Raw genomic sequence first — 114,540 nt, 5'->3', positions numbered from 1 at the left:
ATGGACATGCTGTGAGTTCTCCTCCCCAAAACATTCCCCTTGTGGAGAACCACCCAAGAAGAAGAAAGTAAACTCAAAAAGGTAACATCCATAGTGACAAACATGCTCCACGACACTAGATAATAACAACAATGTTCCTTTTGGTTTTGAGGATACCCAAGGAAAACACATTTCTTGGCTTTATGATCTAATTTCTTACGATGAGGACCAAGAATATGAACAAAGGAAACACACCCAAAGACTCTCAAAGGTATATGAAATATTTTCCCATCTAAAAAAAAAACAAGCTGAAAGGTACTTAAACCCCAAAGTGCGTGAAGGAACACAATTAATCAGATATACGACTGTGAGCATCTCCCAAAAAATGAATAGGAACTGAGGCACACACCATAAGGCTCCTTGCCACCTCCATAATATGTCTATTCTTCTTCTCTGCTATCCCATTCTATTGCAGTGTATATGCATAATTACTCTGATGAATCACACCATGCTAAAAAAAGTATGGGGAGAAGTCCTCAAAGTATTCTCTAGTATTATCTAATAATGAAGACTTTAGTCCTCACTCCAAATTGTGTGAGAACCATCTAGTTGAATTGTTGCACCAAAATGGATACTTCATCACATGATCTCATTAGATGTATCTAAGAATACCGTGTATAATCATTCACAAACAAGAGAAAATAGCGGTAACCAGCCATGGAAAAAATGTGGTAAAGACCCTATACATCAGTATGAATAATATCAAAAGCAAAAGAACTTATTTTATTACTTGGTTTAAAAGAATGTTTACAATGTTTTCCCAAATGACAGATTTCACATTCCAAAGTAGACAACTAAACAAACTCAAACAACTTTGGAAACAAAAACCTTAATGAAATGAAAGAAAGATGACCCATTGCCTGCCAACTTGGTCAAATAGGTCAATGGAGGGTCATATGGTGGCTATCCAAGTCAATTGTTCTTTTTGTTTTTTGTGCAACAAAGTGGTCTGGGTTGAAATATACTAAGAAAATTTTCTAGTTGCCAAGTTAATCAATCTGATTATTCAGTTCAACTGCAAGATGAAATCATTGATATAAATTACAAATAAGAAGATTTCAAGCCAAGGCCTTTATCTTGGAAGGTAACAAATCCACTAGTATGACATACTTGATTAGATGTCTTTGTTACATGGGTTTTGATAATTAAAAAATGCTGGATTTTTTTATTATTATTATTATTTGAAATTATCACGTGCAATGCACATTTACTTAGTAAAAAAATCTTGAAAAATAGGAGAATAAGTATCCTCCCAAAACTTCACTTAGATATTGAAACATCATGCTTTATGTGTTGTATGAAGGAGGAATTGCTTTCCATGGACTCGGATTCTTTTGGAAACCTCCATGGTCATCTACCCAACAGAGCAGCATTCTTTTCTTGTATTCTACCTATTCCTATCCCTTCTACCTCCTTTTTACAAACTTTTAGATGGTCTTTTTTCTCACTCAAGTCCCACAAGCCCTCATTATCTTCTAATTCTTCTTACTACTCAACTCCCAGAAGAAGCCCTCGTCATCATGAATTGTCTCCAAACACATGATAAAAGCCATAGAGAAGCTGGCCTTGGATCCTTGTTTCCACTCATTCCCATAATTGCCCTCTTTATATATTAAGCCAATATATATATATATAATTTAGTTGATTATCTCTTTTGAAGTCTGCTGATAATCCTGATTTTGCAGGCATTTGATAAGAATGCATTTTTGCACTAAAATCATGGGTTTCATGCGAACTGCATTGTGAAATAAACTACATCTACAGGGGCTAATTTGAAAGAAACAAGGGTCTTATACTCGAATACAATTAATTTATAGGGTGAGATTTGAAAAAGATGCACGCTCTTTTCTCTTGACATGGGAGATAATGGTTCATTCACGATTTTTTTTCAGACTGAAAGTAAATTACCATTCGATAACAGAACTTTCGATAGCACACATGAGCTACATTATTATATATATATAATCACATTATAGGATAGCAGACAACATGTCAACAGAACTTCAATGGATTCCACAACCAAGCGAAGTTGTATACATATGTGCTCAAAACTCTCAGAAACCACACTGTTATTCCTTTCTGTATCAAAATTCTTATCCTGACTGTGAATAAGGACATTGGGTTGGATCCAATCTGATAGAATTGGATTTGGATGTTCATTTAAGCATATCAAATCGGATTGGACCAATATTAAGAGGACCATCATGTTATATTATCGGGTTGGATATTATCAAATTGGATCCATTAAAAATCCTGTGTACTTTTAGATGTTAATCTGAACTACGTTATAGGTGTATTGGATCCAGTCCAATCCATTTGCAATAAAATAAATTGAAATAGATTCTTTTTTTTTATCAGATTCGGGTTTGATTGAATCCAGCTTACTTGTCACGAATTGACACGAGATTGGGTCGAATCGGACCAAAATTTGGTCCATTTGGTGCCTCGCCATGAAAGAAAAATATAGGTTTACAAAACAGGCAGGAAGATGGGAAAAGAATGAGGCTGTGACATACTAAAACTCTATCTCAAAAAATAAAAAGGGAAATTATCAAAAACTCATCATGACTTTTCAGCATTTCTCAACTCACCATAAACAGGCATTAGTAAATTAGCATTTTACCCTTTATTATATGCAACCCATTTTTTAATATTCCAGAAATACCCTTGATATTATTCGATCCAAAACCCATTTTCAGCTTTCTTAGAATACCTTCAAGTGGCAAAATAAGAGCAAAATGTCTCTCAACAAGTAGAAATCTGATATACAGGGCATTTGGGTGCTTAAGGGCATTTTAATCATAAAAATATGTTTAATAAGACTGATTTGCCATTCAGGGATAGCTTAATCATGAAAATTGCATTTATGCTGATATGAACAACTTCTGTTAATATACACTTACAGTGCTCTAAAACTCTATCTCCTTGTTATGAATGCCTTACTAGAAGAGACTTGTTTATATACAACAAAGGCAGTCATGGATGGCAAAAATGGGGCTAATTTATAAGGGTTGTAGTTAATAAATTGTAAAAAAATGAAAAAAATTTAAAGATACAATAATATTCAATTTGAACAGGGGGCTAATGTAAGAGAGTGGAGGTACAAAACATATGCAAGGACAAAGAGAAAAGATTATGGTTTTTGAACCGCTATTGACCCGGACGGTTAGACTGTTCAGACCAGAAATTGTTCAGGCAACTGGTTCCGTTTTACCCTAAACCCAGTCCCCGACAAAACCATTGATTTGGTCAATGACATGTTGACCCAGGTGGTCAAATTTTTAGCCGTTTTTAATTATTTTTAAAATTTTTTTATCGGAATGGACCATCAATTCAAACCAAATGGTCAAACCATTAATCCAAAAACTAGTGGCCAGAACAATTCCATTTTCAGATATTTTTTAAAACATTGCAAAAGATAAGACTGCATTCACGTATGAGTGAAAGATTGCAAACAAATGACAAGCACGTGCATAGAAATAAGATAATAATTAAGATATTAATACATAATAAATTGTCATTATCAAGTGTATTAACCTGACAATTTGGTTCGGTAGCTTAATCTAAGTTGCCGTAACTGACATCAGAGGAATGCGATAAAATAGAATATTCTTTCTCGTGTGGGACTAGGGAGGAGGACCAGAACCTTGTCTCACACCCACAAGGTTTCAGTTAAAAAGAGTATTAGCTTTAATGTTTTCTTCAGTTGAGGCAGAGTTTAATGAAACAAATCTACAATAAGCCATACATTGTGTGGACACTTTGATAACATGACATCCAACTGCATATCATGAATAGTGCAAACATTGGTTCCATGCATATATATGCACTTTGGTTCAATTTTGCAGGTTCCACAATCTAAGAACAAAGTTTGCATCCAAATTCCAAGATATATTTACATTTAAAATGAGAACAAAGTTTGCATCCAATATTGGTTAATGTAAAAAAGGTGGATCCCTTTATTTGAAGCAGCCACCCCTTGACTAAGTAGGTCCTTAATAAAAATTATGGTATAAAAAAATTTATGACAGCCACACGGGAAGGTATAAAAAAAGAAAGGTCTATTATTTCCCCCAATGAATTGAAGAAAAGAACTATTAACCATTGATCCATCAACAATTTATGCTTTAAAATGTGTTTTTTTTTGGTAATTTAAAAAATAATAAAAATAAAGTACTTTCAATAATTAAAACTTATAAATTGCATATGACATGCGCCTTGCAAATTCTATTGATCTGATGTACTTTTAGATAATGATTATATATTCCTGGAAATTATAAATTAATTACTTAATTTACAACAAATAAGAACATATGTATTATTTAAAGAAAATAAAAACATTACTTACATTAATAATTTTTAAGTTGTATAGGCAGTGATTAGCAATATTAAGAATTATTAGATTGAATTAACTTGACTTTTTTTTGATAATTTACAAAAGTAAAAAATCATTAAACATAAAAAGTGAAGAATAAATAAATAGTATAGAATGCAAATATAAGCACCTTCTTGCAATGAGAGCTTCTTCTTCTGTAAGAAAAAGAAAGAAATATTCCTCCCAGGCCCAGAGTAAACGTTATTCGAATGATGAGTCTACTAGAAAATAAGTCTCATTTAAGATAAAAGTAAACATGTAAACAACTAATCAGGGGGTTCTCAAACTCGAAAGCAATATATAATTATGAAGGAAAGCAATGTAATTAAGAAAATGATATCACACCTTTCTGTTAAAGAACGAAGAAGCCATCTGATTTGTTTGATTTATATTCCAATCCAAATGTATCTTTATAACAAAAGCCAAAAAAAAAAAAAAAAAAAAAAAACAATGAGACACACTAAATTCCAACTTCCTCCAACGATATTACTACAACTGAAAAGGCATGCTAGCATGTGATATGAGCACGTAACATACAAAGAACGTCGCATACCTCATCCATCAGCAACTTATCTCATGATTCCGTTTCTGACTTGAACTACTACTTCATCACAGAATAGACGGTTTTTGTTTCAATTTTTTAGCAGGCCACATCATCTGATGGTAGAAGAAATGTGGCTTGTTTGTCTATCTTCGATTTGCTTTCTTCCCTAATATGGAGCTATATAACCATATTTTGCCTTGCTCTGGATTTGATTCTATATACTGTATTAATCTATCAGGCAATGCCTGCCTCTGGGTTAATTCTATATAAATGGGAAGAAAAAATTAAATTGGATGCAAAGGACTGTGCAGAAGAGACTGTACTAATCAAGGGCAGCTTTATTCCATAGGCCAGTTATAGGCTTGGGCAAGCCATCGAAGAGCGGTCTAGTGAGAGCTGAAGTTGAAAGGGCTTGCAAGTCTGTTTTCAAACTCCACTTTGAAGTTGGCCAGATCGATGAGTTATTGCTTTCCTGGTCTTGCAAGTTGGAGGTGCTGGATGATTTCCGTACCATGCTGCATCCATTGGTCATGAGAGAGTCTCCCAGACCCACTGGAATAGGAGTCAACCACGCTGATTCTGCGTCAGATGCAAGATTGGTTCGACTAGCAGATTTCGGCCTTTGGGCAAGACCCTTTCCTGTTATTGCAGAGAACCCACTGCTGCCTCCACTATTTTCCTCTTTCAGTAGCTTTTCTGGTGTGCGAGAAACAAAATCTTCGGCTTTCTGCCGCCTACGTACAGATTTCTCGTTTGACCTCTCAGCCTCACTATCACCTGCTTCTGTAACCAGCAAATTCTCATAAAGTTCACCATTCTCAAGTGCAAAACTATTAAGCAAGCTTCTTGTCGGCCAATGCTGGATTGGAAGGGAATCGGAACTGGGAGAAGGTTTGGGCGGTAGTCCATCTTCCAAGTAATTAGATCTGCCTGATTTGTAAACTGCCATTTCAGTGCCTTCTAATGTACCATTACTAGTTGAAGGTTTAAGCCCGTAATAGCCCTGTAGGGTGCTCATGGCTGGAGAAACCCTTCGTTGGGGGGATTTCAACCTGAGGGACTGGAAGGATTCCAACAAGTCTGAGTGGGATTGTCTACTTGGGGTCTGTTCAATGCTGATCTTTCTGCAAGAAATCCCAAGTATAGTAGTAAGCCATCATGAACAGCTTATGTTATGTTTTATACCTAGAGCATGGTGGCTCAAATAATCTAGTAAAAATAATATCTAGTAAAAGAAATATTTTCACTTTTCTTGGTAACATTTTCTAAGTGTTCATCTAATTTTGTTGGAAAGAAAATGCTGATCTTGAGATTGTATTAGCATTTTCTGACATCAATGGAATCTAGAATGAATGACATTTTATCCAAGTAGAAGAATTTTGACACTTGTCTGAAAAAAAGAAAAGAAAAGAAAAAGAATTGATACAAGATCAAGCTAGACATCTTGAAGCGAAAGACTTAAAGCTAATCCAAGTTAGAACAAATTAACCATATATAGATCAAGAAATGTCAAGGTTTTTTTTTTTTTTTTGATGAATAGAAATGTCAAGTTTTTAGACACTTCATTTTCTAAGAATCCAACCAGTGAGATGTATCTTATTCTGATTTTAAATATAACATGACATTCAGGGTGAGAAGAATCTTTTATGAGTATTATGACAGCTACAGTTTCTAACATTCATGTATTTTTTGGGAAAGAGGAAAAGTTTCATTAAAAAACACAGATAGAATACAGCAAGTCCCCCAAGAGAACACCTTAGATTGGACGAGCACAACCAACAATAGAACTACAAACTATAGCCCCCACAGACTCCTACACCTCAACAGCATCCCCAGGTTATGCTGCTGAACTGAAACCCCTTTGCAGCTGAAACCCAGGAAACCAGCATCCCAAAAGAAAAAGAAACTAATTCTTCCACTTCCTTAGAGGTCTCTGTAAAAGCCTGCTATTTCTTTCAGTCCAGATAGTGCTAATCACTGCAGCTGGAACAGAGACCCAAACATTGCTTGCCAACTTTGAAAGACCTTGAACTTCCCATCTTCAAAGGAGGTCCAACACTGTGCTAGGCATTACCCAAGACATCTCCAGCACTGAAATATAATGTCACCAGAGATGGGAGGTATAAGTGCAATGGAGGAACAGGTGAATTGTTTCCTCCAAGCCTGCCCACACAGCAAACAAATCTGGTTAGGGACCTGCACCCCCTCTTTTAGACAGATTTGCTTTAGTTAAACATCTATCCAGAGTGGCAGCCCATGCCAGGGCATTAGCTTTTGAGGGGGGAATAGGATTCCAAATTCTGGAAGCAGGCACTGCAACAAGATTTCTCTCTGAAATCTTGAGAGCAAAATATTTAACTGAAAAAAGTCCATCTGCATTCCATTTCCAGCTCCAACTGTCTTCACTGCTAGTGTCCACTATCTGAACTGAAGCAAGCTCCAGCATCTCAGCAGATTTAATAATCTCCCAGTCCTGAAAATTCCTCCAAAAAGAACACCAGATTACTGTCCTCCCATTAAACTCATAGCAATCTGCCACAACTGCATCTTGATTATCAGCAATCTGAAACAACTGTGGGAATAACTCTGAAAGAGGGCAGTTGCTACACCAAGGATCTTTCCAGAAAGCCAACCTACCACCATTGCCCAACTTAGAAATAAGACCTCTGCTAAAACTTGGGGAATAACTCTGAAAGAAGGCAGTCTCTAACATACATGTTCTGTGTACATCTGCAAGAAAATTGTTTTGAAAATGTTACATAGACAAAAGTTTGATGGATATGTGAGCATACCAAACTTATAAGGTCAGATATTTAATATTTGTTAGAGATGCAAGGTCAAGGACAGGCTTCTCCTTTTATAATCCTTTACTAATGAATGGTTATTATGTAATTATACATGTATTACTCGTGAGTATAAAACCTATATGGTTGGCAGCTAGAACTTTTTGGTCTTTCATTCTTTTCTCCTCTTCCTTTCTTTCTTTCTTCTTCCTTCCTAAAAATCATTTTCTTCTACCTAGACATTACCATTTGGCATTCAAGAATTATATAGACATAGGATAGAACATTGTTATCTTATCAGGCTGCTGGCTGTACAGTTGGCAGAAATCCCAAGTGATGAAATTCTGCAAGTACTATTTAGACACATTCTGGTGAAAATTTCATGATCATTGGAGACTTCTATGGTATCTTTTAACATTTTATCTACTGAAAACAGCATTGTCAAGTTGTTTTTTATTGTTTGTGTCAGATATTGTGCCAAATCTAGCTGCCTAACATGTGATGGGAAGGACTCTGTACAGGAAGACTTGAAGAGTTGAGGAATTGCCCTCACAGAGCCGGGAACGAATGAAGTGAGAAACTTGTGCATTGTCATACAGATTCTATCAGCTAATAAAGGGAGTGGTAATACAGTCCTCTTCATTGAACACAAAGACTGATTATCTTTTAAAAATGAGGCTGCATGGCATCATTTTGTGAACAAATCAGTGTTTAATACCCTTGAATCTTGTTATTGATAGCCTATCTTCAAAGCTCTTTAACCATGGTAAGATTAAATTGAAATCATTCAAATTCATTATTGTATTATCTTAGCTGCATTTCCTCCATATATCATATAAAAAACAGAATGGAAAATCTTGTTCTTTTCTTTTTTGATAGCAAAATAATAATTTCATTAAAAGGAAAAAATACAAGAGGAAAAGGTTATAAGACATCACCTAAGAGGAAAAAGAACACAAGAAAACAATGACAGCTCACTCCTCACACATAGAAACCAGAAAAAAAAAAGGAAAAAGAAAAACCAACACACTTGAACATCATCACCCAAAACCAAACAGACCAACTAGAACCCCACAGACACCCCCCCGTCAGAACCAATAAAACTCCCACAACCAACCTGTCACCAGCTTTACTAATCGATCCCCCAAATCCTCCAATTCATCCCCAACTCCAGGAAAGCTCTTCTTGCAAAACCCCCCACCGCCCCCAAAAAAACCCATTATTTTACAAATTTGAACTTCCTTATCGACAACTTTTTCCAGATCCAATTTTTTCTCTACCATCCTCACTTTGTCAAGATTCTCAACACCTGCTTTCCTCCTTGAATCTTCTGCAATCTTTTCACAAACCGATTGAATCTTACCTTAATTTTACTTGTTTTCTCTTATACAACCTTTTAAATTTGTTACTAGGACAAACCCCAATAAGTCCTTTATGCACAAGTAATTCTTGGTTACATGGAAAATATGAGAATTAATTGTGCCTGTTAATTTCTTCAACAGCATCAGCAAACTAAACCTCAGTCCTACTATTACCAAAAAAAAGAACTCAGTCCTACAGCCAAGGCCTTTCTAATCTTCCAAGTACCCAAAATTTTCTTGGAAGCTTCAATGGTGCATACTCGGCTACAAAAAGTAGCAACCAACTCTAAGCCATTGCCCCACTACACCATTAGAATTCAAAGAAGAAATACAATTGGAAATCTCAGGATCAACTTTCTCAATGTTTCCATCAGCTGATTTTTGATGATCCTCCCCAATTGATGAAAGAGAGCTCACCTCCTGCACCTCATCAACATATACAAATGTAACACCCTCTTAAATAATCTTCACTGGCTCCTAAACAACCACAAACTTTTGAAATGTATTGGTCGCACGGCCCACACCATCTTCCGAGTCTTCCCAATCCAAATCCTTGCTCTCAAATTGAAATGCACCCTTCTAATTACCATTCATGCCGAAGTTCTGATCAACAACTTCAACTCTTGATTCAACTTGTATATTAATCAAGTAACTTCCTTGATCCTTCTTCAACCTCTTGATCTGAGACAGATCCCTGGAGTCGGCACCACCGCCCACTTCTACAAACAGGAAATCTTTCCACTGCTTTGCACTTTCAATATGGTGACAAACCAGATCCATTCTTCCTTTTCTTTTTCTCTGCCTCGAAACCCTACCATTTTTCTCCCAACGATTTTGCTTCTAGTCCATTTCTTTTCTTAAAAATAGAAATTCATTTGCCAAAAAAACCCCCACCTTTTTGCAAATAAATAAAACGTGGAATAAAATAGAGATGAAAATAGGTAAAATACTTCCATGTTGATGTGGGAAAAGGTAGGGGTCATACAAATTTCATATCTAGTGGTAGGCTTTGCAAAGTTCAGGGGCTTTGGGTGATTAAACATGAAGAATAAGGATGAAGAAGCAACTAGACAGCTTGCTGTCCACAAAAGAGAGAGAGCTCTTGGTGTTAGGGTAAATGGAAAAATGATAGATCACTTAGAAGAAGAAATAGGTGAGAGAAAAGGGGGAAAGAGAAGAAATTCCTGGTAACAACCAGAATTCAATAAACCAACTTTATTTCAGCAAATGAACTCTCTAATTTGGACTACAAAACTGACCCAAAACAATGTCTAGTCACTTCAAAACAAAAACAAACCCATAGGGACATTCAAACAAGGACTCTTGACTCCTAAAAACAACTCTAATGGCACCTTACTAATCACATTAAAACTAACTTAATGTGAAGACACCAGAAATTACTAAAAATAGTAAATCATAATATCACTATCTGATAGGTTTAAAAGTTGGTGTAAAAAGTAATTTCAATTCATTAACAATATTCAATTTCTAGAAGACTTCAAACCCTGATCTTGAGATGCCTACAACTTCAATGAAAGAATTGCATCTTGTTTGGACCCCACTTTTGTCTTTTTCCAATTTTTCTCCCTTGACATTTCTACAAGATGAAAATGAAGCCAAAAGACTTTTTCAAGCCATTACTTCCTTTTTAATATGTGTTAGCTTCTTTCTAGGCTTCCAAAGAGGCCCAAACTGATCTAACCAAGCACATGCTACTACAACACATTTTTTCATTTATAAATCTGATAACATTAAATCACCCCCCACACACTAAAGGCCCTCCCAAAGAACTCTAATAGCTGCTAACTCCTCCCAAAATTCTTCTCTCTCCCTATCAGAGTTTGGTCCATAAACATTGGTTAAGGCCCATTCCGATCCATCCACACTCAATTTAATGGTAACTATAAAGTTACCAATAAGTTCTACTGTACACTTCATCACCTCCTTCCAAATTGTAACAATTCCTCCTGAAGCCTCTCAAGATTGTGCATAAGCCCAACTTAAACCCCAACACCTTGCTGACCATGCATTTCTTACCCACCTCCTTCCTATCCAATTCTACTAATTTGGGTTCCTGGATTAAATTTCTCTTTCCTGACAACTTCCCTGATCAACCTTTTTTTCCTTGAACTCGCCCATCCTCTCACATTCCAAATGATTAACTTCATAAGGAACACCTAAACACAATACCCAAATATTGCTCTTTATTAACATAGTTTCCTCTCTTCCTCCTTATACACCCTTTCTCATAATCCATTTCACATTTGAGCCTCTCCACCTCACCCATTTTTTTCTTTCTCCACTTTGGTGTCTCTCCTTCCTTCTTATTAGGAATTTTCTTATGATCCGAAACTATCTCTTTTTTTTGGCCCTCTCTTCTATTCCTTTTTTATTTATTTGCCCCCTCGTCAGCCTATTTTTCCTCCTTTCCAAGGACTGAGGAAAGGAGTATCACCCTCCTCAACCTTTCGGATCCTTGTCCCTAGCTCCTCCACCAGTTGATCAAACAATTACATTATCAATTCCTAAATTCTCTCTCCTTCTTCCTTAGAATTTTCTATAGTCTCAACATCCCCTAACACTTCAGTTTCTAGCACAGAATCACTAGACATAGTAGCTTCTAGACAAAGAGGTGGACTCACCTGCAGGCTGGACAACAAGAGCAATTGGGGAAGTGGGGTTGTTAGCCAAAATAAAATCAAAAATTGAAAAATCTTGACACAGCGTACCAAGAACAGGGAGAATCAAGAGACCAGTAGACCCAACGTCCCAACCAACAAGAGGGCTTTAAGTTGGGAGCTACCTCCTCCAAATCAACATTTGTCAAGCTTTTAAGGGAAAGGGGAGTGTTTGCAGCCTTGTTGACCAGAACAGGATAAGTAGAAGCCAATCTACAAGCACCCTGGCTTTGTCTCATATTAAGAGAAGGATCTTCTCTACCTAAAGTAGAGATGTTTGCCTCACCGAGAGAAACTTTCAGATCAGAGATCTTTTGCAGTCTCAAAAATTTTTGAGCCAAGGTTGGTGAAGAACCACCAAAGAGTAGACTTGTGCAAAAACCCCTTTCCACCATGAAGTGCTTGCCAGGTCTGCTCTCAACACTAACAATACTGGAATCTTTGTAGATTCATCACCACTCTTCTCCTCCTAACAATTAACCCACTTTGAATCAAATTCATCTTTGTCGTCTTTTTTCCTTTCATACCTTGGATTTTGATGGTCTAGGCTAGTGGAATAAGAGATCGACCTTGGTCTCCAAGCAAACCTTGTCTCTGCATTCTCATCAAGCTACCTATCTTCAAATTGGGGTGTATCTGGGATGATGATACACCTCCCTTACTGTCTCTTGTCCCTCTGGCCCTTTCTTTATTGGTCACATGTTGATCTAAGTTCTCACGTGACCCCTTTCCTCTTTGTAACCTCAGCCCATCTGATTTCTCAGCTTCTAAGTTGTTAGTTCCTAATCAGAGGTCTAAAATTCTTAGCCCAGTACAAAGACTATTTAACACCTGTTTTTAATCTCACCCCCACAATGATTGTCTGGTTCAGCCCTCAACTTTTGGATTGGCTCAGTACTTGGTATGGGTAAGTTAATGTGCTCCAAACTGCTTCAAGAATGTTAAACTCCTGGTTATTTATCCAAAAAAAAAAAATATTGAACTCCTGGTTGTGCATTTACTCCATCTGTTAGAACCCCGATAGGTCCTACAACCCTCTATTGTTTTGCCTTTACTTGCACGCTTCTGAAATCTTTCAATGTTACCAACCAATTTTGAATAAGCAAATCCCTATTATCCATGTAAGTAATCTTCTTCAAGCTCTTCATCTTCCACCCCCTAGAATCCCTCCACAGAGTAGCTTCAATGGAGGTCAAGAGCCAAAATGAGTAGAAGCTATTACCACAAAAGATGTCAACCTTCCATGGATTTTCTTTAGGCTTTACTCCACACACGTTCATGGCCGCTAATCAAAGGTCTAAAGTGAAAATTCCTTCAATACGTGCCTTGCATAAAGAAGAAATTGATTCAAAGACCTCCATCTTCCACAAATGGAAAAGGTAGAACAACCCGAAATGGTAACTCCATCTTCCACAAAGACATCCTTCGAATTTGAACCAGGGACCATCTCATAACTGTAGCCACTCCAGTACTCAGCTGAAAATTCAACGCTCTGATATCCAGAATGTTCCCTACTAAGCCTAACAATGCTTTACAGTCTTCAAAAGGAGTGAATATCACTGGACCTTTTATCTTTAATTCCTTGACCAGCTCAACTACTATTTCTCTCCAGTTTTCTGGTTTCTTACGTATTTCAACCACCAGCTTCTATTCCTAATCCTCCTCTGTGTTGTATACCATTTTACTAACTCCCAGTCCATTCACCACAATCTGTTCTCCCAATTATACTACCTTCCCAAGACGATGTTCTATTACATTCTCTGAGCTAGGTCCTGCTATTTCTCCATTTTTCTGTTTTATCTCACTCCCTTCCTTCATCAGAGTCAGAAAGTCCTGTAGTAGATTTTTAATCTCCCTCCAGCTTGATCCATTCCTTCCTTCAGGAAAGCATACCAGCTAATTCTTGCCTTCCCCAAAAAACTCATATAGAGCCAAGAATCTGCTGTTCTTGTTCCATCTTTTTTCTGCAAAATACCTTCTTCCATCCTCTTCTTTTGAACTCTTCCAAGGCAAATCCTTACCCACTTGTAGTATACCATCCATGAACAGTCAGAACCACTCGATCACCTCCAATCCTACCAATAGTACCATGGCTCTTCTTATTTCCCTGATCGTCAATGTGGTCTCCTCATTCACTCTGTGCCTTTTGAAGAGCAGGCCCTTTGCTTCAGCCTTTAGAGATCTTCTTCAAGTTGCTGTCTGAACGAACTCCATAACCTCAACTTTACATACTACTACATCACATGTACAGCTAAATGTTTTGAGACATCAAGGTGGGAACTGTATTCAGTATTCCTTACATATTTATCTATTAATTAATAAATTCATTTTTATAGTTTTATTAATAAATTCAATTATCTTCTTAGTGATACATAAAAAGAAAATTTATAGTTGGAAATGGGTGTGGTGGTTTGGGGATTACCCTTGAAATCAATGCTGTCAAAACATCTAGGTGATCGCCCAGTTTAAAAGGCCATTACCAAATGCTGGCTCCATCTAGAAGTGGACTAGATACAGAAACCAAGCAATGGCCCCCCTAGGTGAATGCCCACTTTTGCACAAAATGGACTAGATACTTGCTCTCATACTCAAATCCACACTCATACTTGTCAGCCTGAAATTATACCATTACACCAAGCACTGGTCCTATGTAAATGTCTATTTTATGTATATCATAAAGTGCATACATGCTATTAAATAGATTATCAGTGTTGTAATATGACCTAACCAAGACAATAAGTTGCCTGTCTGGGGGATCACCTAGGTGGCTACATTTTACAAAACTGCTTGAAGCAGATAATTATAAAATATAGAATAAAAAAGCAAGAAGAAAGACGTTATCCTGTAGCTGTCTCTCTAAGTAGGGACCAGGCTTGGGGAATAATGTTGTAAATATGTAGTCCGACAATAATAGTTAAATTTCAGTCTGTGGCAGTATTTACCGGTTTGGTGTTCCCTTCATTGTAAAAACTTTGGAATGTTGGGGTTTATGACTTTCACTTGTAACATAAATGCCTAATTACTGTTGCTGATAAAAAGAAGTGGCCGGAACAACATGCAGAATGGGCAAGAAGATATCCATCAATCATGATGTTTGCTCTTAGATATGTCATCATAACTTGTGCTTTTAACAAAGCGTTCAAGAAGTTTCCTTATGAACACAAATTTTTAACTGATCTCTAAAAGTTGATTGTTTGAGGAAAGAAATGAGCAAAAAAGAAAGATCTTATGTCCCTTGAATTAAGTCATAAAAAATCATTGCATAGGATACCATCTACAGCAAAGGAAGCAAGGAAGTAATACAAAAAATCACACACAAACAGAAATCAATAATTGGATGCCAGCATGCCATTGAGACATACAAGGTATCTTGTAACTTCCAAGACATAAGAAATGGTTATAACATGATAAGTTAAATGATGAAAAAGAGTAGAAAATGAAAGTAATAGCTCTTTATCAAAATTCATAAATAATACCCTTGGGTAACTAAGCCATTCGATATACTTGAAGATGGTGGATGCCTTCCTGGTAATGGTATCCGCAGCGACTTGAGAGCAAACATTTGACGATCTGTGACCAAGCCATTCATTCTTTTAATGTCTGCCACCTGAAACACCACGACAATTGCACCCCAATAAAGATAGAATCAACCATCTCAATATATTGACAGAAAACAATAAGGAATGACTCTCCTGACACATACAACAGCCAGTCTTTTCAGTACCAGTATGCAGGAGCAGGAGTGGAAAACAGGATACAGGAATTAAACCCAGATGTCACTAAACACTGTAATAAGAAAACATACAGCATGGAATAACAACCATGGACTACTTTCCCTCACAAAAACTGCATAATTGTCACATCAGTTAGGCTATTCCATTAATGGGTCATAACCCATCTTTCCGTACTTCAGATAGTAAATTTTCCACTTCGTGTTCCCGATATATGAGAAATCTAAAATCAATCTTTAGCTGCATTCCACATTTCTCCTATAATAAGATGGGAATATGTAAAAATTATGCCACAAGGGCAGCTTGTGGGCTACAACTCACCAAGGAAATACATTGAAATGTTATTGTAGAGATGTTTACGTACCCTGTACCAGCTATATGCATCCTGTTTCTTCAGGACAAGAAAGCATTTCCTTCCTTTGTATTTTTGTTTTACATTTATTCTGGATAGCAAAATCATGTTATTTCTGTTCAAATTTGTTTCGGTCCCAAATAATTAGCTCCATACAATACTTCATAACAAAGAGAAACTTTCAGGACAATATATCTTTCCTTTCCCTACTCCAGTTTCCAATTCAGCCTCCTTTGCAAAACAGTGTTTGGATTTCACATAAATAGAGATCACAGAGAAAAGTGAAAAATCAAACTACCTATTTGTACGGGATCGGAAAAGCCATTTTTTTTTCTAAACCATACATTCAATAATACAGAACAACATAAGGAAATTCTCTTCATTGAACATTATCTTTCTTTTCTATGGATCTTGTACCTCAACTCCGTATTTGATGGCGACGCCGGCAAGAGTATCGAACTTGGACACATAGTGTTCAATGTAATTAACGGCACCATTAGACGAAGATGGCGACGGGGATGACGAAGGAGTTAAGAAAAGGCTCGATGGCATTGTCGGATGGTTGCCTCCTACTCCGGCCACCCGATCTACAACATGATTCCCATTAACCCAACCACTATCAGTCAGCATATCTAATACAACCCTCCCCAACCAGTCAAACCCTAAAAGCCTTTCCTCAAAACATCAAAAATTCCCCTTCGTATCCTCATTTCTAACCCTTTAAAGGGAACCCAACATTTAGAAAACCTGAAATTCCCCCGCCCTTTCCGCAGATCCGGCAATGACGTAGCAAAATCCGATCAGAATTCACAAAACTCACTGTATCTCAACGCAGAAAAGACGAAGTTTCGCCCCAAAAGTTAACGTTTCCACCCAAAATGATCACCAAAACGAAGAGGCGAAGCGCTAGATCGACTGAAATTAGGGTTTTTATTATCTCCTGATCGGATTCAACTGTACTTTTGGTGGAATTACGCTTGAAAATGCGTGCTTTCTTCAGATATCAATAGCATCCGCTTCAATGAAGAAAGTCAGAAAGGGCGGAGGGAGAGATTCCGGGGCCGGAGGGGGGTTCGTAACGTGAGAATTTATACGCGCGTTTTATGCTACAAAGTACACGTGTCAGTACTGTAGTGGTTTGAAAGTTGTGCTTATGGTATTTCAATCCTTTCAAAGATAAAAGATGGATCGGGTTAAACGGTAGTAAATCCGTCATATCTCCCGAACCTATCGAATCGGTTCGGGGGCATCTGCAGTTCTGCTTCTGCACGGTCTGGTTCGTATTTAGCGAGCCGAAGACAAAAAAGATAAATTACATACTGCCACCTTATAATATGGGAGTACTAACATTTAGCCCACCAAAACTCTCATTTGTTACAAAGACCAACCCTGAATTTTCAGATTTCAACACTTTTCTCCTGCCTTGTTGACAAATATAACAGAAAAGGTAAATTTACTGAAATGGCCATTCAGAGTGAGCGAGAATTAATATTAACATTAAGGTTCAAAGTATCGACATGTATTGGCTCATATTGGCTGATACATATCGTTCCGAGACCCCACCAATATGCCCTTATAGTGGGTGTATCGGGGGTCTGACTGGTTCAGGAGATGGAGGAGACCTAAACCGACCCCTCTAAACTGGTTTCAGAAAAAAAAATAGTAATGATTCGCCACGGCGTATCGGTTATATTGATATTTTGAACCTTCCACACCATTCATAAAAATACATGAGGCCTACAACTCTCTCAGTGTGGGCTCCAGTCATTGGCATGGGACATTTTCATTGGTTTCATAGCTTATTACATAATTAAGGCATTCAGCTAATCCGAGAATCATTATATTTCTTGTATTTTTCAACGTTTTTGTATTTTCATAATTTTTCTTTTTTATATTTTGTTATATTTTCCTCTTTTTCTTCAATTTTTTGTTGTATATCTTGTATTATCTATAACTTTCCACTTTTCCCTTTATATTTTCATTTTATGTTATACTTAATTTATTTTATTTATTTATTTGCAAAGTTTACTAGAATCAACCAAAAGTTTATTTGTCACAAATGAAAGTTTGGGGGGTAAGTGTCAATACCCCCAAAATACAAGGTGGTAGTAAGTAATTTTCCCAAAAAATGCAGTATCTCTGATAAATAAATAAATAAGAATGAAACATTTGTTAAAGTCAATATTTCCGAATGAATTCCTTATATAATTCAAAATAAGTTGATTAATTGAAGGGAAAATTCCCGATTAGTACCATGTATTTTTGGGCCTAATGCCATTTTAGTCCCTGAACTTTAAAATGGTGACAAATCAGTATCTGAACTTTTAAAATATGCCAATTCAGTACATGTCATTAACCAGTCATTAAGTGACATTTTAAAATATATAAATGCTCAACTTTCTTGAACAGAAGAGGCAAGGATTTATGACTATTCACTTTTTTATCAACATTTGGATGGTTGATAAAAAAAATTAGATGATACTCAAAGGTCATTTGTATCTTTTCAAATGCCACTTAACGGTTGGTTAACGAGCTGGTTAACAACAGGTAATGGATTGGCACGTTTTAAAAATTTGAGTACTGAATTATTGTATTTTAAAATTCGGGGACCAAAGTGACAATAGGCCCAAAGTATAGGGTACTAATTGAAAATTTTCCTTAATTGAACCATAAGCATGAGAATGTGGGGTTTAAATCTAAAAACAACCACTTTGTTAGTTTAAATCCATCAGTCTAAAGGGTTACTTGATGATAGCTGAAGTAGATGAAATGAATGACTTATTGCTTAATTAATTTTTAGTGAATAAATAATTAAATATTCAAGAATATAATAATCAACCTAACTTCAGCTTCAAGTCTTCAACTATTAAAAATTTAAAATGCCCAAAAAGCAACAAGGCAATCAATTCATGCATTTCAGCTCTTAATATTTTATCCAATTCTTATGAAGTTGACAACACCAACCCTGCCCCATGTTTTGTCTTGGACCAAACCTACCGGTTCGACCACCACATTAGGTTGGGCCAGCCACCTCGCAAGTGCAATTAGTCTAATTGTAATGACCAGGGAGCTCCAATTCATAAACCTCAACCAACTAGATCATCAACCGGGCAATAACAATCAGAGCCATACAATTAGTAGATCTGCGTTTTCTGTGGGGCACATTGAATTCTAATCACTTGCATGTATGCCACGTGTCCACATCCACATAAATGGTAAAACTCACCAAAAACATAACAGATATTAATGAACCAAAGTTTTGGCGTCGTTATGGAATGACACATGAAGTTGCTACATCATTGCTGAAAAAGATTGAAATTGATGTGGAAAAAAAATATTTGCACTCATATTATATTTCCTTCTGTGGTGGACAATTGAACATTCCATTTCTTTTATAAACCAGATATAATTGTAGTAAAAAGACATAAAAACCCATTGCTTATAAATCAATAAATGTTACTAAAATGGGTGTTTTTGTAATTACAAACACAGTAAATGCATTGCTTTGAATACTCTCCGTAATTGTAATTGTAATTGCCGACAGAACTCTTCTCACCTTCTAATCTCAGAAGGAAAAAGCTCTGCTTTTGACAAAGACTACTACTTAATCCTGAATTGATTGATTAATTAATGGGAAATAAGGGGGTGAGGGGAAATGCTGTCTGCAACTTTTTTTTAATGAAAAGACAAGCCCTACCCTTGCCAAAATACTGTAGAGACCATGTGCTCGTGCTGGGTTTGGTGAAGAATCTTGTATTATTGGAGGGTAAAACAATAATTTTTGCTCAATGGATTTGGGCTTTACGGTGCTGGTTTTCTTTGATCACATGTATGTTCAATTATTCCGAGGGTGTGGACCATCCATCTGGCCAATCCCATTTGGAACCTTCTATGTCGGACCTGATTTGAGTCTGTTTGTTGTCTAAGACTGACCCTACGATTGGATTCAGTGTCACAGTAATTTGATCAAGTTGTTCCACTGGGGCTGTTTGATAACGGCTGAAGTGGTCTATATTTGGGTCTAATTTCTTTTACAAGAGTCGGTGCCAAACAAGACAATTCTTAGTATTCATACATCAGTCCGGATCTCTGCCCACAATAACTCTACCCCTAGTACACCACAGGTACACAGCCGCAGTCCGCAGAGGTAGGTGTGTGTAGAAGATCGGAATGTGTAATATAAAATAAGAATAATTCACAACCCACTAAGGGTGGGTATCAATTGGAGTGGATTTGGTCCAATCCGATCCAGTTGAATGTGAGTCAATTACAAATGGACCAAGTCCAATTAAATCTAATAAATACTTTGAATTATTTTGGACCGGTTTAATTCAATGTTTAGACCATCCAATTTGTTCAAATTTATTTTAATTTAGATTAATTTTAATCCAAACCTGGTTCATTGATACTTATATTCTTATCTTCTATCAATGGACCAGATATTGGCTCAATCCAACCCAGTCCAGTATAAATACATTATGGAGGGACTAGGTCCAATCCAATCCAATAAATACTTTGGACCATTAAGTCTGGACCAAGGTTCAAAGTATTGATACGTATCATGTCGATGACTTACCGATACACCCCTCCAGGGGTTCTATTGGGTCAGCCATCAGTTCAGAGGGTAGTCGGGCTTTAAATGACCCCTCTGAACCGGTTTCGAAAAAAATAAAACTTAAAAAATGTACCGACACAGGCTGTTCCGATATTTAGAACCTTGGTCTAGACTGGTCCAATTCAATATGTCTTGTTGGACCGTCCAATCCATCCAAATTGATTTTGATTTGGATGGGGTCCAATCCAAAACCGGTCCATTGACACCCCCTAAGTGCAACTTGGGCGGGCCAAACCTAAATCTGAACTGATCTGATCCAAAATTTTATATGGATTAGAGTTAATTCATTGATCAGCTGAAGCCCAACCTAGGTGTATCAAATTATAATACAGGCTGAGCTCGAGTTAGAAAGGCCGGGCTTGACCTTGGGCCTGGTCCTAATTTAGGCCTTAGGCCTGAATCTCAAGATTGGTCAGTTGGGGGGTGGTGCCTCAATTAGTTTGATTACTACTTGTAGCATAGACTTGGGATAAATCCTATTGCCACTTGGGTTGGGAGGCTGCATGCATGGGCTGAAGGACATTGGACTTGCTGATTTTCTCACAAACAAAGTGGCAATCTATGATCTAGCTCAATATGGAAAATTGGATTGTTTGAAATGTATGGTGCTACTTGATTATCAGAATAGAGATTAATAGGCTAAAAAAGAATGATGAGATCAGTGAGAAGCTAGTGACTCACAAGCTATTTTGGCCATGGATCGATACTCAACTTTCAGTGCTATGTTGGCATCAATGTCGTTGCTCCAAAAAATGATGACACATCAGCACCACCTTGGAAAAATCGATATTTCAGAAAATGGTAATATGTTTGGAATCGTTTTTTCATAAAAAATTATGCTCCAAACCATGTCTTAGAAATCGAGAAGGTATGGTCTGGGGAAACATTGAATTTGACGTTTTCTCATTTTGGAGCTCGTTGCTTCCAATGAAGACATGATGTAGCAGTGACGTGGACTTCGTATAATAGGTACCAGTGCTGAAAACATATATGTAGCATTGGTACCAAACAGAAGGTATTGTTGTTACCCCAAAAAACGTCATACTTGGCAGCAATGTTTCCAGACAAAGAAAAAGACACTGTTTTCTTAAAAAACAGTGCTTCCAACCCACACAGAAAATGGTATTATATATGCAGCATCGATGCCAAATATATACATAATGAACCACCCGTAGATCTAGATCCAAATTAATGGGACTTGCTCATAAATTGGCTAAGATTGTTGATAGCAAACATAAACATAAGATCAGCCTTATCGGGATGAATTTTTTAGTTTTACAATTTTTAAATTCTATTTTTACTTAAAAGTTTCGAGCTCATTTCTTTATTTGCACAACTACCTACTCAATTTAGCAATTAATTTCCTTTTAATTAATTTTAAATAGTTGCTATTGCTTCCTTTTTTTCTATTTTTTTTTATCTTTTAATCATTTTTATATTTTATGTTATTGATGTAGGATCCACATGATTGTTTATTCGGTTTGTGATTTATTGGTGTGGGTCTACATGTTTCCACTATATATCTGATAATGAGTATTGTATGTATACCTATATTATTATTTTGATTGATGAAAAAAAAATGAATGATAATAATCTCCCTTATCAATATAACTTCTGCACTTAAACCAATCCAAAACCACTGCAACATTTGTCTTAGTTGTGATTCATGACCTTAATTTTAATGCCCTAATCCACCCAAATAACCCCTATCTTTTTCTACAGGGTTAGAGATATAATCATAAATGGGAACAAAAGAAATAAATAATTTACCCTTCTGTTTGAGTCCCTTGAACACATGTCTCTTGTCTCCATTACCTGGTTTTCATCTTCGAGCTACATTTGTGTTGCTTGTCGAACTTTTGGAATTTAATTCGTCTTAAAATTTAAAGCATTTTATTTTTGGGTTCCTAACTAAAAGTGGAGCAATTTTTCATGCAAATGGAGCAACAAGAGGAATTATATTTAATCCTATCATTCGCCTTGTGCATTTGTAAAATTCCTCATCAACAAGAGGAATTACATTTAATCCTATCATTCCTTAAACATAAAAGTGGCAATTTTTTGATGCAAATGGAGTGTAAATCTTGATTTAGGGTAAATTTGTACTTCGGTTTACTTTTGCTCGTGTTTGGTAACATTATATTTATGCATTGACAAATGACAAAAAACATATTTTTCAATGCATATTTACATTGATAATAAGATGTAAAAGTACATCAATAAAAAAGAAGTAAATTTGCATTCAAGTGGACTTTTGATAAAAAAAAAAAAAAAAAACGGAAATATACATTGCACCCACTGCAGAATTCTGAAATTACATCCCTCATAGTCTACTAGTAGCCCCCCCCCCCTCTAAACCGCATCCTACCCATGGATTTGGCATAAATCCATGGTCAGGATCCATTCCCCCGAGCTAAGAGTTCTGAGTTGGGCTGACCAATCATTCTCCCTTAAAAAAAAAAAAAAAGACATATGCTTTATTGGAATACATGTTTGCATCCATTACAACTTTGCATACTTATTGAGAGCTTGTTTGGGAGGGCATCAGCTTTGATCGAGTGCTTTTACTGAATTGCTTTAAAGAACTTACTGAAATTAGTTTCATTGTAAAGTTGATTTTATGACTGAGCAAAAGGCTTTTCACCAAATGTATAGGCTTTTGGTGTGGGGCCCATTTTTCAAAGCCAAAACCACTACATGAAAGTCCTCTCAAACGGGCGTTGAGCTAATAGTGTCACAACACAATACCTATTGGGAAAATTTTGGTTGTCTTGTTCTGTCTAGGGGTGGATTCGAGTCGAGCCAAGCTGAATACTATAAGGCTTGAGCTCGGCTCGCCAAGGTAGTACAAGGCTCGAGCTCAAGTAAAAATCTCGTAAGCTCGAGTTCGACTTGAGAAAAAAAAGGTTTTATGGAAATAAAAAAATTATATATAAAAAATATTTTTATTTGATATATAAAAATTAAGAATTATAATAATTAATTATTATTATATATAAAAATAAAAATATTATATATTATTATTATTATTATATATGTAGCTATTTGAGCTTGACTCAATTATTAAACAAACCTGTAAATTAGGCTCAAACTCAGCTTAAAGCTCGATTGAAACCAAGTCGAACCGAACTTGAATAGCTAATAAAGAGTTCAGCTCATAGGGCTGCTCATAAGAAGGCCCAACCAGACCAAACTGACCAACCCGGACCGACCCAACCCGATTCGGTTGGGTTTTCATCAGCACCGGTCGATTTCGGGTTGTACAAATTCATAAACCGATGGTTTGGGTCGGTTTTGATTTGTAAAAACTGAAACCGACCCGACCCGAGCCGACTTAGTTCCTACTTAACTATTTAAATATAATCTATTTAAATATATATTTTGATTTTAAATTAAATCAACCTAATCTTTCTATTAAATATATATTTCGATTTTAATTTAAATATGTTTTATATTTAAAAGTGTTAAATAAAGATATTTCAATTTTACATAAAAGCTGAAATATCTGACAATCCAAACTTGCACCACACAGGCACATGGGCCATGGGGGGCATGGATGAACTTAGAGCCGAAATCGACCCAACCCGACTCAAAGCGACCAGGTCAACTTTGCTTAACATTGGATCAGTTTCGGTTTCCATCTCAGGTAACCCGACCAGGTCAACTTTGCTTAACATTGGATCAGTTTCGGTTTCCATCTCAGGTAACCCGACCAGGTCGAATCAATTGGAAAAACCTCAATAAACCAATCCAATCCGACCCATAAACAGCCCGATGATCACCCCTAATATTGTCCATAGGGGCTCTCCCTATGTGATCCATTAGTTCATACTCCATACAAGAGTAACTCGTGTAAACAACACAAGCTGTTAAGAGAACACATTTGCTTTGACTATAGTCGTAAGATGGACAATCCAAATACCCTCAATAATATGCCAACATTTACAATAAATTCAAGGTATCACATCAACGGATTTTTTATTTCAAACACTGTTATATTCACATTTCATTGGGGGTCGCATGCGATACAGTCGCCAGAAATGCTTTCTAAGCTGTGGAACGAGGATGACCAAAGTTTTCTCATGATGTTATAATCAAACATATTTAATTTGTAGTTTTGGTAGATATAGGTCTTGCATTTATCAAAACACAGTTAACAGAGTTTCATTATACAGTTTGAATAATATAATAGTTGCTCAACATCTGTACCGAAAATCACTGTTCGATATCATAGAGTTTGTATTCAATGGTATTATTATGTTGATTAATTAGCTTTATAATTTCTTGTGCTAACCACCACCTAAATTATTTAATTTTTCTCTTAATATACTAAATTTTGGAGAATTAAAGAAATCATTGAAATAGGTACGAGTGAAATCACTTGAGGTAGAAATGAGAGGAAATAGATCAAAGATGAAAATAACTTCTCCTTTGGGACTCTTGTTTTAATTTTTATCACCCAAATGAGTATCCAAGCTAGCCATATGACCATCAGTTTAATTCATTGTGTTCGAATATCTCTTTGATGAGCAACATAAATTGACAAAATAGTTATAGGGTTAAAAATATAATATTCATAGATATTATTATTATTAATTATTATTATTATTTGACATTGGAGATTGGAAAGGCAACAAGATGGGTTCGGGGTGGGGATCATATTCCCCATCCCCGATCCTAACCCCGATTCTGAAATTAACCCCATCCCCCGTCTCCGATCCCCACCAAGGATAAAATTTGTCTTCAATCCTCAATCCCCGATGGGAATGAATTCCTTGTGGGGACCTGAATCCCCAAAATGTTTTCAAATAACAGTATTTTTTTAAAACAAATTTACTTAAAATAAATACAAATTTTAAATTATAAATAATGTTTTAAATATGTTTTGATATATATATATATATATATATATATAACTGGGGTCGAAGTGGGATGAAGACTTTAATCCCTATCTCCGACCTCAACCCCAACCGGAAATTCCTATTAATCTCCGTATCCATCCTCGCCCCGTTAAAACAATTCCGTCCCCAACCCTACAAGGTCGGAGAAATCGGGTATGAAGAAAATCGCCATCTGTCTACATGAATAATTTAGTATCAATAAATGATTATTAGCGTCAATCGAAGAAAACAACTATGTTGAAAATGACTATTGATCGTGGTTTGTTTGGTAGAAAAAGCAAACCACCTTCGACCATTCATAGTCGGTGCTAAGCAATAATACATCAGTGGAGATTAGAGGAATAATACAAACCAGACCCAATTGGCATATGCTTTGGGACATTTAACCCCAGATAATACCTGTTGCTACCGTGGTCGCAGCACTCCCTTGCGACCCCTAAATGCGATTATGCAACAGATACCAGTAATGCTTCTGATGGGTAAGAGCAGTGTATGATAATTTGTTATGAGAAAAGTAAAAAGATTCATGTTGAATAACACCCCATAATCAATACATATCTGGTTAATTATTTCATTAATATGGGATCTAATGAAAAGGAATGATGACTTTTTGCAATATTCCTCATTCCTTTAAGTTCCTATGTAGCATTGCCAAAATAAATAAATAAATTCCTGTGTAGGGATGTCAGTGGGTTGGGTTTAAGTAGCAAATTCACACTAATCCATGAGTTGAATTAGGGTCAAAGTAAATTTATATTGAACAGGGGTGATCATGGGCCAGGTAGGCAAGATTTTTTGTCTATATCACTAAATTTATTATCTTATATGACATATAATATATGTATAAAATATATGTTAGAGCATGTGAAGTCTACTGACCTTATGGGTGGTGAGAGCCTACATATGCATGGGTTTGATCCCACACTCTCTTTTAGAGGGAGGCCGAATGACCATCCAAACTATTGGGTCATTTTTGTGATACTTGGGGACGTGTTATCACCCATCTTGTATAGTTTCCTTCTATCTATCAAAAAAATGAAAAGAAAAAATAAAAAAAAAACTATTAGGTCATTGGTAGGGTTTGAACCCCATGCTCTATTTATGGGACTCCCATAAATAGAGAATTGGAAGAATATAATCAACTATTGCACACTCATCTCCCATAAATGTTTTCACCAAAAAAAAAAATCTCCCATAAATGAACTTCTAACACCATACCATCATTTTCTTTATCATATGATATCTTTTTGGGAATTGGGACCATGTGTGTGGTCCAGTGACCTAACCAGTGACAGTGAGAGCCTGTATATTCAGGAGGTTTGATCATGCAAGTCATTTTTTAGAGATAGGCTGAATGACCATCCAAACTAAAAGGGTCATTTTGGTAGGAGTATAATTGGATTGGATTCAGATCAGATTCAGCAATATCTGATCGAATATGATCTAGATAATGAAAAATGAAATATGAGTCTAACTTAAAATTGGAATGGTTCTGATCAAATTAGTCTATACTACTTTAAAAAGCATGAATAACATCAAAAGTATTTTTGAAATTTTCTGAGGACAAAATTTACCCATTTATATTTAAATTTATTGATAAAAAATGAGGGCAAATAGAGTAATTTGTTATTGATATTAAATGAGTTAAAAGAAGTAATTTTTAAGATATTCAATGCATTTAATTCCCTCTCATTAAGTCCAACATTTAAGGTATTAACTTGCATTCACCTTCATTGAATTATATATTTAAGGTAGTTTTGTTTCTTCTCATCATTAAATTCTATTAGTTAAATCCATACATAATAAATTAATAATTCCAATAACATAAAAACTTATACTTTTAAAAACTACTTGAAAAAAAATAGTATTCTCATCAAGGTGATGGTAAGAAATTAAACCATTTAGGGTCAAATGGTCCAATCCATGTTTCCACAATTAAATAATAAAATTCAAAAATAGATAAAATGCAAAAAAAAAAAAGAAATTAAAGAAAAATTTAGAACACTTTAACATCATATGTTCGACACATTTGGGTCTGGCTATGTTATGGAAAACCATATTGTATTGAAAATACCTAGCAATGCCACGTACAATTACTGGATTTATTTTAGTAACCGGTAACTAATCATTTTATAGCATAATTAATATTTAAAATATCCAAAAAACCTAAAAGTGATGTTAGAAATAAAGTGTAAAACGAAGCTCACATCCAAATACGAAAGACAAAGTCAGCAATGAAAAAAAGGAAATTAGAGTGTATGGGTCGACTGTTGCCTTCAGTGCTCACTGCTCAGAGCTGCAACGACAGGGGATTGAGATGAGCAAAGTGTCTAACCATCCCGTTACTATTATATGTGGCATTCAACTCTGGTTGAATGCGAATTAGGTGCATGACACTGGGTTACTCCATGGGATCACTTTGTAGTTGTCTGGCTGTAATTACAGTAACAGGGCACAATGGGAGAAAGAGAGGGAAAGAAGAAGATATATATATATATATATATATATATATATATATATAGAGAGAGAGAGAGAGAGAGAGAGAGAGAGAGAGAGAGAGGAAAAGTTTGGGTTCGGCAACAATAGAGGTGACAGTGAAGACATTGAACATGGGGATCTATTGCAGCGATGAAAGGGAGAATAAGGGAAGTGGTTGCAACGAAGAGAAGAAGAGGAAGAAGATGATGTTGGAGAAAAATAGAAAAGAATGAGAAAATGAGAAAGAGAGAGAAAGGGAGAAGAAGTCGGGGGGAGGTTGCTGCTGCTGCTCTTTTCGACTGAGAGTTTATGTTGCTTGGTTGAGAGCTGGAAGGAGATCAAGGTGAATAGTCCCCCCTTGTGATTTAAATGGTTGTTTTTTGAAACCGGATACCTGGGATAACCCGTATATGCCGAAATAGACAAGTCGAATGTTGATTGGTCAATCTCATCGAATATGATATAGAAAATATATTTTTTCCATATCATAGATTTTTCGTAAATAATAATAAGTATGATAAATAAGAAATGTTATTATTAATGATGGAAATTAAATGTAAAATTTAAAACCAATTGGAAATAAAATCATTTTTTTATTATCTCTCATTATATCTCATATCTAAGGTATATTCTCTCATTAAATCTTATATTTAAGATATATTTTTCTCTTCATTAAATTCTACTAATTAAATCCACATCATTAATTTTAATAATACAAAAATGAATATTTTGGAAAGTTATTTGAAAACAAAATCATTTTCTTCCCTCCCAATGGTGGGTAAGCAATTCAACCGTTTGGGGTTAAATGGGTTAATAAATAATGCCATAATTAAATAATAAAAAATTAAAATAAATAAAATATAATACAGAAAAATAAAAAGAATTGGACATATCTCTAATATTGCATATTCATTATACTAAATAAACATAAGTATGAAATGTAAGAAGGATTTTTATTAATGATGAAAATGGAATGCCAAATTTAAAATCAGCCTAGAAATGAAATGATGTCATACTCAAATAATAAATTTCTTAAAAATAGAAAATACAAAGAATCACAAAAATAAAAAAATAGAAAAAAATTTGGGGACATATCTAATGTCATGTATTTATAAAAAATAAAATATTGGGCACATCTCTAATATTATGCATTCATTATATTGAACAAAATATGTATTATACATAAGAAATAATTTTATCAATGATGAAAATGTAATACAAAATTTAATGTCAACTTAAAAATTAAACTATTTTCCTTTTTTGGGTGTGGGTTAGTAGTTTGGGTCAAATGGATTGATCGATGATATGGTAATTAAAAAAATAAATATTTAAAAAATAAAAAAGTAAAAGTAATCAAAAGAATATATAAAGTTATATATTAATTATGCCAAACAAAGATCATTTGTGATAAGTAAAAGTTATTTATATAATGTAGATGAATATATAATTTAATATAATTTAATATTGAATCGAAAGCAATGTTATTTTCTTATCTAGATGGTGTGTCAATGATCCAAATTTTCAAAGAAGCTCATGATGTCATAATTGAATAATAAATATTTAAAAATGATAAACACAAAAATTAAAAAGTACAAAATTTTGTCAAAAACATTTGGGAACATTTCTAGTGTTATATATTCATCATATTAAATAAAAATAATTATTAAAATAAAAATATTTTTATTTATGATAGAAATGGAATAATAATAATAATAATTGCTATTATAATTTAAAATTTCCACATGCAATGCATGTGCACATTTACTACAAACATTTAAGTTTATTTTTAATCATATTGTTACTTTTGTATTTTCAATTTCCATATTAACTATGATATATCTAAATTTCAAGTAATTAATATGAAACAAATTTCCTCACATGCTTAATTACTAGTAAAAACTGAAAGTTAAAGACTTGTGGATATGACCTACTTATGATTTGGGCACAGAAGCTGACTGCATCGAGGTAACGATCCAAAAGTCGCAAACTCATTCCATAGCTAGGAAAAGAAAAAAAAAATCTTTATATATATATATATATATATATATATATATATCCATAAAGAAAGAAATATAAAAGGCAAACGGATTTCATGGCAGCTTATATTGGAAAGATATGATGCTTACGTATGACCAAATTAAAATATTGAAATCTTATACAAAGAAGGTTAATTTAACATTTTTGTTGTATATTTTAATATGTTTATATAAGTTGATATTTCAGAATAATTTATTAAAGTTCTTAAGCCTTGAGGTTGGGTCACAATCTTCACTTATGACAATGATGAATGTAAATCAGTATTCTTGCATATGGAATTGCTTTTCCCTCGGGTCAATTAATGGTTCAACTTAATGGGTTAAATAAGCCAACGTGTAATGTTATGATGGAATAATAAATATATAATATAGAGAAAATGTAAGAAGTAACAAAAAAATGTGAAAAACTTAGGAAAAAAAAAAGATAAAAGTGATAAATAAGAATTATTTTTATTAATGATAGAAATGCATGATTAATCATTATTATCGTAATCTATACTTTATCCCAACTATATGGGGTTGGCTACAAGAATCTTATACCATTAATTAAGCCATTTTGTTTAAGCTCATTTCGGAAGCAGTACAAATGCAAATATGTACAGCCTAAATACATACCAAATAATACAAAATATAAGGTTTTGCTTATCGTCATCTATACTTTATCCCAACTATATGGGGTTGGCTGCAGGAATCATATACCATTAATTAAACCATTTTATTTAAGCTCAAGCAGTACAAATGCAAATATGTACAGTGTAAATACATACAAAATATAAGATTTTGTACTCTACATATTTACATTTGTGCTCCTTCCAAACTCAGCCTTAGTGCCATACTCTAATACTCATTCTTAAATGACCAAAAACAAAGAAAATTAGTATTTAATCCATGATCTGATGATTGGGCTAGATGATTCGGCAGTTCAATTGGTTGGATCACCATCGAGTCATGGAATTTTAATTGTAGGCAAGCAGTAATGGTAAAATGGATCGGAAATTCTAGTTGGGTGATGGATGGACCAATCCAATTGATTAGTTCAATCATAGATTGTAAATGACAAAGAATAATATGTTTGAAACTAGAATAACCAAAAGTGTGGCTTTAAAAGGATTCACTTATTAATATTTTATGACATATAAGCATTTATTATTATTATTATTATTATTATTATTATTATTATTATTATTATTATCCAATTAAAAAACAATCAATCACATTTAAAATTTTGTTAATGTTAAAGATGTCACCTTTGATGTCTCAGTTTATCATTACCTCACTTTTTTACTTTATGATATAATTTTTACATCATAAATTTTGACTTATTATTAATGTATAAACATCATTAGTGTTGCAAGTAAGTCAGCTAAGATCCGATTTGACTCCCAATTTGATCTAATAAGAGCTAGATTTGGATAACTCCCTTTATCCTAATAAATACGATGGGATCGAAAAAGTTGATATATTTAATTAATAGATCGAATTCAAATATACCCCAATTCGATTTACCACGACCCTACCCAATCTGTTAAGCATGCATGTGTTTTGCATGTAACAATTCTAGATGATGACAATGATAGTAATAATATATCCAAATTTTTTTATAAACTTTATGTTTTTTTATTTTTTATTTTTTATTATTAATCAGATGCATATTGCAAAATCCAAATCTGATTACATAAACAGATCATCCAAATATATGATAATCAAATGAGTTGTGAAATTTCAAGTATCATTGACAAACCTACCTTCTTGGCTAAACTCTTATTTTTGTAGTATTTTTTTGTTTATTTATAAAAAAAATGTAAGATTTAAATAGAGGGAATTGAATGAGGTGAAAAATAATAGTACTATTTACAATTTAAACCTTACAATTAAATAGGGACTAAATTCAAAAATGAGTTTTTTTTTTGTATTCGGTGCTATGCACAATTAATAACCTCCCCCCTAACCTCTTTTTCCCCAAAATACTGGTTGCGGGATTTGTATTTTTTATTATTTATTTATGACATTAAAAGTTAACACATTTAATCCAAAAGTTAACCTATTCATTATTAATTTTTATATTTCATTTTTGGTCAGTTCTAAATTATGTATTTCATTTTCATTATCAATAAAAATAATTCTTGTTTATTACAATCATTTTTCAATTTGAACAATAAAAATATCATAAATGTGTCTAATATTTTTTACCTTTTTTGTAACTTTCTATATTTATTTTTATTACCTAACTATGACTTCGTAGGTTTATCAATTTGATTTGGATGGTTAAATTGCTTAGCTACCACTTTGATAAAAAATGGTTTTTTTAGTTAGTTTTATAATATATGGGTTTATATTGTTAAAAATATGGGCTAGGTATGACAATTTTTTTTTTCCATTTCCCCAATCTGTGCGGGGACATGCCCCAAATGGGGTGGGAAATTGGGGATAGGGATGATTTTCCCCCACTGGGATGCAGACAATACTCCACGCCCCGTGGGGACCCCGATTTCCATATGCACATAAACATACTTCTATATATTAATATTTTTTAAAATATGGCTGAATATGTTTAATATTTTTAATAGCTAGTAAACATAGCATTAAAGCTATAATAAAATGACTTTTATACTCTTTCTCAAACAAATATAGGCTTTTTGTATTTTTGTGTGTAAAAATAATTCTAATATGTCACACTTACTTTTTGTTTAATATGATAAATATATGATATTATACATGTGTTTGAATGTTTTTTTTTGCAAAATTTATGTATTTTTATATTTATTAATTTTTATTATTTATTTATGACATTAAAGGTTCACATGTTTGACCTGAAATTGAACTATTGATCTTTGCCAAATAGTAAAATAATTTCATTTTTTGTCAGTTCTAAATTACGTATTTCATTTTCATTACCAATAAAAACAAGTCTTGTTTATTACACTTATTTTTTTAATTTGATTAATAAAAATATCATAAATGTGTCTAATTTTTCTACATTTTTTTGTAAGTTTTTATATTTATTTCTATTTTAAAAATTTTATTACCTAACTATGACTTCATAGGTTGATCAATTTGATTTGGATGGTTGAATTGCTTAGCCACCACTTAGATTAAAAATGGTTTTGTTTTTAGTTAGTGCTAAAATATATGAGTTTATATTGTTAAAAATATTGACACATATCTAATTTAATAAGAAAAAGTGAGATTTAATATCTTAAGTATAAGACTTAATGAGAATGGATTAAATGAGGTGGAAAGTAATAATTGTAATTACCTTTTCAACCGATACAATTATAGATTGATTAAATACACAAATACAATCATTTTAGTAGCCATTAAACCTAGCATTAAAGATATAATAAAATGATTTTTATACCCTTTTTCAAACAAAGAAGTAGAAGGTAATTTTAGTCCAAAAAATGGGAGTTAATAATTTAAGTATAAGACTTAAAGAGAGGGGATTAAATGTAATGAGAAGTAATAATTGAAGTTACATTTTCAATCCTTACCATTAAAGATAGACTAAATACAATGGGCATTTTAGTAGTCATTAAAGGTGGCATTAAAGATGTAATAAAATGACTTTTATACCCATTCTCAAACAAAGAAGTAGAGGATAATTTTAGTCCAAAAAAATTTTCACATTGCATTAACACTTTTATATATAGTATAGATTATTATATTGTATTATATTATTTATATATTCTATATATATTAATATATTATTTATATTATATCGTCAACTTTTTTACTATAATCCAAATCAAATTGGATATCCAATAATGCATTCGAATTCGAATTATAATTTTGAAAATTCCATGTATTCTTATCAAATATACCCTTTACTAAATTAAATCTTATATGTTTTCAGCCCTAGTCGTAGGAATGGCACCGGAGCGGGTTTGGGGCGAGGCACCCCCTCCCTGTCCCCACCCCATAGTCAAGATACTTTGCCCCATCCCTGGTAGTGGGGCGGGGCATCCACTCCCCGTTGGGGATGGGGAATCCCTGATTTTTTCCCATTCCAAGGCAACTACTTAATTATCTATTTTGTGGACAATTTACACATAGGATATAGGAATTTGGGGATATTTTAAAAATTAAATTATAATACTTTAGGAGTAATTCAAAAATGAAATTATGCGATCTTAGGATTTTAAGAATTTAGGGAAAACTTAAAGATACTTTAAATATCAATGTTAAACTTAGAGATATTTTACTAATTTACCTTACAATTCGTGGAATTATATACAAAATCGGTCCCCACCCCATCCCTGTTTAGGCTAAGGAAACCTGCCTCATTTAGGGTGGGGCAGGGCCTGGTTTTACGAAATTGCCATCCCTACCTAGCTGGCACCACCTCAAACGAGAGGATGCCATTCACGCAAAGATGGTCGATGTGTTCATTAAATGCAGAGTGAGGTGCTTTCTAGAGACATGTCACTTTGTTGGTCTGGGTTTAGATATGCACATTAACATTCACTTGCAACTTTGCAAGGCTGATCTACTTTGAATTTGTAGAAAAGTTGGTTATAGTCAATTTGTCTTTTCCTCCTATGAACTGCATTTTTTCTGCACTCTTGCCACCTCTGTCATACACTGATTGGTTTTACACTACAAAGTGTAGCTGAAAGGTACAGCTGATTAAAGAGGCTTTCATCATCCATGTAATACGCAATACCATACGTTTGTCTCCATTGGAGCTTATCCAAAAGCTCTCCAACTTTCATCAATGGATCAAGTGTTTGGTGCGGTGGAACCGTGGAACCCATCTCAACTTCTCAACCGCGTTAAGGCGGCTTGACATTTATGACCACCCACGAAGCTTCCTCGTTGCTGTAGAGAAGGAGCCAACCATTGTTTATCTAGACACGAGGGATGGTGTTGCAGTCTTATTAAAACCCTAGATTGCAAACACATGGGTCTGGTTGATCCAATCTGGGGTCCTTTTCCTCTCACTAGATTCAAGTGGCAAGTTAGCTCCAGTCAGCAGCTTTTTTCCTTGAAAAACAAGAGGATCTTGTCTGTATATGCTCTCTTCTCTTGTCTATATAGCTCTAGATGCACGGCACTTTTTGACCTTAATTCATTCCTGGACTCATGGCTTCATCGCCACCAGAATCGCCATGGTGCCCACCTCCATCGCCTCTCGTCTCCATGCTTTTCCAGTCGGATAGCGAGCGCCCTCCCGAGATTGTACCTCACTTGGAGGCGCTGAGGGATGAGGTCCGCCAAATGGAGCTTGTGTTTGAAGGAAACAGAGACCTCTTCACTCTGTTCTTCATCCGAGCCATGGCTCCCCCGGGACGAGCAGCGCCTCTACTGCTTAAACTGCTGCTGCTGGAGTGCCTCTTGGGCGCTGCAACTCCCCTGGCTGATTCTTGTGTCGCCGCTGACGGTGTGGTCGTGCAAGCCACCGGCGAAGCAGCTGAGACCTTGGAGATTTCCAATGGGCAACTGGGTGGTGATGATGGGTCTGATAGCAGCGAAGTAGCTGCACATGGGAGCACCAGCTCCGAGTCGACTGAGGCCATGGAAACTCAGAGCAGGAAATCCAGAGCTCGTGTCGTCTTCGAGAGCCTGAGATCCATCGATGGTGCCTTGAGTGCTTTCGCGACGTTGATGAACGCTGTGAAGTTCTTTGGCCTGGTGGTCAGCTGGCTTAGGGGACCCCCAATTCCAGGGCCAACCTAACCGAGCTGATCTGGGCTCCAGTGCTCCACCCAGCAACTGCCCATACAGAGAAGCCATTGCAGATCTTTATCTGCTTCTTGCCAGTGGTCTAGATAGTGGTGGTTTTTTCTTCTTACCACTGCATATATATATATAAGGGTAAAATACAAAAACCTCCCTTCAATTTCCTGACAATCATAAAAACCTCCCATATAGTTTTATTTTAACAAATACCTCCTTTGAATTTTTTCAGAAACTCGACAAAAACCTCCATTTCGTCACTGTCCAGATGGAAAACGTTAGATTGGTGCACCGGTTTTTTCTAAATACTCACTCTACCCTTTTATAAATTATTTTACATACAAAATTACTGAAATGTGTTTCTTTGTTGAGTTAAAATGGGATTATTTCAGTAATTTTGTATATAAAATAATTTATAAAAGAGTAGAATGAGTATTTGGAAAAAACTGGTGCATTAATTTAATGTTTTCCGTCTGGGACAATGACGTAAGAAAGGTTTTTATCCATTTTCTGAAAATTTCAAGAAAAGCATTTGTTAAAATAAAACTATAGGGAGAGGTTTTTATGATTGTCAGAAACTTAAGAGAATTTTTTGTATTTTACCCTATATATTAATTTTATAACCAGTTAAAATTAAAAGCTAGCTTTGTTAGGTTGTCTCCAGCATCTGAGTACTGGTCCAGTAGAAGATCTGGTATCGGGTTCTATTTGGTTTTGTCTAATAAGGAAAACTCTCCAGTTCCCATGAATAGCTACTGGCTGGATCTGAACTCTGAAGTCTTTCACTGCCTCACTATTTGCTAGCCAATAAAGGCACTGACTTCCAGCTGGGACAAGTTAAAGGTTTCTTCTGAGGTCTGTTTAGGGTGTGAAAGCAAGTTATTGGGGCCTACCATTTATTTGTACTTTTGCTTTTCTAAATTTCCACTATTTTTTTATATTGTGAGAATTTGGATATTTAAATAGTGTGCTTGTACATAAGATTAAGAAAAGTAAATAATTTTTTTTTTGTTTACGTTGACTTCCGCGGGTCCACCATATGTAACCTCTCATTTGGAATTGAGCTTAATTAGGTTTGTGAGTTTCATTCATTAATGTTGATTGCACAAGATTTAATTTGTATGGTTTAGTTATTAATTGAAAGGAAAGGAAAGGCTAATTTCATGCCAAGTTAAATATTCGTATACAGTATAAGGGAGGAGATGTACAAGTAGTGAACAATCAATGAGTTCAATCTGGAACCTAATCTTCATGCTCTATTTGTAATGAATTTAATCAATAGGTGGAAATTGTTTTGGATATATACCATTTAGGATCAATTTTAACTCTTGGTTTTTCAATTTCTAAAAGCCTTTTATTTTAGGAAAAATGTATGATGCTGAAAAGACATGGTATCAAAAGAGTTTTGATCAATCAAAACCTATCGGTGAATTTTGATAAATATCACTTGATTGCTTAACACATGGTTGATTGGTCACAAGTTTTTTAGATATCATGTCTTTCCGATATCATAGTCTAACCCTTTATTTTGATTTTTATTCAAAGGTTTCCATTGCGATAACTTGTTTCTAAATCTATGCCAACATGTTATGCATGAAGTGTTGTTTTCCATAATGTTTAAAAGACAAATATCACCATCACCATCCAAGCCTTATCTTAATCATGGTCGGCCACATAAATCCTATTTTTCCACTATTTTGTTTAACGTCAAATCAGGATCCATGATCAAAAGGATTTGGCAAAAGTTTTAGTATTGACCGCCAACTTGACACAACCATCCTTTATCCACACTTGGAACTGGGTGATATAAGACAAGCTTACAATAGTGCAGTTTGATGTTAAAAAGGAAACATTTCTTTGTTATTCAGTTGGTTGTTGCAAAAGAGGTGTTTGATTTCTTATGGATTTGAAAGAACTATAGATAATGCCAAAAGTGTGTGGTGTTTGAAAGAAAGAGAGAGTGGATGTGCACTTGTATTGTTGTTTATTTTTCTTTTATCATATTTCTATCCCATTGACGTAGACAAAAAGGCCAGCCAAGCAAGTTCTTGTCTTCTCTTGTTTTCTTTCTTTTTTTCTAAGTATCATTGAGGGTTTTTTCTAGAGTTGAGAATATTGAAGCTGATGGGTGGAAATTATGTGTGCACTTAATATTATTGTTATATAGGTGAATGGAAATTGTTTGGTTGGGGAGTTCTCTTTTCCTCGTATCCAACAATATTGAGATGATCCCAATGACTTTACCACGAAAGAGGGTTTGAACCCACTTTCTTATTTGGAGAGATGCCAAATGACCATCTCATCTTTCATCGGTATATATTGTACCAGAGAGTCTACAATTACACAGGTTTGATCCCACACTTCAATATTTGGAGGGATGCTGAGTGGGGAGCGGATTAGCTGGAGACAAAAACATACACACCCAGATGAACTATCTATCACGGTTGAACACACCAGTGTTCAGTATAGCTGGGTCTCAGATGGAACCTTCAGTGACTATCTCAGTTATTATGTCATCGGCATATGTTGCAGCTTTCTTATGTGATATCGTTCACTAGGTTGACTTCAAAAAATAAGAAATGGAAAGAGAAAATATATTATTCATAAGGAAATGTACAGTGAACAAATTAAGGGAGATTGGCTTGAGGCAGTTTTCTTGAATAAAAAGGAAAGAAAAGAAAAAAAAACAATGAGATAATCTCAATTTTCACATCAGATTAAGAAGTTTTACTTGTGAACAATAAACATTTCTTTGGTCAGAATGAGGAAACACTCAATAAAGATATATGAGGCAGATAACTCTTGGTTGGGATGCCACTTATTTAGCCTCTATTTGGGAAGAGTGCAAATACAAATATATTTGGTGTAAAACATTGTATGCAGTGTATATTTATATTTCTAAGGGTTCGTTTGGTTTGCAGGAATAGGGGTCTGGAATCGGAATCGGAATGGGTTATTTCGATTCCAACTGTTTGGTTGAGTGGAATCGAAATCCCATTTTCATTCCTGCTAGAATGACATTCTCCCATTTGAGGGAATGGCCATTCCCTCAAACCTTCATTGGGAATGAAATCTCATTCCTATTGATTTTAATTTCGATTCTGGAGGATTTTGATTCTGATTTTGATTCCGATTTTAACTATAAACCAAACGAACCCTAAATCTTGTATTTGCATTCTTTCCAAATGGAGCCTTATGGTTAATTAGGATGGTATAAATTGTAATTTTAATGTAACCACTTTCTTAAAAAAAAGGTCAAAGTCAAATGTTAGATTGTACCCAACATTCTACATCTCCCACTTAAATTTCTTTATTTTGGATCATTTATAAAATTTACAGTGGCAATCTCTACCAGAAGTAAAGTTTGGGATTAAAAAAAGACACTAGGGAAAATCTATTCTGTCAGAAAGACATGATACCGAAATGGCTTTCATCAATCAAAAACCTCTGGGGAATATTGATAAATACTTCCACCATTTATTAGGAACATCTTCCCATGAATGATGGGAGAGATATTCCCAATGCATGTTTACAGATGTTAGAATGCTCTTGATATTGATTAAAACGTGGCTGAAGTTGACAATGAGATCACTGATAAGACATCCATTGGAGTGAGTTCAAGAAGGGCAGAGAGACTCAATCTTGACTTGAATCGTGTTGATGAAAATGAAGATGCCCTATCATCATATTGGAGGATGGATGAAAAAGCCCCTTATCATCATTGTAATGGCAATCAAAGCTCATCTCCTTCCTCGGCTTCATCATCACCAAGACAGCCTTCAATGAGGAATATAGACTTGAATGACAACTTTTCTGTATTTGATGATTCTGATGATCGATGTGCTGAGATGAAAACAACTTCCCAAGGCATGAATGGTCCTGTCATCTCTATCATGGGTACAAAAGTGGAGGTCAAAAAAGGAGTTTTTATCTCCAGCTTGGTCGTTCTTGCCAAATGGGCAGGTTGCTGAATATATGATGGGAACCAATTCAGCAAGTTTACGTAGTGGCATTGTAGCATATCCAGTGATGACATATACACCCACATAGGGGTGATCATGGCCCAGGCTGGGCTTTGCATTTATGATAAGGGCTATAGCCTAGGCCTGGGCCCGGCTCGACCCGCGGTTCTGGGCTTGAAACATAAGCCCTAGCCCAGGTCTATACGGGCCCGGGCCAATGTTACTCATATATAAAATATTACATATCTATATATTAAATGACATAATGTGCATATACAATTATTTTATACATTATATAATATAAAATATTACATATAATATAAATTATACATGTTATGTTATAATATTTATATATAAAATATATAATATAATGTAAAATAGCATGTATACATATGTATACATTATACACAAAATATGTAATATAATGTAAAATAACATGTATACATATGTATTAAGCCCAAGCCCTGCCCTAAAATTTGTGGGCCTGATGTAGGCCTGGGCTCAGTCGAACTTGAACACAAAACCCATGCCCAAGCTCGAAATTTTCTAGCCAGGCTAAAATGATCACCTCTGCCCACACATCCGGTGTTTAGTTACAATGGCCTCACCCGGGGCCTTCTATATGCCTTATGTATCTCCTTCACCGGTTATGTATGGATTTGGCTCTGTTCCATACATGGTTAATTCAAGGGGAGCCCCTGTGGTGCCATAGATAGTGGGCTCTCCAGTCCAGTCCCCTCTTACTCCCAACCATATCATTCATTATAAGCATGCCTGGCCCTGGCCCTCTATTAGGGTTGAATGGTGTTGGGCCATCACATTCAGGCCTTGATTTGAATTCAGATGGTTGGGGGGCAATGACCTTGGAATTTGAGTTTTTTTCTTTTGAATATTATTTTTATTAATATAAATAATTATTTTATCAATTAATGTTATCAATAATTAATAATTAATAATATTTTTATTATTATTATTATTTTATTAATTAATAAGTTTCAAATATTATTTTTATTAATATTAATAATATTTTTATTATTATTATTTGTTATTTAATATTTTTAATTATTATTAAATGTTATTAATAGTATTGTTAGTATTGATGTTGATCCGAAGTGTTTCGAACCGAGGATGAAGCCAGATAGTCTTGCCAACTACACGAGGCTGAGGTGGAAGGATGAAGGTGCATACCAAGATTTGCAACCATAGGAAGAGTCAAAGGCCTAAGGAATTATTCCTCGGGTAGGCACTCGGATGCTCAATTCAGTAAGGTAACATGGTCGGCTAGGATGGGCAGATTAGAATGATGCTATTTCTGAGTCGAAGAGATAAAAGAGATGTTGAGCGAGTAGAGCCAAAAGTCCCTTACCTCAAGTGTGGAATGCCTATTTATAGCTAGACATTTGTGTTCTGGTCGGGTTGGGCTTCTAGGGTTGTCAGGATGAGGTCATCCGCCAAGGTCTTCGGGGAGTTCATTTTTCCCCGACGGAGTCCACTGCGATTCTGAGTGACAATGCTGACATGGTCTGAAGAGGGCGGCCACGAAATCTACCACCTGGCACCCTTGGCCAGCTTGGCAACCACCCAAACAAGTATTATCAATTATCATTAATATTATTACTCGTTTTTAATTATTATTAATATCGTTTACAGTTTACCAATATTTCTCTATTATGTATACTACTAAAAAATAAATTATTGTTTTTAATGCTTAACGACATAAATCGTCTCAAATGTTGTAATTGAGATGCATGGAATCATAGCATTGGGTGTGGATTGAAATACACCACACATTGCAAAAGGCCTATGGAGGTGTGGTGTGGTTCAATCCATACATCGGGATGAAAACACACTGCCCAATTTCTCATTTACACTACAGAATACCCCTTAAGATACACTTTTTTTTTTTAATTTATGTGAGGTCGAAGGAAAATTTATTTGGGTAAGTGATACCTACTTTCTGATGGATAAGTAACTTTCTCGTATAAGAAAAAAATTATAAACACTTAGAAATAACAAAACTATCCCTTTTAATAATGGATTTTTATGATTAAAAGGGTCATTTTCTAATTTACCTATAAAATTGAAAAAAAAATGTTACCCAAGTAACTTTCCAAAAGTCCAACAGGGCCTTAAATTTTGAGGTCTGAAGGTAATGGATGATGTGGGTCCCATCATTTGGGACTTAACATCAGGTGTGTTACGTGGCATAAATCTTAGGGTGAAACAAGTAACATCATAAGGTGTCTCCAAGTACATTAGGCCAGGGGTGGAAAAGCTCTACTACTAACTTTGTTAAAGTGATGGAAAAAATTAAAGGTAATGGGCCCTGGGCCCTGGACCACGACTGCCACTATGTATCCTGTGGGCTCAGGTTAACACACCTAGAAAGTACTCGGCAATCTAGTAGTTTGTCGAATTTAAAGAAGGGATAGCTCTGATTCAGAACTTGGACCTCTCTCATTAAAGGAATTCAGACAAGTAAAGCGTTTAAACATTAAAGGCAATAAAGTGGTTTTTGTGATGAAGAAGGGATGATATTGAAAGTCAATAGCCAGGTTTCAGATGGGTCATGGATACAAAGACTAAAATATTAGGGGTCCAATGTTTAGCATATTCTGCCTGTAAACCAAATGTTTGGAAGGATCAAAATATTGATATGTTTGATATTAAGGTTGTATATAGAAGTGATGTAAAACATTATCGATGTAAAAGTTCATCAATGAGGTTTTACACCAAACAGTAAAAAAAATTATCATTGAGTTTCAAAAAGTGTGGAGAAAAGAATGGAGTTTTTACATCGATTTTATTTCAAAATGTAGTATTTACATTGACAATTGATGTAAAATTTTATTTTAGATGAGATTTTACATTGATTTAGGACGTAAAATTCTACTCCATCCAAACGCCTACAAATCTAAACTGAAGTGAAGTTTTACATCGATGACATTTTACATTGCTTTCGAATGCAACCTAAAGTTGCGTATTGGTGTATATTGATGTGGCTGATATTTTATATATTTTTATTTTATAAGAATTAGATGGATGTATTATATCATCGATCCCAAGGTTTTAAAAGTTTAAATACAAGTTTATATTATATTCATTCATATCTAGGTGTACAGATAGGGATACAACCAATATCTTGATCCTTGAATGCTTGTACACATCAATTTTACGCTTAAACAAGAAGAGAGAAAATCTATTTTATTAGAGAATGAAAAGAAGAACTTCGACATGACCTAATCCATCGTTTTACTAATCACTTGTACAATAATACATTGCCATGGATCTGTTGAAGGGAGTTTGCAGAGTATGTCAAGCTCATGGAAAGTGTGCTTAATTCGGTAAATTAATGCAAGCAGTTTATAGTCGGACTGGGTGTCTCAATACTATCGGTCCAAGGATTTGCTTAGGTGCTGGTCAAGGTTCATGATTTATGTTGGTCTTGGGTTGGACGTCCTTAATATGACCCAATCTATCTAATTTATACCCGTATTTTATTAGGAAGAATCAATATGGGTTGGAGGGATTTAAGAGGAAATGAAGGATTTAATTGAAGAGGGGAGATGTTAAAAACATTAGAAAACATTACCTATGACCAGTATCGCAGAACAACACAATGACCCTCCAGTGTTTTTTGAATTACACCAGTGTCTTAATCAAGTATCGATTTGACATGATATTTTCTCTTTTTCACTATACACTGTAGGAATGGCAACGGGGCGGGTTTGGGGCAGGGATTACATTTCCCATCCCTGACCTGACCCCTAAATCACCCCCATCTCCGTCTTCGATCCCCGGTAGGAAAAGAAATCCTCCCTTCATCCCCGACCTCAATGGGGAATTCATCCCCGTTGGAAAACCAAATCCCCGACGAACTGGAGACAGAGTATGAGTCTCTGAGAGACTGAGAATGAGAGTCAGAGAGAGAGAGAGAGGACCGTTGCGACTTGCGAGAGCTGAGGTCGGCGATGAGAAAGAATCGACCCATCCCCGATAAATATTACATCGCAAGTAATGTTTGCTCAAAAATAATATTAACCATGTGTGTGTGGGAACCAATGAAATTTATTAGAGAAATTTAAGACCCAATAGGTTTTTATTTTGACATGTTATATTTTTAATGATTTGATTTAAAATAAATAACAATTTGTATGGGAAATGAAAGAAGGAAGTTTATATGAACATTGAGGTGAGAGGACCTTTGTCTTCCCTACATGAACAGGAACTCCCCTGGAATAGGGTATTCTCCCTAAACTAATCCCATAATATATTACAGATCTGCGTTAACAACATCTCCTCGTGAATAACAATAAATAATATTCTTAATGTATGATTACAAATATCCACAAAGTTGGTCTCATGAGTATCGTATGGGAACAAATCCAAATCATTGTCCTCCTCCTTTCCTCTTTATAAAGTGCCTTTGATCATTAAGGAAAGGAACCATCGGTGTTCTATGATGATTCTGTTGTTACTTGTTACTTTAGAAGTCAGCAAGACCTGCCCACCCTTTATTACTTCACGAGTTTGTGTTGACCGGAGCTAATCTCATCTCTCCATCTTATACCCGTCCATTGTTTCGGCTGCTCATTAGAAGATTTGCTGATTAAATTGGTTGACCATCGACCGCTTGGTATACTTCAACTTTGTCTTACTAGATCTGAATCATGAATTATAAGCCATGGGATGCTGTAGGGGTATCAATTCGATTGGATTTTGTATAATTTAATATGTCTTGTTGGTTTGTGCAATCCGTTCAAATTGATTTTGAAAAGGATGGGGTCCAATTCATACCGGTTCATCAAATATCTTTAGATGCAGGTCATGTGATGAATAGTGCTGATTAAGGTTGCATTTGGATAAGTTATAGGCTGCGTTTGTTTGCGGTACAAACCTTGAATTGGGATATTTATGTAGCTGGTTTAATGATAGGACCCACACTTTATATTGATTTCAAACAAACAGGAAGAATGTAAAAAAACGAATTATACCATAAATTTATTTTGCATTTTTAAACATAAAAGAGATTATTTATGCAGAATACATATTTGTATTTGCATGGCAATCAAATAAATCAAATTATAAAATTGTGATCATTCAGAAAAGTGTTGAAGTTTTGATGGACGAGTTTTGCCCAATGTGAATGGGTGGCTGCGCCCTCTTGTGTTCATCCTTTAGCTTCCGTTCCTACCTCCGTAGAGGGGAATGGTTGGGTTCTATCCCTTCGGTTTTTTTTGTTTCCCTGATGGTTAAAAACTCTTGGGTTGTATTATTAATCTTCAACTCTCGCTTTATCAATGCATTTTAAATCTTTAATACAGCTAATATATATCACTTCAAAAATTTTCAGTTTAAGAGGGATTGTTGGTGTTTTATTGTTTTCAAATATTAATTCAAAACAAGTCACTCATTTACATAATGGTATAATTCATTTTAATACCTATTCTCCAACAGTATGGCTGTCAATGGGTTGGGTCTGGGTATAATTAAAACCGACCCGGTAAAAATTATTAAAAACCCGGAATCGAATCAGACCCTATAGGGTAGAATCGAACCGTTAAGTTATCGGGACAATCAGGTCTGACCTTATTACAATAATAAACTTGCTAAAATATTATACATTTAATTATATATATATAGTCAGTTCTGGTTTGAGTCAGTTAGGGATTGGGTAGAACCAATTCCAAACCAATAATAATTGAGACAATATATCAGTAACTATAATTAACCCATCAACACTAGAACCGGAATAAGAATGGGTCATTCCAATTACAATTGTTTGGTTGGGCAGAATTAGAATTGGAACCCCATTCCCATTCCTGGTGAAATGGCATTTCCCTATTTAGGGTTGTTCATGCGTCGGGTTGGGTCGGTTTACTGAGGTTTTTCCAACCGACCCGACCTGGTCGGGTTACTTGAGATGGAAACCGAAAATTGACTAGTCGGTTTGAGTTGGGTTGGGTCGGTTTGGGCTCTAAGTTCATCCATGCCCCCCATGGCCACCTAGTTTTCTGGAAATATATTTAAAACTAAAATATGTATTTTAGAAATATATATATATATATATATATATATATATAAACAAAAATATACATACAAATATATTGGAATATATATTTTCTGGAAATATATATCTGACATATTTCATAATATATATTTTTTAGATATAGATATTGGAATATACATTTTCAAATATTTCAGTTTTTAGTTAAGTAGGAACTAAGTCGGTTCGGTTCGGGTTGGTTTCAGTTTTTACACAAGAAAACCGAAACCGACCCGAACCATCGATTTATGAATTTGTACAACCCGAAACCGACCAGTGCTGATGAAAACCCGACCGACTTGGGTTGGGTCGGTTCGGGTTGGTCGGTTTGGTCGGGTTGGGCCTTCTTATGAACAGCCTTACCCCTATTTAAGAGAAGGCCATTCCCTCCCCCCTCGCTTGGGAATGAAATCCCAATTATGCTAATTCCGATTCCCACTCTGATTCTTTTTTAGAACCAAATAGATTATAGGAATTGAACATTCCAATTCCAATTTTGAGAGATTTTGATTCTGATTCCGATTTTGATTGTGAACCAAACAAGCCATATGTGACGTTTGAGTAAAAACCTAAAATATATATATATATATATATATATATTATCTTTCATCCAAAAGAAAGCTTTTTTCTTTATGTTTCTTTTAGTGGCTTCTCCAAAGCAAGGCAGCTTGATGAAAACAGCTCAATCAAAGCTTTAGCTGAGGGATGACCACGAGTTGAGGTTTTCACGAGCTATTCAAGATTGACTCGTGAAAACATTGATTCTACTCAGTCTAAACCGAGTTTCAAGCCTAATATATAGGCATATTTGCTAATTGAGTTGAAATCAAGCCCAATAAAACTCGGCTCGTGAGTCTAATCGAGCTTTTACATATATATATATATATATATATACATAAATAATAAATATAAAAATATTTTACATAAAAAATAATATATAAATAAAAATAAAAAATGTTATATATAATATTTTATTTTTTTATATAATAATAACTAGTTTTTATAATTCTTAATTTTTATATGTCAAATAAAAAATAATAATTTTTACATGTATAATTTTTTATTTTTATAAAACATTTCTCATAATCGAGTTTAAGTCAAGCGAACTCCAACTTAAGAACTTTTAACTTAAGTCGAAATTGAACTCAAGTCTTTGACTCGAATCGAACTCAAACCACATAGTTTATTAGCGAGCTGAGTTCCAATAAATAGATATTCAACTCAACTCACCTCAAATCCACCCCTACATCAACCCTTACAACTGAGCATTAAAAAATGGTATAAATTAATGATTACCACCTTGGGGGTAGTGGTTTTAACTGTTATGTACTTGTTAATGATCAAAGGCACCTGTTCACCCATACAAATCTCAAAAGTACATTTTAGTAAATGACTTTTTGGTCAATCCAATTAATATATAGAGAGGGTGCAAAGTATTGGAATCTTAAAATTCTGGGTCTTGGCAGCTGAAAGCTTAGGGGCTAAGTGTCACTATCCTCAAAATAGAAGGTAGTAATTTGTAATATATCCAAAGAATAGCTCTTATTTCATAATTCAAAAAACCACCAAATTGGTCTCCAAACCGGGTTCAGGCCAAACCAGAACTGAATGTTTGGCCTGACCACTGGGAGTGACGGTGCACAAGCTCCTAGAATCACCGGCCTGACTAAGGTCAACAGTGCCAGTTCATCTCGTTGGATTTATTATGCCTTGGTCAACCTACGTCTGTGTTCTATAGCAGCATTATCTTAATTACTGCTTCCACAGAGTGATGGTGCACAAAATTATTTTTATACAAAGAAACTGCGTTCTCTCTCTCTCTCTACATTAGAATCAAACAACTCTCTCTCTCACCCCATCTCTTTCTGTTAATTAAATATTCAAACAGTTGTCATATATTAATATTCAATAAGATATTAGATGTTATTTGGTAGTTAGAGTATAAATAATATTTTTCGAATAAGCTTTACTAAAACAAGATTAAACTTATTTATTTATACCACCTTTACTTACAACAACAGAAAATAAGATATTAAAATAGTGAGATTATATTCCAAACAAGTCATTAAGTTTTATTTAAGCTACCATAGCTCATGTGAATACGTATAAACTCAGTATGTGTATGACTAACCCTATTGGATTTTCTAACAGTCAGAGGGAATAGAAAAGAATTAGCTGGTGTACCCCTCCTCCAGGTTGGGTTAAACTCAGTCATGGGGTGGGTTATTTATAAATCACACAGGTCAAATAGAAATCTCCACAAATTCACATGCAATCAGATTTGGGCCAAGGTTCAAAATTTCCATATGATATATGTTGTATTGGGCGTATTATATCTTATTTTTTATTGATCAAAACATTCATTTTAAGGCATTTTAAGAAAATCTTTCTTTTAATAATTAAATAACATAAAAATGGCTTCCTCTCAAATTTTGAAAGATAAAAACCTCAAAAAATGTAAAGCGTAAGGTTCAAAGTATTGATACATTCCTTTTTTTGGCGTATCGGAGTATATCCATATTTAATTTTAACCTTGTTTGGTCCATTTATTAGACACCCATCAGCCCCATACCCTAAATTAGACACTAATTTGGAAAAAACCCTCATTGTAAGATTGTACAATTCACTTTTCTCTTTGTTGCTTGCTATTTTTGTTTTTCTAATATTAATATGTCCAGCCTCTTTAGTTTGCATTTGGATGCGATGTAAATCAAGAATAGATGTAAATTTTACATTTCAATTTTCTATGCATTTGGAAAGAGGGTGTAATTATTATTGACATAAAACTATATTCCAGTTCAGTTTTACATGCATTTGGATGGAGTGCAGCTTTACGTCGATAATTTATATAAAACCTATCAACTCTAAAGTTTGACATCGGCAATCATTGATGTAAAACTTTACACTCTTCCACCCATCACTATTTTCAAAAAAGCAACAGTCACTTTCTGGTTCAGTGTAAAATTCATCAGTATACTTCCAAACACAACCTTAGCTTCTTGGCTGGGCCTCTATTAGAGATGAATAACTCCGACAAAACCTCCAACTTAGAAGTAGGAATGGCAACGGGGCGGGGATTTCATTCCCCTTCCCCGACCCCGACCCCCAAATCATCCCCCGTCCCCGTTGGGAAAAGAAATTCCCTCCATCCCCGACCCCAACGGGGAACTCATCCCCGTCGGAGACCCGAATCCCCGACTTGAGAGAGAGACTCCAAACTTGCGACTTGCGAGTAGATTCAGATCTGTACTGAAATAGATTCAGACCTGTAATCTGTTTGAGATTTTAAAAATCAGAAATCAAAAGCATTGAAAGAGAGAGGACCATTACGGGCTTTGAGTTGCGGCATTACCTCACCTGTGAGAGAGAGAGAGAGAGAGAGAGAAGGAAGAACAGATCAATGAAAGAAGAAGAGTAGGGCATTACTTTTTCTCTTTTTTGAGTTTTTGTAATTTGTATAATGTTTAATTAATTGTTAGTTGAAATTGTTATTTGTTAATCAAATAATATATAATATAAATAAATATTATACATATTATATTAATCGGGGTCGGGGCGGGGAGGAGATTGCATTCCCCACCCGTCCCCGACCCCGACCCCGACCCCACCAGGTCGGGGAGCTCAGGTACCCATCGAGGATGGGAAAAATTGCCATCCTTACTCAGAATCACCTGAGATATCAGTGATGAAGTGTGCTGCCATATAATCGATGGAGATCTTACAAAAAAGAACATAGATTATACGATTGGTTACATGCTAAATTTGCAAGGGTTTCAGCAAAGATATCTGGCTTCTCGGTAGCAGTGTAGTAGATGAACTTTCCATTCAGCATCCGGCAACTTAAGAGCAGTAGTGATCGAAGATAATGAATCTGAAATTCCAACTCGAGATCCTAGCGTCTAAACCCATGAGCCCAGGTCCACTTAAGTCCATGACAGATGTACCTTGGGCGGGCTTAGGTTGGGCTTTGTCCAAAATTTTAATGGGCTCGATTTACTCTTAAACAAACCGGATTTTCTGCCCACTACTCTTTATTCACACTCTATCCACCATGAGTTGCAGTCACATATCACCATCTTAAATTGTGAGATGTGTGGCTGCAATTCATGGCAGATAGAAAAAGTGAATAGGAAATCTGGGTTCACTCTTAAAGGCATGGGTTCTAATTAACTTCATGACCAACATTGGCAAGCAAATCCACAGCAGCATCAGAGCTCGTTTGGGAGGGCTTTTGGGTTGATTGAGCTGTGTTGACCAAGCGGCTTTGGAGAAGCTACACAAACTAGTTTCAATGGACGAAAGGGAACCAATGACCGGGTTCCGTTTTGCATGTGTATCAAACTCATCAGACATCGCACCGTCTCTAATGGAATGCTTACATTCAGCCAAACATGTTTCAGGGAGGGGATAGTGTGCCTCAACCATTAGAGCATGCACCTTTCTTATACACCATCATGAGAGTGGATTATTATAGGATGTTGATGAGAAGACCTAGCATTTATAGGATTAGATGAAACAATGCTTGTGGCAGATTTTTCATGCATGTTAAGGCTGCATTTGGTATTCCTTATTTTAAGGATTTATTTCCGTTTTGCAGTTAAAAATTCAATATTCATAAAGGCATTTTATCAGAAAAAAAAAAGAGATAAATCATTAAAATGAGGAATGCTAAATGCAGCCTAAAAGCCAAGGATTGCTCTATAAGAGGAGGAGAGATGGATGGACCAAACGAATTACTACCCGAGTCACAAGTGGCCTAGTGAAGATAACTAGTAGGTAAGGTAGAAGAAAAAACTGAAAAACAGGTTATTGTGACATAGAAGTTGGTTGTGAACTTAGCCCTCAAAAGGGAATAATATATCATCAAACATCTATAACCTTTGTGATAAGAAAGGATTAACATGAGCTTTGCTTTAGGAGAGGCAGAGCGGCTTTAATGGCTTATCATTGTTTATACTTGAGTATTCGTTTTGAGCATGTTATGGGGGCATCCATGTTAGAAGATGGGAGATTCTTAACTTATCAAGATAGCCAGTCCAAAGACTTATATTGGCCTCACTAGTCAGATTGGAAGAAGGCCTTAATTAATCTTACTAGAGAAGAAGGTTTCAGCATGAGTTTTAAATCAAAGAGATGCATCCTTATATAATATTAGAATTCTTTGGAGAAATCTAAGAAAATCGACTACTCATTCACAGATAAAATGCAATAATAATAACCTTGGTGAGAAACTATGCACCTCCCCCCCAAATACATTATAGTAAATAAGATTCAAAGAACATTGAGAAGAAGAAGAATTAAAAGGCAACCTATAGCTCTTAGCCAACAAACAAGCATGTAAATTCATTTGAACAAGGTCTTGTTCATTTTCCTTTTGGCCATTTATCCAGGTAAGTGTGAAACACTTATCTAGGTAAGTACATTTATCTATATTCTTTTATTTCCCAGTAAATCAGATAATGACCATTTTACCCTTAGAAAGAGAGAATTAAAAGGGATAATATTATCCCATCATGTGCTGGCAACTTTTCGCTACGTGGAAAAGTTAATTACCCACTGGGAGCTCAAGGAAAGTATCTTTTCTGTGGGTCCTACATGAATCTGTGAAAAAAGACATGGGAAAATCAGTCAATTAGGAGGGTGTTTTGCAAGTCTTTTTGTGTGGCATTTTGGACTTTTTCAAAGCTTGAAAGATCAAATTTTGGTCTTTCTCTGTTTGGCAATGAAAGATAGGAGGCCAAAGAGACTTATGCCCTAAAAAGCTCATGGAAGCCTAAAATGGCCAAATGGAAGCTTCAAATGCAATTATTTGTCTTTCTACATGTAAAATCTTTCATTTATCTAATTTATAGATCATGGTAGACTCAATGTTCAGAGAACTGGATCAGGCATCAACCCAGAAGAGGGAGAGGTTCATAGGTCAAAGGTTTAATCGGGATCTGACTAGAGCTCAAACCGTGGTAATGCACACACACACACACACATACCGTAGTGTGTGTATATATAATTTATATGTAATATATTATAAGTTATATACTAGGTTATAGTATATTTAAAATATATAATTATATTCTATTATAACATATTTTTTTTATTTTGTTTTATATTATAATGTAATGTAATCAATATATACTATATTATATTATATAATATGCACGACTATATGATATATAATTATATATAATAATAATAATATTAATTACATGCATATTTTAAAAATATAAAATTATATCCTTCTATAATATATATTATTTTAGTTTCAATTTTTATATTAAAAATTAATATTTAAAGCAAAAAAAAAAACATTTCTAGCAAAAAAAATGGGGAAAAGCGCATTTTTCACCTTATAAATATGTAGATCTCAAAAAGTTACCCAAAATAAATAAAAAAAGATCACCCCAATTGGACATACAAGCACAAAGTTGTGGCATTTAGACGTTCACATTTATATGCAAAAAAAAAAATTGACAAAAAATGGGTTAGTTTTCTAAAATTGGGACTAGGTCACCAATTTTCCGGTTTGACTGTCCATGTCACTGGTTTCGATCACTTTTTTTTCCACTATGGTTTTGGGGGTATGACCGAACTGGCCAAGGGTAGGTCATAGTTCAACCAGTCCAACTGACCAATCAGGTCTGGTTTTCTAAACACTAGGTAGACTAGGATACTTACCAAACAATCTAGGTCTTTAAAGACAATATCCCAAAAGCTCGTTACATCTTTAGATTACGCTTGACTACGAGAGAAAAAGTAGCATTAGAGATTTCTGAACTTCATGGCTCACTCTTTCTTCTGTTAGCCTCTTGGTGTTGCTTGGCTTAGGGGCCATTTGATAACAACTGAAGCGGCTAAACTAAAATCTTTTTAGTGAATAAGTTTTTAAGGAGGTCATAGGAGCCTTATTGGCTGAAGAAGCTGAAGTTGGGTAGGCTTCTAATCTTTAAATATTTTATTATATATTCATTTTATCCACTTAGAAGACAAAGCAGTTAAGCAACTTCAACTGTTATCAAACAACCCCTTAACCTTTTAATGATTCAATCAAAATTGAGTTAATGATTGAACCAACTCATATTAACTTTGGATTGGATATATCTGAAATTTGAAAAGGGAAGCCTAGCAATCTGAATTAATCAGATATGAGATAGAAAAATAAGGCTCCGTTTGGTTTGTTGGAATAGGGGTTTAGAATCGGAATCAAAATGGGCTATTCCAATTCTAACTATTTGGCTGGGTGCAATTGGAATCTCATTCCCATTCCTGCTAGAATGACATTCCCCCATTTGAGGGAATGGTCATTCCCTGCCCCTCCTTTGGAAATGAAATCTCATTCCTATTGATTCCAATTTCTATTCCCATTCTTATATGAACCAAACAGACTATGGGAATAGACGATTAGGGTTGTTCACATTTCGGTTAGCTTATTTTTGAGATCGAACTGGTACTAACGGTTTATGAAAAACCGGTAACCAAAACTGAACTGAAGCTGATTGGTTAACCGGTTGATCGGTTCGGTTCGTCAGCTTTTTGTTTTTATAATATATATTATAAAAAATCTATAAATATATATAAAATATTATATTTTAAATAATAAATAATATATTATATATTATAAATATATTTATTATATATAATGCATATTTATTAATTTATAATATATAATATATATATAAACATATATAGTACACATAAATATATATAATAGAAATTTATGTATACCGATACCTTTGTTTTTTTTTTTTAAATACTGAATCAAAACCAAACCGACTAATTCAATTAACTGAATTTTTGGTTCGGTTTCAATTGGTTTTTTGGTATGGTTTGGTTTTTCAGTTTTTCTTAATCACCCATAATTCAGATTCCAAAGGATTTTGATTCTGATTATGATTCCAACTGCGAACGAAACGGACCCTAAAAATTCCACTTCTACCAATTCTCAAATTGTTACTAAAGGGTAAATTTTTTTGGGTAAATTACAAGGACCCCTTACTATGGGGTCTGTGACAAAGACCCCTGCACTTTTTTTTTGTGACAAAGACCCCCATTTACTTTGGATGTTAGACAAAGACCCCCTCTATTAGCCTTCCATCAGTTGACTTCAAAAGATTCTCATTTGACTGTTTAAAGTTTTCTAAATGCCCAAACTACCCTTTCCTAACAACGATCACTATGGGCGACCCAGCGGAGGGAAGAGGAGGAGACTCATGTGATGCAACATATTTGGCCGCAGTGCTTCCACTGTGTTTCCACCACCCCCTCTATCTCCATTGTCATCGTTCCCGGTGTCTCCAGCAGTATTGCCACCCATTCCAGATCTAACGTCATACACCACACCACGGTGTTCTGGTCACATAGATGTATCCACTCTGTATTAACAATGTTCACGGAAATGCCACAAACTCAGCCGAGGGAGGAGCTATTAATAAGGGTCTCCACTCTAGTATAGGAAGCATGGAGAGAGAACTCAAATTATGAGGTATGGGAAGAGAAAAGTTGCTAAAACTTCCGTGGTTATTCTTGTAGCTTCTCAAGGAAGGGCATCATTGGATTGATTGCATGAATCAGATATATTGAAGCAATTAGTTTGAACTTGGTTCAAGTCACAATGGAAGCAAGAAATGAGATTGGCAAAGGGAAAGTCCGCGGTTCAGCTATGATATTCATAGCTATTCTCAGAACTTAATTTGATGATGGTTTTCTTCATGATCGTCACTCTCCATGTGTTCTATGATTTATCAATTCCTTTACTCTATTTTTTCATTAGATGCATCAGTCATTCGTTTGAATGTCTACCACTTTGATGGTTTCCTTGAAGATTACAAGCAGCTTGTTTTTTGGGGTAAAGATTACAACCATCTTATCTGATTAGTTTTTATATCTGCAACTCTAGGAATGATGGAAAAGAAATTGCAGATGAGTAGCATTACGGAAGGATTCAACATCAGGTGAAGATCTTCATACGGCTGCAAGAATCGGAGGCTTGCACGCCATTCAATCCATATTCAGCTCCAACCCTTTAGCCATCAATTCAACAGATAAGCATTCGAGAAACCCTTATCCTTACTTCTTTCTATGCATTTGGAGTTTCATCTCTCCGGAGAATCTCACATTTTCTTCTTTTTCGTTTTCTAGGTTCAAGCCTACGTTGTAGGTTTCTTGAATTGGTTGGCTCTTTGCTGTGACTTGCTTTGGTTAAAATGATAATCTCTGTTATTTCTAGAAAAATTGGAAGGTAGGTTTTTCTGGTTTTCTGCCCAAGTTAAAGGATTAACTTCTTTCCATCAGTTAACTGGTGAAAAGTCATATTTATCTTCCTGGAGATTTTTTCCTTTTCCGGCAATGGTCACCGGTGATAAAGTCAGATTTCTCACTGCCAATCAGATTTCTTCCTCTTTCCGGCAACCATTGCATTTTTAGGTAAGTTAGGTTTTAAGAGAAAATGGCAAGAAAAAGAAAATAGAGAAAATTTAATGGGGTATTTTGGTAATTTAACATTTTTCATCATCTAATTTATATAACGGTCAATGGTGTCTTTATTGCAAATTAAAGTATAAGGGGTCTTTGTCACAGTCCTCATAGTACGGGGTCCTTATATTTTACCCATTTTTTTGAAAAATAAAGGATATATTCGGTAATATAAAAAGAGAATGTGCAATTTATCCAATAGAGAAAAATGTTAAAAAATGGAAATATGGGGTATCAATCCCCCTACCTCTCACATGCTAAGCGAACACTCTATCATTTGAACTACATCCTTAGATGTTTTACAATTGTTACTGAATGGTATGTTTTTTTTTTTTTGGGAAAAGAAAGGGTAACTTCGGTAATATAAAAGTGAGTATGCAATTTATCCAATAGAGGAAAATGTTAAAAAGATGGAGATGTGGGGCATCAATCCCTGTACCTCTCGCATGCTAAGTAAGCACTTTATCATCTGAGCTACATCCCGAGATGTTTTATGATTGTTACTGAATGATATTTTTTTTATTTGGAAAAAAATGGTAACTTTGATAATATAAAAGACAGTATGCAATTTATCCAATAGAGAAAAATGTTAAAAAGATAAAGATGCAGAGTATCAACCCATGTACCTCTCACATGCTAAGTGAGCACTCTACCATCTCAGCTACATCCCCAAGATGTTTTATAATTGTTACTGAATGGTAATTTTTTATTTGGAAAAGAAAGGGTAAATTTGGTAATATAAAAGAGTATGCAATTTATCCAATAGAGAAAAATGTTAAAAAGATGAAAATATGAGGTATCGACCCCTGTATCTCTCGCATGCTAAGCAAGCATTCTACCATCTGAACTACATCCCCGAGATGTTTTATGATTGTTACTGAATGGTAATTTTTTATGGGATTATAGTTGATAAGGGCAACTTTTAGGCCCTAATATCAATAAAAATAGTCCATTTAATATAATTTCTAAAATAGATTAACTTTTTAAAAAATATTTCAAATAAGGTCAAAAACATTGTTTATCTTCTTCCTCCTCCAAACCACTTCCACCTAGCCCAGCTCTGCGAACTTCAATGACCACCATCCACCAGCACTGCCTCTGATAACCTCCGGTAGTGCCTCCGCCTATCGCCGCCCACCTCATGGAATTCATAGGAACCCAAGAGAGCCCCCTGAGTTGAACCTACCCATCCTTGTCTTCCAGCACTGAAATTTCTTTTACTTTGGGTTCTAAGAGATCATAGCACCTGTCTATATAGACTTCGTAGTAGGAAATCTCTATTGAACATCCTGTCCGCTCGCAAAGAGACAAGACTTTTGACATTGTGAGTGGCATGAGACCAGACAACTCATCAGTTTATGTATTCACCAAAACAACATCAATGCATGGAAACCAAATAAACTAAAATTCTGGGTAACACTGAGACTGCAATAAGAAGATCCCTGCTTGTAGCTCCATAAGCAAAAATAGTAGCATTGCGACCATCAAAGATCCCTGGAATCAAAGGACTAACATCTTTTTGAAATATTTGACTCACATTGTCGTTCTCCTGACCATAGAATGAATCTAACTTGTAACATTCGTTCCCACTGCAATAAAAAAAAAAAAAAAAACACTCACCCACTAACCATGGGCATTCTTTTATTATTTTTTTCATGCAAGATAATGTTGGAGATCGTCCTTGCCTGGTCTCATAATCTTTGAGATAAACAAAGACTTCTTGGCTAGATCTGTTCTCTGGATTGACAACGAAGACACATGATATGGGGTTTCCTCCCTTGGATTCGATTTCAGAAAGGAGATATAGACGCACCCTTATAAACACCCTGACTTTGGTCAACAAATTGGAATGTAAGTATTTTGAAGATACCTCAAATCTAGTCGTCTTAGGGGTGTTTAATGTTTCTGTTTGTGTTGCCATAAGACTAGAAAATTGTAAGATTGAGGATTTCGAATTGCAAGAAGAATAGGCTAGAGAAGTGTAAGAGAATTTGATTTTGAAAGTTTTGACCATTAAGAAGCCATCGCATATGATTTGAACCCTTTTTGTTTTGAATTTAATCCACAGCGAGGCGTTGCCGGAGGTGGGTGAAGGCATTATCGAAGGCGGCAAAGGCGCTGATGATGGTGATCATTGAGGTTCATGGGGCTGAGACGGAAGTGGTTTGGAGGAGGAAAAAGATGAACAATGTTTTTGCCCTTATCTGATATACTTTTTAAAAAGTTAACCTATTTTAGAAATTATATTAAAATGATTATTTTTATTGATATTAAGGCCTAAAAGTTGCCCTTATCAGCTATAATCTCTTTTTTATTTGGAACAGAAAGGGTAAATTCGATAATATAAAAGAGAGTATGCAATTTATCCAATAGAGGAAAAATGTTAAAAAAATGGAGATACAAGGTATCGATCCCCATACCTTTCACATATTAAACAAGCACTCTACCATTTGAGCAACATCCCCAAGATGTTTTATAATTGTTAGTGAATGGTAATTTTTTTATTTGGAAAATAAAGGGTAAATTCAATAATATAAAAGAGATTTATGCAATTTATCTAATAGAGGTATCAATCCGTACCTCATGCGAGCGCTCTACCATCTGAGCTACACCCCAAGATGTCTTATGATTGTTATTGAATGGTAATTTTTTATTTTGAAAGCAAATGGTAAATTTGATAATATAAAAGAGAGTGTGCAATTTATCCAATAGAGGAAAATGTTAAAAAGATAGAGATGCAAGGTATTGATCCTCGTACTTCTCGCATGCTAAGTGAACACTCTACCATCTAAGCTACATCCCCAAGATGTTTTATAATTATTACTAAATGATAATTTTTTATTTATAAAAAAGGGTAAACTTGGTAATATAAAAGAGAGTATGCAATTTATCCAATAGAAGAAAATGTTAAAAAGATGGAGATGGAGGGTATCAATCCCCGTACCTCTCGCATGCTAAGCAAGCTCTCTACCATCTGAGCTACATCCCCAAGATGTTTTATAATTGTTACTAAATGATATTTTTTTTATTTAGAAAAAAGGGTAAATTTGGTAATATAAAAGAGTATGCAATTTATCCAGTAGAATAAAATGTTAAAAAGATGGAAATGCGAGGTATCGATCCCCATACCTCTCGCATGCTAAGCGAACACTTTACTATATGAGCTACATCCCCGAGATGTTTTATGATTGTTACTAAATGGTATTTTTTTTTATTTAGAAAAAAGGGTAAATTTGGTAATATAAAAGAGATTATGCAATTTATCCAATAGAGAAAAATGTTAAAAAGATGGAGATGCAAGGTATCAATTAGGGTTGTTCACGGGTCAGGTTGGGTCGGTTTACTAAGATTTTTCCAACCGACCTTGTGTTAAGCAAAACCGACCTGGTCGGTTTGAGTCGGGTTGGGTTGATTTGGGTCAGTTTCGGCTCTAAGTCCAACCATGCTTGAGAGTCAAATTGTATTAGAGATTGTGTTTGAGTAGAGGGGCAAAGGGGGGCAGACTAAGTTAGAATAGAAGTTATCAAGAAAATAGAAAGCCAAACTGTATTAGAGAAAGAAGACTTAAATTTGTATGTTTCAAGAAACCTTCTAATCTAAGTAAAAAAAGACACCTAATTATAATTGTAATTGGTTGCCTATTTGGTGTAAAAGACTATAAAAACTAGGATCCTTTGATTCTTTTCTTTAAAATTTTCCAAAAAAAATTCATTGTCTAGTTGTCTTACAATACTTGCCATTAATGTTATTCCTAACTAGAAGACTAGAAATTAAGTTAGGTTGTAACTAGGATAGAGACAACTTTATTAAGTAGGAACTAAATAGGTTGTAACTACTAACTACTAAGTCGGTTCGATTCGGACCCGAACCATCGATTTATAATTTTTTACAACCCAAAACCAATCGGTATTGAAGAAAACCCGGCCAATTTGGATTGGGTCAGCCCAAATTAGTCGGTTTGATCGAGTTGGGTCTTCTTATGAACAACCCTAATATCAATCCCCATACCTATGGCATGCTAAATGAGCGCTTTACCATTTGAGCTACATTCCAAGTTATTTTATGATTGTTACTGTATCATAATTGTTTTTATTTGGAAAAAAAAGGTAAAAGAAACTATGCAATTTATCCGATAAGAAAATATTAAAAAGATGGAGATGCGAGGTGCGAGCGCGGAGCTACATCCCCAAGATATTTTATAATATTCATTTATTGTTATTCCTTTTTTTGCATGATGATTGTGTATCATTCAAGATGAAATTTGGACCAATCAGAACCCCGTGAACTTCTATTATACCGATTGATTGGTTAGTAGTTTCTTAGGTATCATGCCTTTTCGGTATCATAGGTGGACGATTATCCACCAAAAATCCCAGACGCTTCAAAACGCCCGCGAAGCCCAGAGGCCGTTGAGTTGAGCAAAAGCTTCCGGATAAGAGAGAGAGAGAGAGAGAGAGACCGTACAGCAATGGCGACCCTGCAATTCACCGATTATTCCAACCCAATTATCTTGCAGAGATCCTCGCTGAACGCTCTGTTTATAAGGAACCGCCACCACCGAAACTCTCAAGCTCGGTTCGTCACTAGAGCTTCTCTTCACCAACCTTCTATGAATCGTAGGCAGTTCATAGCCGAAACAGCAGCAGTTTCTTTATCTCTTGCACCTCTTAGCGGCTTCGTAGAACCCGCGAAATCCGAAGAAGCTCTTTCCGAGTGGGAGAGAGTTTACCTCCCGATTGATCCTGGGGTTGTCCTTCTCGATATTGCTTTCGTGCCTGATCAATTGAATCACGGTTAGTTGGATTTTGGGGTTTTAGGTTTGCTCTTTTGTTCCCTTAACCTGATTTTATAATTTATGAGGAGTTTAAACTTTGGATTCGTATTTGATTATCGCTTTCTATGTGCATAGAGTATGATTTGAATAGCCCAAAATAACAAAACAAAAAATGAGTTGAATAACAGTCGGTTCCATTCTTGGTGTTTTTAATGTGTATCCTTTCTGCTATTTCTCTGGGATTCTATTTTCAGTCTCCTAGTTTTTTTCTTTTTTGCAAAGTGCATTATGAAGTTTTTTTTTGGTGTGTGTGAAAGGTGAATATAGTATTTGCATCACTGTATATAGGACAGTGGAGAACTCTGCCCAAAAAAATCTATACAAAAAATGATCTTTACAACTATGGAGCAGCAATTACAAAATCATTATCCACAATCATCTGGTGCCAGTGATTATGCAAGTGGGAGAAATAAAATGCTTGAAGCTCCTTGTATGCCTTAGACCAAAAAGCTATAAGCCTTTCCATACGTCCAATTAATCCCTCCTTATCTCTGGCTTCTTTTTTTTTTTTTTTTTTATCAATAACACTTTCATTAATTCAGCAGTAGAAAATTTACAAGTGGAAGACAAACACACTTATCTTCCAAGAGTCACAAAGAACTTCAAGAAATGAAAAAAGAAAATACAAAGATACAAATACACTAACGTTACAGCTTAGCCCAAAACAAAGAATCCCTTTCTGCCCCTTGTTTTGCTAAACCGTCAGCTAGGGAATTAGCTGATCTTTTAATCCAACATGTCTTAACTTCCATCGCCCGCACCAGCCATGTGAATTTCCTCTTCTCATTATTATACTTCCATAAATCATTTTGATCTTTAGTCAGCCACCCTATCACCACCTCTGAATCCCCTTCAATTATAAGTTTCTTGATGTTCAATTCCTTGGCTTTTCGGGCTCCTTCCATAACTGCACATATGTCAGCTCTAAGGGAGTCAACCAATCCAATTGGGCCTGAGAACATAGCAGAGATGACCCCATTTTCATCTCTAAAAACACCCCCGATCCCCGATTGTCCCGGGTTTCCCCTACTGCATCCATCAAAGTTTAATTTCAAGAATCCATTAGGTGGGGGGGTCCAAGCCACACTCGTTACTGACTTGGTCTGCGTGCAATTTGCAATTTCACCCCACTTCCTTAACATGTCATCCACAGTGTAATCTGTGAATATTTCCAAAGATTTCAGCCACTGTACCGCCCTAAAATGTATGATAGCCCTCAGATCTGTTGTTCCTCTCTGAGTTTCTGAGAATATCCTAGAGTTTCTTTCTTCCCACAGTGTCCAATATACTGCAGCCCTTAGTCCTCTCCACATTGTCCTTCCCCTTTTTAACCGCCACCTGAAAAAGGAAGGTAAGAAAAGGCCCTGCTTGTCTGATGGGGGATTCCAGCTGCATCCAAATAAGGAGAAAGCCCAATCCCACAATGACCTCGCGAAGTGGCAAGACACCATTGGGTGAAAACCAGTCTCTCCATCTTCTTTACACAGAACACACCACTAAGGTGACAAGCAAGTATTGGGTCTCTTCTTTTGGAGTAGATCACCAGTGCTGATTCTTTCCAGATAGGCTTCCCAACAAAAACTACCAACCCTAGGAGGTATAGCTCTGCACCCTCACCAACAGGGAAAGGGGACAAGGTAGGACTAGTGGACTGACTTAAGACTTTGAAGAACGAAGCCCAAGAGAAAATGCCATTGGGGGTAGGTGTCCAAATTCTAGAATCCGCCCTAGTGGGGTCTAAGACAACGTTATCAAGAAGTGCAAGAAGGCTCGAAATACAGTCAAAGTCCGAGTCCCTTAAATCCCTTCTTAGACCCAAGTTCCACCCAATCTCAGAAGTGGAAGAGGACGGGGTGGTGAAAGACGAGATCGGCTCATTTTTCAAATTAGAAAGAGCATACAAAGACGGAAACTGATCCTTTAGAGGGGCGCTCCCCACCCAGGTTTGTTCCCAAAATTTTATGGAGTTACCGGAATTCAAGTCATACCTGATATTAGGAATAAAAACTGGTAGCAGGTCATGAATGGCTTTCCAAGGAGAATTGCTTGTGATCCTAGCTCTGATTCCAGCGTCCCATCCATTGTGCTCCAGCCCATGAATACTTGCCACTGTTCTAACCCATAACTTCTCCTTCTCCATAGGAAACTTCCACAACCACTTCCCCAGCAGAGTCATATTCCTTCTCCTAATACTCCCAAGCCCCAAACCACCACACGACTTACTCCTACACACTATCTCCCAGCTAACTTTATGATCCCTCTTCTCTTCTCCTGGCTCCCACAGGAAATCTCTCATTATCTTCTCTAATCTGTTAGCAATCTTCACTGGGATTTTAAACACCGATATGAAAAAGATGGGTAAGTTAGCAAGCATGGCCTTAATTAGTGTAATTCTCCCACCAAGAGAGAGGTAGTTCTTTTTCCAGGATACCAATCTTTTTTCAAACCTTTCCATCACCAGGTTCCAAAAACTCTCTCTCTTGGGATTATCACCTAATGGTAATCCTAAGTAGTTCAGAGGCCACCCCGAAACTTCACACCCTAGCACTTCAGCACTCTCCCTGATCTCTCCCTCTTCCAAATTCACCCCCACTACACAGTTTTTCCCAAGGTTAACCTTCAAATTGGACATTTGCTCAAACAGTTGTATCACCGACTTTAAGTTCCTAGTAAACCTCACATTACCACCTTCACAAAACAGAATCGTATCATCAGCAAACTGTAAGTGAGTGAGGGGGGTTTCCACCCTCCCAACCCTCCAGCCTCTAATGAGCCCCCTAGAATCTGCTCTGTGAATCAGTTTCCCCAAAACCTCCGCAATTAAAATGAACAAGAAAGGAGAAAGGGGGTCTCCTTGTCTACCGGCTGGAAAGAAATCTACCACTATCCCATTCACTAGCACTAAATAATGATAATTCCGGACACAGCCCATGATCCACTTACACCATCTAGCCCCAAACCCGAATTTAGTTAAAACTTTCTTCAAGAATTCTCAGTCCACCAAGTCATAAGCCTTTTCCAAGTCCAGCTTACAGACCACTCCCTTCTTCTTATCCCTCTTAAAGTTCTCCACACTCTCATTAGCAATTAAAATCTGGTTTGTAATTTGTCTTCCACTCACAAAAGCTCCTTGATAGTGTGCAATGATATCTGGCAGTACCTTCTTCAGCCTCAAAGACAACACTTTTGCAATGATCTTATACAAGCTATTAACCAAGCTTATTGGCCTAAAATCCTTTGGGTGGGATGCATCTTTATTTTTTGGAATTAAGGCTATAAATGTAGAGTTCACACCCGGATTGACAATTCTTCTCCTGAAAAACTCCTCAAACACCCGCAAGAGATCATCTTTCAAGATATCCCAACAATCCTGATAAAAAGCCATTGTAAACCCATCCGGCCTTGGAGCTTTTGTTCTATCCATAGAAAACACAGCCTCCTTGATCTCTTCTATATTAAAGCTTCTTTCCATCATTCTCCTGTTCTCCACCCCTACATTTGGCCAATCCAAACCTTCTACTCACAGGCCTTCTTAGAATAGATTTGAAGTGCTCCACACAAGCCCTGGCAATCTCCTCTTGTTGTACTAATTCAACTCCATCTACTACCAATTTGGAGATAAAGTTCTTCCTTCTCCTGCCAATCTGCTAGAGAGTGGAAATACCTAGTGTTTCTATCTCCCTCTTGCAACCATTTACACCGAGATTTTTGCCTCCAGCTAATTTCCTTCTTGGGGAGGCAGTCCTCTAACTGTCTTCTCAATTCTCTCCTGAGGTTATTGTCATCCTCTCCAAATTCTCCCCTGTCCTCTTTAAAGTCAAGGCTTTCAATCTTCTTCATCAAGTCTCCCTTTCTTTCTTCTGTCCTCCCGAACTCCATCAAATTCCACTCCTTGATTCTTGCTTTCAAGAATTGTAGTTTCTTATGGAATCTCATCCCCTCCCACTCCACCAATGGGTTACACTCATGCCACCACTCCCTCACTTTGTTAGGAGACCCTGGATGAAGTAACCACATATTTTCAAATCTAAAGGGGGTAGGACCTCCACACCTTCTTTTCTCCTTACATAACATTATGGGCCAGTGATCCGAGGTCACCCTTGGGAGAGCTCTAGCATCCAAGGTTCCCCAATGTTCTTTCCAATCCAAAGAGAACAAGAATCTATCAAGCTTAGAGCAAATGGGTCTAGATTGGAGATTTGACCATATAAATGCCTTATGTGCTAGGGGAATCTCTTTAAGCTCAAAGGCATCCACAAAACTGTTAAACTTCCTCATGCTTTCTGTCACCCTCTGGTTAACCTTGTTGGACTCTTCCGAGAATCTAATCACATTGAAATCCCCACCCATGCACCAAGGCCCATCCCACAACCCTCTAACATCATCCAGTTCCTCCCACAGCTCCTTTCTCTCTCTGTAGTCATTCGGTCCGTAAACATTTGTGAGCACCCACATATAATCATCCTCTTGCTGCTTAAACTTCATGGAAACCGAGTACTTTTCGATCAACTCCTCCATACCTTCAACCACATCCCTCTTCCACATTGTTACAATCCCCTCGGAAGCACCCCACGATGGAGCTGCCACCCAGCTAATCCCCCTGGCTTTCCATACACTCCTTGCCCATTTGTCATTAAACTCCATTCTCTCAGACTCTTGCAGTAGCACAATGTCTGGGTCATACCGTCTTATTACCTCTTTTATTGTTGCTCTCTTCTTCACACTCCCAATTCCCCTCATATTCCAACTAAGAATCTTCATTCCGCTTCTTTTTTACAAACCCCTTGCCACCTACCCACTACTTCCCCCTTTCCTTCTATCTCTTTTTACCTCGAGCTTCTTCTCTCCTTCTACATCTCTCTTTAATCTTTCTATTTCACTCAACCTCCTCTTCTTTGTTATGATCTGCATCTTCCTCTTCTGTAAACTCTCTTTCAACTCGTTCAAATCTTCCAGCCTACAGCCCAACTTCCCTACAAATTCTGCTATCGTGTCTTCTCTCCCCGATTCCACCACCCCTACCCTTCCTACAGAATCCCCTTCATCTCTGTCCACCTACCTTTCCTTCCTCTCCTCTTGTCCCACCTCAATTCTTTTCTCTCCAACCTTCCTCCCCTTAATGTTACCTCCCTCCTTCCCTGCTTTCTCCCCGTAATCCTCTCCATCTCTACCCTCATTCCTTTCCCTCCTCTCCACTAACCCCTCCTCTCTTCCTTACTCCCCTTCCCTCCTCCAAATCAGCTTCCCTTCCACATCCTTAAACACTCTTTCAATGATTTCCCACACTTTTCCACTCCTATACCTTTCTTCCCGCACCTTCCCACAATCCTTCCTTCCCCTCTCCCCCTCCTCAGAGAGCCCGCCTACTAGCTCGGCTGCATATTCATGGGCTACAGGACATGGTACAAGAACGGAATCTGGAACCAAAGACACAGGAGACACATTAGTAGCACAAACCGAAATCACATGGTTACCTGGGACTGATGGACAAGCTAGAATAGGACTGCTCTCGGCCTCCTTCTCTTGTTCCGGAGGTTGGTAAATAATTATCTTCCTGAGTTGGTTGGGAAGTATTTCTGTCCTTTGGTCAACCTGGTGATCTTTCCACTCTACCCTTGGGTCACCCCTAGATGGCATATTCCTGCTCTGCTTCCGGTTCTCCCGGTTTTCTCGGTTTTCCCCTTCTGATAAACCTTGCGCACACTGTGATCTTGGGAGTGAGATAAGCTGATTGCAGTCTTCACCCTGGAATAATCTTGCAATATTCCACCCTTCCATATCACCTCCAGCACAACTGCCTTCATCATTTACACTGCCCACGCTAGAGCCATCAACAAAAAGATCCTCTGATTCATCATCACCTTCACCGCATTGCACCCATCCTTCAAACTTCTCTTTCTTCTCTTCAGTTCTTCCCCTAGTGAAACTTGGCTTCGGCCTCTCTGAGAAGCCTCGCACGGGGCTAAGCTCCTTCAAACTTCGTCGGGAGACCCACTGTAACGCCCTCTTCTTTTCTGGTTTCCGGTGCTGCGCGCATTCCCCCTTTCGGCTCGTGGCTGGGGACGATGATAGACCGTAACCGATGTCTATCATAGTCGAAACCCCAGTCACGTGTTTCATTAAAGGCTCACACGCCTTTTTAACAAGTTGGGTCGGGCCCGCTGACCTGTTTGGGCCTTTACAAATACCATTAGCAGCCCACATGGGCTTTTGCTTTGGCTCGTTCTTAAACACCCGCGAGCTCACGTGACTTTTAAGAAGGTCACGCATGTCCAACCCCGGCCCCTGTTTGGTTTTAACAGGTCTATGTTTGGTTCTTCCTTGGACCAACCCCTTTTCCTTGTTCAAAAAAGTCTTGGCGCCGGTTACAACCTGTACAAAGGACCTGCCACCCTCCAGACTGTTCACTGCTTCCACACGCGAAAATCCCACCCCCTGCCTGCTACCCTTTTGTTTCTCCAGCAAATGTTTTTCCATTTTAATGAAAGTGCTTTTCTTGTTTGAATCCTCCAACCCTTTCTTGCCACGCAGCTCTTCATCTTCAACCTTCTCATCTCCCTCCCTACGAGCCTCTTTCCAGAGCATCGATTCAGTGGATGAAGCCAGCCACACAGAGTAGCAATGCCCTTCAACTAACACCTCTATCTTCCGAGGAATCTCCTCAGGTTTTACTCCATTCAATAAAATGGAAGCTGAACGAAGGTCTCCCCAAAAGGCACCTCCTAGTGATCCTCCACACATCAAAGCAATGGCTTCAGCAGTTTCTTGCTTCCACAAGTGAAAGGGAAGACCTAAAAGACGCACCAACACTCCATCTTCAACAAAGGAATCTTTGGAGTTTGATCCCGGACACCATCTTGATACTGTGAAATTTCCAAGTTTAGCTTGGATATTTAAAGCCTCAACTTCTACTCTGTTCTCAAGCAGATCCAGCAAAGCCTTGTCCTTCTCAAAAGGTGTTAAAATAAATGTGCTCTTCAACTTTAAACTTGCTGTTAACAGATCTGCACTTTCCTCCAGTCAAGAATGGGAGCTGAAGCTTTAACTATCAGTTTACTTTCCCAATCACCTCTCTGTATGTTTACTCCCATTCTGTATTTACCTGCCCCAGCTATCACTAAAAAGTCTCTTGCTTAACATTGTTCACCATACTGCTAGAACTGCTTATCTTCCTTTTTTACTATTGCTTCTCTTTTAACACTCAGGCATTTCAGCAGTTCACATAAGGCGCCATGAACTGCCTTCCAGCCCTGACTCTTCCTTCCTTCTGGAAAGCAGATCATCTGCTTTCTACCCTTGCCAAAAAATTCTGTCAAGGAGATAAAATAACCTTTAAGGTTTCTCTTACACTCTACAACAAACCTTCTTCCAGTTTCTGAGAGAAGCTCTTTCCAACTATTTTGCTTGCCTTTGTTACTTGCACCTTCCACAAACCCACCCCTTCTAACAGCACCATCCCTCTCTTTGCTTCCCTGATTTTCAAGCTTAGCTGACCATTTAATCTCAGTTCCTCAAATAGGAGCTCCTTAGATTCAATCTTCAAAGCTTTTTTCCAACGGCCTACCTCCACAAATTCTCCCATCTCAGTTCTTCACCCTCTCAGCAACCCTCTCACCCTCTCACCATCTCAGACAATGGCAACAGACGAAAACACAGTTCCTCACCCTCTCACCCTCTCACCCTCTCACCAGCTCAGACAATGGCAACAGATGAAAACCCAGTTCCTCACCCTCTCACCATCTCAGCAACCCTCTCTTTGCTTCACCCTCTCACCCTCTCACCATCTCAGACAATGGCAGATCTGACCTTATCTCTGGCTTCTCCCTGAAATAACCTGCTATTTCTTTCTTGCCAGATCCCCCAACATACTACAAAGGGTATCAGTTTCCATAATATCACTCCTTTTTTGCGTAATCCACCAGAAGACCAGGCTGCTATAAGAATGCTCAGGTCCCTTGGAAACACCCACAGGATTTCAAATAGTTGAATAAACTGAACCCAGATGCTATGGGAGACTGCAAATGAATTAATAGATGTGGGTGCCACCACCCAGACGCTACAAGAGTGCTCTTAGTTTGTTCATTCTTCATCATTGCATAGGCAGCATTGAGTGGGTGACACCATGGCACCATTCCTTTAGATATCAAGTGATTAGTAGTGATAATACTGTCTAGAATGGCTGTCCATGGGAAAAAATCACCTTTAAGGGTTCTCTATTTCCACTTGTGAGAATCCTGAGGAAAAGGATTTTGTTTCTACCGAGTGGAAACAATATGTCAATGGCTCTAGTAAACCAAAGTCATTGTTTAACAGCTATTTGTCTTCAATCTCCCCTCTACAAACCAAAAATTGAAGATTTAGTTACGATTAGAAATAAACTTTTGTATCTTATCCATGGATCCTTTATTCATACTCATTCAATTGGAAATGTTGATCCAACTCAAAAAAGAAATTATGCTTCGCAATTTCATAATCCAACTTTTTCAATTTCTAATTAACCCTTGGATATGCAAATCATGAGAATGTATATTCTTCCTCAAATCTGTCATTGAGTGGTAAAGGATTTAGTCCTTTATATGAAATAAAGTTCTTGATCAGAATATGAATCAAACCAAAAGATCCCTTAATTATTTAAGTTGTTAATAGAACGAATCACACTTTTACTACTAAACTATACCCGCTACAATGTACAATGTGATTATTGTATATGAATGGACCCTTTGTCAAACAGAACAAGGGAATGAGATGTAATCAACATAGGATCAGAACAGAATCATGAAAATTGGAGCGTTGATGTGTTCTGCGGGGGGGCTTGCTGAGATAGGAAAAGAAGGCTTATTTAAATAAACATAACAAGTTCTATTTTTTCTTTTTCTGTAGGAGTTATTTATTGATGAGCACGGCCCAAAAGAACCGTTGAAGTCCAAACATAAAAATGAATTGTGTAATGCAAGAATCCATAGCTCCATTTTTTATTTTTTCAACCAAAGAAAATATTTTCTCACAAAAGAGAGAAAATTTGAATCTTATCTTTGTTCGAAGCCACTTCCTTTTCTATTGATTCAATTGCCGGATTCAGGTCAATTAAATCTAGTAAAAGAGAAAATCATAGTATCTTTTTTTGTGAATCAAGTGTTCAAATAAAGCTTGTTAGATTAGTAATATAATAAAATAAATATGATATAGAGCCTCTTTCTTCTTTTCAATAACCAATAAATAAATCAAGAAAAGAAAAGAAAGTAAGAAAAGGAAAAGAAAGAATAATAAGAAATGACGCTGCTGCTATATTATATATAGCATAGGTGGCACTGTACTCTGGTCCCATAGGAGTGGGAGACTCTATGAGAGCTGAAATTTTTGCTCTACTACAAGGCCTAAGATTTGTGAAGCAATGGGAATTTCAGAACTTTGAGGTGGAAGGGGACTCTAAATTGTTAATAGGGTGGCTGCAAACTAAGAAGTTGGGTGTATGGAAGTTTAGACAGCAAATAAGGGAAATAATCTGCTTGGCAAGGGAAGTTGGAGTAACATTTAAATGGGTAAGGAGATCAGAAAACTCTGTGGCAGATAGCTTGGCAAAACAGGGGACCATCAGGGAAAACTTCTTTTGGGCTGTACTGTAATTATTGATGTCATTTTGGGGTCAACACTCTTTGTTTGAGTGGTTGACAGTGCAAGATGTAATTTGATATCCTTAATGAAAGTCACTGTTTCCAATCAAAAAAAAATATTATATATAGCATAGAAATGGAAACAACCCCTGTTCCCATTGTTCTTGTTTCAATTACAAGTATTTTTTTATCAAATCAGAAAAATCATTTGATTTATGATTCTATATATATATATATATAAATATATACATATATTATATGCATAGGTACATGCAGTAGACTCATAGCGTCTAGTGGCTCATTCAAGAATGGAATCAAATGAGCCATTTTAACTCAGTGGTAGAGTAACACCATGTTAAGGGCGTAAGTCATCAATTCAAATCCAATAAGGGGCTTTTTTCAAAAGACTCCAGTCTTAGTCTTCTTTTTTTTTTTGAGCGGAGAATAGAGATTTTATATTTGTAATAAAAAAAGTAACTGCCTGTATACTGCATATAAATTATCATTATAATGAGTTATAGTATACTGTAGTAGTGGTATAGTTCTAAGAATATTTGTTCATTATAATGATTAGTCATCCCACTTTTTGGAGTTGGAGGACGACTATGTTACTATCGGCCATACTCCTACTCATGTTTCATTATTCAATATTTTTGGCCCCAGAACATAGATATTCTATCTACCCAATCCCAATTATGAATCACCAAATATTCCTGCTTTTTTTATTCCAATCAAATCCATTGTAAAGATTAGAAATAAAAAAAAATCAACAAAAGAAAAGTAAGTGGACCTGACCCATTGAATCATGAGCTATTCTGATATTAAAATTCAATAAAGATGAAATTGTAGCTGCAGACCTTTTTTTATTGAATTTCCTTGGACTACAAAAGAATTTGTCGATATTTCCGATTGAATCTTCTTGTTCCTAGATGTTCTGAAGGAATAAATTGTTATTCCGTTCCTCCACAGATAAATGTTTATTCCGAGTCACAATGCAAGAGCTGTCTTTTTTTAATATCTTTTCTTTCTTTTATTCCAGAAAAAATCAGTTCTGGATACACATATATATATATATCAGGTCGTGGCTTCATGTACTAAATATTTCTATATCGATGCATCCATTTGTTCCAACAATGTGATTGAGAACAAATGCAAGAAAGATACATCCATTTCCAGTTTCCTATTATTTCATTTTAATATTGAATTTAGGAACAGGGACAAAAAAATGGGGAATTTACTTTTTTCTGACAGAAAAGAAAAAGTTTAAGTAAAAAGTAAATGGGGAAATATTCAAAGTGTCTTTTTTCTTTTGATTCGACCCGTGAAAAGATAATATACTATGGAATTTTAGATTCATCTGAAGGAAAAGGAAATAGAACAAAGAAAATAATAAAAAACAATATATCAATTAATTTTTTTAATTATTAAATTATATATAGGATACTGTAGTTTAGTATACATAGAAATTAGGAAAGTTCATAGAGATATTTATTGACCTTTTCTCAATATCACTAACAAGATCCTAGAATAAGATTAGTAGATGGAACGGGAGGGGGTAGATCTAGAGAGTAACTGGTGCCAAGAGAAGGAATCACTTGTTCCTTGAACCGTTCTTTCAAAAAATCCATCTGATTGATGAGTCATAAGACAATTCAGGGTTCAGATGGTTATGTTGGGTAATGCTTGGAGTGGTAACTGGCAACCCTTACTCTCGAAACAGGTATATACTTTTTGAGTATATGCTGTACCCCTTGATAAGACGCCAAGCACGTTTAGGCATTCCTCACGGGGGCGCTGGATTTCCGTGTCCATCTCCAAGCCACCTTGTCTTCAACAGACTTCAAGAAATGCTTATAGAATGAATAAACTAAGAGGAGTCCTGATTTTTCTGCAGCCTATACTATCTGATCATTGTTGGTCCAAACAGAGGTGACCTTTATTAATTGATTCCATAAAAGACAACGTTTCTTGCATCTCCGAATCAAGTATATTTCTCCTCAATTTGGGTGTCCACACAACCAGCTGGAAGCAGACCTTGACTAGAACATCTTCCTGCTCTGCCTTGATAAAAATCCTAGGATAAGATTGACACAAGGGAGTAGAGCTACACCATGTCATTCCAGAATAATAGAACCCTGTCCCCTTTTCCACGCTTGAATTTAATGAATTTTGAGAAATTCTTCTTGCATTTTCATAATGCCTTTCTATATGTTAGATCCATAAGATTGATGAGGCTGAAGGGAATACCAATCCAGATTAGTACCACCATACTTCACATGGATCAGTTTTCTCCATGGCATATCTTTCTCAGTGCTGTACCTCCAAATCCACTTGCCTAATAAAGCTTTATTCATATGCTTTAGTGGCCTGATGCCAATACCACCTCTTTCCTTGGGTATGCGGAGTTGCAGACCTGGTTCCATGCTATAAATGGAACTTTTTTGAATCACTTGGGCTATCCCACAGGAATCTCTCCTCATTTTCCAGTTGGTTTATGACTGAGGCTGGGGCTGTGAACAAAGATAGGTAATAAAGTGGTAGATTTTCCAACCTACCAACTTCCTTTCTTTTATTGTGGCCTTTTCAGCTTAATTTCTTTTCTTTTTCTTCTTCTGCTTGCTGCTTCCTTTTTGGAGTTTAAATTGGGCGGTTCCACTCGACCATTTTATTATTCTGATTTCTTATCTCTAAATATAAATATACCATTTTCGTTTATTTCTTTTTTTTGGCTTCACTAATGATTGGAACAAAGAGAATTCTTTTTCTTTTTTGGTAAAGAAAAGAGAATTCAATTCTTATAATCTCAAGTCTTCATGATACTTTCATCATTTCTACTTCATTGGTGATTTGTTTCTGAAGGTTGTCCGATACCATAATCTCCACCTTCTTGGCCACACTTTTTCAACTCAAAAAACAAAGCCTTATCCCAACTATATGGTATCAGCTACGTAAGTCATGTTTCGCTGTTCCACTATACCAAGAGTCATATGCTCTGTCAGGTTTTGAGCTCTCATATCACTTGCCACTATCTCAATTTTTGCCGCCTTGTATATCTTCTAAAAAACCATCAAGTTGTATCAATAGCTTTGTCCTTCCCATGAATATACTCAGCATAATCTTATCCTTTCTAGTATTGCAACACTCTGTATGCTTTAAATGATTCCAATTTCCATTTCCATTCTTAATGATTCAAAGAATCTAATACTATTCCTTTGGGACTTATTTTGTTAAATTATGCAGTCTGATTTTGGTTTCCAGGATTTATGGTGATATCAGCTTTAATTCTTATTTTTATTTTAAATAAGTTACACAACCAATTTCTTACTCTGCATTAGAGAAAAGTCCTATCTTCTATAAGTTCAGTGTTTAATTCTGTAACATTTGATGGATGGATGGTTTGATGTTTAGGCTTTCTTTTGGGGACAAGGCAAACTATTTTGGAGACAAAAGATGGGGGAAACATTTGGGCTCCACGTTCAATACCATCTGCAGAAGATGAGGACTTCAACTACAGATTTAATTCTATTAGCTTCAGAGGGAAGGAAGGATGGATTGTTGGAAAACCTGCAATCTTGTTGTACACATCAGATGCCGGTGAAAGCTGGGAAAGGATACCACTAAGTGCTCAACTTCCTGGTGATATAGTAAGCTTCTCCTATTGGAATCTTTACAGGCTTTTGTTTTTCCTTAATTGTTTTGTAAGTTAGTAATTGGTGATGGGATGGCTACAAAGCAGGGAGGCAAGGCTGCAAGGATGTGGACTTACAAGAATGTAATAAAAAAAGATATGGAAGTGAGATTTTGATGGGTAAAAAGGACTGCTAATAATGTGGCTGATACATCAACTACAACAAGGGGTGGGAAGATATAAATCTTTTGGGCACAATTGTAAGAAAAAAGATAGGGGAGAGATAATAGATGCTTGAATCTGGTTATTGATAAAAAAAAAAACCTTAAAATATAGTCATCTTATTAACAGGCAAGAAATCCAAAGATGGTATGGTGCTTGAATCTGTTGCACCACCCTTCAAGCATCCAAATAGCCAAACTTTGATCTCAACTTCAAGTAATATCACACCAATCATATACGTATTGTTGAAGAAGACTATTTTTTTATCAGATTGTTGAAATAGACTATTACTAGGGATGTATTGGAGCTGAGCGAGCCAAATAGATTATTCGAGCTTGGCTCGCCAAAAAATTTAGCTCAAATTCGGCTCGATTCAAGCTTGATTGTGAGCAAACTTCCTATAAAAATAAAAAATTATACATATAAAAAAATTATTTTGTATATAAAAAATTAAGAATTATAACAACTAATTATTATACATATAATATTATTATATATAATATTTTATTTTTTATTTAGATATATTATTTTATATATAACATTTTTTATATCCTCACGAGTTAAGCTTTATTGGACTCAAGCTCAGCTAGAAGCTTGGTTTAGACTGAGCAGAATTGAGCTTTTCAAGAGCTGAGCTTGAATAGCTTGTGAAAAGCTCAATTCATGTCCACCCCTAACTATTACTGACCTGACAATATCCTTAGACAACTCTAGATAATTGAGATTACATCACCATCATCAGAAATACAATACCTGTGCATTCAGCATCATCAAGTTGCATAAGAAGCGATTGCCTATTGCCTATCACAAAAGGACTAAACTGAATCTTCTTCTGCTATCAAAATTCACTATTGCAGATTCACCATTGATGACACCTTCTTTGTATAATGATAAATAAGGGGCTTACTGCACCTTCTCCATCACAGTCGCAGAGAAACAGGAAGACATAAAAGAGGGGGAGAGTGGAGTAATGTGTGATCAGAACCCCAATAAATTTAGATCATTCCTCGCAAGGTTCTAAGATCTGTAAAGTATAGATAGGAGGAAATCTAATAATGTCCTATCAGAACCTTAGCTATGATACCAAGAAAACAGCTAGGATTATGACTGAGAGAAAGAGAGGAGAGATTGTAGGTGAAAAAGATGGCTGTTGAGGGCCCGGGAATAGGATCTCGTCATGGGTCGGTCCACGGGGAAAGCCTCCTGTTTTCCTTGTTCCTTCCTGCTCTTGATGAACCTATCTTGGCGCCTCTGGTGATTTGTTCAAGAGATCACCAACTCTCCTAACTCACTTCTTCAACTGAATATTTGATATCTCATTCAATAATGGGGTCTCCTTAAATAGGAGATTACAAGAGTCCTAATCAAAGGGAGTCTCCTTGTTGAATAGGGAGACTTGCAGTTCTATCTTGCTAAGGATAAGATAAGCTAATCCTAATATGATAAGCTACTAACAAGATAAGATAAGAGATAAGAACAATAAGATAAGAACAAGTAAATGAGCTAATCTAATCTAGATAAGGCTACTGTTGCCGAACTGGGTAGGATGAGTATCACTGAATCGTTGCTGCTGCTGGCGGTGGGTCAGGTGCCTGTTGCTGCCCGCGGCGATGGTATGTCTTCCCGAGGAAGGTGTCCATAACATTACTCCCCTCCTGGACTACGAGCTTGTCCTCAAGCTCGAACTCTGGATATGTGGCTTGGAACTCCGCCAATGGGATCCATGTGGCTTCTGTTGATGGTAAATTACACCATTCCACCAAGACTTCAAGGGTTCCGCGATTGAAACAAGAGCGGGTGACAGCTTTAGGTTGGGGGACCAGCTTGCCATCTTTCAAGGGTGACAGAGAGGGAACTTGGTCCGGGGGAACACCCGTAAATGGCTTCAGCAAGGAGATGTGGAAGACATCATGAATCCGGCTGGTCTCAGGCAATTCCAGCTGGTAGGCCACACTGCCAATCCGTCTTAGAACCTTGTAGGGCCCATAGAACTTAGGGGCCAGCTTCGGGGCAGCCTTGTGGCGCAAGGAGCGTTGCTGGTGGGGCTGGAGTTTTAACCAAACAAATTGTCCTGGGTCGAATGACAGTTCTCGATGGTGCTTGTCATAGTGGAGCTTCATGCGGAGCTGGGCCTGCCGTAAGCGAAGGCAGACGTCGGCTAGGAGGGCGTCGTGTTCTTGTAAGGAGTGATCAATTGCTTCCAAACGAGTAGAACCCGGCTCGTAGGACAGCAAGTGGGGAGGATCCCTGCCATAAACGACGCGAAAGGGAGTCATGCCAAGAGAAGAATGGTAGGCTGTGTTGTAGCAGTACTCGGCCCAAGGGAGCCAATCCACCCACCGTCGTGGTTGATCGCCTACAAACAGCGGAGATACATCTCGATTGTGTGGTTAACCACTTCTGTCTGACCGTCGGTTTGTGGCGGGTAAGCTGATGAGTAGACCAGGGTGGTGCCTTGTAGCCGGAATAACTCTTTCCAGAAGGCACTAGTGAAAACCGGGTCTCTATCGCTGACTATGGATTCTGGTAACCCATGTAAGCGAAAGACATGCGTAAAGAAGGCAAGAGCAACCGAAGTGGCACTGTACAGGTGTGATAGAGGAATGAAGTGGGCGTATTTAGAGAAGCGGTCGACTACCACGAAGAGAACTGATTTGCCACCTACCTTGGGTAGTCCCTCAATGAAGTCCATGGAGATGTCGACCCAGATCTGTGTCGGGATGGAGAGGGGCTGAAGGAGGCCTCCCGGGTGTAGGTTTTCCCATTTGTGTTGTTGGCAAGTGGAGCAATTCTGGACAAAATCTCGAATAGAAGTCTTCATACCTCGCCAATGGAAATCAGTCCGGACGCGGTGTAGTGTTTTTTGAATGCCCTCGTGGGTGGAGTTATGGATGCTGGTGATGATGGTGGGGATCAATGGGTAGTCTGGTGGAAGATGGACTTGTCCCTTATACAGTACCAACCCGTCTTGAAGTCACCAATTGGGGTCGGCGGTGCCAGACTAGATCTTCTATAGCAAGAGCGACCATTCCGGGGACTGTGGTGTTGCCTTCTTAATGTCGTCAAACAGAGAGATCCGAGGTTGGGAAATGCTACACAGAACCATCGCGTCTTCATCTTGCCTAGACAAGGCATCAGTTGCGCGATTTGAGGATCCCGCCTTATATTCCACCCGGAAGTCAAACCCGAGCAGTTTGCTAACCCAATGCTGCTGAGGGGAAGTGGTGAGACACTGCTCTAACAAGTATTTGAGGCTGTAATGATCAGTTTTGACGACGAACGACCACCCCCACAAATATGGTTTCCAGTGCTGGATGGCTCGGGCTAGGCCAATTAGTTCGCGCTCATAGGCTGGAAGCTTCAGGTGCCGGTCGGCCAGTCCGCGGCTGAAGAAAGCAATCGGGTGCCCTTGCTGCTGTAGTACGGCCCCGATACCCACTACGGAAGCATCGCACTCGACTGTAAATTCGAGGGCGAAATTAGGTAATTGCAAGACAGGGGTGGAAGACAGGGCATTTCTCAGTGTCAAGAAAGCTTCATCTGCTGCGTCGTCCCACCGGAAGGAATTTTTCTTCAACAGGTTGGTTAACGGGGCTGCCAACACTCCATAGTTCTGTACAAATTTGCGGTAGTAACCCGTTAAACCGAGGAACCCGCGTTAGGCCTTGGCTGATTGAGGTTTGGGCCATTCTTTTATAGCCTGAATCTTGGAACTATCAACTGTCACACCCTGCCCATGGATGACGTGGCCGAGATAAAGAACCTGTCACTCCCCGAAGGAGCACTTGGACCGTTTCAGGAATAATTTGTGTTGGCGTAGGAGCTCGAAAACGGTCCTCAGATGGTGGACATGCTCTACCCATGAATTGCTGTAAACGAGGGTATCATCAAAGAAAACTAAAACAAATTTGCGCAGATGGGGCTGGAATACCTCGTTCATTAGTGACTGAAATGTAGATGGGGCGTTGGAGAGTCCGAATGGCATGACTAAAAATTCGAAGTGGCCATGGTGGGTGCGAAAAGTAGTCTTCTTCACGTCACTGGGAGCCATGCGAACTTGGAAGTATCCGGACCTAAGGTCCAACTTAGAGAAATACTGGGCACCATGCAACTTGTCCAGCAGTTCGTCCACAACGAGAATAGGGAACTTATTTTTGATCGTCCGGTCATTGAGTTCTCTATAGTCAACACAGAACCTCCACGTTCCATCCTGCTTCGCCACCAACAAAACCGGCGAAGAGAAGGGGGAGTGGCTTTTGCGTATGATTCCTTGGTTCAGGATCTCTGTACATTGTTTGTCTATCTCGTCCTTCTGTAAGTGAGGGTAGCGATAAGGCTGGACAACGACTGGTGCTGAACCCGCCACCAAAGGAATACGATGGTCGCAAGCTCGGGAAGGGGGAGGGGCCCCTTGGGTTCCTGGAACAGATCTGAAAACTCGGCGAGAAGTTTTTCCATGGCTGCCGGTTCTGTTTGAAGTGCATGGACCTGTGGTGTCCTTTCTTTAACCCTGCAACCGTGCCATGAAACTTGCTTTCCATTTAGGTGGAAGGTCATGGTGAGTGCGCTGAAGTCCCACACAACCGTGCCATGAAACTTGACCCCTAGAACAATATCGAACCCATCCAATGAAAGTACAAATAAATCAGCAAGAAACAGTTCAGAATTGACCTGTACCGGCACATCCTTACAAATTCCTGGACTGTGAACTCTCTCACCATTTGTGACGGCTACCTGTAGTCGTGGTCGAAGCTCCATTGGCAGCTTTAACTGAAGGGCGGCATGTTCACTTATGAAGTTGTGTGTACTCTCTGAATCGACGAGAATGCGCACCGGTTGGCCTGCTATCTGTGCCTGTAACTGCATGGTCTGAGAAGTTTTAATGCCGGTGATCGCATGGAGAGAGATCTCTGGCTCGAATATGACTGGTTCTTCTTCCTCCTCTTGTTCATCGATGAGGAGGCAAAAAAGCCTCTTGCATCTATGTCCTGTCGAGTAGAGGTCATCACAGTTGAAACATTGGCCTCTTGCTCGGCGTTCTGCCATTTCTGCCCTGGTCAGACGCTCAATGGGTGGAGCGGCCATGTTGCTACCTGTACTTGTCATTGGTCTAGTGGCGGTGGTGGTGGGAGATTTCAGTTCTCGGCTGGTAGCAGAAGAGGGGGTCGTTGCTGCTGATCTTGGGGATACCCATGAGTTCGGTGGCCAACCCACATTAAAAATTCCGTGGCTGAGCTGCAGTTTGCGCTCGAACGCATGGGCTAAGTTCATGGCTGTGACCAAATTTGGGGGATTCTGCATCTCGACATCCACCCGCAGGGGTTCTGATAGCCCTGCCGTGAACATATCCACTTGCTGGTCGGGTCGCACGGAGGATGCCCTCGCGAGGAGGGTTTGGAACTGTCGCTGATATTCAGCCACTGTGTCGGTCTGTTTAAGGTTAATCACCTCACCCAGTGGGTTGCTGGTCAGTGGAGGTCCGAACCTAAGAAGGCAATAGGACATAAACTGGGGCCAACTGAGCCCGGGTTCTTCTTGCTCTAACTGATAAAACCAAAGTTGTGCTTCCTCTGTTAAGTGAAAGGCGGCTAGACTTACCTTATCCCGGTCATCTGTCCGTTGGTTCCGAAAAAATTGCTCGCAGCGATACAGCCAGCCTAAGGGGTCTCCGTTGCCGTTGTACGACGGGAATTCCAGCCTGCTGTACTTGGGTACGACTGCGGTTCTTTGGCTAACGGACTGCTGCTCGCCGGAAGACTCTGGCAGATCTGGTTGGCGGCCATTGGCGGCTATCCCTCCTTCAGAGTTCCCTTCCCTACTAGAAAGGAATAGCTCCATCAGGCATCACAGCTCCCTCACTTCGTCTTTGATCTCACGGACTTCGGAGCTGGTCTCCACGAGTTGGTGCTCGAGGTCGTGGACCCTGGATGGTAGCTGCCCCAGATCACCCATGACACCTTGCTCTGATACCAAGTTGTTGAGGGCCCGGGAATAGGATCTCGTCACGGGTCGGTCCACGGGTTGTTCCTTCCTGCTCTTGATGAACCTATCTTGGCGCCTCTGGTGATTTGTTCAAGAGATCACCAACTCTCCTAACTCACTTCTTCAACTGAATATTCAATATCTCATTCAATAATGGGGTCTCCTTAAATAGGAGATTACAAGAGTCCTAATCAAAGGGAGTCTCCTTGCTGAATAGGGAGACTTCCAGTTCTATCTTGCTAAGGATAAGATAAGCTAATCCTAATCTGATAAGCTACTAACAAGATAAGAGATAAGAACAAGCAAATGAGTTAATCTAATCTAGATAAGGCTGCTGTTGCCGAACTGGGTAGGATGAATATCACTGAATCATTGCTGCTGCTGGCGGTGGGTCAGGTGCCTGTTGCTGCCGGTGGCGATGGTACGTCTTCCCGAGGAAGGCGTCCATAACAAAGGCCATGTGAGGAGGAAACTAAACTCTTCCACTCCGGCAGTCTTACATTTATTAAAATGCTGGGATATCTAGGATCAATTACGTAAAAACTGATAACTTATTGTAAAGACTCTTACCTAATGTTGGTCCAAGCTATCGGGGGTCTTGGGAGGGGTGGACTGGATACAGTCCTAACCTTGGCATTTTTTTCACAAAGTGGCCACACTCAGACTCGAACCTGTGTTCTCACACTTGACAGATCGAGATGTTATCATTAAGCCAAGTAATAGCCCCTTGATAACTTCTTGTAATAGTAAATTACAAATATACCCATTGCTTATTCTAACAGTAAATTATACAAATACTGTGCTTTTGCTTTTGCTTTTGCTTTTTGAGTTAGGAAGGCTTTTGTGCTTTTGCTTTGTCTATCTGAGTGTTTGTTGCTTGGTTCTTTTTTCAGTTGTGTGTGAGTTGGTTGTTGTTGGTCAGTTGCTTTCTTCTCTCGGGTGATTTATCATCACTTTCCTTTTGTACTCTCTTTTTGTTTTTAATGAATTTATTTTTATTTTTCAAAAAAAATACCCAGTAGATATTCCAACAAAAGCTAATATAATTGAAAAAAAGGGCAGCAATGTAGGACGGCTATGACCTAAATGTGAGTCTAGGAAGGTATTGATTCACTAGAATAGGGTTTAGGGATAATTTAAGAACTAAAGGCAGGATTGGTTTGGGTTGGAAAGGTTCAAATTGTTGAGACCGGCATTTAATATAATTTTTGTCTGTACTAGATGCCAGCAGCTTAAAGCTGACAACCACTAGAGGTGAGATTGAACTTGATGCAAATCCCTTCCAGGAATAGGAAGTCTCCAATCAAAGCACTGTTGTTTATACCTTCCCAGCTAGCATGTCAGCTAGGCTACTTGCAGCCTGAGGTACCCACTTGAATGAGTGGTTCATGATAGATACAATGCTAATCTCATTGTATTTATGCCATAGGTTTTCTATTTTCAAAAAAAAAAAAAAATTCAAATGGTTGATAAAGTTTTGAGAAATGTTGACATTGGGCCAATGCTTGTCCAAGTATAATACAGATATGAAAAGAAAACTATGTTCTCAATTTCTTCAGGTAATAAAACAAATTGGCAATTTTGCCCTTAAGTTATAAACTAAAAACACAACAATACCCCTACTTAAACAAGACCCAACAGGAACAAACAGACAATATGGCCAGCCAGCCCAATACTCTCAACAATTATTATCAACAAAAGTGTTCCAACCTTGACAACTGGGGTGAACTTTGACTATTCACTTTGTTGTTACCAAGTATTTGGGGGATGTATATTTAATACATGGTAAGATGCACATATAAAAAGGGCATTACCCAATGTTGGTCCTGGCTATGTGGGATCTTGGGAGGGGTGGACAGGATACAGTCTTAATCTTTGGCACATTTTTGCCCAAAGTGGCTGCTCTCAGACTCAAATCTCCATTTGGCGCTTGCCAGCCCTAGATTTTACCATTACACCAAGCAATGGTCCCTATTAAGATGCACATATGCCAATTTAAAATTTAACAGCAGATAAAATAATGTTCACTGAATTATTTAAGGTGTGTGGGGCTTTAATAAATTTCGTCTACATCCTAAATAATTTTGAAGCAGCATGATGGAGTAAATTTATGGCACAAGTATTAAATGGTAAGCAGAAAAGATTGTGTAGATGAAAAACAGAGACAATAAAACAGTAAAGGCATGAAAATATGAAGAAAGACAAAATGGGCACCTTAGTTAATACTACTTGAGTTATCTATGGATCCCATGTGATCAACACTCTTCATTGTTTTTCTAGTATATCTCTGTTATATCCATTAAATCTCATTGCAAGAAGCTGTTCATTTCAACTCTCTGTCTCTTCTTTTTATGTGAAGTCTTGACATCATCATTCTTCTCTGACATCAATAGGTCTACATAAAAGCAACTGGAGAAAATAGTGCAGAGATGGTTACTGATCAAGGAGCAATTTATGTTACATCAAATAGAGGGTACAATTGGAGAGCAGCTGTTCAAGAGACTGTTTCAGCTACTCTTAATAGGTGATTTTTTTTTAAATATCATTTTTAGTTTGAATAAGAAAATATAATAAATTATGTGAAGTTTTATTCTGGTAAATTGGTATATTTCAATCTGCAATTTGAATTTTGTTGGAGCATTTATTCAATTGGGTGGTTGGGTGAGGTGAGTGCTGCCAAAGTATATGAATTCCAGATATGCCAGAAGTTTAATTTGATTACCTGGCTCATGGTTAAATTAATAGTAACCATACAAGGAAAGTTGTTGGCAAGCAGGATCAATGTCTATGCTTTGTGGCACCCCTTGTTGGAAGGTTTTATCAAACTCAACATTGATGGGAGCAGTGAAGGAAATCCAGGGCCATCAGGGGTTGGTGGTGTTTTCAGATCGGAGGCAAGTTCAGTAATAGCTCCTTTTTTGGGACCAATTGGAGTTGGGGATTCACTGAGCAGAAATTCTGGCTCTGTTGGAGGGAGTGAAAAGGGCTAAGGAGCTGAGTATAAACAGGTTGATTATCGAAGGAGATTTGCAAGTGGTGATTGGCTGGATAGAGAAGACAAATGATGGGTTATGGACATACATTAATGAATGAAGGCAATTCAAGTGGTTAACTCAAGGAATGGATGTGCATGTCCAGTGGGTTAAAAGATGTGCCAATTCATTTGCAAATGCTTTGGCTAAACAGGGGGTGGGAAGAAGTCATTTGTTTTAGATGTGAATCTGTCCTCCAAATCTGATGTAAAACTGATAAAAAATAAGAAAAGTGAGAGAGAAAAGAAGGTTACAGCAGAATAGAAGAAGATGGAAAAGAAGAAGAGAAAGGAGAAGAGTGTTCGATGGGTTTCTCTCTCCCTTCACTAGTCTTTTATTAATCTTAATAAATTATGCTAATTACAAGTTTGCCCTTTAAGTGGGCAACCAGAAAAGCAAGAACTTAAAAGAAATTAAAAAGAGATTAACAGGCCCATTAACTCATAAAACAGATAGAACACTATTTAAACATAAAACAAATATTAGGGCCCATTCGGCCCAGTCTCTCTGCACTCCCCCTCAAGTTGAGCATAAATGTCAATCATGCCCAACTTGCTTATATAGTGTGTCAGCTTTCCTTTTGGAACACCTTTGGTCAAAACATCAGCCAACTACTCTTCTGAAGCAATAAATGGCAAGCAAACTTCCCCTGGAGCAACTTTCTCTCTTATGAAATGTCTATCAACCTCTATGTGCTTAGTTCTGTCATGCTGAATAGGATTATGTGCAATGTTGATAGCTGTCTGGTTGTCACAGTAAAGCATCATTGGCTTTTTATAGTCAATACCCAACTCTCCCAAAAGTGATCTCAACCATAATAATTTTGACACTCCATGTGCCACTGCCCTACACTCTACTTCAACTAAGGATCTGGCAACTACAGATTGTTTCTTACTTCTCCATGAGACAATGTTCCCTGCCACCAAAGCACAATATCCTGAGGTGGATCTCTTATCATCAATACATCCGGCTCAGTCAACATCAATGTATGCCTCTAGCTTCATGTGTTCATGCCTGGCAAACAGAATACCTTTCCCTGGAGTGCCATCAAATAGCATAGAACTCTTTCTGTAGCTGCTAAATGTGTATATCTGGGAGAATGCATAAACTAACTAATAACACTTACTGCATAGGAAATATCTAGCCGAGTCATGTAGAGATATAACTTCCCAAGCAGTTTCTGGAACGCTCCCCTATCAATCAATAGTTCACTATCAGTAGCAGAAAGCTTATGGTTTAGGTCTATAAGGGTGGAAGCCGGTTTAGCACCAAGTTTGCCAGTCTCTGCGAGGAGATCAAGAACATACTTGCGTTAAGAAATGAAGATATCATCATTAGATCTAGCAATTTCAATTCCCAAGAAGTATCTAAGATCCCCCAAACCTTTTTATCTCAAATTCAGTGTTAAGAAATCTTTTGAGCTTAATCACTTCCTGAGTGTCATTACCCGTAACCACAATGTCATCAACATAAACAAAAAAAGTCACCAAAGAGTTACTTCTCTTCACAAAGTATGGTTAGATTGAGTCTATGTATAACCAAAAGAAACAAGGGGCAGTTGTGAACCTCTCAAACTAGGCTCTAGGGGACTATTTGAGACCATAAAGAGACTTCTTCAATTTGCACACCTTCCCTTGCATTTCCTTTCCATACACCCCTGGAGGTAAAGAGATATAGACCTCTTCATGTAGGTCTCCATTCAATAAGGCATTTTTGACATCAAACTGATGAAGGGGCCAATCAAAAGTAGCAGCTAGAGACAACAAAACTCGAACTGAAGTCATTTTAGTCACAGGAGCAAAAGTCTCAAGGTAATCAATACCATACATTTGAGTGTAACCCTTAGCAACCAATCAAGCCTTAAACCTCTCAATAGTGCCATTAGAATGATATTTGATAGTGAATACCCATTTACAACCCACTAGTTCCTTCCCTTCAGGCAAATCCACAATATGCCAGGTATGGTTCTTATGCAAAGCATCTAGCTCAATCATCATAGCATCCCTCCATTCAGCTTTGGACAAGGCTTCTGGTACAAACCTGGGAATCACATGGGTAGAAACAGATGCAACAAAAGAATAATAAGTAGGGGATAGAAGGTTGTAGGACAAATGTTTAGAAATACAATGTGCTATACACTTCTGCTTGCCTTTGCGAAGGGCAATAGGAAGGTCAAGGTCTGGGAAGGTAGCAGGTGAGTCAGAGGAAGGCTGACCCGTTACCTTAGTACTGATGGGTGGTACAAGAGGCTCTGATGAAGGAGTGGAAACAACTTGCCCATGCCTGAATCTTTGCCTTTGGTACCACCTTTGAAGAACAGGATGTGAGGAAAATATAGGTGGATGAGTTGAGGCAAGAGGGGGAGCAGGAACATGTGAGGTAGACACAGTTGAAGGAGAGGCAACAAAAGAGGATGACTCAACATAAGACTCAAAAGGAACTAGAAGAGGAACAACTAGAGGCATAGCAAATGGTTCCTTAGAATGCTCCCCCTCAGGAGGAGTATCAAAGAAAGGAACAAACTTGGCAAAAGTGACATGCCTAGAAACAAAGCGGGTGCCACGAACCGAATCAAAACAGCAATATCCCTTCCATGTGGAGGCATATCCAAGAAAAATGCACTTATGTGCCTTGGGTTCAAATTTGTGTCTCTAATGATTATGAATATGTACATAGTAGGTGCACCCAAAAATTCGGAGAGGAAGAGAAAAGAGATCCTCCTCATCCGAAAAGAGAAGGCTAAACGGGGTCTTGAAACCCAGAACCCGAGAAGGCATGTGGTTAGTAAAAAAAGCGGCAGTAAGAACAACATCCCCCCAAAATTTAATAGGAACATGAGATGCAAAAAGGAGACATCTAGCAACCTCAACCACATGGAGGTTCTCCCTTTCCGCTACTCCATTCTATTGTGGAGTGTAGGAACAAGAACTCTGATGAATAACCCTAAAGGTCTCAAAGTAGGATGAGAGGTTCTTCTCAAAATATTTCTTAGCATTATCAGATCAGAATATTTTAATCTGGGTGTTAAACTGGGTAAGGATAAGTTCATGAAATTTTTGCACAATAGTTGGTACTTCATCCCGGGATCTCATGAGATAAATCCAAGTATAGTGAGAATAATCATCAATAAAGAGGATAAAATACTTGTAACCCCCCATAGTAGGCAAATGGTATGGCCCCAACACATCAGAATGCACAATATGAAAAGGGGAAATAGATCTTTTATTGCTTATTGAATAAGAATGTCTACAATGATTTGCAAGTTCATAAGACTCACAATGAAGACTTGATAAAGACACTCCCTTAAACATATCGGGAAACAAATGACTCAAGGCAGGAAAAGGTAAATGACCAAACCGTAAATGACATAACATGACTCTATCAATAGACTTTGAGAAAACAGACTCCAAAGCAACTCCATTAGGTGGTCCAAGACTCATATCAAGTGTGCCCAGTAAGTATATTCCATTCGCCTCATGGCCACTCCCAATCGTCCTCTGGGATTTCAGGTCCTGAAAAACACAATGGATAGGAAAAAAGGTTATGCTACGGTTCATGGATTTAGTCAAGCCACTAACAGATAAAAGGTTGGTATTAAGCTTGCGGACATGAAGAACAAAGGATAAAACAAGTGTGTCAGAGGCCTTGATATCTCCTTTACTAGAGATGGGAGCAAGAGACCCATCAACAAGGGATATCTTCTCTCTACCAGATAGGAGCTTATATGAACAAAAGAGGTTAGACAAACTGGTCATATGGTCTAATGCACTAGAGTCAATAATCCAAGGGATTTTATGATTACCTAAAATCGTGGCATGATTTGCAAAAGCACGAGTACTTGAGTGAGCAAATGCGGATGATGAGGTGTTGCATGAAGGGTTGGATGTTGAAACAGTGGTCTCCAGATGATTAAGTAACCTCTCGTACTTTTCAAACTCTGCCTTTATTGTTGTCAACTGCTCCATAGCTGATCTTTCTTCACTTTCCTTGTTTCCACCTTTAGGCACTATGGTAACATTAACATTCTTAGGCTTCCCAGTCTCACCATTCTTCTTAAAGTTGTCGTTATTGTTGTTGTTCTGAAACCTGTCTAGGAGAAGATCTGGATGAAGTTTCCAACAAATGTCCTTAGTATGCTTCGACTTCTTGCAATATTCACATATTACTTCCTTCTTCTCAATCGGCCCCTTCAGCTTTATTCCAACATGTGCAAAGTGTTTTGTAGGTGGTCCCTATAACTATACTTGTCGCCTACTTTCTTCACTACTTACCATGGTATATGCTTGAGCAAGAGCGACCTCATCTTTGGCCAGGATGTTCTGCCTAGTAATGTCGAACTCAGGGTTGAGTTCTATGAGAAACTCAAACACCCTGTTTTGTTCCACCAGTTTTCTAAATGTGTTTGCATCTTTAGTACTCTCCCATACAACTGTCTCCATAACATCACTTTCCTGCTATAATGACTTCAACATGGAGTAATAAACTACTACACTCTTCTCCCCCTGTCTCAGATTGTTCACATCACTCTTCAGCTTATAGGCTCTTGTGACATTAACTTCTGTGAATATGTTTCTTTATCACTGTCCCAAATCTCCTTGGTTGAGGTCATCCAGAGGTAATGCTGACTTATATGGGGCTGCATAGAATTGAGTAACCACCCAATCATTGTGTAGTTCTCCTGCATCCATTTCTCATATGCAGGGTTTGTCTCTGCAGGTTTCACCTTACTACCTGTGAGATACCCTAGTTTACCTCTACTACAAACATAAACCTGTATGGTTTGTACCCAGGCTAGATAATTGGTTCCATCTAGTGTAATTGTGGTCACACCAGTCAAAAAGGAATCTATTGGGCCAACCCCGGATACCGGCATTTGCTTCATTTCACTTCCAAATTGCTCCATTGATCAAACGAAAATAAAAAAACTAGTTTTTCAGTCTTTATAGACCTAATTGAGGTCAGCACAGTACCTAGAGATTCAAAAACTAGGGTTTCCCTGCACCCGACTATCGGGGAGGAAGAGAGAAGAAGTAGCCGCTCCTACCAGAGCTTCACAACCTTCTTCAAATCTCAACCGCACACTTTTGAGGATCAAACTACACCTCCCAAACCCTAAGCGCCACACCCAATCCTTCTCCTTAACCTGTAACTTGAAATATCTCTAGTCGGCTAGGGTTTTGGGCAGAAAAATTACAGCTTCAATTCTTGGCAATTTTCAGCCATATTTTAACTCCCCAAACTCTCTACCAACTAGGCAAATAGTCCTCTGATTGATCAGCAACCTATCTCTCCATGCACTCTTCTAATCGAAGGGTGTATGGGAAAAAAAGGAAAAAGAAAAGAGGAGGAAGAACTGCGCTGATACCAAGATGTGAATCTGTCCTTCAAATCTGATATAAAACTGATAAAAAATAAGAAAAGTGAGAGAAAAGAAGGTTACAGCAGAATAGAAGAAGAAGATGGAAAAGAAGAGAAAGGAGGAGAGTTTGACGGGTTTCTCTCTCCCTTCACTAATCTTTTATTAATCTTAATAAATTATGCTAATTACAAGTCTATCCTTTAACTGGGCGGCCAGCAAAGCAAGAACTTAAAAGAAATTAAAAAGAGATTAATAGGCCCATTAACTCATAAAACAGATAGAACACTACTTAAACATAAAACAAATATTAGGGCCCATTCGGCCCAGTCTCTCTACAGGGCTACACTGTAATTTTCCTTTTGGGGGTGAAGTAAGAGGGTTTACCTCCCCCACCTTTGTATTTAAACCTTTTTCTTAATTAACGAAAGTTTTCTGTTACTGATCAAAAACATACAAGGAAAGTTGTTGCAAGCTCAGAGTCTGAAAGTATGCAATTTTATTTGGAGTTGATGCTGAGTCTAGTGAATCCCAAGGAAATTATACATAATAACCATTTCTCTTTGAACTTCCCTTTCCACTTTGCCATCTAAAATTATGATTTGTGACCTTCACTACCTTTGTTACTTGTGATTTTTGCTTGCATTTAGACGTTCATTTTGCACAATATTTCCCTATGTCCTGAAAAGGCTTTTTGTTTTACCTAATTGGTAATTGCAATTAGAATATTAGATTTTGTTCTCCTTTAGACTTTATAAAATAGAAAGAAAAGAACTTTGTTCTCCTATACAATCTATGGTTTTAGTTGGGTTGTTCTTGTATATAGAATGTGATAAAAGACTATCATATTAGAAATAAGGAATGAGTTGTTCCTTTCTACCCGGTCCAGTTATTATAAATAATGGTATTCTTTTAATGCTTTCACTTCTAGAAAAGATGCACTATAGCTATAATCATCTTGCAGTTAGTAACATATCCTCCTACAAACTAATAAATCTCCTTCTCTTCTTCAGAACAGTTTCTAGTGGTATTAGTGGTGCAAGCTATTACACTGGAACATTTAATACAGTAAACCGCTCTCCTGATGGGAACTATGTTGCTGTCTCAAGCCGTGGCAATTTCTATCTAACTTGGGAGCCTGGACAGGTGAGCTTTGTGTTTATATGAAGCATTTGAATGGACTGAAGTAGCAAACGATAGATTTTCTGGTGTGTAGTTGAAAATTTTAAAATTTTGGTAGCAATATTAAGATGATTTTTAATACAAAAACTATTTCACCTGAGGAAAAAAGTAGTATGATTCTGTAGCTTTTATAAGTCTTTCAATCAGTTCTATTAAAAAGCACTGAGTTATGAAAGGGATTTCTGGTGAACAGTGGTGCATTGATATTACCACCTGTTACACCAAATGTAATCACCAAAAGAAACAAGTCTTTGGATCTGATCAATTCAAAATGATGTCTAGCTGTTAGCTTCCATTAAGGTTTTAGAATCCATAGTTAACTAAGATTTGGTTCCTATTTGCAGATGTCATACTAACAAAGAATGTTAATCTAGGGGTAGTGTAATCTTTAGCGTCTCTGAAAATTTCATGTGGGTCCTATTAGGACTGTCAGATGCCTCATTCCTTTGTCTGCAGCAATTTTGGCCAAATCCCATTATTTACCACTTCAACCTAAGTGCAAAATGTAACATTTGCTCTTTCTTGGGGCTCTGTTGCATCTGGTAAAGATAGTCTTATTCATTTTGACGCTTCTCTTTTTTTGATTAGTCATTCATATGCCTCTCTTGCACAGTTACTTTATGACTTCTTTTTACTGTCATATATTTCTTTTTCCCCCTCTTTTTTCATCTTCCCCCTTTTGTAGCTAACTGTTACTCTAGGTTACCTGTGTCAGATGGGATTGGTAAATCATTTAAAGCCTTTCTCACCTTTTCATAACTTGCAGCCATACTGGCAACCACATAACAGGGCAGTTGCAAGGAGAATCCAGAATATGGGCTGGAGAGCTGATGGTGGTCTCTGGCTTCTTGTACGTGGTGGTGGCCTTTTTCTCAGCAAAGGCACAGGAGTAAGTAAAAAACAACAGTTTCTGCTAAGTGAAATGATCTATATATTCTAATTTCTGATGAACTGCACGTATGTGTTACCAATGCTTGGATATTTCTAGAGCTGCTCCCTCATTGGTGTGAGCCTCATGCACTGGGCTGCCCATCTAGGTTTCATCTTGCTAGTTAAATAATGATCTTTTTCCTTTTTTTTCTGAAGAATTATAATCTGAATGATTTCCATCATTATACCCCAACACTTTATTAGGTTGATTTCTGACTGAAAATCCTGGGTTCTTCACTGATAGCCTGATCCAAATCATATGCTTCCAAGTTTGGACCAAGGATCAAAATATCGCAACATATTGGGGTGTATCGGGGGCTTCCCGAAACACCCCTACAGGGGGTGTTTTGGGGTTTCGTCTAGTTCAGGGGGTAAACCAGCCTTAAACCGACCCCTCTGAACCAGTTTCAAAGAAAAAATAGAAAAATAAAAAGCGTGCAAAGATATTGGTTTGGATTAAAAACTTGACTAATATCTTAAAAGAAAATGAAAAAAAAAAAGAACAGGGAATGGACCTTGCATGGGATTCTCTCTTGTTAGAACAACTCAACATATTTTATGCAAAGGGACGTGCAATAAGTTGGTGAACCTTTATTACTAGATTTTTCCCCTTGAAAGGCTGCTCATGGAGTTCTTTTATTCTTTTGTATTATTCATGGAGAAAAGAAATACAATAATCTCAAATGCTTCTTTCACAGTGACAACATCTGCCCTCCAGGAACAGGAGGAAGTGAGAATATTGTCTTTTATATTTATAAATGTTGTTTAATGCATCCATCAGATTTCTATCTATAAATGTAACAGTGCATGTCACCATTCCCTTTTCTAGTTGTTAGAATACAACTAGTAGCTGCTGTAGATTGTGCCTTTTTTTTTTCTTTTTCTTCCTGAAAATTTTTATCATTCCATTCTTCAGATAACAGAGGAATTTGAAGAAGTTCCAGTTCAAAGTCGTGGTTTTGGCATTCTTGATGTTGGATATCGATCAAAGGTAACATATGCATTGAACTTAGTCTGTGGTAATATTAAGTCCAGCTAAAATAAATAAATACATGCATGCATACATAATGTGTATGTACCCATACACACGGATAAAAAACGCGGTTTCTTACCTGCAACCTCACTCATTGTTGTGGAAGAGAAAGTCAATTATCCGAGTTGTACCCTCAATGATATTATGATTATTATCCATCATTCTATATTAACGGAATATTAGCCCAATGAACTTTTTAGAAACAAAACACGTTTACTTTCCTTTTTTTCCAGACTACCACCAGGTGTCTGATCATTTGATGGATCTACCATTAATTTTACTTAAGTCAACTAAGCCTTGTCCCAACTATATTGGGTTAACTACATGAATCCTCTTCCATATTCCACTTTTTTCAGTGCCATATCCATTGTTAAATTAGGATGTATTACTAAATAGTAAATAAAAGAAAAGGCATAAGGAAAACTATATAGAAATAAATGCTTTTTTCTTTCATGGGTGCCACCAGATATACAATCATTCAACAAATACAAGCCCAATGAAATGTTTCATTTAACAAATATTAGCCCAGTGAATTGTTTTAGGAACAAACACATTTTCTTTACTCTTGCAAGTCTACAACTCAACTCAGCCTTAATCCCAAATATTTGGGGTCAGCTATAGGGGTGATCATTTCTAGTCCGACCCATAATATATTTGTATATGTAATTGTGTATATATAGTATATACCCTGAGCTATTTTGTTTTATATAAAGTAGACACACACACACAAATATATTATATGTTATATCAAGTATCATATATACTTAAATATAATATGTTTAAATTCATAGGCCTAAAAGCCTGGCCCATTATCACCCCACACCCCTAGTCAGCTACATAAACCCTTTCCTGCCATTATACCACTTACACCATGTTCCTTTGGTCTTCCAATTGCTCTTTTAGAGCCTTCTACTTGCACTCACTAATTGGATCTGCTCATAATTGTTCTATAATGTGTTCGCTTTTTAATCTCTCCTTTCTAGTTCTGCCATTCATCCAACTCAATGATTTTTTATCATTAGCTGCAACTTTCATTGATTAAAGAAGAGAAAGAAAGTACAAGTACAATTAGAGATAAAACAGCTTTTTTCAATACCAAAGAAAATTAAAATCGAGCCCAATACATATGATTTCTCCTAACCCCTTGTTTTTTTTCAAAGCATCAGCCATGTTGTTAGCCATCCTTTGGATCTATTGAATTCTAACATCCATACCCCCTAGAAATCCATTTAGTCTTCTTGAACTCATTCATCCATCTCAACATTGTCAACTCACCTACATTCATTTTTTGAATATGTTGTATCTTCATTGCTGAACGCTCTATCCTATATAGGAAGGCTGGTTTTATAATTGCTTATAAAATTTTCCTTTTAAAATCATTGGTATATGCAAGTTACATAGTAAGCCTGACTCACCTCTCCACTTCCACCAATATGTAGTTCGCTGTGTTTTATGATCATCAATCTTAACTGTACCATCATGGTTACTAATATTTTTTACTAAAATTACAATACATGTATTCTTAGTTTGACTTATCTTGAAACCTTTCAATTCTAAAGCATTTCCTCGTTGTTTAACATTGCATTCATCCCATCTGAGGTCTTGTCGATCAATACTATATCATCAGCAAAACACGGGACCTCCTATAAATGGCTAGTTAGTTCATCCATAACTAATGCAAAAAGGTTTAGAGTAGTGCTGACCCTTGGTATAAAGCATCTCTCCCTCCTGAGTTCTCACATACATATCCCTAATGATCTCAATTTACTTACCTGAAGCCCCTTTCTAAGTTTTTATTGATCTCCCAAGTAAAAAGATTGTCGCCATAGTTGCTAGTCCTAGCATGAATCCAATTTGGCTTTTTGATACACTAGTCTCATGTTAATAACTGCTCAATCACCTTTCCCCAAAGTTTCATAATATTGCTCATAAGCTTAATCCTTCAATGGTCATTGCAACTTTGTATTTATAAGAAAAACAACCTACAAGAATAAGGGAAAGTAGATCTTTTGATTGATTTCTTTAAACAAAAAAAAAAAACAATTAAATACTATTAAGTTCACAGTTTAGAATGAAACAATTTTACATGTAGATAGCTGGGGTCAACGCTGGGTAATGGCCTTTTTCACATGCTGAAGTATTTAGGAAAATGAAAGTTGACTTTTACCAGAGATTATCTGCAGCTTATTCTGAATGGTTTCATGGTGTGCCAGGATGAAGCCTGGGCAGCTGGAGGCAGTGGGGTTCTGTTGAGAACCACAAATGGTGGGAAGACATGGATCCGCGACAAAGCAGCTGACAATATTGCTGCAAATCTATATTCAGTGAAGTGCGCTCTATTACTTTTGAACCTTTGACATTTCTTCTTTCCTATTGATCGTTAAGCTAATGTTATCATAAATGTTAATCCTACTAGAGAGCTTTTTTGGTTTCCATTATCTCTTAAACTATACCTACTGTTCACGAAATTAACAACTGTGCCCTTACTGTTTAGGTATTGTCTTCTGGTACCTTAAGTTTTCTGACAATTGTTTAAAACTCCCTTGCCGATAATTTTCCGTTCGAAAGTTGCAGTGGCTTGCCATCGTGACAACAATAGTGCTCAGTCTCCAGGCATTCAGTTCAGATGAGTAAGCCCTTCGCCGGTGGTAGTTCTTTGTTCACCGTCAAGAAGACAATTAACAGAGATGAAGATGGAGGAAGGAGAAGAAGAGGACCCTGTTTCATCACCATCCCACCTCTTCCCCTCCCTCTCCACCGCCCTTTCACCCTCTCCGATACAATGTGAATCTCACCGCTGTGGGAGAGGTCACTCCCTTCATTTTTACTTCATCGATCCTCGTAGGCCATAGCTGTAGACGACTGTAACACCATTGGAGTTTATTAACACCCGCCGACAGAGAAAATAAAAGAAGAGGAACTAAGAGGAAGAAGAAAAGAAGAATGAATGAACGATTGGCGGATTTTATATGAAGATGGTTTTAATCGCCCACCCATCAAGCTCCTCTCTCAACAATATATCATCTTCGGTGCGATTCACATACACGACACACATCTCCATATCATCTTCTAGGTCTCTCAAGACTGCTTGGGTCACCTGATAGATGGGTGTGATTCCAGTCCCTCCGGCCAGCATTGCGAGCCGCTTCACAAACTTGGGCTTGCCGGTGTACTCGATGTGTCCCAATGGACCCTTAATGTCCACGATGGAGCCTAGGGAGAGAGAATCCAAGAACTGTGGCATGAGCCCTCCATTGGAGAATTTAGAGTTCATGCCCTTGAAGTAGACATTGACGACAAGATCAAAGTAGCCCACTTCGTCGACTGAGCTTGTTAGGGTGTAAGCACGAATGCAGAGCTTATTGTCTATGGTAGCGGAAGAGACGACAACGCAATATCAAAGAGATTGAAGTCTTGCAGAAGAGACGTCGTGAGTCTATGGTAGCCCACTTCCCTACTGATAATCCCAGGACTTGATCCTTCGACGGCAACGCGAAGCGGAAGAGATGGACATTGTGAGAGATTGAAAGTCTTGCAAATGAGCTTGCATGGAATTTTTTCACGCGGTATCAAAGAGCAAGAAAATCTGGCAAAACCAACGGCTTCTCCAAAGCCATGCTCTCCGTGTCGGAAGCGACAGAAACAGGGCTGAGCGGGTCGAGCCCGTTACCAGTTTGTTCTCTACCCGTGAATGGCTGACTTCCTTCTCTGCCCATGAATCTGAGGCAAGAACTGTTGCATTTCCCAGCAAACCCCGCTTACCCATTGGCTCTTTATCTTCCACCAAATCCGCCATTGCTCTGACCTTGGGCGGGGCACAGATTTCTTTTTCAAGTAAAGCTTCGAAAAAATTGGAAATCAGGGGTTCTTCATTATTTTGAAAATTTGATAAATAATGAAGGGCAAATTCGACATTTCATTTCCTTCCGTTAGCGGTACCGCAAGACAATATTAAGGGTACAGTTTGTCATCTTCGTGAACAGTAGGGCTGGTTTAAGAGATTTACCCTTTATTTTATATATGTGTATAAATGAATTCAACTGATAAGATAGGAAAAAATGGTATATCTTTTATGAGTTACAATAGGCGAAAGCTGCATATGTACATTTCACATTGCCTATCCCTTCATGGTTCATTCTGAACCGTTCACGGCCTTTGAACCACGTGTGTGGCATCTTCATTTACAAGTTCTTTGATATTGATTTTTCTCTTTCTGCAGGTTCATTAACGATAACAAAGGCTTTGTGTTGGGAAATGATGGTGTTCTGCTTCGGTACCTTGGATGATTTGACAGCTAAATGTCCTCATGTATGGAAACTTATTCTTTGAGTCGTCAATTTGCTAGTGCCAACCGTTCCACCAAGAAAATTTGATAGTACCTACTATTTTACCTTTTAGCAAGGAACCTAATGGAATAGTTAGTGGTGTATATGCATTTGCATGTTGAGTTATAAGAGGGCTCTCTTCATGGTTTAATTGATGATAGTTGATCCTAAAGAACCAGCTGACAGTTGAATCTAACCATCTTTTGAAGTTCTTTTATTAAGATGGTTAAGTACTTCCAATCAGTGTTGACTTGTGGCCTTGGCCAGCTTGATGGGTTGTGGAGTGGATTGGACTATCTGGATCAGAGAGATGTTCCCTTGTCAGTTAGACAAATATTAAAGTATTGATGTTTGATTAGGACCATCTAACACTATAATTCCTAGACTGATGGTCAATTCACAAAATGGTTTACTAGTTGGAAGTATTATTTTATAGAAGGATAGTTATCACTGTTTCGATGATGAACTTTCAAAGTTATTAGACAATGTAAGAGCTTGATCTTGACCACACTGTCTGAGACACTGCAATAACCTGCATTAAATAAGTCATTGACACAAGGTGTTGTGGGTGCAGGTTTACCAATTGCACATTTTTGTACCATCAAAAGTCGGTTCTTGTGATGTAACATATCTGGAAAAGCTCTGTTGAATTTTGGAAGCATATCCATTTTTCTACTTTTCAAGTCAGAGGTATGATGCAACCATATCTGGAACAGTTGTTTTGTATTTGTGAAGTTAATGTAATATTCAAATTTATTCTTGTAACATGTACATCGCGTGACTGTTGTAATATTTTAAATTTTAAAAACCCAGTTTTACATTAATTTCTTTTGCCCCAAAATTGAATTTTTTCCGTTCTTATTTTTTGCTTTTTCAATTTCTTTTGCCGCATCTCTATTCGCATCAGAGAGAGAGAGACAGAGGATGTGACATTAGTAATTTAGTATGTGACCTGATTTATACCGGAGACAAATTCAGCTTGATCGTCTAAACTACATGTAATGGAGAACATGGACCTGAAAACGCATATCTAGTCATCTATTTAATACCGATTACTTTCATCCATATGGCTCAGTTTGGGAAGAGTACAAATACAAAGTTTGGTTTTGAAATACCGTATACAACAAGGTTTTGCATTATACAAAACTAGCTGGTGATGGCAGGGATGCCGATAGATTATTTGCTTTAAATTTTCAGATTACAGAAAAGAAAAACTACAGGGAAGGATTCAGAGCTTGAATGAATTAAGAACAAATAATAGATCGATTATTTTGAAATGATGCCTGCATAGATTCGGAAAAGAAACAGAACAAGGGTATGGGTATAGCAGCATCGATGGGGACATTGAAACATCACTGAGATCTCCACCCTTTGATGCAGCAGGTTAAAGTCAAACAACTAAAAGCTTTTGTAACTCCTTCAGAATTCCGAACCGTGAACTTCATGAATTTAAATGGCATTGCCTTTGGGTTTGGACCACCATACTGGTGGAACCAACCACATATCGTAGGCCAAAAATGAAAAATCAGCCTAAGCTCAGATCCCACAAATTCATACTAATCTTCATATCATATCTCGCTTATGGAGGGAGGACTGATTACCATCTTTTACACTCGACTACTTACAAATTAGATGGTGTAGGAACGGATGAATTTGCTGAAATAGCACTGAAACAGTTGCCAGTTCAGTGGTCATAATTTGTTATATTGGCATCCCGTTTCCTGATTCGCTACTTCATATACTTGAGCCTAGTCCATGCTTTTATTTGTTCAATGAGATGTGAAGAGAGAAAAGGGCAGTCTTCTATAGGTCTGCCCTTCCTCTGTGCTTAAATCTCACCATTTTGTCTGGAATTAATTCGGTGTTACATTGTACATGTTCTATTATTTTAAAACTTATTGTTCTTAATTTCTTGGTCACATTTAACCATCTTTTGATCTTTGCAATTATCAATAATAAGATGTCCCTTTAGTCTTGATTTTTAACAAGCATTAGTTGAGTCTGGATGTACATAAACTAATATTCACCCAACATTCAAATGCACATTGGTTTTATATTGACAAATACAGATGAATACAAAATTGAAACTCGCAATGCCCATGGAATGGATACAAAAGATTTATAGCCCTAAAGCACAAAGCCCCAATGTAATGTAGTGTCCGATAAGGAGGGCTTTCCATGGTGGCTTACTGGCTTTTGCCTTTTGCAAGATGGGCCCCATCTGGACAGCCTGTGTAAGTAATGTTTGGTAAAAAACTGAAAATTGCCATTCCCTTAGAGGCTTCTTTTAGCAGCTTCTCCAAAGCAGCTCAACCAAAGATTCAGCCCTCACAAATCCCTTAAGGCTTTGTGATTTTATTTTCTGGCTCAATCTTGTTCACCACAGCAGAAAGCTAAAAATCAAAAGGTTATCCAAACAGAGCCTAATTTCCACCAATCCAATCCATTTAGGCCAATGCTCAAACAAGTCAGATGCCACGGATGAGTGATGAACAATGCATTGTACATAGAAAAACATATATTCAATGTTTAAAAGCCGACCTCCTCTTAATAATTGTTCAGATCACATGTATTGGGCCCATTCCATTAATAAAGGATATATTTGATGCGACTGATATTTGATTTTTCATCAGTCTACAATTCCTAATGAATTTTACAAGTTCATATAAATTACATATAGCACATGAAATGAATAATCAAAAAGTATTAAAGAAATAAAAACGCCAATATAAATTACATAAAGTTCCAACCATGAGTTGCCCACCAGATCGGTATTTGGACTGCATGTTCATATTCAAACCAGTTCGATAACAACCAGTTAAAGCCGAGATGGAATGAAATGCAATACATCCCATGGAAGATGCCCTTCATTGATTTTGTTTATTGGAGTTCCTGTTTCAGTTCCATAATTTAAATGAAATGCAATACATCCCATCAGCTGGCATTCGTTCGTCTGGTCTACTCTTTTTTTTATCAGTTTCTTCTGATCCACTCTGAACATCTTTCTTCAGCAAATGCTGAGATTAAATGCCCAGGTGGCATAATAAAACTTCAGGAGATGCTGAAGTTTGCTTGATCACAGGTAGTAATTGCCCAATCCTAGTTCTGTGGTAAAGTGACACATTGAGAAAGAATTCCAGAATTATGAATTTAAACGAGTATTAGCTTAAGACAATGTTGTAGCATTGCATAAAGGCCTGGGGGCATGGGCCTTCTTTCAACAACAGAAAACCCTCAAGTTTATTAAAAGAGTATGCTAATGATCAGATTTTACAAGGAATCAGAAGAAAATAGAGCTTTCAGAGGCATAGAATTCAACCAATGGATTAAGTTAACATCCTACTGATTTAAGTAATTATGTTTTCAACATTTTCATCTTGTGGGATTCTTTGATCTGTGTGCACTAATCATTGCAACCTCAGGCAGATTACATTCTTGGAAAATAACCTGGCAAATCTATGAGCTATTTAGTTATGGAATAACTAATCCAGTAAAAGTTCACCATAGATGTGCTTCTATTGCTTTGAAGTCTCTTCTTCATTTGGTGGTGGGATGTATTGAAGGTTAGAGATGTTTCACATATGCAAAGAGTAAAACCCTAAAATTATTTTTGGAGCCCTTATCGCAGGTCCTGACAGGAAAATCGACTTCTATGATGAGCTTTCCAATTATTAGCAGACTGAGTCTACCAGCTCTGGTTGTGTTCCTCTTGCAGCCCTCATTACCAATGTTGAAGAGCACCATGGGAAACTGAGGTGGATATAGACAAGCAATTTACATTTTTTCTGTTCCACTTCACCTTATGATTCCATCAAAGTCCATGAGATCCATACACACCCTAATGGTCTAGGTACTTTGCAAAGAGATAATCTAGGTGCTTGTAGAAGAGGCCCTTCTACATCACCTAGATGGAGTCCAACCAGAACTCTTCTAAAGAACAAATTCAAACAATCACAAGGCTAGATTTACTTGACTCTCTAGAAAAATTTAATGAATGTAATGGTTAAGTCACCCAACCAGAATATGTAGATTAGAAGATCTACAAGAAAATAAGTAATATGCAGTTCTTTTCTTTTGGAGTATGTAGTTAGAATATCTGGATACTAGTCAAAGCATTTGCATATGAATTCTAAACAGTTTCCTTTCAACTACAATATGTAGTCCATACACCTCTTGTCTAACCAACACCCCCCAAAAAGAAGAATAAAAAGCATAGGCCCCATTGAACTACATTTAACTAATGCGCCCTGGTTCACAAAAGTGATAATAATAAACAACAAAATAAAAGCTACTATTCTCTGGTACTAAATTAAGGAAAGCATCCCTGATATGTACTTGATCAGTCATTCAGTCTCTGCAAATTAAGCTTAGTAGACGCTATCCATTTGGTTAAGAAAAGAGAGAGTAGGAACTTCCATTGAACATCTGAAAAGAAGATAACACCACCACAAAAGAAGATAACTAAATGTCTAAAAACCTGCATTGTCAAGCTTGGGCCACTTCTGGAGCTGTTCAAGAGCTCCTCTTTGGTGGCACTATAGCCATGGTTCAAAGCATCACTACTCATGATACGCAAAAATTGCATATCGTGAGCTTCCATGGGCAATGCTCTTTTTCATTTGTTCATCTCAGTATTTCACAAATAGGTACATTAGGAGGTGTTCCAACAGTTAAACATTAGAAATCCCCTAACTCATGGTGAATAGTGTTTTAGTGGATTCAAAAACCAATACGTACTGTATGATACACACCTATTGCAATGTTCTGGACCTTGTCTATAGCAAGCAACAGGCAACCATATAAAGTGGCTCAGAGAATGCAATAAAGGCTATTGGAACACCTCCCAGGGACCATGGAAAAGGCTGGTGACTAGCAGTCAAATATTTGTTGACTTCACCTTTGAATAGTTACTAATTAATTTAATGATTCATCTTGTAACCAAAATACAATTTTTCATCATAAACAGCCAAAATATAATGATCCTTCGGCTTCATGTCAGTATCTCATAATTGTAATTCTCTCGTTTTGGTAACAGAATTTGTTTGCCCATAACACATAAAGGGTAGAGGGAAAAAAAAAAGAGAGAGAACATCCAAGAGCTAAAGAATGATGAGTTGAGAACAATCTATCAGTATAAACATTTCCTTTTTTTCTCTTATTACTGATTTAAAATAACTATCAAATAAAAAGATAAGAAAGAAGAGAGCTAACATCAATTAAAGGCAAAATAAATCTATACAAAGATAAGAAGCCAACTAACTTTCCTCTCTATGCATATTCCTCCAAATCAAATTAAACCACAACCCAATCGCCCGTGTCATCAAAATCCAAGGTAGACTCAACAAGTGCATCAGCTCTCTCGTTTTTCCGAGGCAGACTAATTGACAATTGTGTATTACAATCTTGCTTGCTTATTTTTGCTTCTTCCGCCTCCTTTTCAGACTTTATTGTTTTTTCTGATAGATCCTCAGCAGTCCTTCTCTCATCATCCAACAATAAGGCCTCTTCTACTCCCTTCGGTAGAGCCTTCATATGAAGATCAACATTCAATGCTTTATCAGCCTTGACTCCAAACAACCTGGACAGAGCACTGTTTACATACACTGTTCTACATTCATCCGTCTCGGCCTTCCTGCTCCACGTCCATAAAAGTTCTGATCTCGGAAACTCTCCCTCGGCCAACCCAATGACAAAAGGACGGTTACCGTCACTCTCGGAATTATACTTGGCCGGAAAAGGCGGCAACGTCGACTTGAATCGATCCCTCACCGCCTGTAAAATCTCATCCATCAACGCATACCCATTATCTTTACTGACCTTCTCATGGATCGCGATTACGACATTCTCAACTTCCATGGCAGTAGGCACCAGTTTCTTGAGGAGGGAGGCCTTCTTCTTGGTGCACACGAAGTAGATTCCGTTGTACGTGAAGACAGCGATCGTGTCGGGGAAGTCATGGCCGAGAAGCCAGACGTAGAAGGCGGAGGTTACTGGATGGGAAAGGGCGGCGGAAGGGGAACCGTCGGCGGGTGGAGGGGGTGTGCAGAGCAAGAGAACGTTGGAATCACCCCATAGAGATCCGTTTCTTTCCTTCCAGCTCGAGTAAAATAACCTTAATCTCTTCTTGAATGCTCTCAGGTTCATGCTGTGTTGCTTAGAATCCTCTCATGGTAATGGGTTTCTGCTGCAAAATTGAAAACTTCAATTACGCCCACAAGTAGTATCAAAAAACAAACATGAAACAACTAAATATTTCCTCCTATTCTTCTTCTTCAATTAGGGTTAGGGTCAGATTTTAAAGACAGAAAAAGGGTAAGTAAGGATTAAAAACAAAAGAAAGAAAACAGGAAATTAGAGATGAACATGAAACCCAGAAAACTCCACCAGGAGGAGGAAAAAAAAAAAACAGGTATTTATCTTTGAAGTGGGGAGAAGAAAAGGGCAGAGCTTTCTAACCTGTTTTGGAAATCGGAGGGGGTTAGAACTTAGAATTTCATCTTACGTTCCTGAGAGGACTCAAAACTTGCTTGGGGGTTGGGAATCCATATCCGACATTCCTCACAGAAGCAGGAGATTTGGGTTGGAACGCAAAACGCGCCAAATAAATAACACGCCGCACCGGCCGTAATTTAGAAATTAGAATTACAGTTACGATTCATGGTGGTGAATTATTTATTATTTTGTCCTCAAGTAAATAAATCGTTTAATCAACCCAATCCACTCCACTATGGTACCGAAAAAGGTATGGTACCTAAACCAACTCGTAACCAATCATCTAGTAACTGTCGGTTAGAATATCAGTAAATATGGTTACAATTAACAAAAGTTTGCAAAGTTAAATATAAAATAAAAACTAGATTTTTCTAAATCCCAAATCCCAATCAATTATGCAGAATTTTAATAATGAAAATTTATACGTTACACTCATACCGGATCCTAGCAGATTATAGAAATAGAGAGAGCAAAGTTTGGGTGAAGAATTTTATTGGTCAAATTTGATTAGAATTAAATTGAGTCAAATTGAATTCGATTAAACTTTAATCTCTTTGCAGTCTTTTAGTTTTTTTGCCAAAAGTGAAAACTGTTTTGAGATGTAAATGGATCTTTTTTTTGTTCTTTTCAAATTGAGATTGATAGCTTTTCAAATGAACCATGAGGAGGTCCAAAACGGAAGAGTTAGATGCTTCATTGTAGATTCTTTTAGAATGATTTACTATAACACTCCCTATAGTTTCATGAATTTATTTAAACCTATTTTATAGTTTTCATTTTATTAAAAGCATTCTGTATAGTTTACAATCTAGTTATTTAATCAACCTTTCACTAACAAGTGTTAGTTTTTTCATCTGAAAATAGTAACATTATAATCTAAATTGAGTGAACAATGTTCAAGGACATGGTCCTATGGCTATTTATTCCAAAAATACCCTTAATACTTCTTCATACAAAAAACAAAATTGACTAAATAGAGTTGAATAGAATAATTATTCATATCTTACTAGGGGCAAAAATGATATTTTCATTTTTTTTCTTTTTTATAGAATTTATTCAAATGGAAATTAGGATTAAAGCTCCACTGTCATCTAATAGAAGGTCAATTAAGTAAACCAATTGCAAACTATAGGAGAACTTTTAGTAAAACACAAACTATAAGGTGGATTTTAGTAAATCCATAAAGTGTTTCATTAAACGACCCATTCTTTTACTTAGATATAAATAAAACTTTCTCTGCATTGATTGAACCGCTTTGAAAATGTAAGATAGCTTCATTGGAAAGTCAATTTTTCGGCTCATTTATTTTATGGATTTTTATTTATTTATTTTTTTTTTTGTGTGTTTAAGATGCAAAGGTGTTAAGTTTTTTATGAATCTTTGATGTCTTTTGTTTGTATCATGGTTATCAAAACTGGACCAGATCAGACGGTCGGACTGGAAAACCGGGAACCGGTCATTTGACCAGTTCCGTTTTCTTCCAAAACCACTTTTTCCCCCAAAACCATTGATTTTGGTCAGCAAACCGCTGAACCGGTTGGTGAACCATTCGAACGGTTTTCACCGTTTTCTAATTTTTTTTAATTTTCTTTTTCAAAATGGGCCAATCGTTCGGGTCAAACTGTCGGACCATTCGAACCGATAATTGGACCCCTAACGGGTTCAGTCACCGGTTCGTTTTTAAAAACCATGGTTTGTGTTACTAGATTCATGGATTTTCTTCCAAAAATGAAGAAATCCAAAAAAAAAGTATTTTATTAAATGGTTTTGATTGTAAGAAAAAAATCCAAAAACCAAACAAATTATTTTTAAAATTTTGGGTAATTTACAAAAAATAAAAATAACAAAAGAAGAACTGTTTAGTAATTAAAATTTGTGAATTGCATAAAATATGATCTGAATCATATATTGAAGGAATTAAAACCATCTGACAATGCACCCAAACAATGCAAAACCGTGTGACGAGACTGAAGCATCAAAGTTGATGTTAATCGTTCCTGGAATGGGAGGATTACATTTCACATTTTCACCTGTTTCCGTTTGCATTAAAATATTCCCAAACGGCATTTGAGGCTTTCTTACATCTAATTTTATGTATGAACCATAATAGAAAGCATAACTTTTCCCATATTAAGGGGACTTCTGGAAAAATCACAATCAACATTCTAAGCCTCTCCCCCATAAGATGCAGCAGTCTCCATCAATTACCGTTCCTCTATCTCTTAGAAGAGTTTCCGTTGGCAGTTTTCCCTTCAAAATTAACCACAAAAAACTTTATGTTGGGGGGAACAGTACATCTTTAGAATTCCATTTTGCCCTGTCCTCCGGCTGAGCTCTCTGGATGGGGATTGCCTTTATTTCCACTCTCATATTCTGGTCAATAGCAATAATATCCTTTACTCTCATATTCAATTGATCATTGTTAAGTCCATTCCTATTTAGTATCCTGTTAATTATTGGTCCTGAGTTCAGCCATTAATCATTAACTATGTTTATCATATGTTCTCCACTAATCCAACTTCCCAGCACAGTCCTTGTTTTAGGAGTTAGGACTTCTCTGTTTGCCAATATTCCTCTCCATTGGTTGGCTTTGGATCCCACAAGTTCTTGTTACTAATGTATTTCTTTTCCTTACGACTCCCCGCCCATAACCTATTTTCTTGAGTTTTGATAGTCTCCAGCCAAGCTTTGCAATACTGGCCATGGTTTAGAGGACTGATATTTTCGATACAAAAAGTAGTGACATTTCAAATGAAGAAATGCCATAACCTTGAGTAACAGTTATTTGAATCTTGTGTGTGTGTGTGTGCGTCGATTGAATAGGATGAGTCTCTATACAAAGCAAATTCTTAAGAATCACATGGAACAAATCAACAAAACTGACGGTCACCCTAACCTGGGCTACTTTAGTATGGATAAATAAATCAACCCAGATGAACGCCGCCCAAGTGGATAGATAACAAATGGCAAATGCCACAAACTTGACTGATATTTAGATATCAAGATCACGGGAGGGTGGCATTGGGGTCTGAATCTACACCTCACAGCACGGTGGGAGGCTGGTATAGGGGAACATCTCTTATCTGGATGTTGCCATTTATGTAGAGATGTTCCAAATGCACGGTGGGATGTTTTATGAGGTCAATGTGTCGAGCAAAATCCCAATTCTTACATGGTAAGCACCAAGTGAAAAGCTATTGTTACTGAAGTTGGTATATTTTCATACCAGAAGACGACTGCATTGTTAATCTAGGCACACTTTCGGAAAGAAAGACTTGCATTTGTAGTCCTTCTAAACTGAGCCTTGATTATCATACCCTACGAGTCTTCAATAATTTTATACCAACACTAAAAAGTAAGAACTCCGTCGATTAGAAAAAATGGCCACCTAGTCTCAATGGAAACGGTTATGATTGGTTGAGAAAAAAATAATCTCATTAAAATGGAAGAATTCTACTAAAGTACTATATATAAATTTTGAATTCAATCCTTCAACAACAAGAGAAAATAAGCCTTGAATTGGCATTGTCAAAAACATGGTAAAAAACCTTACAAGGCAATATACCAAAAAGACGAAAAAACCCATGACCAAAAAGACATATTAAGAAAAACTAGCAGTTTACGAACTGAAAAGGAGGCAAACAACTTCCAAAACTCCTCCATGTTTTTTGTTCATTCATCATCGAACGTTGTCTTCTTACCTGTCATTGGCCAGAAAGATTTTTCAGAACATTACTTGAAAAGCATAAATATCGAACAATTGTAATAAAATTTCTCAAGAGCAGGAATATTTCAAAGTTACGTCCAGTCTGTTAAAGAATCTAATGGCAACCCAGCCAAAGTCGACATACAAATATCCTTCCAAATAAATTACGCTGCAAGACGTTGTTCTGGAGATGAACACACACAAACTAGGGCATAGGTCTTTCTTCCTTTTGTTGGTAAATAGATAAAGAAGCTTTGAAAAGTCAAAAAGACCACAAGAAAAGACACGGAAGACCCCCAAAAGAAAATGATATAGGACTGACGATAAGAGTTATGTGGGCGGGCGGTGCCAGACTGATAAAATATATTATCAGTTTTACAGACATTGTAAGCTCCCAATTCAAGAAATATGGAGTAAACTTATATCCAATGTTGCCACACTCGGACCAAACAACCCAACAGGCTCGGTAGGCCACACAGTTTCACCAGTTCACTTCAATCCATAATACCGTCAATCAGCTAGGAACCTGAAAGCTAACCCAGGTCACTGGTTCAAACATCCAATCGGACTTGACATTTTCTTAAACATCACACTGCAGGTGAAAGGTTCTCATGTTCAAAAGGATCTGGCAAGTAAATCTAGGATGGAAACCCTAACCTGTGCCAGCTGCTGCCAAGCTTGGCTTATTTGGTGTTCCGCGTCCCCTGCCACGACCTCCAAATCGACCCCCACCACCAGATCGACCACCTCCACGTCGACCACCAAATCGGCCACCATCTCTACCACCACTCCTGCCACCACCACCTCTCCCACTGCCACCACCATCACGACTGTCACCTCTTGGTCGTGCCTCTTCCACTGTCAAGGAATAATCCCCAAGTTCACTTCCATTCAATTCCAGAGCCTTTGAGAAACTGTCACCGTCACCGAACTCAATATATGCTATCCTGCAGCAAAAAAAATGGTAAAAGATAATATAACACACACAAAACAAGGCATTCTTGAGGAAGAACAGCAGATAAAACTCCAAATTGATTTTGACAAACAAAAGAAATGAAAACAATGCAAAAAACATCAAAACAGTCTTTTCTGGAAGGGATTTCAAAGCACTTAATAAACCTCAGGTTGACAAGGTCCCCTTCAAGCTACTTGTACCAACCAACAAAAAAGATTACAACATAATTAATGGAAAAGGACAATAGACGAATAAAACGAAAATCAAATGTGCATACCCCTTGGGAGCACCACTGTCGAAGTCTTTTGGAATGGACATTCTAGTAATCTCTCCACAAGATCCAAAATGTTCTTCCAAGGTGCTACGTATCTGCAGTCACCAATCAAGAGTGTAAAAGACAACTCCAAAAAGCAAATCTAGAAACAACCATGTTGAATGGCTTTACCTGATCCTCCCCACCAGATTTATCAAAACCGCGTACATATATGGTCTGGCCTTGGCTTTTCCCTCCCTTCTGGTACGAACTGTTCTCTTTTCTAAAATATTAAAAAGATCCAGTGAAACTCGATATAATATCAATTTTTTGGCAAGGAGAAAATTGTACAGGAAAACCATACCCGCTATATGGAGTATATGAGCTTCTTTCACGAGCCAAGTCAAGTCTAACTGAACGACCCAACAAATCTTGCCCATTTAACTCAAGAGCCTGCAAAAAGGAAATTTTAATAAAAACAAGATTAAACTTGTTAAAGAAGAATAAATTAATTAATAGAATGAGGTAAATGCACCATAATTATCAAAAAATCAAGGAAAATTCACCAACAGAGTGAGTGCATGGACTGAGCATATGAACATGTTGCAGTTGTGGCCCTTATAGGAAGGCAGCTATCATGTTTCGATATTAATCTCACATATACAATGATGCCATAAATCAAAAAATGATGCCATTGTCAACATATACTTAAGTCCTCTCATGCAGTTAGCAAAGCAAGGCACATGTTGACATCCTTCAAGATTCTCAAGTCAAAACAGTAGATATGAAATGTTAACTAAAGTAGCAAACATTATAAAAGTTTCCAGCAGTTCCTCCCATTCCTACAACCATGGCAGAGGCCTTCAAGCAACTTTATCAGGATGAAGTAGGACCATGAAGATTCCTTCAATAATTAAGAATTTTTATCAAGTGTTTCTGTATTAACATACACTTGTTAGAAGTAACTATCAGGAAAAACCAATAGATTCAGTGTTCATCTATACATATCACTGTCAAGGCTCATTTAAGATGGATGAATAAAAGAATGAATCAATGAAAATCAGAATTTTCTTGTTATCTTATGGTTTTGTGCTAACTCCTGTAGGTGCAGACTCAAACATGATTTTAGAATATTATATGGTACAAGTCATTTAAATAAATTGTATCCATTAAATCATGTGAAAGTGCAATTTCGTTCACTAACTTGATATAAAGAAGTTTCCTTGTCTAAAGTGACCCGCCAAAAGTTAATAACAGTATAACAAAAACATTCCCGAGGCAACAATGTAAGAAGCAGATGTATGACCTCATTGTAAGAGAGTTCAAGAAATAACTATTAAATTGAATCTACCTTCATTGCTGCTTCTTCAGTTGCAAATTCAACATGGCCAAATCCCTTGAACCGCCCTTCTTCATTTGAAGCAAAGCGGACATCAACAATTTCCCCAGCATCCTTAAAGAATTCCTCCCTAAAGGAAAAACAGAGAAGAATAAGTCATAAATGAGATCATGGAAACCCTAGTGAAATGTCCAAGGCCTAGAGTACGTTATAGTTGGTTGCTTACACATCAGCCCGTTCTATTGAAAAAGAAAGGTTGCCAACAAACAATGTCTTTGACCCTGTACTTTGCACTTGAGGTGTAGCAGGAGTCTTGGGCTGCACAATATACAGAAAAAAATGGTCGAACATTGCATGAAAAAGTTCATTATAATAACCAAATTAGCAATCAAACAAAGTAAAAGCCTACAGCTTTCTTTGCAGATTTTGCATCAGCTTTCTTAATATTTTCCTTAGGTGAGGCAGCATCTACCATTTCTTCATCACTGTCTTCTTTGGCCTAAAAATATTTCAATACAATACATTCAATTAGAAACACATGACATCAAGGCTATCATGTGAAATTGAAAAATCTTCCATTTTGTGAGCAAATTTTAGAAAATTGCATAATTGGAACCTGGGTCATTTCCCCAAACAACTAAGAAATGGCACCTAAATTACAGAAAGCCCTTTATCACAGAAGTGCAAATCCAAACGGATTACACATTTTTCATTTACTAGTTGCTAATATAGCAATAGATATGGCATTAAACAAAACATAAGGGTTCAAAACAGGATTGATGTAGCCAACTGCATATATTTAGAATCTATCTCTTAGATGATAATCACAATGAGTTGCTACTTTCAGCCAGCACACACTACCTGATCCGTACATACAAAGAGGTATCAATGGTTAATTTTTTTAATTAAAAATAGAATCTGTCTTTCCATAAGCAATTAGGAAATAGAGAGATAATAGAATGCAAAATACAGGGACTAAAAGTACACATTCTGCACAAGAATAATAAAGAACGTTATTTTTAACTGAAGATCCTTTGGCAACCTTGATATCATATCTTGTCATACCACATGGAATATTATACAATCTCACTCATGCCCAAATAAATTTTCCTTTACAATTTAACAATGCAATAATTCACTAGCAATAGCGTACTTAAAAAATACATGAGCAAATAATGTTTTCCTGGGAACCACTTACATTTTTCTTTGGAGTTTTGGTGTCTTGCTCCTCCTCACTTTCCTCCTCAGATGACTCCTCTTCAGAACTGCTACTCTCCTTTGATACCTTGGTAGGCTGCTAAGCAACAAGGTTTAATCAGTGGAATATTTTTCAAAAGTTAAAATGAAAGCGAGTTAAAAGAACAAGTAGTTAAGTGAGTATTCCAGCATATTGTCCATTGGTTAGATAAAACATGTCCTTTTTTTTAGGCTTTCCAATATTTGCAGAAACAGAAGGCTGCTCCATACAAGTCATAATAGAAAATTAACTCCAAGAGAAGTAAGAAGAAACAAAAAAGAAAACCATAATGAGTAATGATCATAAATATATACCGGGGCTTTCAGCTTTTTCTTCTGAGGCTCTTCATCACTCTCGGAGCTTTCATCATCCTCACTCTCATCCTTCTTGGCATCAACCTTTGTGTCAAGTAAAAATATGGAAAATACCACTTTTCAGCATCAACATCCAGCAATACCCAAGAATTTGATATGTCAATACAGAAAATGCAACATGATGTACAAAACAATGAACAGATCACATTAGAATTCATCAAGAAAATAAATATCATGCCACAATAAAAGGCCAAAGCCATATTATTATCCTCAGCCACATGGGATGCTTATATAGTGATTATGAAGGAGTAATGCATGCAACAAATTGGAGAATTCAAAGAGGTGGGTCACCTGTTTGGTGCTTGCAAGTCTTTTTGTAGGGACAACCTTCTTGGATGGGGGAGCCTGGATCAAAATATCACAATCATGATTAAAAAACAAACAGAATAAAACAGAAAAAACTAAATACAGCACAACCACAGATAATTTTATGGTTTATCCTCGAAAACAATTGGCATACATTTTGACGATATACAGACAGTGATTACGAGCATACATTCATATCAACTTTGATTCAAAATATCATGATAGTTATATATCTGTACAAGTACATCAATTAATTTACAATGTCATACAAAACACTGACAAGTCCATGTTTAAAAAAATGACATTTCTTAACATTTTATTTTCACAGGTACACTAAGATAAAACAATACTGAAATACATCTCAACATATCCTGTGGTGCTTCAATATCTTTTACATTGTTTTCAATAAGTTTTATTTAGTACTATCCAAATAATTTCTTTTAATATACTTTTGAGCTTATCATTATTAGTGATTCTTTTCTTCATACTATAGGTTTCTACAAATTATTGTTCAGCTACATAAGTGATGCTTCCAGTTATTTACCTGAAAAACAGGATAAACAATAAAATAACATTAAGAAAATATCTCTATGTAAATAACAACTTTTATATTAAATAAAGAATAATAATGTAGTATTTTTTCTAATTGTATGGTGCTGATGAGGAGAGAAAACACAGGACTGCAGAGATGAATGATCAGAAAATAATGAGGCTCTGAGTAACCAGATAGCATCTTCCGGCTCTTTTCAACCAGAGTATGATGTATGTTCCATCACTAACAAGTTTGGGATATAAAATATAATTTTTAAGTACAACATTGATTGAAGTGCCAATTATCATAAAAAACATCAACTGAAGTGACACAAGCACCGCGATGCCATATGCCTATCCCATAACAAAATAATATTTACAACCTGAATATCAATAACAGGTACCATTGGACAATATTCATGTCACTTGTAGCATCTAATAATAATTTTAACCCTTGACTTTATTCTATGTTGAGAATGAAATTATCTTACAATAGTATATCATTTCAAAAAGATTATATCACTTTTTTGATAAACAGTGTCACATCAATTTATACTGATACAATATTTTAAAGAAGTATGTTCAATTATGTCTAAAATATTACTAGTTATACCCAATGTTTAATATTTACACATTTTATGAATCATTATATTATGGAATTGTTGCAGTAAACCAACATAAAATTTAAAAACTTCCAACATATTTCTCATTTTCAAGGGGTTGATATTATCATCGGAACAATAACCACCATTATAGACTTTCTATATTGAAGGGATCTCCACTTACAACGAATGAAACTCCCCGTTATCAATAAGCAGGTATAAGACAACAAGACAAAAAGAAGCAACAGGACTTACAACAATGGAAAAATGATAATGTTTACTATGGTATGGCTTTACCTAGTTGGCTCTCCTATTAACATTATTTTTACCTAGTATGGCTTTACCAACAAAAACATTATTTTTAACAGTCGTCTTTTCAATCACCCATCTCCATCTATATAAAAAAGGAGAATAACTCCTTGTCCACCCCTACTAAAATGTTTGTATCAGTGCTGCATACCTAGTTGGATGCCTGGGTAACAATGCCTCCAAAGTGCCTTAAGGAGACACCTGGTCAATATCTAGGTGACACTTAAACTACACCATCATTAAAAAAAGAAGGGCAATAAAATGCCAAAGTTAAGCGAAATACAGTGAACTTTTGCAGCAGGCATATTTGGCTATCATCCATGATTAAGAAGTCAAAAGAAATAAAACTAAGCTGTCACTTGAAAAACAATGGATAATGACTGTACAAAACAATGAAACCAAAAGCAACAATAAATTGAAATGAAGCAAATCCCCCTAACAGCATGCACAATGGCCATCACATGGAATAGAGATTTATGAACATTATTATTTTCTTTTGCAACAGAATAAAACTAAGAACTCTTTTTTTACATTAAAAAATGTTAAAACTCAGCAAAACAGGAACATTTTTCAAATGGTAACCCCAATACTCACATCATCCTCATCTGAGCTATCATCTGAATCTGAGCTGTCACTTGATTTCACCTTCTTGGGAACTGCAGTAGAGCCATTCTTTGCAGCAGGCAGTTTCTTTGCTGATGGTTTCTGTGCATGATAATAAGTGATCAGTGATAAATTTCTTGACAATCATGTCATGAATTCCCCGTGAACACTGAAGTAGAGAAACATAAAACAACAAATAATCACTCACATCATCTTCATCTGAGCTATCATCTGAATCTGAGCTGTCACTTGATTCCACCTTCTTCTTGGGAACTGCAGCAGATCCATTCTTTGCAGCAGCAGCAGGCTGTTTCTTTGCTGATGGTTTCTGTAAATGATAATAAGTGACAAGTTGTATAAATTTCTTGACTATAATGTCATGAATTCCCCCATGAACACTTAAGTAGAGCAACATAAATCAACAAATAATCTCACAACATCTTCATCTGAGCTGCTATCTGAATCAGAATCATCACTTGATTCATCTTTCTTCTTGGGAACTGCAGCAGCAGCTGGCAATTTCTTTGCTGCCGGCTTCTGCACATGATGATAAGTGATTGGCATTAAAATCTTTCAGATAATAATGTTATGTATCCCCCACGAACTGTGAAATAGAACATCATAAATCAACAACTAATTACTCACATCATCTTCATCTGAGCTGCTGTCTGAATCAGAATCATCGCTTGATTCATCTTTTTTCTTGGTAACTACTGCAGAACCATTCTTACTAGCAGCAACTGGTAGTTTTTTACCCTTGGTTTTAGGGTCCTGCGTACACAGGGTTATATATACTCAAAACAGATGTAAAACCAAAATGAATATCTATTCTCTGATCAATAAACTATTCATGATCATAGGACAAAGCATTATAAGTGAATACCCACTTCCTCATCACTATCATCAGAAGAAGATTCAGAACTGGTGGCTGGTTTTCCTTTCTTAGCAGGTTTTCCAACAGGGCCATTCTTAGCAACAGAGGGCGGCTGCTTTTTGGTAGGTACAGCAGCTTTCACAACAGGCTCCTGAAACATCAAAAGTTAAAAAAACACCGCAAACATTTATAGAACCAACAAAGTTGGTTAAATATCAAGCTCACCTCATCAGAAGAGGATTCTTCACTACTGGATTCTTTAGCAGCTGGCTTCACTGCTTCACTGCCCTTCTTTGGTGGTGCTACCTTAGCCTAAAATTACAAATTTATGAATAACGTAATCAATCACAGTCAACAAAAGCACAGATGACTTACATACCACATATCTGGTCAAAAAATATTTTAGGCATCAACTATTCAACTCTAATAAAACAGACCAAGTATCTAAGCCTGTAAGGCAACATGAAAAATACTAGATAGAAAGTACATAAATAAAGATGATAAATGCGTTATTCGACACAATTATGGAACAAGATCTGGTTCGTGTGGGGGTAGGGGGAGAATGAGAGAGAGAAAGGTGAGGCAACGCCAAGCTTTGGTGAAGTATCACATAGAAACTCTTTTATGAAGCTAAAGAGCAACCTGCGCTTAAAAATGCGTCTTTGTGCTATTTTATTGCCCCTGTTTTATCGGCCTTTATTCCTTAATTAAGCATGTCTGTGCTCTATTCTATTGTTGTACAGGTGGCAAAAGAACAAAACCTTCTCCGGTCCAAATACTACTTAATGAAGCATATAATGAATAACGGAAATGAAAACCAAGAAAACATAGGCAGCACAAACCAGACCTTTGGCTTCTCATCTTCGGACTCAGAAGAACTACTGGTTTCCTCTTTCTTCTTCTTTGTTTTAATCCCACTCTTCTGTTTCTGAAGCGCCTCTATCTTCTGCTTCTTAACACTCGCCTGATTCTCCAAAGATTCTTCTGCACCCCTCTTCCCTATAAACAAGAGCAACCGAACACCCACTTTAGGTTTAAACCAGAAAAACAATCAAATCCGAAGTGGTAAGCAGATAGGTTCTTCCAAACCTTTCTTCGCTGACTTTGATGGTGCAGCAACAACAGCTGCCGGAGCGACCTGCATGGAATCACAACATTAACAGTCACGAATTTGCGAAACAAAAGCAATGAAAACGAATGAAAAAGAGATATACGCACTTGAGTCGCAGACTTCTTGCTGGATTTGCCCATGGTGTAGAAAGGACGATGTGGACTGAAGGTTCAGAGGAGAGAACTGCAAAAACCCTACAAACTTTTTTAGGGTTTTACGAATAGAGGAGAGTGAAGTGAACGCAAGTTACCATTTTATATACAGGGCGACGACGCGACGTTATTTTAGGGTTCGAAAAGCCACGAAATGTTTCAATTGTCTCGAGTCACTTGACGATGGCTCGGCGCACAGCGGTTCAATGTGGTTCAATCTAGGCCGACCCATTACTAATAATAACGTGGCTTACTCTTTAGATATTTATATTACTTTTTTTTTTGTGGGCTAAATATTTATATCACTTGAGACACGTTCAATGCGAGATCGGATCTATTCCTCACAAAGGGCGCTTCACACACACATCTTATCATGCATGGGGAACATCTCCCATACTTGTATGTTATTATTTACGGGGCAATGTTGGACTCATGTGCCTTTGAGTCACCCATGTGTGAGGAGCAGATCCCATTCCGTTCAATACAAGGCATGAATTGCGATCTAGTTCGTGGCACTTC

The 114,540-nt window shown here is 37.0% G+C and overlaps 4 protein-coding genes across 6 annotated transcripts; 1 reads left to right on the top strand and 3 right to left on the bottom strand.

The window, feature by feature from the left end:
• Positions 1-4,766: 4,766 nt before the first annotated feature.
• LOC148864182 (Peptidoglycan-binding LysM domain-containing protein) lies at positions 4,767-16,926 on the bottom strand. The gene is made up of 3 exons (XM_088981481.1): positions 16,281-16,926; positions 15,257-15,387; positions 4,767-6,082 (listed from the first exon to the last, which is right to left on the bottom strand). The coding sequence occupies exons 1-3, from the start codon at positions 16,491-16,493 to the stop codon at positions 5,281-5,283; spliced, it is 1,146 nt and encodes a 381-aa protein (XP_088837607.1). The 5' UTR covers positions 16,494-16,926; the 3' UTR covers positions 4,767-5,280.
• Positions 16,927-59,380: 42,454 nt separating this feature from the next.
• HCF136 (photosystem II stability/assembly factor, chloroplast (HCF136)) lies at positions 59,381-96,001 on the top strand. Its single transcript, XM_088978508.1, has 9 exons — positions 59,381-59,835; positions 72,896-73,131; positions 81,713-81,843; positions 88,721-88,853; positions 89,656-89,778; positions 90,736-90,810; positions 93,066-93,181; positions 95,072-95,160; positions 95,752-96,001. The coding sequence occupies exons 1-8, from the start codon at positions 59,511-59,513 to the stop codon at positions 95,136-95,138; spliced, it is 1,206 nt and encodes a 401-aa protein (XP_088834634.1). The 5' UTR covers positions 59,381-59,510; the 3' UTR covers positions 95,139-95,160; positions 95,752-96,001.
• Positions 96,002-100,303: 4,302 nt separating this feature from the next.
• LOC148864180 (FACT complex subunit SPT16-like) lies at positions 100,304-101,821 on the bottom strand. 2 transcript variants are annotated; one of them, XM_088975272.1, is made up of 2 exons: positions 101,634-101,821; positions 100,304-101,358 (listed from the first exon to the last, which is right to left on the bottom strand). In XM_088975272.1, the coding sequence occupies exon 2, from the start codon at positions 101,319-101,321 to the stop codon at positions 100,470-100,472; it is 852 nt and encodes a 283-aa protein (XP_088831398.1). In that variant the 5' UTR covers positions 101,322-101,358; positions 101,634-101,821; the 3' UTR covers positions 100,304-100,469. The 2 variants fall into 2 exon arrangements, with proteins under 2 accessions (XP_088831398.1, XP_088831397.1); XM_088975271.1 differs by having other exon boundaries at positions 100,304-101,361; positions 101,634-101,776.
• Positions 101,822-105,120: 3,299 nt separating this feature from the next.
• LOC148864179 (uncharacterized) lies at positions 105,121-114,231 on the bottom strand. 2 transcript variants are annotated; one of them, XM_088974506.1, is made up of 20 exons: positions 113,977-114,231; positions 113,848-113,896; positions 113,606-113,757; positions 112,984-113,070; positions 112,772-112,909; positions 112,530-112,655; positions 112,320-112,421; positions 112,093-112,212; positions 111,876-111,986; positions 109,825-109,878; positions 109,474-109,557; positions 109,121-109,216; positions 108,332-108,421; positions 108,149-108,240; positions 107,935-108,052; positions 106,948-107,036; positions 106,776-106,866; positions 106,608-106,699; positions 106,033-106,322; positions 105,121-105,370 (listed from the first exon to the last, which is right to left on the bottom strand). In XM_088974506.1, exons 1-20 carry the CDS (start codon positions 114,007-114,009, stop codon positions 105,342-105,344), a joined length of 2,043 nt encoding a protein of 680 aa, XP_088830632.1. In that variant the 5' UTR covers positions 114,010-114,231; the 3' UTR covers positions 105,121-105,341. The 2 variants fall into 2 exon arrangements, with proteins under 2 accessions (XP_088830632.1, XP_088830633.1); XM_088974507.1 differs by having other exon boundaries at positions 112,323-112,421; positions 113,977-114,149.
• Between the last annotated feature and the right edge of the window lie 309 nt (positions 114,232-114,540).

The sequence above is a fragment of the Nelumbo lutea genome, chromosome 3, assembly GCF_056320005.1.
Source record: "Nelumbo lutea isolate HS-2025 chromosome 3, American lotus-T2T, whole genome shotgun sequence".
Classification (NCBI taxonomy): domain Eukaryota; kingdom Viridiplantae; phylum Streptophyta; class Magnoliopsida; order Proteales; family Nelumbonaceae; genus Nelumbo; species Nelumbo lutea.
Note: the sequence above shows the minus strand (reverse complement) of the source record. Positions and strands in the feature narration are given on the sequence as shown.

Excerpts from the sequence above, each read along its gene's own strand:
- LOC148864179 (XM_088974506.1), bottom strand. The coding sequence starts at position 114,009 with ATGGGCAAATCCAGCAAGAAGTCTGCGACTCAA. Across the intron at positions 113,897-113,976 it reads GCAAGAAGTCTGCGACTCAA|GTCGCTCCGGCAGCTGTTGT; the intron begins GTGCGTATATCT and ends GATTCCATGCAG. Across the intron at positions 106,867-106,947 it reads TCATATACTCCATATAGCGG|AAAAGAGAACAGTTCGTACC; the intron begins GTATGGTTTTCC and ends TTAATATTTTAG.
- LOC148864180 (XM_088975272.1), bottom strand. The coding sequence starts at position 101,321 with ATGAACCTGAGAGCATTCAAGAAGAGATTAAGGTTATTTTACTCGAGC.
- HCF136 (XM_088978508.1), top strand. The coding sequence starts at position 59,511 with ATGGCGACCCTGCAATTCACCGATTATTCCAACCCAATTATCTTGCAG. Across the intron at positions 73,132-81,712 it reads CTCAACTTCCTGGTGATATA|GTCTACATAAAAGCAACTGG; the intron begins GTAAGCTTCTCC and ends TGACATCAATAG. Across the intron at positions 93,182-95,071 it reads GCAAATCTATATTCAGTGAA|GTTCATTAACGATAACAAAG; the intron begins GTGCGCTCTATT and ends CTCTTTCTGCAG.
- LOC148864182 (XM_088981481.1), bottom strand. The coding sequence starts at position 16,493 with ATGCTGACTGATAGTGGTTGGGTTAATGGGAATCATGTTGTAGATCGG. Across the intron at positions 15,388-16,280 it reads CCATCAAATACGGAGTTGAG|GTGGCAGACATTAAAAGAAT; the intron begins GTACAAGATCCA and ends GTGGTGTTTCAG. Across the intron at positions 6,083-15,256 it reads AATGGCTTAGTTACCCAAGG|AAAGATCAGCATTGAACAGA; the intron begins GTATTATTTATG and ends GATTTCTTGCAG.